We start from the raw sequence: 144,179 nt of genomic DNA, 5'->3' as shown, positions 1-144,179 counted from the left end.
AGACAGGCTCATGATCCTCTGGTTTCATCTTCCTGAAGTCTATCATCGGTACCTCGGTCCTGCTGATATTGAGTGAGAGGTTCAATCTCCCTGACTCATCACCACCTTTGATTCAGCCTACGACAGCGCTGTCATCAGCAAACTTGAATATGACATTGGAGGTGTGCTTAGCCATACAGTTATAAGTGTAAAGTGAGTAGAGCGGGGAGCTGAGCACACAACCTTGTGGTGCACCTGTGCTGACGGAGATTGTGGAGGAGATGTTGTTGACAATCTGAACTGGCTGAGGTCTGCAGGTGAGGAAATAGAGGATCCAATTGCACTAGGAGGTATTGAAGCCAAGGTCTAGGATATTATTGATTAGTTTTGAGGGGATGATGGTACTGAATGCTGAGCTGTAGTTGATGAAGAGAATCGTAATCTATTCATCGTTGCTGTCCAGATATTTCAGGGTTGAGAGAAGAGCCAATGAAATGGCATCTGCTGTGAACCTATTGCTCCTGTAGGCAAACTGGAGAGGATACTCCAGTTTCATAAGGCCAGTGATGTTGTGGGGATGGAACTGGACTCTCTGACGGTGGTGTCTGAAAAGAGGATGCTGTCCAAGTTGCATGCCATCTTGGTCAATGTCTCCCATCCACTATATAATGTACTGGGTGGGCACAGGAGTACATTCAGCCAGAGACTCATTCCACCGAGATGCAACACAGAGCGTCATAGGAAGTCATTCCTGCCTGTGGCCATCAAACTTTACAACTCCTCCCTTGGAGGGTCAGTCACCCTGAGCCAATAGACTGGTCCTGGACTTATTTCCTGGCATAATTTACATATGACTATTTAATTATTTATGGTGCAACTGTAGTGAAAACCAACTTCCCCCAGGATCTATAAAGTATGACTATGACTATGACTACAAGTCACTTCTCAGACACAAGTTAATATGTTTCATCACCAACCTCTCAAAACACTTCATCTCTGTGGATGTAAGTGCTACTGGACGACAGGCATTGAGGCAGTTCACCACACTCTTCTTGGGCTCCGGTATAATTGAAACCTGCTTGAAGTAGTTGGGTACCATACACTGCCAAAGCAAAAGAGTAAGGATCTCAGTGAACACACCAGTCAGCACAGGTCTTTAGTACGTGGTCAGGTACTTTGACTGGGACAGACCTTTTCATAGATTCTCCCGCCTGAAGGAAGTTCACACATCAGCTTCAGAGACTGAAATCATTGGATCATCAGGGGATGTGGAAGTTCATGATGGTTCCTCCATATTTTAATGGTCAAAGCAAACATGGGAGCCATTGAGCTCATCTGGATTCTACCCAAACTGCTTTAACTGAAGGCTTCCACCCAACCAGGAGCATTGTCAATATTTAAAAAATATCCACCTTGTTGTTGCATGAATTAAGTCACCATAGAGTACTACTGGTAGATATGAAACAGGAATCATATTGAGAACCTTCAGTGGAAAGGTCTGCTAACCCAACGCTACCCGACATTTTATGTGCTAAACATCAAAGGACAATTCCATGTTTACAATGCTCCCACATTTCTTTCTTTGAAACTACACACAAACTTCACACCTCCCAATTCACACCCACACCACAGACATCTAAACGAATTATAATCAGCGTTGTCTGGTATGTGACTCAAGGCTTTTAGGAATGGATTGTTCAGAGCTGCATTTTAAATTAAATCCACAATCCATATTCAGATTTGAAGATTGGTGGTTGGAGTTATTTGCTATATGTGTAAAACCCAAAAATCACTCTAACTCACTGACTTCAGATTCCCATGTAAGTGTGGGATATGACTAAACCTTTCCTTTCACCTTTCTCTTTCCCACAATGCAGGGAACCAAACAGTCTTGCACATGCATGTCTTCCATGCTGGTGTACTGCATTCCATGTTCACAATGTGAACACAGGCTGGGTGATTGCTCTGAGAAAGACTTGTCGGCCAGAAGAAACTATAGTCTAATCAAGGACAGGGGAAGCATCCCAGACAAGCCAGTTGTCTTTGTTTCCCACTTTTTATGGACTCTAAACTGATTCTTGCTCTTGGATAATCTAATCAGCAACTGAAAGTGGACACAGGAAGCTTCAGGTAATGATCTGCTAAACCTGAGACCACTCTCAAACAAGTAGCCATTTGTTATGTAAAGGGCGTGGACTCTGAACTGATTCTTGACTCTGGGACAATCTAATCAGAGCAATACTCAGAGAACGTTCTCAGACGAGTAGCTACTTGTTATGTAAAATGCCAGACCTACCAAAGAAACTATCTGAAATCTCCTTAGACTCTGTCTGGGTTGCCTCATTCAATTGGTTTGGACCAGTCAGAGTGTAAAGACACAAATACACAAGGCTGGGGTAAACAGAACCATGAAACAATGTAGCCCTGTACAATGACTGGTAAGAAGGTAACCCAGGTAGGTAGGTCAGGTGACCTTGAGTCAATGGGATGGAGATCCAATGGTTCAATTGATGAAGAACAGGTATAGGACTCAGGAGCTCCAAATACGCAGGGGCGATAACTCTCCAGCAGCCAGAGACCAACCACCGCGGATAAGAAGGATCCCACGGACAGGTGGAAATCGGGACCATGAGCAACCCCTGGCCAGTGTAGACTCCTTTGCTGGGTAATACCCTTTCTCTTCAGTGACTGTTCATGGAGTCTCAGGGATTCTAGTAGGGAGCACACAGGTAGATAAGAGTGTGAACCCACACGCTCTTTAGTTGAAACAATAAAAGTTACTAGTCGGTAAATACAGATTCTCTGTGCCTTACTGATCATTATTACAAGGGGTGATTCTTGTAACCGACTTGTGTTTAGTTCACTACCAGATTAATCCCCTCTCCCACTCCTAATCTCACCACCCTGCTGGTGATCTCTTGCACTGTTATAATGAGGCCCAAGGCAAGTCTGATGAATATAGAACATAGAATAGCAGAACAGAAACAGGCCCTTTGGGCTGTCTGTGCTGAACGTGTTGGCAAATTAAACTAATCCTTACTGTCTGCACACAATCCATTTCCTGGGTATTCAGATGCCTTTCTGAAAGACTCTTGAACATCGCTATTAAATCTGCATCCTAGGCAGCACCTTCCAGGCGTCAACAACTCTAAGTATGACAAATTTGCCCCACAAATCCCCCTAAACATTTCGAGCAACACACACAAAATGCTGCCTGGCCTGCTGAGGTTCCTTCAGCATTTTGTGTGTGTTGTTCAGATTTCCAGCATCTGCAGATTTTCCCTTGTTTGCCCCTTAAACATTTCCCCTCTTGCCTTAAAGCTATGGTCTCAGGTATTCAAGATTTTTTTTACCCTGTGGAGAAAGCTCCAGACTGCCTATCCTATCTATGCCCCTCATAATTTAACAAACTTCTATCAGTTCTCCCCTCAGCCTCTGCCAGATAAGAGACAACAAACCAAGTTTGTCCTTACAGTACGTGCCCTCTAATCCAGAAAAAATCCCCGTAGACCTCTTCTCTATCTCCTCCAAAGCCTCATCGTTCTTTCTTTAATGGGGAGGAGAAAACTGCACACTATTCTCCAAGTGCTGCCTAATCAAAGCTTTATGCAATTGCATCATAACTCTTGACTCTCAAACTTGATGTCCCTAGTCATGAAGGCAAGTGTGCAATATGTTTTCTTCACCACTCCACCACTCATGTTGTCACTTTCAGGGAGGTAAGGCATTGGCTCTCAGGCGGCCATCAGGGTCTGCACGAAGTCCAGCTTCTTCAGCAACTCACTGATGGGGTGGACCTGCAGTACTTTAAGCTCTTAATGTCCAACAGGGTCTTGCAATCACAATGAATATATTTTTTAAAAAGACAATAGCACCTTTGGTTGAACCTGTAGAAGCCGCTGCATCTGAGCAGGCCAGGAGTGACATTTTTGTGTCATCTGTAAACATAATAATCAATCTATTTACATTTTCATTCAAGTAGTTTACGTAATGATAAACAATATGTCTCCCAGCATTGAACCCTGTAGAAAACAACTGGTCATAGACCTCCAGCCAGAATCACACCCTTCTATCACTGCCCTTTGCCTTCTATGGGAGATCCAATTCTGAATTCAAATGATCAAGTCAGATGGATCTCATGCACCTTAATCTTCCTGATCAACTAATCATGTTAAATGCATTACTCAAGTCCAACACCAAATGAACAACACCTAATCCTCCAAAGGGCACACATTGCACTCAACGTTGAATTCTCCAGCTTTAGTCATCTTTCTTTTTCTTCCAGTCTGTAGCAGACCTGCCCATTTGTATTTGTCGTTCATCTGAGATCTTGCTTCAGTTTTTCTGAGAAACTGCTAACACTTTGATAGAGTCATAGAGCAATCCAGTATGGAAACAGGCCCCTTCACTGAACTCATCTATGCTGAATAAAACACCTCGTCCCACGATTAACCATTCCCCTCTAAACTTTTCCTAACCATGTACCTGTCCAAGACTTCTTTCGTCCAGACCTGATGAAGAGTCACAGCCCGAAAAGTCAACTGTTTATTCCCCTGTCTAACCTGCTGCGTTCCTCCAACATTTTGTGTGTGTTGCTCTGAATCTCCAGCAAATGCAGAAGTTTCTTTTCAACCTGGCTGTTTTTCCAGCACTGTTTAGAAGGGCTGAAAATTAGCTATATTAGTGTGAGACGAGAGTCGCCTAAGGCTGGCCTAAGTAAATATGGGAAATTTAGTCTCTTATTCCGTTTCTGACACATGCATCATCCCACCCAGTGAAACAAGCAAAGCACATCATGACTGAGCAAAGTGAAACAAGCAAATCATATCATGCAAATCCTCAACTTCCCTTATCCAAGTACAGGCCTTCAAATTTGTCACAAGCTGTTCTGAGGTTTAGTTCAATGCCTCCAGTGCTCTCCAGAGACACATTTTCCAGATCCACACAAATGTGAGCAGTACTAGAGCTCAGATCCAGGGACACTGCTGCTTTGTGAAGATCGTCTCACTTTCTACGGGCTGGGAGGGAACTTGCAGTTTCCATTGCCTGCCTGATTCAGCAAACAAGCATCTAAGTAACAAGAACAGGCCTATTCCCACAGAAACTGCTCTGCTTCCTCTTAGAAAAGTAAATAAACCCATAAAAACCATCAATTACTTATGCACATTAAATAATATAAACTGTTAAGCATTCACAAATAAAACTAGCTATAATATCAATTAGTAATAAATTGTGTATTAAACTTTTAAAATATCCTTAATTTTAAAGCAACACACGCACACAAAATGTTGGGGGAACTCAGCAGGTCAGGTAGAGATAGTTGACATTTTGGGCCGACACCCTTCTTCAGGACTGAAAAGGAAGGAGAAGGTGCCAGATTTTATTTTAAATATGCATTGACATATCCAATCCAGCCGCCCTCAATTTTCAGATTCCATTTTTTTTCAGATTCCATTTTTTTTTCAGATTCATTTTATTCACATGAGGTACATTGAAACATACAGTGAAAGGTGTTGTTTGTGTTAATAACCAACACAGCCTAAGGATGTGCTGTGGGCAGCCTGCAAAATTTCACCACACATTCCAGCACCAACTTGCCCACAATGCTGAGCACAGCAACACAGAATATAACAAAACAGCGAACCAAGCACTGCTTCACACACACACACACACACACACACACACACACACACACACACACACACACACACACACACACACACACACACACACACACACACACACACACAAAATCATCCCAGGATCCAGGACAGGTCATCCCTGGACTTCAGCCCCCAGTGGACTCGTGGATTTGCAGCCTTTGGGTTTGGACGTCCACAGCAGACATGCAAACTCAGCGATCAGGTCAGGTCATGAGGCCTCGACTTCTGGACTTCCCAACAACCTTCAGGCTGCAATCTTCAGTATCGTCTATGAAGCACCTTCAGTAACTCCAAAAGACTGAAGTTGGGAAAAATACTGAAAGGCTTTTATTCGTTGTACAATACGACCTCCATGCTGAGTGTCTGCACCTGGACTGAGGGGGAGGGGCAAGGTGAAACACCTTTATTCAGGGATCTGTGGGAGGAGCCACAGGGGCAGTCAGCAGAGGGGTGTGTCCAGTTAACCCAGTTACAACATATATATGGTTTACCACAGTCTAATAGATAATTATCCATTATCCATTCCTCTTTAGCCATGTTCTGCTCAATGAAGGCAGTTTCATTTTAAAAAATGCTGTAACTGTAATTTATGCTGGTTCTTTACCTCACAACCCAATCAGTATCGCCTGCACCTTTCAACAGGCATCTTCTTAGGTATCAGACACATTTAGTAATTGATTCATATGAACCCACTGACTTGTTTAGCATGCGGTGCCAGGCTCCCAGTACTTTTATAATCTCTCGTGGCAACCATCCATGACCTCGTGGCCGCAGCATTCTCACAGCATCTCCTAAGCGTGTGCCTTGTGCAATCACTTCTGGCTCTGGCTGTCCTACCATCAGGTTCAATGAGCTCAGTCATGTCCATAGCCATGCATCCATCTGTTCGCAACCATTTTGAAGTTGCAATGTTATAAATAGCATAATTATGCATTAACTGAAAAGAGAACCGGTCTTCAGAAAGTAAAACCTGTACATAATTTATCTTCCAACTACAGTCCAGTCTTGATAAAGGTCTCGGCCCAAAACATTGACTATTTTTTTCTTTTCCATAGATGCTGCCTGATCCGCTGAGTTCCTCCAGCATTGTGTGTGTGTTGCTACTTCAGATGAAACCAATACAAGCCGAAGACTCATTGAATGTAAGGACCTTCTGTCCTGAATCTGTAGCTTCAATTTTTCCTTCACTGTGCAACCTGACTCCAGAACTTCTCCGATACTCTCTGTGAAGCTGCATGGCTCATTCAACAACGACCCAGCAGAGGTTCGTAGTCGGAAAGAGTAACTACTCCGCTACCAACTGAAAATCAACAGTGTGCTTTTTCTGTTTTCTCTACATTAGATCACTGTCCTGCTACTCACTCAAGCAGAAACAGGTTACGCTTATTGCCTGTGCAGTGTCTATCAGCTCTTTAGCATTGTTGCTGGCAGACAAAAATAAACAGGAGTAGATTTATCAACTGTATGTCCTTTACTGAAGGCAGTAACCCTCAGCTAAAATAACAATGTCTGATATATTGGTTCAAGGTTATACCACTTGATAAATTTTGTTTTCTAAAAGTAACCTTTCACTTATAAACACAGCACAGAACAAGCCAGTGATGTCTTGAAATGTGGTCTCTGAGCATACGCATATGCAAGCATCACCCATATACTTGATGTCCGTAACTGAGGCTGATTTGGCCTTGTTTCTGGCATGGGGGGGCCATCAGGGGTTGAACTCTTTCCCTCATTCCATGTAGGTCAATGTTGGAAGTGAGGTGAGATTTGCACAAGTAAGATTGAGTAGATTGGTGAGCTGATGCCACTGATTTCCTTGGGCCCGGTGGGCATGAAATGAGTCTGTGGTGCACCCGACATGAAGATCATGGCTTCCATATGATCGAGGAATGGACAACTGTTGGTGACAAGTTTAAGAGGACAGTTAATTAACAGAAGAATCGTCTATGTTCTCCCCAGTTGGTGGAACTTTAGAAAGCCCATATACAATGTTTGATGGTGTCCAATATTTTTCTTGAATCTTCTTGAATTTCTCAAGCAAACTTGATGGGCCAAATGGCCTAATTCTACTCCTATGTCTTTTGGTTTGTCACATGGTGAAGGCCATGTATTTCTTGATCAAAGGAGCAATAGGGATTTTATTTTCCCCTTTGTCCAGGGACTAGGACTTGGTGTGACCCAGTAGACTAGACGTTGGCACAATAACTTTCCAGAGCCAGCGATCACCAGTCTGGACTCAAACCCCTTCACTACCCTTTCGGAGTTTGTACGTTTCCCCCATAACCAATCACAAAGAAGAGAAAATCTGCAGGTGCTGGAAATCCGAGCAACACACACAAAGTGCTGGCAGAGCTCAGCAGGCCAGGCAGCATCTAGGGAAAAGAGTGCGCAATCGACATTTCAGGCTGAAACCGTTCGGCAGGACACCTCGCCCTGTGACCACATGGGTTTCATCCAATGCCCCAGCTTCCTCCCACGTTCCAAAGAAGTGCAGGTTAGAAAGCTGTGGGCAAACTATGTCGGCACCAGAAGTGTGATGATGCTTGCGGGCCTCCTAGCACAGTCCTCACTGATTTGATGCAAACGGAGCATTTCACTGCATGTTTTGATGTTTTAATGTACATGTGACAAATAAAGCCAATCTTTACCTTGTTGGATTTTATCTTGTACTCAGTACCCATACTCTGCAGATAACACTGTCCTGCACTTAGCAATCACTCATTTGCAAAGTTTTACCCAGCTCGCCAGCATCTAAAGTACAAATATATATATATTCAGCAAAATTGCCAACAAGTTAGTACAAACAAGAGCAAATCTGCACGTACTGGAGGAACTTACCAGGCCAGGCAGCATCTATGGAAATAAGTAAAGTCAATGTTTCGGGCCAAAACCATTCGGCAGGGCCGGAGAAAAAAAACCTGAGGAGTAGGCTTAAAAAGTGGGGGGAGGGGAGAGAGAACCACAAGGTGACAGGTGAAACCCAGTTGGCATAAAATAAACGGTGCTTCAGTAGTCTTGTGTACTGACCTCTACTTTGCTGAGGCCCAGCGTCAACTCTCAGATACCTCCTCTTACTTACCCCTCTAACAGAACCCCACTAAGGAGCACCAGGCTATTGTCCCCCACACCATTTTATTGAGTCTGGGGCTCTCCCATCCACCACTGCCATCCTCATAGTTCCCGCACCCCTCATCTCCCGCCTATCCAAGGTCCACAAATCCAATTGTCCAGGTAGACCCATTGTTTCAGCTTGTTCCTGCCCCACTGAACTCATATCGGCTTACCCTGACTCTGTTTTATCCTCCCCTAGTTCAGTCCCTTCCTACCTACATCCATGACACCTCACATGCTCATGATCTTTTCAAGGATTTCAAGTTCCCTGGCCCCCCTCATCTCATTTTTACTATGGACATCCATATACCTCCATCCCCCACCAGGAAGGCCTCAAAGCTCTCAACCACATCTCTTCCATTTCACACATGTCTGCTCTTACCCCATCCTCCTGCCACCCTACCAGGGATAGGGTTCCTCTTGTCCTCACCTATCACCCCACCAGCCTCTGCGTCCAGCACACAATTCCCCACAACTTCCACAATCTCCAATAGGATCCCACCACCAAGCATACCTTTCCCTCTTCCCCTTCCCCCCACAACTTTCTGCTTTCTGCAGTAGTCACTCCTACACAACTCCCTTGTCCATTCGTCCTTCCCCACAGATTTCCCTCCTGGTACTTACCCTTGCAAGCAGAACAAAAGCTACACCAGCCCCTCCACCTCCTCTCTCAGTACCATCCAGGGCCCTAAACAGTCCTTCCAGGTGAGGCAACACTTCACCTGTGAGTCTATTGGGGTCACATACTCTGTTGGGTGCTCCCAGTGTGGCCTCCGGTACATCGGTAAAACCCAATGTAGATTGGAAGACCGCTTTACTGAGCATCTACGCTCCATCCGCCAGAACAAACAGGATCTCCCAGTGGCCACCCATTTAATTCCACTTCCCATTCTCATTCCGATATGTCCAAATTCACTGTCGTGATGAGGCCGCACTTAGGTTGGAGGAACAATACCTTACATTCTGTTTGGGTAGCCTCTAACCTGATGGCATGAACATTGATTTCTCAAACTTCCAATAATGCTCCCCAGCAGCCCCCACCCCTTCTCCATTACTCATCCTCTTTTACCTCTCTCACCTCATCTCACCAATCAACTTCCCAGCTCTTTATTTCATCCCCCCACCCCCAGGTTTCACCTATCACCTCTCTCTCACATCCCCCCACCTTTTAAATCTACTCCTCAGCTTTTTTCTCTCCAGTCCTGCGGAAGGGTTTTGGCCAGAAGCATCAACTGTACTTTTTTCCATAGATGCTGCCTAGCCTGCTGAGTTCCTCCAGCATTTTGCGTGTGTTTAACAATGTCTCATGGGATGTCTCATCAATCTTTTTGGAGTGTAATAAAATCAGAAAATTCTAGTGACACTCAGCAAACCAGGCAGCAACAGAGAGACAAAAACAGATTTAATGTTTCAGGTCAGTCATCGTCCATGGGAAAATAATTAACCTGAAATATTAATTATTTTTCTGCAATCTTTTTGCTTTAGTATCCCTCACGAGCATTCAGCTCCTCACTTTCTCCTGTATCACTAGCACCTCATATTTCCTGAAACCTTCCGCTGTCATTTATGTAATACTAATAACTTACTTATAGAACACTTTTAAAAGCAGACAATGTAGTTCAATCCTTTACAATGGGATAAAATGCAAACATGAAATAAAATAAACAATAAAAATAAACATGAAAATAGAAGGCAAAAAGATATCTGTTAAAAGCAAGGTTAAATAGTTTTTGAAGTGGGACAACTGCGTCTGCGTTCCTTATAGTTTTAGGTATTGAATTTCACAGTTTAGGAGCATAGTTTAAAAAAAGCTGACCTGCCTAACATCAACTGTTTATTCCTTTCCATAGATGTTGCCGCACCTGCTGAGGTCCTCCAGCATTTTGCGTATTGGCACCAAATTTGGGGATCATGTTGTTGACCGTTTGTCAACAGAACTAGGTTAGGAAATCCACTACGCGACTCATAATTGATTATTTTCTTTGCACGTACTACAACATAATCCTGTTGAACCCGGGCCAACAAATTAGAACATGAACTCTACCGTTCCCTCTGTACCCATGCTCACTCAGACAACTTGCCCAACTTATATATTGGAATAGGTGATCTCTGCTGGCTAGATGAACAACCCTTTCTTCACCCAGCCCCTGGCATGGGGGTTCTTCCTTGCGATGGTGGGTCTCCTGAGAGAGCTATCACTGATATCGTGCTCAAAGTGTCCACTTTTATACTCGTTCCTTACCAATTTAAATATTGCATTCCAGTGTCATTGGCTATAGCTCATCTGATCAGTGTTTAACACCTTTTTATTGGCTCTGTTCCAGGCCAGCATCCACTTATTGCCCTCTTCCCAGCAAGTGACAATTAGTAATTTATGGCTGTTTGTTCTCTTCAGTAACCAGCTTGCATTACTCCTGGCAGGCACCAACCCCAACACTCACAAAACTGCATGTTATATTATATCAAAGAACACCCCACAAATAACTTCTCTGGAAATTATCCTGTAGTTCAGCAGATTACCTGAAGCCTCATTGTGTCTACTTTAAAATACAGAAAGCAAAGCAACTTCATCTCACAAAATGGGGGACATAAAACAGTTCCACAAAATGGCAGCCTCCATCCCCAAGCACATGGCAGGAGCAAAGACAATTGATCTGTCAGCTTCCACTGTATTGACCCTTCTGAGTTTGACATTTTCTTTCATGTTTTAAATCCACCATGGCCAACACTGTTGATCTTTGAGCTATTGATTACACAAATCTAAATTGTTTCAAGCCATATAAATACAGACATCCCACCCTGCAAAAACTCATTTCAGGGAGGTAGCATCCCCGCCCCCCACAACCCCATATTCCTCCCCCCCGTCGACCTCCAAGGGCGCATGTATACTGGACATTTGATTATGAAAGAACACAACAGTTTATTTGACACATATTGAAACTATTTACACACACACACACACACACACACACACATATATATATATATATATATATATATATTCCTTGTTGAGTATTTTGTTGGCAATCTCAATGCTAATGCAAATAGCTTTTCTATTTCTTTTGCAAACTTTCTTTGTACTGTGATGTGGCTCTGCTGAAAAGAACTGTGAAATACTTGAGCAGCCTTCCCTGTGATTAGCCTCCCTAATATGTTGTGGTCCCTAAAAGAAATAAAAGCATAAGGTGTATCCTTATTATACTGTCTTATGCAATACTTTGTTTAGTGATTTTGTCTAATCTGTAAACCAATCTGTAATCTGTCAACTGGGTATATGCAGAAAATGTGACATTAAAATACAGTATGCACTTATATATTATCATGGAGTCGTTTTTTAATTCTATTACAACTTTAAGCACGTCTACAGGGAGTTTGGCCTCATCACGTAGGACATCAATAGAGCTTAGCAGCTAGCCAGCTAGTTTAAATAACGTTAGCTATGCTAATGAATGAATGACACCTGTTAAACTCACCTCAACATGTCTTTTACAGTCCTAACTCGTCATGGGCAATAGAAAAGTCACTGTTGCAAACAGTGCAGCGAGCAACACTGTCATTATTTTTGACCCCTATTAGGCAGGGGTACACTTTAGTGTAGTTTGAGGTGAAGTGCATTTTATATTTTCTTTTCTTGAAATACTTTGCCATGGCAGTGCAGGACACGAAACTGAACTGATGGAGAGACAGAGGTCGACTGTAAAGCCCGCCCACAGAGAAAACTGATAGGTCTGCTTAGCACAAAGAGACCAATCAGGATGCTCGCTCTTGCTCCTGCTCTCGATCTCGCTCCCGCTCCCGCTCTCCCTCTCCCTCTCATTTCCAGGATATTGCATATAATTTGCGGGCATCAGGGAGCTGCTATTAATATGCAGGAGACTCCTGGAACTTCCGGGAGAGGTGGGATGTCTGTAATTAATCAGAATCTGAACCAGCGTTCTAAGTCGGAGACTGGTAAGAGCTGGAAAGGAGAACAGCCAATTATTGATCTCTATGTCTGAATTCAGTTGCAGGTAGTGAGTAATTGACTATTAGATCTCACAGGGAATGAATTACTAACTAGCAGAGGAGAAGCAAATGTCCAACAGGGAATAAAGATCTGACTAGCAACCACGGTGGCTGATCAGTAGATAACATTTAGCTGGCCAGAAAAGACTAGCTGACCATAGTCATAGAGTAACAGGCCCTTTGAACCAAGTTGTCTATCCACACTAGCCCCATTCACCCATGTTTGGCTTATCCTCCTCTTAATCTTTACCTGTCCAAGCAATTTTTAAGTAGGAAATTAGTAATGAACAAGTGGCAAATAAATAACTGACCATGAGAGGCTGCAGCTGACCAGTGACGATTGAATAACAGACCAACAAAGGCTGTAATTGGCCACCAGGAATTGCATAACTGACCAATAGGATTGGGTAAATGACAGGTCATGAGTGAGTAATGAGTCAACAGTGTATATAATTGACTAGCCGGGAGTTGTGGATTGTCCAACAAACACTGTAACTGATGACCAGAGAGTGAATATCTGCCTTGGTGAATGGCATGTGACCAGTGCAGATTGAATCCACGTTGAGCACAGACTGAAGTCCTCAATCCCTGAGTACCTTAGTCATGTTCCTGAACAGACCAGTCCCTGACCCAGAACAGACCTGCTGGGATTGATGACCAAGAAGGAGATTAAACAGGGGGCCTCTTTAACTATAAACAGAGGTGTTACCTTCCCCCAGTGGAAACATGAGGTCAGGAGTTCAATAAAAGACTGTACAGACGCCACCGAATTTGCCATCCCACTGTGCAGGACTCATTGGGGGTTCCACTAATGGTGTTCAGGAATGGCTTTGAACCACAGGCAGATCTTGAGATGGCAACTTTCCCAGAATTCAGCAGCTGACCAGATCTGTGCCAAAAGGGATCATCTGGCTGCAGGATATCAGCATGAGTTACTTACTGAGTCACAACCATGGTGCTGCAGGCTCTCTGTGAACACAAAAACCGAGGCCTGCCAGGGGAGTATTCCAACAGAGGAGCTTTCCAGATGAAACGTTAAACCAAGGTTTACCAGCTTCCTTTTCACTGAACACACAGGCTTTTCTGGCAGCTTGCAAGACACCGGGGGGGTTCAGTCAGCATGGCGAAGTCTCACGTACAGCTGTATTGCAGCGTAGGAAATAGGACACAGAAGAGTTCAGTGCAGGAAGATACCCTTTAGCACATGATGTGTTGAATTAATTAAACTAATTACAGCAATCCCATCTGCCTGCACATAGTCCATATACCTCCATTCTCCCTTTAAAGAGCCTCTTTAACCCCTCCATCATCTATTACATTTGCTCCTCCACCACCTCTGACAGCACATCCCAAGCACTCACCAGTCTGTGTAAAAAACTTGTCCCACACATCTCCTTTGAATATTCCCCATCTCACCTAAACTGCATTCCCTCTAGTACTGGACATTTTGATGCTGAGAAAATGATTCTGGCTATCCACTATGACCCATATCTTATAAATATCCAGTTCTCCTGTCAGCCTCCACCTCTCCAGAGAAAACAATCCTAGTTTGTCCAACCTCTCCTCAGAGCACATAGAGCCATAGTTATAGAACACTACAGCACAGAAACAGGCCCTTCATCCCATCCAGTCTGTGGCAAACCATTGATCTGCCTAGTCCCATTGATCTGCACCTGGACCATACCTCTCCCATCCACGTACCTATCCTATCTTCCCTTAAATGTTGAAGTCGAACTCATATCAACCACTTGTGTTGGCAGCTCATTCCACACTCTCACCACTCTCTGAGTAAAGAAGTTTCCCCTCATGTTCCCCTTAAACATTTCATCTTTCTCACTTAACCCATGTCCTCTAGTTCTAGTCTCACCCAACCTCAGTGGAAAAAGCCTGCCTGCATTTATCCATCTATACCCCACATAATTTTGTATATCGCTATCAAATCTCCCCTTGGTCTTTTACATTCTAGGAAATAAAGTACTAACGTGTACAAACTTACCTTCTAACTCAGGTCCTCAAGTCCCAGCAACATCCTTGTAAATTTTCTCTGCAATGTTTCAGAGGTGACCAAAACAGCACACGATACTCCAAATTAAGCCTCACTAGCATCTTATACAATTGCAACATAACATCCCAACTCCTGTACTCAAAATCTTATCAGGCCCTGGGGATTTATGCACCATAATTTGCCTCAAAACAGCAAACACATTTTCCTCTGTAATCGGTATATGGTCCCTGACTTCTCTGCTGCTTTGTCTCACTTCAGTGGACTGTGTGGCCATCTCCCCAGTAAATACAGTTGCAAAAAAAGTCATTTAAGATCTCTCTCATCCCTTTCGGCTCCACGCATAGATTATCAGTCTGATCTTCCAGAGGACTAATTTTGTCCCTTGCTATCCTTTTGCTCCTAATATATCTGTAGAAGCCCTTAGGATTCTCCTTCAGTGTGTCTGCTAGAGAAATCTCATGTCTCCTTTTACCCCTCGTGATGGGATTATGATCACTAGATGCAAAGTGTTCCCCTACTCAAACTTCTGTCACCTGCCCTGTTTCATTCCATAATAAGAGACCTAGTATTGCACTATCTCTAGCTGGGATATTCCTGAACAAATTTGACAAACTCTCTCCCATCCAACCCTTTTACACATTTAAGTCTCCAAAAGAACAAACCAGAATGACCTCTGATACATAAAGATAAAAGTTTTAGTGTTATTATCATTTGGGAAATATTAAGCATATTGAACTCATTAGATAGCAACTTGGAATTCTTAAAGAATACAAACAAATGTAAAAGTAGTTAACCTTGAAACCCATACTGAAATCAAACAGTTAGGACACTGGGATTTAACAAGAACATTTTCAAATAAGGATAAACTTTACAGGCAATTAGGGATAAGCACAGATTGCATGTAATAACTTTTTGAGGTGGAACAAATTCCCTTGTTATCTCTTCCAACTGGGAAATAATCAAATTCTGTAATGCACATTGATAATACTACCAAATAGTGATTATCTTTTAAGTTCCAATAAATGTCAACTCATCCCTGCTCTGCAGTACTGCCATAAATCCCACTTCTGATCACTTTTGAAAGAGATTAAAGACTAGCTTTATGTGTCACATGTAAATCAAAACATGCACTGAAGTGCATCATTTACATCAACGCAGTCTGAGAAAGTGCTGGAGGCAGTCCGCAAGTGTTGCTATGCTTCCAGCATTAACTTAGCGTGTCCTCAACTTACTAAAACTAACTCGTGTGTCATTGGGATGTAGGAGGAAACCAAAGCACCCGGCAAGAGCGTACCTGCTCACTGACAGAACATGCAGACCCCTTCCAGACGATGACAGGAACTGGACCCTGATGGCAAGAGCTGCAAATTGCTGCACTAACCACTGCACTACTGCACTGCCCGTGAACTGAAGTCTTCAGTTCATCTTGTACAATGCACCCAGCCTTGATGGATGACAAGTTCTGTAACTCACCGAGCTTCCGGCCTATCACTCGGTAACTAGTTGCAGAGTCAGAGCAAGTTGTGCCTGAGAAACGGATTTTCAAACAATTATCAACATCTTTGAAGGAAGAGCTTGAACCCTTTGTGTCGCCTCCTTCAGCGGCTTCAGGAAGCAGCAGCAACTGACAGTGTGGTGAGATGCTAGTCCAGACTTGAACCCATCTAACCGCAGAAGGTGATCAACACTCTAATGAATTGAGATATGGCATTCTTCAGTCATTTTCCATTTAATATTCAAATTCTTAATTTTTACATGTGCCCCGTGGTGCATCGGGTGATATTTTTTGTCATTTCCTCAGCACTTGTCTGTTATTTTTACAAGGACAAGTTGCTAGCTCTATGCTCAATCGAGCACGGATGGAAAGCATACAAGGTGCAGATGCCACGACATCACTGTTTATTTTTTAATTTTAGATTTCTAGCACCTGCAGAAACTTTTTTGGGATTTTCATTTACCTAATAACTGTGGGTTCTCACTGTGAACAACTTGGTTGCAGTAATTTTGGAAGGAACACAAGATTTATTGTCCATATCTAATTGTCCTGATGGTATTACGTATGAGGCTGCAGGGTGGTTTTATTGATGTTGCAGGAGATCTGATCAAAAAGAGGATGCAAGCTTCACTCGGAATAATAAACAAGCATCTTCTTGGTGCTCCAGTTTCCTCCCACCTTCTAAAGGGTTAATAGGTTAATTGGTTATGGGGGTATAATTAGGCAGTGTGGACTCTTTGGTCCGGAAAAGCCTGTTACCGCCTTGTATCGTGAAATAAATAAATGCATTCAGTAGTTACAACAATCAAATATGTTTCCAGAGCATTTTATGCTTAGTTTAGAAACTAACAACATTATAAAATTCACCTTTACAAGTTGCTGCATTCAGTTTAAAACCAGCTCCAATGAGCCACTAGGACAGCAGATCAATTCCTAGAGCACACCAGGAGATTCAAACAGTTACTTCCCTTCAACCATTCAGTTCTTGAAGTAACCCTAATCACCACTACAATCTAGCAACACTCTGACCATTATGGTTGCTTTGTTACTAAAAGGGACTTTCTTGTGTTGTAGTTATGTTATTTTTCTTGTAAAAATTGTATATAATTTATTTTAATTGGTGTTTTTCTTGTGAATGCTGCTTATATGACGTTATGTGCGTGGATGCTGTTGCCAGTACATTTTTCAACATACGCGTACTTCTCTGAATGACAATAAACTTGACTTTGGTTTTGAGACTGCTGGAGCTGAAATCTGGAAGAACTCAGCAAGTTTGTTGTTTTGTACGGCAGGTATTTTTCTCTTCAAACTTCTGTTTTTTTTGTCAAGTTACTCCTCCAGTTCGTGGCTGCATCGATGGACCGTGGTAAATTGAAAAGTTGGCTTGATTCCAGATTTGGGAACAGCTGCTCCAGATTTGGGAACAGCTTCTTTCCAACTGTGATAAGACTGCTGAACGGATCCTGACCCGGATCTGGGTCATACCCGCCAAATATCTGGACCTGCCTCTCGGTTTTTTTGCACTACCTTACTTTCCATTTTTATATTTTCTATTTATGATTTATAATTTAAATTTTTAATACTTACCATCGATTTGTAATCCAGGGAGCGGGAAGCGCAGAATCAAATACCGCTCTGATGATTGTATGTTCTAGTATCAAATGTTTGGCGGCAATAAAGTATAAAATATAAAGTAAAGTATGATTCATGATGAAGTGTGGCCTGGTCAGGGCAGACGCGAGTCTGCTCGTTTTGGGAGCCGGGTTGGATCAATATTCATCTGGCATCTCATCCATCGCCGTTCCAAATGGGTGACCCTGAGCTGGCGTCGCCTGATGGAGTCCTTGAAGCACACAAGCCTCAACTCAGCTTCTGTGGATGGTCAAAACCCTGCACCAGGACATATTTGCAAGTATCACACTACTTGCTAGAGGAATGACTTATTTCATAATTCCAGCATCTGCAGTTCCTTTGTTTGTTTTTCAATATTTGGGAAGGCCTTGTTCCATGAAAATTGGCTTCTATGCTACCCTTGTGACAAGAAAAAAACAGAACTTCAGAAGAACTATAAATTATCTGTGATGTCCTGTGGTTATAAAAGGAATGTCAATGCAAATCTTTCTTAATGATTCTACTTCCATGGAGTTCATGTTAACTGCTTGCTGTCCTGGGAATTCTGGATTCTGCCCAGTACATCATGGGTTAGGTCCTCCTGACCAGTGAGCACATCTATATGAAACACTGTCATAGGAAAGCATCATCCATCATCAAAGATTCTCACCACCCAGGCCATGCTCTTCTCTCGGGTTGAAGGTACAAGAGCCTCACTCACACCACCAGGTTCAAGAAGAGTTACTACCCCTCAACCATCAGGCTCTTGAACAAAAGAGGACAACTACACACATCTATTGAGATGTTCTCACAACAAATGATCTCACTTGAAGGACTCTTTATCTTGTTATTTTAGACTCTCGTTATTCATTGCTATTTACTTATAATTGCATTTCAACAGTTTGTTGCCTTCTATGCTTTTGCTGTTTCATTGATCCTATTTAGTTACTGTTCTATAGATCTGCTGAGTATGCCCACAGGAAAAAGAATCTCAGGCTTTTATGTGGTGACATGTATGGACTCTGATAATAAATTTTACTTTGAACTTGGAATATTTGGGAGTGTCTTGTTGCATGAAAATTAGTTTCTATGCTTCCCCTATGATAATAAAAACAGAACTTCAAAAAAAACTATTAAGTATCTGTGAAATCCTTTGGCTATAAAAGGAATTATATCAATGCAAATCTTTATTAATGATTCTATTTTCATGGAATTTACGTTCACAGATTGCTGTCCTGGGAATTCTTAGAAACAAATCACCTTCAGCAAGGGGAACTGAAATTATACACCAGGTAAGTAAATCGTTGAACTCCTGCCTGGCTTAGGCAGCTATGCATTTCATTGCAACTCTGACAACAGAGTAAGATCTGTCTCATGTTTCAACTGTACAGTTCTGCTCCTTTGGTACGCGACTGTTTGTTAAAATCCAGACACTAAATAACAAAGCTAAATAAGGAAGTAAGATTCCAAAGCTAAGATCGGTGACATGGTGCTGAGTTAGAATGTTGTATTTATACCTTAAGCAACTTGGTTAGATAGGACACCAACTGATCCCCAGAAGGATTATTGGGTGCCGTTCCATGCACTGGGTACAAAAAGAGCATTAATGTCCATGTGTGTTTATGTTGCCTCTAACTCTGTAACTCAATGAAACCCTTTCCGAACTGTTCCCCACCCCCATCCATAGGATCTCTGCACACAGCCAATTCTGGTTCCATGCCCAGTCAATTTTAATCACTTCTACATTGGCAGCCTTTCCTTCAGCTGTCAAGGACTTAAGGACTTAAGCTGTGGAATTCTTCTCGCTCTCTCTCTCTCTCTCTCTCTCTCTCACACCAGCTCTCACTCTCGCTGTCTCTCCCCCTCACTCCCTCCCTCTCTCTCGCCCTCCCTTCCTCTCTCCCTCTCTCTCTCTTCCTCCCTCTGCTCTCTCTCTCACACACCCCTTCTTCCCTCCCTCTCTCCCATTCTCTCTCTAACTTTCTTTCTCACTCTCTCTGTCTTCCTCCCTCTGTCTCCCTCTATCTCTACTCCCTCCCTCTCACTCTCTCTCTCACTCTCTCACTCTCACTCTTGCTCTCTATCTTCCCCTTCTTCACTCCCCGCTCTCTCTCCCTCTCTCCCTCCCACTCTCTTCCTCCCTCTCTCCCATTTTCTCTCTAATTTTCTTTTCATCTCTCTCATCCTCTTTCTGTTTCACTCTCTCCCTCTCACCCCTCCTTCCTTCCCTCTCTCCCTCTCTTTCTCTCCCCTTCCCTCCCTCTCACACTCCCTCTCTCACCCTCTCTCTCCCATTTTCTCTCTAACTTTATTTTCCTCTCTCTTTCTTCCTCCCTCTGTCTCTCTCTCCCTTCCTCCCTCTCCCATTTTCTCTCTAACTTTATTTTATTCTCTCTTTCTTCCTCCCTCTGTCTCTGTCTCTCTTTCTCTCTCTCTCCCCTTCCCTCCCTCTCTGTCCCTTCCTCTCTCCCCCTCTCTCTCTTTCTCCCTCCACTCTCTCTCTCTGTTCCTCCCTCTCTCTCTTTCTCACACCCTCTCTCTCTCTTCCTCCCTCAGTTTGTCTCTCTCTTTCTCTCTTCCCCTTCCCTCCCTCCCTCTCTCCCTCTTTCTTCCTCCCTCTCTCTCCTATTTTCTCTCTAACTTTCCCCCTCTATCATTCCCTGTCTTCCTTTCTCCCTCTCTCTTCCTCCCCCCCCTCTCTCTCTCTCTCTCTCTCTCTCACACACACATTCACTCTCTCTCTTCCTCTCACATACTCACTGGCTCTCACTCTCGCTCTCTCTTGCTCACCTTCTCATTTTCTCTCACATTCCTTCTCATTCTCTCCCTCACATTTTCTCTCTCACACACTTCCTTTGTCACTCTCTCCCTCACTCACTCTTATTTTCACTTTCCCTGGCTCCCCTTTTCACCAATTAAGCTGAACTTCAAACCCTAAAGTCTTCAACTTTACATCTTTTCACCTAACTCAGCGTGAAATATTGTCACATCATAATTCTACAGTATGTTTTGTGATGTCTTATAATGTTAGAGTGCATTCCCAGTAATATAATTAGATTAATATTTCATCAAACCAAGTCAGGAAATTTGACATAAAACAGAAGAGTCATACTATTCACCACCTCATCACACACAGTGAATCCCATCCAGCTCCTTCTCTCTCATATGCACAGTGCCCATTTACCTTCCCACCCTCTCACCCAGTCTGTACCCTTTCTCTCACACACTCTGCACTCCATCTATTTCCTCACTTTCTCTCACGCACACAGTGTACATATCCATCTCTCCACTATATTCATCTACCCACCACCCCGGACACACCTCACCCATCCATCCTCCACCCTCTCTCTCACACACACAGTACTCAGTTCATCTCTCCACCCTCTTTCATTACCAGAGAACACTTGCACCGAGAGAGGAACCAGATTCTTAAAGTGACTGACAGACTAGATGCAAGAATGATCTTACATCCTGTTTAAGGAGCCTCCTGTCACTCCTATTTCTTACCTTCTGCATTCTATCCATCTCCCCTCCCATCACACACACTATGCCCCATCCACACCACCACATTTTCCACCACACACACTATAGATTTACACCCTCCTTTCACCCATCTATGCCCGTCAAACTTCCCCTACTTTCTTCCACACACAGGTATACTACACCCTATCCATCTTTCCTACCTTTCATACCCAAACTGTGCCTCACCAACTCTCATACGTAAGGAATGCACTTTCTCCCATTTGTTTCTCATAGGTATTTCCAATGACTAGCTTAGATGCCTAAGGATTGGATCAAGCGCAGCTTACTATATGCAACACACATAAAAAATGCTGGTGAACGAAGCAGGCCAGGCAGCATCTATAGGAAGAGGTAATGTTGACTGTACCTTTTCCTATAGATGCTGCCTGGCCTGCTGCGTTCACCAGCATTTTTTATGTGTGTTGCTTGAATTTCCAGCATCTGCAGATTTCCTCGTGTTTGCAGCTTACTATATATTGGTTTCTTGCTCCCACGTAGAATTACATAACATTTACAATGCAGTGACAGCCCATTCAGTGAAACAGACTGAGCCAGACGTTTCTACTGGATCTGGGCATTCTCCCACCCCAAGCTTACTGCATCCTTCAAATACATTCTCATACCAGCTTCCCCTTAAATGCATCTGCACCCATCTCTTCAACTGCCCTGTACAGTCCCAGGTTCCATTCTTGGTTGGAGTGAATCCATTTGCATACTTTAAACACCCCTTATCTTTTACAGTAGTATATGAGTTGTGTATGAAAGAATGGAGAGATGGATGGGGTAAATTTCTGCCTGTAGAAATTGCGTGGTTCATTTGCTCTCAGCATTTCCAAACTCCCACTAAATGTGCTGGTTTTAATTATGGGCAATGAAAAATTTTGATTTTACATCTCATATTCCAGTGAATTTCTGAATTCTAGCATCATTAGACTTTTGATGTACTCACGGGAAATCGAATTCTGAGTAAGATAGAGTTTGTCTATCTTAAGAAGGCTTGCCATTAAATTAGTCAGTTAGTAACATGATTTATTATTGTCACATGTCCCAAGGTAGAGTGCATGTCATCAATGCAGATCGTTTCATCACATCAGTACATTGAGATAGTACAAAGGAAAAGCAATAACAGTGCAGTATAGAGTTTCACAGTTACAAAGAAAGAGCAATTTAGCGAGATATTATAATTAATGACATTGTAATTGTTAGTGTTTAAATCTTAATCTATAGACAGACAAAGAAAGCAAAGAAAATCTTACATATTTTCAAAACAGATTAAAGCACATTCTAAAATTTAGTTCTGTTAAATGAAGGAAGCATGGCAATTTACTTTTCAACAGTAAACTCTTACAAACAACAATAATATAATGACTCGATCATGGCCTTATTAGTGAGGTTGATTGAGGGATAAATACAAAGTAGAATACTCTGCCATGTTCCTAAGGATTATCATGGGAATTTTTAAATTGCACCAGAGAGGACAAACTCTGTTTACAGTAACATCTCATCTGAAAGACAACATCTCTGATCAGGTTATACTAAAGTGTCGACCTGGATTTTATACTGAAACCTCTAGAGTGAGGTTCCCACAATGTGTTGGCTCGGAATCATAAAATTAGGGAATGGAATGAAGATATTCAGCCCATCAAGTCTGTGATTGCTCTCAGCTAAGTAAATCCGACCTTCCACCTTCTCCTTGTAGCCCTACAAATTCTTCCCCTAGAAGCCTATGCCTTATACATACGTTCACTACTATTCCTGACATTGATTTCTAAACCCTCATTGCTTAAAAAAGATTTTTTCGCAGGTCACTTCTGGTTCTTGTGCCAATCACTTTCGTTTTATTGTATCCCCACTTCTTGATCCCTCTGACAATGGAAACAGTTCCTGTCTGTTTCCTCCCTTTGCATGCATCATGATTTAAATAAAACTCCATCATACCCCTTCTCTCTTGGGGAGAATGACCACACCTTCTGCAGCCTATTCAGGGAATTGATCCCTGGGATAATTTTAATGGATTTCTTAGGCCATGGCATTATTCCTAAACTGTGGAGCCCACAACCAGAAGTAATACTGCAGTTTGGTTAGATAATTCTTTCATAATGACTCACCATTACTTCATTCTGTCTAATTACAATACTGAGCAACATGTATGGTTTTGCAATCGGTTGCTCAACCTGCCATTCTACCTTCAACAAACTATGAAGGTAGATGCGTGTATATAACTGTGACAAGAGTCCTACGCGAGGATGGTTTGGACCCAAATATAAATGAATCCGAAGCAGGAACTGAGTCAGGGTATTGAAACAAACGCTAGATGATATCACTAGCAGGGTTTACAATTGAGCACTGAGGCTCTGGTCAGGTGCTCCTTAAATACTGAACTCTTGGTGCCCAAAACACATTTGCCAATGAACAGGACAGTCCTGATTCTTTAAAGGGGCTGAGCCAGCTATCCATACTCCGGAGAGTTAGAGCCTAAACTCAGGAAGCTGGCATGATTGTTTGCGTGCCGTAACAATAACAACATTGAAAATTAAACATTCTCTCCTGAAGAAGGGTCTCAACCTGAAACATCAGCTGTTTCTTCATTTCCATAGATGCTGCTTGACCTGCTGAGTTGCTTCAAGCATTTTGTGTGTGTGTTGCTCTGAGTTTTCAGGATTTTAAGAATCTCTTGTGTTTAACATTTGGCTTGTTAGGCCAGATGGCCCAAGTAATCCCACTGGTCCCATTCCCCCTCTTTTTATTTCCCTGTGTCCCTGCCATTTCACCCATGCCAATCAACCCTCTTTTGCCATTCACCTATAAGAAGAGGTCATTTTCGGTCGTCATCGGGTGCCCCACTACACCTTTGGGATGTGGTGAGAAAGCAGAGCACCTGGAAGAAACCCAAGCCGTCATGGAGAGAATGCGTCAATTCTACACAGACAGCACCTGAGGTCAGGATCCAATTCAGTGAGGTAGCAGCACTAACTGCTGCACCATTGTGTGTTTCCGTGGCCTTTAATAACGTTGGCCCATAGTTTATATTAATCTTCTCATTTTTTCCAACTAAAATCTAACACTTCACACTTATCATCATTAAATTTCATTTACCACTTGTCTGCCCATCCCACCTGCCTGTCGCTCCTCCTCATAGTCCACTACATTTCCAAGCTCTGCAGCAGAAGCAACAGAACTAACCACAGATGACATTTCAATTTGAGGGCAGCTATTTACATCAATTACCTCAGCCTTCTTTACAAGTCACTGGTCACAGTTCACCACATCCACTGCCTCGTCAATGACTCCAGAGATTTTCTGTGTTTAAGTCTTCAAACACCATGACCTGACGTTGGCGAAAAATCCTGAAGGTAAAGATTACTTTCATTTGTCACTTCGAAACATACGGTGGAATGCGTCACTTGAGTCGAATCAAATCAGTGAGGATCGAGCTGGGCAGCCCGCAAGTGACACCAGATTTCCAGTGCCAACATAGCATGCCCACAACTCACTAACCAACCAACACACAAAATGCTGGAGAAGCTCAGCAGGCCAGGTGGCATCTATGGAAAAGATTGTAATCCACGTCTCGGTCCAAGACCCTTCATCAGGAGAGATGTCCAGAAGTCCAGATGAAGGGTCTCAGCCTGAAACATTGACTATACTCTTTCCCATAGATGCTGCCTGGCTTGTTGAATTCCTCCAGCATTTTGTGTATGTTGCTTGGATTTCCAGTGTCTGCAGATCCTCTCTGCAAAGTTTTAAAGTTTCAAAGGTGCATTTAATTTCAGAGAAATATACATCCTGAAATTCTTTTTCTTCACAAGCATCCAGAAAAACAGAGGAGCGCCCCAAAGAATGAATGGCAGTTAAATGTTAGCACCCCAAAGCTCCCCCTCCAGCTCCCCCCTCCCACGCATAAGCAGCAGCAAAGCAACGATCTCCCCTCCCCCACCAGCAAAGAAAGCATCGGCACCCTCCACCGAGCACTCAATCGTGCAGCAAAGCATCAATAAAAACACAACTTGCAGTACCCCAAAGATTACTCATTCACCCAGTAATTCAACATACCACAGGTTCTCTCTTTCTCCCAAATAAGGGGAAAAGAGGTGTCCCCGCTTTACAGCAAGATGGGAGACATAACAAACAACTCGCTGATTTACAATGTTTATAGTCTGTTGCGTCGCTTTTTCTGTGCTCTGTGCCCAAAGAGCTCGGGTTTCTGGGTACACAGCCAGCAGCCAGCTCGCTAGTTTCGATCTTCCGTGTACTCCCATGACACACCAGGTTCCTGTGGAGGCATCGACCTTGAGTCCGGATGCCTCCAGAGTCAAGAAATCTCGCAACCCCAAAGGCGCACTTGTCTTCTAGGCTGCGTCCTTGGTATGTCGAATAGCGGCCAGTTGTGAAACCTCAAGAGCGGGTCCCATTCCCACAAAGAACCGAAGTCAGTATGTAACTCCAGGTCAGGGTCTTCAAAAGAATCCTGAAAAGGCAAAAAAAGAGATATCAAAGATAGAAATAGAGCTGTTTTCGAAGAGGAAAGCAAAGGAGTCGCTGTTAGGCGCCATTGTCTCCTAAGCTCCACCCCTTGTTTGTGATTGGACCACAACTCACTGACCCTAACCGTACATCTCTGGACTGTGGGAGGAAACCAGAGCATCCGGAGGAAATCCACGCAGTCACGGAGGGTATGTACACACTCCTTACAGGCAGCGGTTGAAATTGAACCCTGATTAATGATGGCTGGTTCTGTAACGCGCTGCCTGAACTGCTACACTACCGTGGAGTCCTGTGCCCAAACTGGAGGCAAGCATATCACCATAGCATAGCAAGCAACTGCAGGAAACATAAAGTTGTGGTGGTAGGGGATTTTAATTTTCCATATATTGATTGGGACTCCGATACTGTTAGGGGTCTAGATGGTTTAGAGTTTGTAAAATGTGTTCAGGAAAGTTTTCTAAATCAATATATAGAGGGACCAACTAGAGGGGATGCAATATTGGATCTCCTGTTAGGAAGCGAGTTAGGACAAGTGACGGAAGTCTGTGTAGGGGAGCACTTTGGTTCCAGTGATCATAACAACATTAGTTTCAACTTGATCATGGACAAGGATAGATCTGGTCCTAGGGTTGAGATTCTTAACTGGAAGAAGGCCAAATTTGAAGAAATGAGAAAGGATCTAAAAAGCATGGATTGGGACAGGTTGTTCTCCGGCAAGGATGTGATCGGTAGGTGGGAAGCCTTCAAAGGAGAAATTTTGAGAGTGCAGAATTTGCATGTTCCTGTCAGGATTAAAGGCAAGGTGAATAGGAATAAGGAACCTTGGTTCTCAAGGGATATTGCAACTCTGATAAAGAAGAAGAGGGAGTTGTATGACATTTATAGGAAGCAGGGAGTAAATAAGGTGCTTGAGGAGTATAAGAAGTGCAAGAAAATACTTAAGAAAGAAATCAGGAGTGCTAAAAGAAGACATGAGGTTGCCTTGGCAGTCAAAGAGAAGGATAATCCAAAGAACTTTTACAGGTATATTAACAGCAAAAGGATTGTAAGGAATAAAATTGATCCTCTTGAAGATCAGAGTGGTCGCCTATGTGCGGAACCAAAGGAAATGGGGGAGATCTTAAATAGGTTTTTGACGTCTGTATTTACTAAGGAAGCTGGCATGAAGTCTATGGAATTAGGGGAAACAAGTAGTGAGATCATGGAAACTGTACAGATCAAAAAGGAGGAAGTCCTTGCTGTCCTGAGGAAAATTAAAGTGGATAAATCCCCAGGACCTGACAGGGTGTTCCCTCGGACCTTGAAGGAGACTAGTGTTGAAATTGCAGGGGCCCTGGCAGAAATATTTAAAATGTCGCTGTCTACAGGTGAGGTGCCGGAGGATTGGAGAGTGGCTCATGTTGTTCCGTTGTTTAAAAAAGGATCGAAAAGTAATCCAGGAAATTATAGGATGGTAAGTTTAACGTCGGTAGTAGGTAAGTTATTGGAGGGAGTACTAAGAGACAGAACCTACAAGCATTTGGATAGACAGGGACTTATTAGGGAGAGTCAACATGGCTTTGTGCGTGGTAGGTCATGTTTGACCAATCTATTGGAGTTTTTCGAGGAGGTTACCAGGAAAGTGGATGAAGGGAAGGCAGTGGATATTGTCTACATGGACTTCAGTAAGGCCTTTGATAAGGTCCCACATGGGAGGTTAGTTAGGAAAATTCAGTCGCTAGGTATACATGGAGAGGTGGTAAATTGGATCAGACATTGGCTCGATGGAAGAAGTCAAAGAGTGGTAGTAGGGAATTGCTATTCCAAGTGGAGGCCTGTGACTAGTGGTGTGCCACAGGGATCAGTGCTGGGTCCATTGTTATTTGTCATCTATATCAATGATCTGGATGATAATGTGGTAAATTAGATCAGAAAATTTGCTGATGATACAAAGATTGGAGGTGTAGTATGACAGCGAGGAAGGTTTTCAGAGCCTGCAGAGGGGCTTGGACCAGCTGGAAAAATGGGCTGAAAAATGGCAGATGGAGTTTAATGCAGACGTGTGAGGTATTGCACGTTGGAAGGACAAGCCAAGGTAGAACATACAGGGTAAATGGGAAGGCACTGAGGAGTGCAGTGGAACAGAGGAATCTGGGAATACAGATACAAAATTCCCTAAAAGTGGTGTCACAGGTATATAGGGTCATAAAGAGAGCTTTTGGTACATTGGCCTTTATTAATCGAAGTACTGAGTATAGGAGCTGGAATGTTATGACGAGGTTGTATAAGGCATTGGTGAGGCCAGATCTGTAGTATTGTGTTCAGTTTTGATCACCAGATTACAGGAAGGATATAAATAAGGTTGAAAGGGTACAGAGAAGGTTTACTAGTTTGTTGCCAGGACTTGAGAAACTCAGTTACAGAGAAAGGTTGAATAGGTTAGGACTTTATTCCCTGCAGCGTAGAAGAATGAGGGGAGATTTGATAGAGGTTTATAAAATTATGATGGGTATAGATAGAGTGAATGCAAGCAGGCTTTTTCCACTGAGGCAAGGGGAGAAAAAAACCAGAGGACATGGGTTAAGGGTGAGGGGGGAAAAGTTTAAAGGGAACATTAGTGGGGGCTTCTTCACATGGAGAGTGGTGGGAGTATGGAATGAGCTGCCAGATGAGGTGGTAAATGCGGGTTCTTTTTTAACATTTAAGAATAAATTGGACAGATACACGGATGGGAGGTGTATGGAGGGATATGGTCCATGTGCAGGTCAGTGGGATTAGGCAGGAAATGGTTTGGCACAGCCAAGAAGGGCCAAAAGGCCTGTTTCTGTGCTGTAGTTTCTATGGTTTCTATGGTTTCTATCAACAAGATGAGAATGCAAGCTGAGAACTCCGCTGGTCTTAAGTCATTGTATGAAATGAGAAAGCTGATCCTAGGGAACTTGGTGCTGGGTGGACATGTTGCAATGGGACCAGAGGCAAACCTTGCCACTGAGTTGCGATATTTTTATGGATCCACCACAGGACAGCCTTTCACTGGAGGTTTATCCAGCTGTCTTCCTTTAGTGACCCCTTGCCAAGGCTCCCACTGCCTGTTGCAAACAGATTCTTTTTTGAAACATACTAGGGTTATGACTTTGTAAGTGCCGGCATGATACTTCCTTTGGTTACAGCATCTAGAACCAGGATTATTCTCCTAGAAGTAAGTATCAGCCATTTGTGACACAGATGAGAAGAGATATCTTGACCAGAGTGCAGTGAGTCTCTACCCAATTGACACTGTTGAAGTCTCTACCCAAGAAGGGTGGGGTTATTCAACATTAATCAAAGGATATGCAGAGAAGTGCCACTGAAGTTAAAGGTTAGCCATGATTTTATAGAGCAGGCACAACAGTCCCTTCACCTTGATGTCATTTTTCATTCCTTTCTCGTTTCGTTAGAGGGAACAGCACTCTCATAATTATGATGCTGGACTGGGTTAGAGCAACTCTGCAAATCTAGCATCGCTGTGCAGCCAACTGAGAATGTGAACTCAGTTAAAAATAAAAAGTTGATCTCATCAAAAGTGAAATGTTGAATTGCACTAAGCACTTAAGCACACACACTGGTGCATATATTTCCCTGTAAGTATTGCAATGCACAAACCAGGTATTTTCATCTAACCCAAAATCTAAAGGAAAGTTCAAAATCCCTCTCCAAAGCCATTGAAGCAGAGGAAACAAAATCATAAGCAGGAAAATAAAGGCCGGTTTTATGTGCTGCAGCTGGATTGAGATTCAATTTCGAAATGAAGCCCTTCCACCCTCTTGTCTTCCACGTCATTGCTTGATGCTGTGCCAATTGTTTATCATCAACGTTCACAACAGAGATAAGAAGAACCTTGTGTAAAAAGCACAATCTCTATCACATAAGTACTTTACATTTACTGCTCTTTAATTGGAAATTGCAGTCAATCCTATCCTACATCATACCTACTATGTACATTAACCATTTATATGAACTGCCAATAATTCTGGCATCATTATGAGAGCTTTGCTTTGTTTAAGAACACCAAATCATCCCTCATCCTGACCCCTACTCCCTGCTTGCCTTTGTATTTGTCACCCCTGGGATAAATTTGGATGCCAGAGATGGTCGATGGAAGTTGATTGATTCTTAGAAATGGACAGCAGAGGTTGACGGAGAAGGGAAAAAAATGAAGAAGCTCATGTTAGATGTTGACAACAGTATTCCCAACCCAGCAGGTGCCTGCACACTTCCAGAGTAGTGGAGCCATGGACTTTCATAAACGTAATAAGCCCACTAAATTCTTGGTGGAATACAAAACATGCAAATTGTATTAAATATAATGCCCATTTGGTGCATGTGAATGGGAATAGGTTTGAATGGGGACAGACTTGAGGTATTGTGTGCAGTTCTGGTTGCCCAGCTGTAGGGGGGAGATAATTAAGCTAGAAAAGATGAAGAAAATATTCATAAGCATGTTACCAGAACTGTATCAAGAGAGGCAGAACAGGGTTGGACTTTCTTTCCCTGGAACATGAGAGGGGACCTTGCAGTGGTACATAAAGTCACAAGGGGCATAGATAAGGTGGGTGGTCCCAGCCTTGGGAGGTCCTAAGGGGTCTGGGAGCCTAAAACAAGAGGGCAAGGAATTAAGATGAGAAGGAAAGATTTAAAGTGGACTCAAAAGTGGGATAGAAGCTGTGGATGTAGATAGAACAAGCTGCCAGAGGAAGTTGTAGAGCTGGGTATGATTACAGTTTAGAAGGCATTTGGACACATGAATAGAAAACATTCAGAGGGGTATGGGCCAAAAGCAAGCAAATGGGACTAGTCTGGATAGACATCTTGATCACATGGACTGCTTCGTTGCTGTGTGACAATGCTGATAAATGTACAGTATTTCAGTGATAATAAACCTGATTCTGATTCTAATTCTGCTTCTACAATAAGGAGCCTTCTTTTTTATTGGACAGTCTTCTGATACCCATACTTAGAGACGTACACAATAGAATATTTTTCAACTTGATGTTGAGGTCTTATAGTTGATCAGAAGTCAAAGATTGAAAATCTTCTTGGACCTGTCTTTATTTCAGTCCAATATGACCTATCCCTTGTATTGAAATTGTGACACTCTCCCACCCAAGTTCTAAACTTCCTAATAGAGTAAAATCCAAGCCATCCAAGAATGAAATCAATCAAATCACTTCTGGAGAATTGAGGCTCTTCCCACCATCCAGTTTTTGTTTCTCTTTCAACTAATGTTGTTCTGTATATTCTGTCAAATACCAGGGGTGATTGGTAAGTTCGTGGCCTAAGGTAGAAGGAGATGAGTTATACAGTCCTCGTTACACGCACATGCAGTTCAACGTTTTGAGTGATTATGCATAAAGTTTTAATAACTTTCAGCATAATCACTCAAGTTAATAACTCATCTCCTTTTACCTCAGGCCACAAACCTATCAATCACCCCTGATGAGTTATTAACTTCAAACTTTCTGCATAATCACTTAGAGGTGAACTGCATGTGCGTGTAACGAGAGCTGTATAACTCATCTCCTTCTACCTTAGGCCATGAACTTATCAATCACCGCTGCCGTGAACTCTTTCTGGAGGTTCAAGATCCGTATGCTCCACGACCGCTGGACTAAGTGTGTAAATGTAGGAGGGGACTATGTCAAAAAATAAATGTGCTAGGTTTTCTAAAATTGACTCCTTCTACCTTAGGCCATGAACTTATCAATCACCCCTCGTAAGGCATGTTAACTTATGTTTGTTAAATTTATAATGTACTATCCTGCTGCTTGAATAAGCTAATGTTCATGACACTTTTACCCAGGGTATGTAAACTGGAACTTGAATTTGAATCTGGCTGGTTAAACAAAATTGGAGTGTATGGTATTGGATAATGATAGATAGAAACTAGGAAGTAGAAATAAAATAACAATACACAAAATGCTGGAGGAACTCAACAGTATCTATGGAAAGGTCTAAGACCCTTCTTCACATCCAGCATTCTGTGTGTTTTAGCTTTGGGTTTCCAGCATTTGCTGCTTTTCCTGAGTAGAAGTAAATAGACTGGAGGCTTCAGACAGTAGCATATCACAGGATTTGGTGCTGGGTCCCCATTCTTTCTCAATCTGTATCATTGATATGGAAGAGGCTTAGCAAAGATACTGTATTGAAGTTTGCGTATGTTACAAAGTTAAGTGGCAGTTTGGGCTGTGAAGTTGCATAAAGCCTTTAAATGGAATATGCTGTGGAAAAGTGGGATGTCTTCACCTTTGGCAGAAAAATATAGAAATGCAGAGTAGTTTTTAAATGGCGAGTGTCATAGGGTCGTAGAGCTCTACAGCACAGAAACATCTGTAGCGCTTGTCTTGCCTGTGCCAAACTGTTATTTTGCCTAGTCTCATCGTCCTGCACCTGGACCATAACTCACCCTATCTCTCCCATCTGTGTACTTATCCAAACTTCACTTAAGTATTGCAATCGAATCCTCATCCACCACTTCTGCTGGCAGCTCAGTCCACACTCAGACCATATCTGAAGGAGGAAGTTCCCCTGAAGCATTTCACCTTTCACCCTTGACCTATGACCTCTCACTCTAATTTCACCCAACCTCAGTGGAAAAAGCCTGCTTGCACTTACTCAATCTATATCCCTCATAATTTTGCATACCTTTATCAAATCTCCTCTCCTCCTCCTATACTTCTATGAGAGATTGAATCGTGTTAATGTACAGAGGGATCTGATATCTTTGAACATCTAATAATATGTTGGTGTTTACTATGAGGAACTGAGCTCATGACTAGAGGCATCTTGCTCCATTTATTCATGAAATTGCAATCATGAATATTGTGTACAGATGTGTTCTCCCTATTTATGAAAGGGTATACTCACAATGGACAGAGTGTAGTGAGTATTGACCAGTTGGTTTTACACGAGGTTTGCCATATGAAGAGAAATTCAGCAGATGGAATGGTAATTTCTTGAGTTTAGAACAATGAGAGGGGACTTGTCTGAAATTTTGTGGGGATTGGCAGGGTAGATATAGTGTTGATGCTTCCCTGGTTGAATCCCACAGATATCACTCTCCCTGAGTTACTGCTTGCATAAGCTCACACTCTGATGGTTCTAAGAACAACCAACTAACATCCATTCAGCGGCTCAATCAGAAGTTCGACACCCTCTTGAAGACAAATTAATCTGAGGGATAAAACTGAGGAATGAACCAGTGAATGTGTGATATCAGGAATTTCAGTAGGTTGGCTGAAAGGATTAGGTATTAAGGCAGCATCCTGTCCACCTCACTCCACCACCTTTTCAAGGTACAGTGGTATTCTGCTTCAAAGGTCAGACTATAGGTCAAGATGCAATTATCCTGTGCTTCATGCACCCCTCTCCTGAGCCCAATCTCAGGGCTTTTGAGAGGCGATAATAGACGTAGAGACCACTGACTGCTTATAATAATATTAACTCTTCTACTAACTGATGGACAGTGTAACTTTGCGGTGGATGAAACTTTTTACTTTTTCATCTTTTTCTCAACTTGATTCAAGGGAACATTCTAACTTGGGAGTTGTCTGAGTACATCATTTAAGTATCTCAAGGGTCACAGGTAATGATTGTTGCGGGAATTGGAGGAATTACGGAGGTGGGTGTGCGTGGGACTTGATTCACCTCGGTAATTACAATAAACCCGGATCAGATTTTCTTCCCTTTCTCTGTCCAGCAGCGCCCTCAGCTGGTGGCTCAGTAAATATTCCCTAATCAAACTCAACAGGGCTGAGACCCAGGGGTCTTGAGTAAAAAGTACAACACACAAAGTAAATCTTATTATCAAAGTACATATATGTAACTATATACAACCCTGAGATTCATTTTCCTGCAGGCATACTCAGCAAATCTATAGAATAGTAACTATAACGGGATCAATGAAATATCAAGAAGGGTGCAGAAGACAACATATTGTGCAAACGCAAATATAAATAAATAGCAATAAATAACCAGAGCATGAGATAACAAGATAAAGACTCCCTAAAGTGAGTTCATTGGCTGTGGGAACATCTCAATGGATGGGCAAATGAGTGCAAGTGAGGCTCAATAGACTGGGACTGTTTTCCCTAGGGTGGAGGGGATTTAGAGTTGAAACTTTAGAAGTATATAAAATCACGAGGGGAGTAACTAAGCTGAATGGTCACAGTCTTTTTTTCTCCCAAGGGTAGTGGAGTCTAAAACTAGAGGGCACCGATTTAAGGTGAGGGGGAAACATTTGTAAGTGATCTGAGGGACAATCTTTCGCACAAAGGGTGGTAGTAATGTGGAGCAAGCTGGAAGGGTGGCTTCTAGATGTGGGTTTAATTGCATAGTTTAAAAGACATTTGGACAGTCACATAGATAAGTAAAGCCTAGAGAGATATAGGCCAAATGCAGGCAAATCGGAATCAGGTTTAATATCATATGTTCTGAAATTTATTGTTATGCAGCAGCAGTACATTGCAATACATAATAATAAAAATTGTAAATTATGGTTAATAAATACATATATAAAGTTAAATTAAAGAAGTAGTGCAAAAAGAGAAAAGAAAGTAGTGAGGTGGTGTTCATGGGTTCAATGTCCATTCAGAAATCGGATGGCAGAGGGGAAGAAGCTGTTCCTGAATCATTGAGTGTGTGCCTTCAGGCTCCTGTACCTCCTCCCTGATGGGTAGCAATGAGTCGTGGGTGATGGAGGTCCTTAATGACGGATGCCACCTTTTTGAGGTATCACTACTTGAAGATGTGCTGGGTGACAGGAAGGCTAGTGCTCATGGTGGAGCTGACAGAGTTTACAACTTTCGATCCCATACTGTGACCCCCCACCCCCACCATGGGACACAATAGTCCCTCAAATGGGACTAACTCAGGTAGACGACTTGAACAATATGGATGAATTGGGCCAAGGCCTGTTTCTGTATTGTATTACTCTATGAAGATATGATAGGAGCAGAAATTGTACAAATGCAACCCTCTCCCACCTCTTTCTGTGTAATTCTCATACTTCCTGCAGTTTATCAAAGGCAACTAAGGATTTGGAGGTAAGACAGATACTTAATAGCTTAATTTCTGAGGTGGAAGAGTTGAAGTTAATTTACTGAAACAAAGAGGCAGTCACAGTCCCTTGGTTGGTAACAGGTGTTTACTCTGTCCCACACTTGCCACGGATCTCTGTGGGAAGTGCTTATTTGTGGGGCAGTCCAACATCAAGACTCAATGCAGGGTTTTGACCCGAAATGTTTGCAATTCCTTTCCTTGCACAGCTGCTGCTCAACACACATATTTCCTCCACAATTTGTACGTGTGCTGCTCTGAGTATTGGTCATATTTTCATTCTTGAGTCCTTGCTGTAGACTAAACCAGGAATCAATTTCCCTGCATGAAGCAATACACTTCCTCAGTGAACATTCTTGACTGTAAAGTACTTCTGGAGATCTTGTGATTGGGAAAAATATGGAAGCATCTTTCATCTTTGATTTTGGGCCACTTCAAGGTTACTGGTTGCAACTGGAGCAACACACACACAATGCTGGAGGAACACAGCTGGTCAGGCAGCAGCCATGGAAATGAACTAACAGTCAACGTTTCAGGGATGAGACCCTTCTTCAGAACTGGAAAGGAATGGGGAAGATGCCAGACCTTCCTCGCCACCCCTTTACTTTTCCCACTCACCTGGCTTCACCTATGACCTAGCTAGCCTTCTTCCCCTCCCGTCACCTTTTTATTCTGGCATCTTCCCCCTTCCTTTCCAGTCCTGTAGAAGGATCTCAGCCTGAAACATCAACTGTTTGTTCATTTCCAGGGATGCTGCCAGACCTGCTGAGTTCCTCCAACATTTTGTGTGTGTTGCTTCACATTTCCAGCATCTGCAGAATTTCAGGTGTTTTTGATCGTGACTGATGCAGCCACCACTAAGGGGCGCTATAGTATTAGAAAGACAATGACTCAAACCACGAGGTGGAAATTTGTGGCACGTGTTTGACAAATGACACAGTAAGGGAATTGAAACTCAAGACTGGAGTTCAAAATGCAGATGCTACACCTTTAACTCATATAACAGTTAGCATTCTATCCTGTGCAAACACATACAAAATTGGGACGTCTTGGCCCGAAACGTCAGCTGCTTATTTCCCTCCACAAGTGCAGCCTGAATTGCTGAATTCCTCCAGTATTATATGTGTGTTGCTCAAGACTTTCAGCATATGCAGAATCTTTTGTGTCTAGGACTTCTTTCTACCCATGTTGGTTATTAGGCCTATGACAGGCTGTCACTTTATCGAGAATATGTTTCCTCATATCAAAATCTAGTTTGTTTACTAATCAACAGGCCAATTAAATGATTGTTTTTATTTTAACTTTTCAGTGATTTTAAATCAATTTATAATTTCATTCTGAGGAGTGAACACAATTATTCAAAGTACTTACTGCTGATTTTCAGCAATAAACAGAAGCACACAAAGGAATTTAATTCTATCATTTTTTGGGAAGTACATTTAATGCACAGACATAGTCACACATGTAATCTTAAAGTGCTTCATGACTATTTAGGCACAAGCCTTCCTCAGCTCCTACTCTTAATTATTTTAATAATACTTTTTCAGGTTGCCTTACCAAAATACATCCAATTTCAAATAGCAAAAATAATTTCATTGCATTTTACAACACAATTGATAGTTCTTATCAAACTGGAAAGTCTTCACACTTGAGTACCAGGCCAAGCAAGCAATAGAGAAGTCAAACGCTTTGCTTTCACGAGCTCCTTCAGGTAGACACCAACCAAGCACCAGCAGCCATCACCCACGTTGAATCAATAGATCGCTTTGCGAACAGAACAAAGTCAATAATGATGTAGCAGATGCTCAATCATAGGAAAAGAGCTCAGACTGAATGTTTGATTATAATGGATTTTTTTAGAATGCTTTTTAGAAATAGGAAAGTTCAGGTCAAGTTGAGCCCCAAAGGATAAGCAACTTTAGAAAAGAAAGAATTTGCAATCATACAACATTGTTCACAGGAACAGACATGAACATAAAGTAGGGGCAGGAGAAGGCCAGCTGACCCCTCAGCCCTGCCCTGTCACTAACTATGAACATGGTTCATCTGCCTGCAAACCGCAACTTCTCTCTGTGCCAGTTTCCCATTGTCCTCAAGTCCTCCATCTTTCATTCATCTATCTATCCCAACTTTAAGTGGATCTAATCATTTGGCATCCACAATCCTCTGGAGTAGAGAATTCCAGCAAGTCACCGCCCCCTGCGACATGAAATTTCCACGCATCTGTTTTAAATGTCCAGCTCTTTATCCTGCATTTTTCTTTCACAGATTAACTTTCCTAAGGAGCATTTCTCCAGTCAAATAAGTTTTTGGTGGTGTATGCCAATTTGCACAGGGGAGGATCTCACAACTGCCGTTGTGATAATGGTCAGGTAATCTAGTGATTGTTGGTTAGATGGTCACGGCACCAGGTAGAACTGTGCCTTATTCTTGAAGTGATTGCTCAGTTGTAGCAACTTAGGAGAGCATTGCTTAACGCCTTGGGTAAAATACATCACCTCTGGCTGCACAACACCATTCCAGTACTGTTGGGTTAACTAGGACAGTGTCTTTGAGTTTCAGAAGTGGGGGTATGAACCTAAAACACAGCTGAGAGTCAAATTCATGCAGCTGATTAACTTCCAAGTCAGTAAATCAGGACAATTCCACAATTTTAAATAAATACAAGATACAATAATGTTGTGTGGAACACACACAAAATGGTGTTGGAACGCAGCAGGCCAGGCAGCATCTATAGGAAGAGGTACAGTCAACGTTTCGGGCCGAGACCCTTCGTCAGGATTAACTGAAAGAAAAGATAATAAGAGATTTGTAAGTGGGAGGGGGAGGGGGAGATCCGAAATGATAAGAGAAGACAGGAGGGGGAGGGATGGAGCTAAGAGCTGGAAAGTTGATTGGCAAAAGGGATACAAGGCTGGAGAAGGAAGAGGATCATGGGACGGGAGGCCTAGGGAGAATGTAAGGGGGGAGGGGAGCATCAGAGGAAGATATAGTGAGAGGGACAGAGGGAGAAAAAAAGAGAGAGAAAGAAAGGGGAAAAATAATAATAAACAAACAAACAAATAAATAAATAAGGGGTGGGGTAAGAAGGGGAGGAGCGGCATTAACGGAAGTTAGAGAAGTCAATGATCATGCCATCAGGTTGGAGGCTACCCAGACAGAATATAAGTTGTTGTTCCTCCAACCTGAGTGTGGTTTCATCTTGACAGTAGAGGAGGCCATGGATGGACATATCAGAATGGGAATGGGACGTGGAATTAAAATGTGTGGCCACTGGGAGATCCTACTTTCTCTGGCCGACATAATATTGTGTGCCTTTATTTTGGTTAACTCCCCTAGTATGTGCAGAATGGAGTTACCACCTCCTATTCTACAATAAAACGTCCCACCTGATTTATTGCAGATGTTCCTCAGGAGTTAATTGACTATAACTTCACCCTGTTGAGTCTCTCCTTTGCTGGTTACAACTTCACCTTCTGCTCTCCAGCTTGTTAACTGACAGGAATCATTTTTCAAAAAATCAATCAGGAAATAAGTGTGGAGGTAAAGAAATCAGTCATGTTTTAGTCAGCTTAAAATGATTCAATTAAGTATGACTTTTATCAAAAGTGTGCTGACTGCATTAATTTTTGGGATGGAATCCGAATGATTGGCTGACACTGACCCATGAGGGAATGTTAGCCCAATGTTAGCAACACACACAAAATACTGGAGGAACTCAGCAGGTCAGGCAGCATCTATGGAGGGAAATAAACATTTCGGGCCAAGACCTTTCATCAGGACTGGCATGAATGGTTTCAGTCCAAAACATCAACTGTTTTCAGTCCAAAACATCTCCTCCACAGATGTTATCTGACCCAATGAGTTCCTCCAGCATTTTGTGTATTTCTCGAGATTTCCAGCAACTGTGGAATCTTGTGTCTCCAATGTTGGCAAATGTGGCATTCCATTATGTTTTATTATGCAATACAACATTGTAGATACGGGCAGGTGAGGTTCATAAAGTGACATAAGTGAAGATAGGTTTATACTGATAGAACCGTTAAGATGGAATTGAAGGTCATAATTTTCTACTGGTGAGAGTACAGATGTACAAAGGAAAGCACTTGTTGTATTGTGGCCCAGTGTGGAAACTCCAAAGCACGCAAAGACAAGAGGCTACACAGAGCGGTGGATTCAGCCGATTCCTTCACAGGTACATCTCTCCCCACCATTGAGAACATCTACAAGAGACAGCGTCTCGGGAGGGTGACATCCATCATAAGACCATAAGACATAGGGGCAGAATTAGGCCATTTGGCCCATCAAGTCCGCTCCGCCATTCCATCATGGCTGATCCATTTTTCCTCTCTGCCCCAATCTCCTGCCTCACCTACACCTCCCCCCCCTACATTCATGCCCTAACCGATCAGGAATCTGGGTATCACCATCATCCAAACCATGCCCTCTTCTTGATTGTGGAAGGAGGCAGGAGGTACAAGAGTCTATAGACCCACACCTCAAGTTTCAACAACTGCTTCTTCCCCACTACCATGAGGTTCTTGAAACGACATGAAAAATCTTAACAATAGCTTGGAGTATTTTTCTCTCCCATCTTTCACTAATGTCCTCATGTTTATTTTTCTCAGGAAAGTTATGCATAAATACTTGTAATTTAAGACAATATTATTTTGTATTTGTCATGTTTGTGTCATACTTTTGTGTTGCTGCTGTAACAGGCTGACCTTCATGGCATTTATACCCTGGGTATAAGAAAACCATGGTCAAACTCACAAAATGTATCACACAACAACAGCGTCAGGAGGATCTTCAAGACAACTCTGAAGATGCTTCACTCGGTATGGTTGATTCTGGCCAGCAGGGGATCCCCGACCGTCATCAAGCTACTGGTCATAAAATTCAGGTAACACGAAAGAAAATTATTGCCACTTGGAATGTAAGAACCCTATATCAAGCAGGAAGATTGGACAATGTGATAAATGAAATGGAAAGACTGAAGATTAACATCATGGGAATTAGCGAAGTTCGTTAAATAGGTGCTGGATCATGTCAGATTAGAAATAAAACACTAGTTTATTCTTGTGGAACATCCCATACTAATGGAGTAGGAATTCCAATGGATGAAAACATGGCAAAAAGTGTGTTAGGACATTGGGCAATATCAGAAAGAGTGCTCCTTGTTAGATTCAGAGGACAACCATTTGATTTAGCAATTATACAGGTATGTGCACCAACAATAGATGGAACAAATGAAGATATAGATAAATTCTATGAACAGCTTGAACAAGCAAAGAATGGATGCAAATCTCAAGATATTGTTCTTGTTATGGGAGATCTAAATGCTAAAGTAGGACAAGGTGCTGACGGAAATACCATAGGAAATTTTGGACTAAGGGAAAGAAATGAAAGAGGTGAGAAGTGGGTAGAATGGTGCAAGATGAATAATCAGGTCACTATGAATACCTACTTTAGAAACCACCCAATACGCTTGTGGACCTGGAAAAGTCCAGGTGATAACACTAGAAAACAAATTGACTTTATTACTATAAACCAAAGATTTAGAAACTCAGTGACTCAATGCAAAACATATCCAGGTACAGACTGTAATAGTGACCATAACCCAGTAGTATGTCATGTAAAAGTAAAACTTAAAAAACTAAAGAAGCAAAAACTTGAACAATCCCTTGACTACTTACAATTAATTAAAGAAGAAAACTTAAGACAAACATTTACAATTAAGTAAGGAATAGATATCAAAGTCTAGAAATAGAATCTGTTGAAGATGATAGCAAACATGTAGAAATGAAAGTTAACTCTCTAAAGGATGCCTTGGTAGAATCAGCAAAGTCAATGATTCCTAAAAAAGAAAAAAGCACAAAGAATAAATGGATGACAGATGAAATTAAAAATCTAATGGAAGAAAGGAGACTGAAGAAAGCAAATCCTATAGAATATAAACCCTTAGATAAAGAAGTTAAAAGCTTATGTCAAAAAGCCAAAGAAGAATGGTTAAACCAGGAATATGAGCAAATAGAAAGAATCCCTATTACTGATCCAAAAAGGTTACATCAAAAAATCAAGTATATCACTGGTAAAAAGCTCCTCTGTTCTTCAGGTGGATGTTTGAAAACAAAGGACGGTACCATTATCATGGAAAAAGATGAGATTATGAATAGATGGACTGAGTATATTCAGGAATTGTTTGAAAACGATCGAGGTGAAAAACCAGAAATTAAGAAAAACATTGAAGGTCCAAGTATTTTAAAATCTGAAGTTCGTAATGCAATAAATAAGATGAAGAAAGGAAAGACAGCAGGTCCTGATGAATTAGTAATAGAACAAATTATCGCCCTTGAAGGTTATGGAATTGGAAAAACTTACTGATTTAATCAATGAACTTTATGAGACTGGAATAATACCAGAAGAGATGAAAAAATCAGTATTCATCACTCCTCCTGAGAAAGCTGGAGCAATAGAATGTGAATTACATAGGACCATAAGTTTAATGAGTCATATCACCAAGATACTTCTAAGAATTTTGATGACAAGAGCTAAAAGTAAGATACAAGCTGAAATAGGCAAAGAACAATGTGGTTTTGTGAAAGACAAAGGTACAAGAAATGCAATATTAGTGTTAAGGATACTATCAGAACGAGCTATTCAAGTGCAAAAAGATTTATTTGTTTGTTTTATCGACTACACAAAAAAGCATTTGATAAAGTGAAGTACAATAAGTTATTTGAAATATTACAGGAAACTCTAGATCTAGATTCGAAAGACCTCGGCCTAATCAGAAATCTGTACTGGGAACAAACTGCCGCTGTAAGAATAGATGGAGAAGTGAGTCAGTTTACGAAAATCAAGAGAGGCGTTAGACAAGGGTGTGTTTTCTCCTCTGATTTATTTAATGTGTACAGTGAAACAATATTACAAAAAATAAGAGACATCTTGGGAATCAAAGTTGGCGGTGAAAACATCAATAATTTCAGACATGTAGATGACACTGTTAATTGCAAGTACGGAGGAAGAACTACAAAACTTAATTGATACAATTGTTGAAGAAAGCGCAAAAAATGGCTCAATCTATCAATTGTAAAAAGACAGGATGTATGGTGATATCCAAAAAGACAGAGAATCCTATCTGCGGGCTGGGAATAAACGGGGAAGACATAAAACAAGTACAGAACTTTTGCTACTTTGGAAGCTGGGTGACATCAGATGGCAGGTGCGACATGTACATTAAAAGAACAATAGGGATGGCAAAAGACACCTTTACGAGAATGAAGGATATACTGACCAATACTAAACTAGGCATGACAACTGGCCTCAGAGTACTGAAACGTTATGTTTATCCAGTTATGTTGGACAATATCTAGTAACATGAAGAAACGAATTGTAGCAGCAGAGATGTGGTTTTTGAGGAGGATGCAAAGAATATCATAGATGAAACGAATATCTGACAAGGATGTCATGAACAGAGCAAACACAAAAAGAGAAATAATGTATGAGATCATGAAAAGGCAACGCAACTTCATTGGACATGTGGTTAGGAAAGAGGAGTTAGAATGCACGGTAATTATGGGAAAGATTGAAGGAAAGAAAGCAAGAGGAAGACAAAGACAAATGATGATGGAGACAGCAGCCAGAGAACTGGAAATGAGTACCAATGAATTGATCCACTTGACCCAAACCAGGAGTGTGTGGGCAATGGCAGTCAAAGCTCAAACTGGGCACGGCACCTGATGATGACGATGATGATATATGCTTATGTCAATAAACTTAAACATGAACTTGAAGCTTCAACTATTTAGTCATATGCTCCTATTGATAAAAGTCTTTAAGGTCGTTCATTAGATCATATATAGAGAATAAAACTATTTAAAGCAAGATGCACTGTAAATTCATACTAGTGAGACATTGGTTAGATCTTAACCTTCATGGAGGTGAGATTCTTTAAAGTTGCATTCAAAATTCATAATGTGTTGGATTGTAAGTTTATACATGTAAGATTCTTTGAAGTGGGATACTACCTCATAAGTTCATGCTGGTGTAACTGTGCACTGCTCAAAGAGATTTTAAAGAAATGTTTGTCAACTTGCAGAGAAGTAGCAATGCAGTTCATAGTTACTGAGAGAGCTGACTTCTGCTGGCTTTAAATGTTTCTATTTCATCCAGCAGAGCAGGCTGATGAATGAGCTACGGTTACAAGGAGACAAGCCTTGGCCGAGTAACCAACCTAGCCTCACTTTGGCAAAGATTAACAGGAATGGAATAGGAATAGATTAATTAATAATAAGCCCTTTAAATTGCTTTGCAAGATTTTTAGGACAAGCAATCAACCATTGGACCACGGCCATCCATGTGTTAATATTTATTCCTAACAATACCTCACTGTTTTTGTCAACTTTGCCTACCCACCTTCAGAATCAGACTTATTATCGTTGACATATGTCATGAAGGTTTTTTTGTTTCTCTGGCAGCAGTACAGTGCAATACGTAAAATATACTATAAATTGCAATAAGAATATATAAACAAAATTGTGCAGAAAGGGAGCAAAATAGTGAGGTAGTATTCATGGGATTATCAACTCCAATGGAATCAGATAGTGGAGGAGAAGCTGTTCCTGAAACATTGAGTGTGTGTCTTCAGGCTCCAGCACTTCCTCCCTGATGGTAGCAATGAGAAGTGGGTATGTCCTGGGTGCTGAAGGTTCTTCATGATAGCTGCTGCCTTCTTGAGTCATCGCCTTTTGAAGATACCTGAGATGCTGGGGAGGCCAGTGCCCATGATAGAGCTGGCTGAGTTTACAGCTCTCCACAGCTTTTTCCGATCCTGTGCATTGGAGCCTCCATACCAGACAGTGATGCAGCCAGTCAAAATGGTCTCCGCAGTACATCTGTAGAAATTTTGTTAGAGTCTTCGGTGACATACCAAATCGCCTCACACTCCAAATGAAATTTAATCGCATACCTTCTTCACGATTGCATCAACGTGATAGATCTTCAAAGATGTTGGTACTTGAAGCTGCTCACCCTTTCGACTGCTGACCCTTTCGACTGCTGACCCTTGAGAACTGTCCTGTTTTCTCCTGAATTCCCCTTCCCAACGTGCACTATCAATTTCTTGGCCTTACAGACACTGAGTCCAAAGCTGTGGTAGCGACCACTTATGCAGGCAATCTATGTCACTCCCGTATGACTCTGAGATTCTGCCAACAATGGCATTTGGGTTGTGCCTAGCAACACAGTCATAAGAGTAAAGAGTGTACAGCAGGGAGGTTGAACACCCACCCTAGAGGTGTGCCTGTGATGATTGTAAGCAAAGAGGAGATGTCTGATCTACACTGACTGTGGTCTCCCAATGGGGAAATCAAAAATCCAGTTGCGGGGGAAGTATAGAGCCCCAGATTTTGATGCTTGCTGATTAGTAGTGAGGGGATGATGGTGTTGAACACTGAGCCGTAATCGATAAACAGCAGACTGATGCAGTTATTGCTGTTGTCCAGGCGATTCAAGGCTGAGCAGAGAGACACTGAGAATGCATCTGTTGTAGGCCTGTTGTGGCAGTAGGGAAACTGCAGTGGTCCAGACCCTTGCTCAGGAAGGAGTTAATTCTAGCGAAGTCCAACCTCCCAAAAACCACTTCATCACAGTAAATGTAATACTCACTGAGACAGTTCACCCTGTTTTTCTTGGACACCGGTATAATCGATAACCAATTTCAGCAGTATGTGATAGACACTCCAGCCAGTTGGTTGGTAGAGGTTTTGAATGCCCTACTAGATACACCTGAGGGGCCTAATGTGAAGGCTCACCTCATGAAAGATGTTCTGACATCAGTCACTGAGACGGATATCACAGGGTAGCCTGATGGTGGAGGGATTCGGATAGATGCATAGAAAGCATTCAGCTTATCGGGAGAGAAGCATCACAAACACTTCTGATGTTAGGTTTCTCTTCGAGGAAATAATGGCCTGCAAACAGGAATTGGCTGACATTCATCCAGTTCCATCTCCAACTTCACTCAGAATTGCTTTTTTGTTCTTGATAGAACTTTCTACAGGTCATACCTTGGACATCTTGTAAGGTTCTGGATCTTGAACACCACCGATCTAGCCCTCAGCAAACTGCGAGGGCTTTTACCCAACAGCTCAACTTCACCAGCCCCATTATTCCCTCTCTCCGTTAACTCCATTACCATATTTCCATATTTCCTTCCAAAATAGAAAGAGGCAATTCTGCTTATTGAGTCCACGCCAGTTCACAGAGCCATTGCCCTTTTAGTTGACAGAGATGTACACGATGAAAAGAGGCACACATCAAACGAGCAGTCAGAGACCTTTTCTTAGGGCAGAAATGGCTAATGTGAGGGGCCATAATTTTAAGGTTATTGGAGGAATGTAAGGGGCGATGTCAGAGGTAATTTTTTAGCACAGTGAGTGGTGGGTGCGTGGATTGCGCTGTTGGTGCTGGTGGCTGAGGCAGATCCATTAGGGACATTTAAGAGGCACTTTGATAGGAATGTGGATGATAGAAAACTGGAGGGCTGTTTGGGAGGGAAGGGTTAGATTGATCTTGGAGTAGGTTAAATGTGGGCCGGAGGGCCTGTGCTGTGCTGTCACATTCTACATTCTATGTTCTGATATGTGCTACACAGTCACATCCCACTTACACCAGGGGCAATTTACTGTAGTCAAATAGCCTACCAACCTGCAGATCTTTGGCATGTGGGATGAAGCCAAGGCACCCAAGAAACCTACATGATCACATGATGATTGTGCCATCTCCACACAAACAGCACCAGAGGTCAGATTCAAACCCAGGTAGCTGGAGTTGGGAGGCTGCCACTCCACTACGTGTACCACTGCACAGTCCAGCTGTGCCATTTTAAATATCTTCTCTTTATATCTCTGAGTCACACCTTTTCACCTTTGCGCCTTATCCCTCAAACTTATTCCAGCTCGACCCCAGAACTTCAACTACACACTTTCTCATCATGTGCGAGAGCTCTGGTAATGTGGCTTGGTCTCCTCATGTAGCTAGTTAGAACCAGAAAGAAACCATCTGTTACTCTAATCACGGCTTCTCTGCCCTAATTCTCACACTCTTTGTTGGACCCTGAGCATTAAACAGGGATTTTACTCGAGATGAACTGACAGGTTCCATTAGTCATCTGAGGGGTGAGATTTACACAAATAATCTGCGGTGTCAATGGTCAGCTCTTCAAAGGAATGTTGGCAGCACATCATCTTACATGTTAAGTAAAAATTTTAACCCTTTATTTGAATTAAGGATCAATGCAAACCTAAGAAAGTAACATAAAATACTTTGTCATTCCCATTTACAACGAACAAATAAAAACGAATAAGTAACTTTTGTTTATATACTTCAGTGGTTCTCCACGTATTCAAGCATAACTGGTGAAATTCAAAGTTGGAGGACCAATGTCGCCAACTCTGAGAGTCTAAGGGCAGGGAGTGGAGGCCTGGGGGCAGAGGCAGACCTGCTCTGGGATTGGAAACCCATCTGTGTGTGTGTTGTTAATGCAAACAACATATTTCACTGTATGTTTTGATGTATGTGGGATAAATAATTCTGAAATCTGAGTGAGTGGATGGATGGGAGGGATGGGAAAGGGGATTGTTTTCATGGTGTGGAACTGAGGGATGGGGAAGAGGACCGCTTTGATGTTGTGGAAGGGAGGGATGGGAAAGAAGACTGCTTTGATGTTGTGGGTGGGAGGGATGGAAAGGGGCATTACTTTGTTGTTATTGTCTGATTTTGTTGTTGTTATTGTTGCTTGTGTTGTTCTGCTGAATATTGTTGGCATACTATGTTGCCGCAGGAATGTGTTACGACGCTTGCAGTCAGCCACCAGCAAATCCTTGGGTGTCCTGGTTGTTAATGTAATGAAGGCATTTCCCTGAATGCTTCAATGTACACTACATATCATAAATACACCTGAATCTTAATCTGAATCTGCCACTGCGCACGCGAGAAAGAAAGTAATGGAGAACCATAGAAAGTAATACTGGCTTTGGTGTTTTAAGAGTTTATCTTTGCTCATTACTCTGAACTATGTTTTATAAACTAAGTTTATAAAAAATTGTAAATAGAATTTTTCTCTTATTAGTCTAACCCTTCCTGAAAAGGTCACTACTATAAAGGAGAGAAGACATGGCAGTCCATACACTAAGATTTCTGATCCCTACCATCAGGCAGGAGGTACAGAAGACTGAAGAGCCACATCACCAGGTTCAAGATCAGCTACTTCCCTTAAACCATTCGGTTCTTGAACTAACCTGCACACCCCTATTCACCACCTCAGTATGGCAACATTTTGTCCACTTTGCACTGCAATGGATTTCTTTTTTTTTGATCTAATATTATTCCTCTTTTAAAAATTGTGTATAATTTAATTTAATAATAATAGATTAACACTACCTAGGACAGAAGGAGGAAGAGGAATAACAGACATAAAAAATTTACACAACAGTCAGATTAAACTTCTAAGGATATACTTTCACCAAAGAAAACAGGATTCAACCCTTCATGTTGAGTATATGCAATTCTGATAAGAAATACCATCACTAAACCTAAATGAAAGCATAACCCAGAAAAATGAAGAAATTATCACTATTGAAGGAAAAGTTAACCAGTGGAAGAGCATGATCCTCCGTGGATGACAGCATCATGATTTGAGCATTCTAGATGCTGACAAGGAAGCGTCAAACACTTGGCTCAGAGCTGGAAACCTCTTTGCAGATACAAAGGGGTTTCTTGTGGCAATACAGGAGAGATGGTTAACACAAAAAAAAAGATCAAAGACACATAACTAAAGGCCAACAAATTCAAGACAATAAATGCAGAAAATGCCAAGAGAAACAAGAATCAGTCTAGCACATTGCACAATCCTGCAGCAGTTTAACTCAATCCAATCAACCAAAACCTTGCTTTAAAATACAAACTCATAAAAGACACCATACCTTACTATAAATAAAAGCCTGATCCAGTTTTAGAGTTGGAGCACCACAAGCTATTTTACGCCTGAGTCATTAATACAGATAAGACAATCTATGATTACCATCTAAATATAATATTACAGGATGAACAAACAGGAAAAACTTATTTAATAGATATAGCCATTTCAAATGCATAAAACATACAGAAATCAATGTGAAAAACACCAGAAATATGCTGAATTAAAAGAGGAAATTGAAAGACTTTGTAACATGAACAGTGGCTGCCTGAGCTTCAGCCTCCCCACGTTAAACAAAGTCACGCACAGGCCTTCTCCGTTAGGATCCCAGCAACATGGATTCCCAGATCAGCCTCTACAGCTACCTGAAGACCCACCAATAGCCAACCACTTAAGAGACCATCATACTTGACGTGACTGATGGCACTGCTACTATTGTGGCCCAAGTCATCATTAGAGTTGGGCCACTGCTTGGGATCATAGATGGAATATTGCTTGCTTTAGGAACAGGGATACAGCCTGCCATTCAAGGCAGCACATTGCCGACAATAAGAGGTGAGGCACTGTTTGACTTTAGAGATGGGACAAGCTTCATTGAATTTAATTTAATTTGTAATTCATCACACTAGTTTTTTTTATAACAGCTGAGATACTGTTCACCAATAGGAATGGGACATACTCACTAATAGAGCTAGTATCGTGTAGATGGCATGGCCAATAAAGCACACCAAAGCCTTTACTTCAGAAGACTAAGGAGATACAACATGACCCCAATTACTCTTACCAATTGTTACTGGTGAACCATAGAATGCATTCTATCTGGATGCATCACAACTTAGCATGAATTGCCCCACTGAAGACTCTCTCTTCTCCCTCCCCCCCAGCGCCCCACTGGGAAGAAGATACAAAAACTTGATAACCTGTACCGCCAGACTCAAGGATAACTTCTAACCCTACTGTTATCAGACTCTTGAACTGACCTCTCATACATATAAAAATGAACCCTTGATCTCCTGATCTCTGAATTTACCTCAACATGGCCCTATACGTGTCTACCTGCACTGCACTTTGTAATTTCATTCTGCACATTTTTCTTTTTTTTCACCTAGATGTGTCAATGTATGGAATGACCTGTCTGGATGACATGCAAACAAAAGATTTTCAGTGTACCTCGATACATATGACAATCATAAACAAATCTGCCAATCTATTGCTCAACTTTCAATTAAAGACAGTCATCACTAAGGCTGAGGTTGTTTCAACATTCTGTTAATTGTCCTGGCATCCTGGCCAATGTATGTTCACTGAACCAACATTACTAAATCATCACCCAACCAATAACTTAATTCTTGTTGGCCTTGTTTTGTACAAATTGGATTCTCTTTTCACCTGCATTGCAATCGTGATTACATGTCAGAAGTTCATTAAAAGGTGTGATGTGACTTCAGAGCTCCTGGGGCTCTGAAGACATGCAAATACAAATTATCCCTCTCTGATCTTTGTGCTTCTTTTAAGAAAAGGATATTAAGCAACACAGACTTCCAAAGTTTTGACAGAAGGAGATTGAGCTTAATCCTAAAGTTTTTCTTCAAAAATCAAAAGCCTGGAATTATAGAGTTGGTTGTAATTAGTGTTTTAAATTTGCCCAATTAATCTTGGAGATATATGATTAAGCATAGTTAATACAATATCAATATGATGTCTTTTATGACCTTAGGACATCCCAAAATGAATTTCAACCAACCACTTTAGCATTTCAACACTGTTATTAAGTGGGAATTCTTGATATCGATGTGTGCAGCAAAACTTCCAAAACAGCGATGTGACAAGACCAGAGAATATTTCCATGATGACACAAGAGACTGTAGATGCTGGAATCTGGAGAACAAACAAAAAGCAAACAGCTGGAGGATCTCGGAGGATGAGGTAGTTTCTGACGAATGGGCTCAAAGCAAACATTGACTATTTCCCTCCTCAAATGCTTGGCAGGTTGTTCCTTCTGATATTTTACTTATACTGTTGGAGGATTTAATGTTGGAGGAATTAAGGAGTCAAATATTACTCACATCCCCATCTACATCAACGGAGCTGTAGTGGAGCGTGTATCAAGCTTCAAAGTCCTTGGTGTCCACATTTCCAAGGATCTCACCTGGTCCCCGAACTCCTCCATCCTGGTCAAAAAGGTGCAACAGCACCTTTATTTCCTGCAGAGCATCAAGAAAATCCCAGGATACGGATGGACTTTTACCGCTGTACCATTGAGAGCATACTCACCAACTGCATCTCAGTGTGGTATGGCAATTGTCCCGTATCGGACCGCAAAGCACTCCAGTGTCTGGTGAAAACTGTCCAGCGGATTATCAGACCCAATTGCCCACCATTGAGAACATCTGCCATAAACGCTGCCTGGGCAGGGCGAAAAGCATTATCAAGGACGCATCTCACCCTAACCACGGACTTCTTACTCTCCTCCCATCCGATAGGCGCTACAGAAGCCTCCACTCCCGCACCAGCAGGCACAGGAAGAGCTTCTACCCTGAGGATGTGACACTGCTGAACTTCACATCACAGCGCTAAGCAGTATTGCACCCATATTGTACTGTCTCAATACTTTTATATTTGTGTGCTGCAGCACTTACTTTTTATTCGCAGTTATTTTGTAAATAACACTATTCTTTGCATTTCTGGTCAGATGCTAAATGCATTTCATTGGCTTTGTGTCTGTACTCGGCACAATGCCAATAAAGTTGAATCTGATGTAATCTAATAACGAACAATTTCCAGCTCTTCTCTAGATGGTACTGTACATATCATGAACCCCCCCTATCAATAGACAATAGACAATAGACAATAGGTGCAGGAGTAGGCCCTTCGGCCCTTCAAGCCAGCACTGCCATTCACTGTGATCATGGCTGATCATCCACAATCAGTATCCAACTCCTGCCTTATCCCCATAACCTTTGATTCTGCTATCTTTAAGAGCTCTTTCCATCTCTTTCTTGAAAGCATCCAGCGACTTGGCCTCCACTGCCTTCTGGGGCAGAGCATTCCACACATCCACCACTCTCTGGGTGAAAATCCCTGTGTGTATTGGACAATTATCAGCGTACTAGAGTTTTGGTACAGGGGCATATGTGAGACAAATGCAGCCTGACAGTGGTTCATTCTGGGATGAAAAGTTTGACCAATGAGGAAATGTTCAGTATGTGAGTTCAATATTGCTCAGAAGAAAGAAGGGGTCCACAATGAATTGATGCATGGGATTGATAGAACAGATGCAGAGAGACTGTTTCCCATTGTCATGGACCTAGAATAAAGGGGCAAAGGTTTGCAATATGGGGTTATCCACATATGATGGAAGTCTGGAAGAATGTTTCCCTCACAGGATTGTGGACATTCGGAATTCTTTACCCCACATAGTAGTGGAGGCAGAGTCAATGAAATTATTCAAAATACTCAGGGATACCCACATCTGATTATACGGCACTTTGACCACTTTGCACTACAATTGACTTGATATTTTATTTGTTTCAATTATATTCTTTCTTGTAGAAAACTGTATAATATATTATATATAATTTACATTTTATTTGTGAATGTTGCATATCTGATGTTATGTGCCTGTGATGCTCCTGCATAAGGTCTTTTCCTTTCTCCTGCCCATATGACAATAGTTTGACTTGCAACTTTCAACTTTCAAGGGTTATGTGAAGCACACAGGCAGGTGGGGCTGGAGTCAATGCAGATCACCTATGATCTTGCTGAATGACAAAGCTGCCTCAAGGGGTGAAAAGACTTAGTCCTGTTTCTATTTCATAGATACAGCACGACATAAATGTGACACTTTGCCAAGCAATGACACCTCTAACGTGGAAGAGTATAACCACTGTGGTTGACATGTGGTTATCGTAAGTGTTAATTCTAACCACACAAAAAAAAGGATGTTTCCAATGAGCAAAGCAATAGACCCACATAATAAACTATACTGTAATTATATTTTATCCCTCCTTTCATTAAGAATGTTACATTTCTCGTAGGTAATTTTGTCATTTTTACAAACTTAATTTTAAATCACCCTTTAAGACTATACCCATAATTTTTATTTATTGCAAATTATATCATGCAAAAAATAGCCTTTCAGTTGTTCTAATGAGTTCATCGATCTGAGTCTTGTTGATTTTACTTCCAATGCCAACTGTCCTCTCTGAGGTATAAAACTGCTTTCCTCAAACAATATTGTCCATTAGCTTGGCCACCAGCACCATGATTAGTAATATGTAATAACCACCATGCTTGGGCAGGTGAACGTGATAATTACAGTGGTGGACAACGTACCCTCTAATTTTTTTTCACAGTTGTGCAGACGAACCACTGCTCTGAGCAGGAAATTTTTATACAAAATAGCTGCTCAAACCTTAATTTTTTTGATATATGCATACCATGAAAATTGAAAAATTACATACCTTTGAATTTATTTATTAATTGAAAGATATAATGAAATAGAGTTCAAGAAAGAAAATCTTTCATGTTTCGTAAGCTTTTAATCTTCTACGGTGTCAGAGTTCATCAGGCCAGAGGTTTACTAACAATGAGCTAGCATTAAAAGTTGCGGGGAGAAGGCCGGGGAGTGGGTCTGAGGAGGAGAAAGAAAGATCAGCCGAGATTGAATGGTGGAACAGCCTTGATGGGCCAAATGGCCTATTTCTGCTTAAATGTCTTATGGTCTTACAGACTTCTTTCTGTTTTTATCATTACAATTTGTAACAGTGTTGTAACTTGAAACACTGACAATGTAAGTACAGTACACTTAGGTTCTAAAATGTTTCAAAACAAAGGCTGCGGTACATCTATTATTTAGAAATATAGGGATTATATTCATAGCACATAATTAATTACAGGGTATTTCACAATTATGTTAACATAGATTTCAAAATTATATTTGCATAATTTCAAAATTATGCGTGTTGGCATGTGGCTAAGTGGTTAAGGCGTCGGTCTAGTGATCTGAAGGTCGCTAGTTCGAGCCCTGGCTGAGGCAGCGTGTTGTGTCCTTGAGCAAGGCACTTAACCACACATTGCTCTGCGACAACACCGGTGCCAGGCTGTATTGGCCCTAGTGCCCTTCCCTTGGACAACATCTGTGGCATGGAGAGGGGAGACTTGTAGCATGGGCAACTGCTGGTCTTCCATACAACTTTGTCCAGGCCTGCACCCTGGAAACCTTCCAAGGCGCAAATCCATCGTCTCATGAGACTAACGGACGCCTAAAGAAGATATTAATATTGTATGAAAGAAAATTTCAGTTGCGCTTGGGAACATTTCAGTTACTGTGTGGCTATGCACTTGCACAGCTTAGAGGGAACAATGGTGGTGACCATATAAACTGTAAACTTCCATGCATTTGTTAAGAAAATAGTAATGCAGAAGGTTACATATGTATGTTTCTTTCATTATTGGAATTACAGTCATAGTTATTTTTCTATTTACAGAATTTTGCATCTGTTTTTAATATTCTAACAAATGCCTAAATGAGGCCAAAATTATGACTGCCTTTCTTTTTCAAATCCACTCCTTCCTATATTTTTATATCTCTTAATTCCCTTAGCATGCAAAACTTAATTAATCACAACTTTTAATTCTGTTCAGTGACTCAACATTCACTACACCAGGACGGAGAACACCAAAGATACAAAATACATTGAGTGAAGAAATTTCTCCTTATCTCAATCCAAAATTGATATCCTTATTTCTGGACTACCTGACCAGGTGAAACATAATTTAACTTAATGAACTACCGTAGGAATTATTGATTTTGAGCAATTATCAGAACTGTGTAGGGAATATAGTCCTAATCTTTTCACTTTCTCATCAGAGGATAACCTTTTCATCCCAAGAATCATCCTGGTAAACCTTCATTACACCTCTTCAAGGCATATGGTTAGGGATAACAAAAATGTGTTAAGCTCTTCAGATGTAATCTCACCAAAGGACAATACAATTGGTCTATAAAATTGCAGCCATATTCCATCCTTATATCTGAAATGCCTTGTAATGAAACTACTTCAAATGTAATCTGTTTGAATGAATGATCTTAAATCTCAAATATTAACTTCATTTCTCTTTTCGTAAGACATGTTGAGTGTTTCTAATTTTTTTTTGTTTTTATTCCAATATGCTCCCAAAGTTACACATGGTAGTTTTGTTTTATATATGCAAAAGAGAGACAGGCAGTTAGGACTGAAATTAAGAGAAATGTCTTTGCCCAAATGTTGTTGAACTTTTGGAATTCTCTACCCTGGAAGGTCTGTGGAAACTTGGTTGATAATGCCAGTAAAATTTGGGTCAGTAGATCTTTGGATGATCAAGAGATGTTGCGGTAAGGTGGTAAGATGATGTTTAAAACAGAAGATCATCTATGATTTTGTGGTGAACCGCATGTAGATGTAGCAAATGATTAAGAGGTCATATGGTATATTAGGTTGTATTACCACAAGGTTTAATAAAGGAAGTCCTATTTTAATGATATAAGGCCTGAGTGAGATCATATCCAGAATATTGTGTACAGCTTTGGTTCTTGTTACCTAAGAAAATAAGTTGATGCCATTGAGAAAGTGCAGCGTTTATTCTCCAGACAGGTTCCATGGATGATAGAGTGCCTAGGAGGAAATACTGATCAATTATGGACTGCTTTCTTTAGTTTAGTAGAATGAGATCTTCTTCAAACTTAAAGACCTTGCAGATTGGATGCTGGGAAAATGTTTCCTTTGGCCAGGGAATGTAGGATCTGTGGTTGCGGGGGAGGGGGGATACCATTTAAGATGGGATATTTAAGACAGGCATGAGGAGAAATGTTTTGATTCAGAAGGTAGGGAATGCTTGGAATTCTTTTTGCCATAATGCTGTGGAATCTGTCATTGTGTTCATTCAAAACAGGGTCATCAGCATTCTGATGTAGAGAAGTCAAAATGTTCACTATCCACAAAAGAGCTCAGAATAAACTATCTGTTTCAGGAGTTTGGTGTCAAACAACTTGGCCTGCCTAAAGTAATTGACTGAGAGTAACTGGGGCCTCAGTGATGTGGTTGTCAGCTTGATAGAGGGCACTGGCACTGGCTCACTTACACTGCTAGTCAAGTGGGCAAATTTTCTGCAGATAATGCTGGTACAGTAATGTTTTTTTTTCAGTGGTTTGGGATGCTTTGATACATCGTCCAGGTCTCAAAAGCATGCAGTGGGCAGGACACAGTAGGTCGTGATTTTGCTGACAAGTCCGGGGTCTCGATTTTCAAGTACTGTTTTCTTCAAACAATCAAACACTGTGTTGACATATTAAAGACAATGATGAATTCCATCATTGATGTCTACACTTTACGGTAGCTCCCAAGGTATGAGAGATGGTCCACATTTTTTAGGGTCATGCTGTCACGGAGGCCAAGAGGACCAGGCTGGTGGAAGGCGTTAATCTGCAGATGCTGAGTGTGAGACCTTCATATATTCTTCAGTGAACAAATTGACAATTCCTTGGAGCTTGGCCACCAAGTGTGTACAAATGAAAGTATTGTCCGCATCCTGTTTAACTACTGTGTAATCGACATAGATTGGCTCATGTGTTGTAAAGACTAGATCCATTCCCACAGGAAGTATGATGGAAGTGAGATGGAACATTTTGGTATGGAAGATTGAGGAAAGTGTTGGGGCAATTTGACCTTTACTGAGGTTGGTCTTGCTCACCAGGTGACAAGAGAAAAGCTGGGAACAGCACTAACCATGATACTCAATCTCATCAATGCTTTTGACTCCATCAGTTGTGAAAGACTGTAGAACATCATTCTTACATTTAGTTGTATATGGAAACACGTCTCCATGTTGTTGCTCTTTAGCATATAAACTTGTGGAAAAGATAGAAGATTGACAAAGGAAGTGAGTTTGGAAATATTGAGATAATATACTTTTTTGAGGCACTTTACCAGCTCATTGCGTGGCATGATGTGTCTGGTTGGCACACAAACCAAAATCTTTTCACTGTATTGTTACATGTGACAATAATCTGTTTATAAAGGGATTTTAATTACAATTTTTTAAATCAAACATCTTTACTCGGGGTAAGTGGGAAATAAATCATTTGCAGCCAATCTCCAGTGTTGTGGATAAGTCACAGTCAGGGGTGTGTGCTTAGCCCACTGCTCTACTTTCTCTATACCCATGACTGTGTGGCTAGATTTAGCTCAAATGCCATCTATAAATTTGCTGATGATACAACCACTGTTGGCAGAATCTCAGATGGTAATGAGAGGGTGTAGAGAAGTGAGATATACCAGCAAGTGGAGTGGTGTCACAGCAAAAACCTTGCATTCAACGTCAGTAGAACCAAATTGCTGATTGTGGACTTCAGGAAGTGAGGACGAGGGAACATGAACCAACCCTAATAGAGGGATCAGAAGTGAAGAGAGTGAGCAATTTCAAATTCCTGGGTGTCAAGATCGCTGATGATTTAACCTGGTCCCAACATATCGATGCAGCTATAAAGAAGGCAAGACAGTGGCTGTATTTCATTAGGAGTTTGAGAAGATTCGGTTTGTCACCGACAACACTTCTATTGATGCACTGTGGAGAGTATTCCTACAGGCTGTATCACTATTTGTTATGGGGGAGGGGTGGCAACGGCACAGGATCGAAAGAAGCTACGGAAAGTTGTAAAATTAGTCAGCCCCATCTTTGGTACTAGTCTCCATAGTATCCAAGACATCTTCATGGAGCGGTGCCTCAGTAAGGTGGCATCCATTATTAAGGACCCCCATCACCCAGGACAAGCCTTCTTCCCATTGTTACCGGCAGGGAGGTTGGACAAAAGCCTGAAGGCAACACTCAGCAATTCAGGAACATCTTCTTCCACTCTGTCATTAGAACCCTAAATGGACATTGAACCCATAAACAACACCTCACTTTTTAATATATTATTTCTGTTTTTGCAACTTTTTAAAAATTAACTTTTTAATTATACATATATATACTTACTGTAATTGGCTTATTTAGTTATTTTCTCTATATTATCAAGCGGCTTGTATTGTACTGCTGACGCTAAATTAACAACATTCCACGACATACGCTGATGATAGTAAATCTGATTCTGATATGAAAGCACGTCCTTCACCTTTAAGAGAATGTGGCCCATATGTGATTGACATAATCATTCACCAATCGCAAATGTCAGGGACGGGGTATTAAGTGGAAAGTTCGCCGCACAGTCTGGAGGTAGCATTTGATTGACGTTGACAGAGACCAGTAATAATCCAGGATGCTTCCTGGGACTGTCGAATGGCGGCGGGCTGAAGGCGGGGCCGCTGTTGGAAGTGGGAGGGGGTCAGATCAGTGGCGGGTGCTGAGAATGGGAGCTTTGTGTTGGTGGGGAATCGTGTGGTTGCGAGTGTCCCAGCTTCGCTGATCGAGACCCGAGGGCGCCGAGTGGCAGAGCCGCTTGTCAGCGTAACGCTGCGTCCCGGCAGCCTCCATCTTCTGTTTGTTATATTGTGTGGGGTTGAGGGGGAAGGGGTGGGGGGAATTGTTTTGTTGCCTTCGACCATGGGATTTAAGATGGCGCCTGGGCCTTGGGCTGGCCTCCGGATCGCCTTACGGCTGTTCTGCGCCTCTCTGCTCCTGGCGCGGACTTCAGCGTGCCCCCTGCAATGCTCTTGCGCCGATGGCCTGGTGGACTGCAGCAGGCGCCGGGCGACTGAGATTCCTCAGCACCTTCCAGCGTGGGTCACGCAACTGTGAGTACGGGCATGGGTGTGAGAGCTTGTTTGTTTTCTCGGGGTATTAGGGGAAATGTGATATTAATTGGCGTCCGTTTTGTCTTTGCTCAAAGAAGTAAAGTAGTGTGACAGGAAGGGCTCTGTATATCCAGCATTTTGTATTACAGCAAAAAACAAACCCACGCACTAGGAATCTAGTGAGACCTGAGATTATATTTGTATTTTGCAAGCTCTTCAAAACAAGTGGCATCCCAAAATGATTGTACGTGTACACTTCGAATAGTTCGTTCCATTTACTTGACACAATCTACTTGGCAAACCACTTTTTCAGTAGTTTGCGGATAAACACCAAGTAATGGGACTCGCAAAGTTATTAAACACTGAAGCCTTAAATCCTGTAAGAAGAGAGTGCATTCTTACGAAATCTGTCTAAACTGCTGCTGTTGGCACAAATGTCTGAAAATTCATTCTTTATTGTCTAGCTGCAGATTCTACGATAAATAATTTATTCTGAAAATCAAGGAGGAAAAGCAGATGTTGGGAATGTAAAACAGAAAATACTCAGCAGCATCAACGAGAGAGAAATTAGTTAACATTTCAGACGCTTCTGTTTCTCTTCCCAGCAGTAGCCTGGCCTACTGAGTATTTCCAGCATTTTCTGTTTTTATATTACATTATTCACCCAGCTGGCAACGGTTACACTGCATTTCAGTACTTCGAGTTTTCGATCAACCCATCAGTACTGGGTCTCTGAACAGATGATATTTTTACTGTTAAAGTCTTAGACTAATACACCATGGAAACAAGCCCTTCAGCCCAAATTGTAAGTCCTCCCTGCAGTCCCAGTTGTCAGCAGTCAGCCCATAACCTTTTGAACCCGTGCCTTCCATGCATCTATTCAATTTAATACCTCTTAAAAGTTGCAATTGTACCTATCTCATCCAATCTCTCTGGCAGCTTATTTCAGGTACTCGCTATGCAAGGAAGTTATCTCTCAGGTGATTCTTGAATATATTTCCCTCTTATCCTGTATTTGCGCCCTCTAGTTTTGGATCACTCCCCCAAACCCAAGGGAAAAGGCTTATCCATACCATCTCATGATTTTACATGCTTCTGAGGTCACCCCTCATTCTCTGCGTTCCAAGGAATAAAGATCCAGTGTTGCAAACATCTCCCCCTAACGCAGACCCTCAAGTCCAGGTAGCATCCTTGGAAATCTCTTCTACCCGCTCCCCATCTTGACGATGCCTTTCCTGTGCATAAGATAATGATAAATTGGTTCTGATTGTGAAGATTTGAAACATTGATAATAATCAAAGCAGTCTCAGTGGTAACTTTCAGTAAGCAAGAGGTGTCTTGACAAAAATGAAAGCTGTAGAACTATGGAGTAAAATCAAGAAAGGGAATCCTTGTTTAAGCAATGCCAAAGGTGGGCTGAATGGCCGTCCTTTCTGTCATGTATGATGAACAGATTTGTTCTTTTTGATCTGTAAGTTTTAGCAGTAGGTACCAAGTTGCCTTTCTGTACCTGGAAGTTGTGTGAAAATGGCTGACTTGATTGTTTCTGGATACTTTCTTTCATATCTAACAGCAGAGTTTTCTAGTTGAAGTGGTTTAAAATTTCATTTTCTGTATTTACCTCTCATTCTGTATGAAATCATTTTGTTCTTGTATAGTGAGTCATATCATATGAAGTATTTCATATTGTATGTATTATTAAAGTTCAAAGATCATGTGTAAACAATTGTTGCAACCAATTTGCATATTAAGGGAAGAAGATGAAAGGCTATATTGTCCTGGAATTATCAATAGCTTGTGTATGATTCCATTGTGTAGCAGTTGTAGAACAAAAGCTGGCTGCTCAGTGCAAACAGGATATACAAACAGTTTATCTGTAACCCACTTGTTCCTTTCTATGCTATATACTCATCTAGTCTCCCCTTAAACAACTTAACGACTCCTGTTGGTAGCAAGTTGCACATTTCACTTTCCTTTGGATAAAATTCAGAATTCTCTGTTGGTTTCATGGTGACTGTCTTGTGTTGATGGCCTTCTGGTTTCAATGTGTTATTATTTCCAGCAACAAGTTAAGCAGGGGGGTAATTTCTGATGGAGAAATTCAAAGTATAGGCACTGAGCATAAACTGAAGGAAAACTGTACAGTAGAATATTGACTAGTTCAATGTACTCATTCTGTTTATTAACCCCTTTATTGCTGATGCTGCTGAGTCATAATACCCTGAGTTTCTTGGTTCAGATTTCTCATGAGTTAGCTGAAGCATAGCAGTTAGTTTTGGTATTTCTGGTTACGTGGAAGTGGGTGTGAATACAATTAGTTTCTTGATGGTGCTAATCGTATCGAATGATGCTTGCTGATACTCTGAAGGATGTTCAGCAGGCAGAGGTACATGCAGGCTGACCAGTTTTATTCAATTAAATCTGTGGAAGAAATTTATATTTCTGGAGGAGAATGTTAAATGTCTTGTGTGTTGAGTATTTGTCTTGATAAAAGGATTTTTTTTAATTGGAGGTGAAGCTGATACATTTGTGGATGTGTATTTTTTTTAGAAACCTCTTTTTCACTAACCAGAAATTGCCAAGGCCATTTGTAAAACCTCTGGTTTATGATTGGTTAACTTAATGTGGTGTAAAGATGGGACAACTTTGATCTATATGCCACAGATTGCCATCGGAGTTACTCAGGCTTTTTAAAAAAAATGCTTTCAATCAATTGTTTCACAGTCTTGGAATCTTCTAAGGTCCTTTGCAACCGATGAAATACTTTTGAAGGTATAGTCCCTGTTGTAAGGTGGTAAATCACATCGGGCCATATATGCACCACAATCTATCATATTACCATCGCATCAGCAGGCAATCCCATGGGATTGAGAATGGGGTGGAATGAGACTGCTGACAGATGGGCAGGAGGTACTGCTGCAACAGAAAGATGAATAGTTTGAGAGGTGATTCTCCTCTGCCATTTATGTAGAGCTTTTGTGTTCCTAACAAATAACCTTGTTTCTCAGTACTATCCCAAATACTACTTCACTTTCAGTCAGGGACCTTGGGTACCTAGGAGTTGATGGAGATGTTGCAGTATTTGAAGGAAGTTTAGAGCAAATCCCTGAATCTTTTTCTCAGAACACCTGGCAATTTCCATTATATATGAACCTAAATTAGTGTCTGTTTAAGCAGGGGTCCCCAACCTTTTTTGCACTGCGGACCGGTTTCATATTGACAATATTCTTGAATATTCTTGCGGACCGGCCGACCGGCGGCGGGGGGGGGGGGGGGGTCGCGCGGGGAGGTAGGGTTGCCAACGGACAAGAGTAGAGATAAATACGTTGTTTACACAGAGAGACTACAATGACCATGAGGCCTTGCGCGGTAACCAGTGCATATGCGTGCCTTGCGCATGCGTGTACGTGCCGATTTTTTTCTATAAATCGTTTTTGGTGATTCTGTTGGGGGATGGGGGTTGAGGGGTGGTAATCACGACTGGAATATAGGTGATAAGTGGCTAATACACTCATACATTTGGTTTCTAAAAAGGTTTATCTAAAGAATTTAATATTAAATACACAGCATGTATTTTCCTCGCATGAATATAGCGATAAGTCAATTATCAGGGAAGGACAGGGGAGCTTGAAGTAAGTGTTGAACGAACATCCAGTAGAAGTGGTAGAGGCAGGTTACTTAAAGAGAAATTGGATCGGTGTATGGACAGGAAAGGAATGCAGGGTTATGGGCTGAGTGCAGGTCGGTGGGACTAGGTGAGAGTAGCGTTCGGCACGGACTAGAAGGACAGAGATGGCCTGTTTCCGTGCTGTAATTGTTATATGGTTATATAAGTAAGTCAATAGCATCATAACATTTAAGTAACGTTTGGATATTAAACACACAGCACATATTTTCCCCGTATGAACATATAAAACCATTGCAACACACCAATATCACTGAATCAGTGGGCGCCCTGGGCTGAATGCTTGTTTCCCTGCAACAAGATGGTCCCATCGAGGGGTGATGGGAGACAGTGATACACGAAGGGGGTTCCTTATGTCCAGTCTATTACGCAATTTGGCTTTCGTTGCATTCATTGCAGAGATATCTTGGAAATGGAAGCAACGTTTTCACTGCTTTCGTGGCTATCTCAGGATATTTAGCCTTGATTTTGAGATCCAGAATGCCGGCAGAGATGTTATGTCAAACATACTTTTCAGCCCGTCGTCATTTGCAAGCTCGAGGAGTTGATCATCTTCCCGTGCTGACGTGGATGATGCGGGAGTAATGACCTCGCATGCGTAATGGCTCAACAGTGGGCATGACAAGGAATGAGGAAAGGTGCAGCTGACTCCTATCACCAAATCATATCGTTTCCTCGCGGCCCGGTAGCGCATGCTTTGCGGCCCGGTACCGGTCCGCGGCCTGGTGGTTGGGGACCGCTGTGTTTAAGGGTGTTTGAGGTTGGCATGTGAGTGATGTGACCTAGTCGATGGATCATTAATAGTATTGAGCTAACGGTCTTTAATAGAATTGAGCTTTAGGCAGAAACATTGAAGTTTATTGTGGTACTTCTGGGGCCTAAATTGTTAAGACCATCACAGAAAACAACAATGGAATATTGTTTTCAAGCAGCTAAATTTAATTGCATTCAATTTAAGGAAATAATTCTGGAAGAGGTAACTGTACAAGAGGGAGATGCTTGTGCTGATGCTGCAGATGCCTCTGACAATAAGGAAGATCTTTAACTCTCCTTAGGAAAATTCAGGAAGTATAACATGTTCCTGATTTCTAATGGCAGGATGGTTTAAGCAAGTCTTGCGTGTGGCTAGATCTTGCAACACAAAATCAGGTGGGAGAAAATATCAACTACAAATGGTTTTAAAATGCACATCTAAAAATCTGGTGAAAAATTGATATTTGTATAAGGTTGATTTTGTTTTGTATCTAAAATTGTTTGATTTTTGATTGTCACAAAAGTGCCCCAAAACTTAATTTTTCATGTACAATCTGAATTTTGTTTGTAAGTAAAGAGTTAAGAATTTCTTTGGTGTATAGATATCTTGTATTGCATTTATAAAGTAATTATCTCATTTTTACTGGGGGATAGTAAGGAATGTGGTGCCACCTCTATTGAATTTCTTTTTGAAGTCATAACAAACTTAAGTAATGTCAGGCAACATGTGTTTGTGCTAAGTAATGTCGTATTTCATTGATATTCTTAAGATTAGAAGACAATTGCTGAAAATGATGATCATATGCCACACTTAGATTAAGGAACAACACCTTGTATTCCATTTGGGTAGCCTCCAACTTGATGGCATGATCATTGATTTCGCAAACTTACAGTAATGCTCCCTCCTTCACTTATTTCCCATCCCCTTGTCCCTCTCTTGTGTTATCTCCTTGCCTGCCCATTGCCTCCCTCTGGTGCTCCTTCTCCCCCCCCCTTTTTTTTCTTTCTTCCATGGCCTTCTGTCTCTTCCTAGCTCTTCTTCGTCCCTCCCCCTCCAAGTTTCACATACCGCCTGGCGCACCCCCACCCCTCCCCCACTTTTCAAGTCTACTCCTCAGCTTTTTTTCTCCAGTCCTGCCAAAGGGTTTTGTCCCAAAACGTTGACTGTACTTTTTTCCATAGATGCTGCCTGGCCTGCTGAGTTCCTCCAGCATTTTGGTTGTGCTGACTGTATGCATGGTGTAGCTTTCTCACATCCTCTTTTTGTAACATCCTGATGTTTTCAAACCATATCTTGGTTAAACTTTTTCACTAATTTTCACCTCCATCATTCCAAAAATGTCTTAATATTCACATTTTGCCTTCCTGTCTCTTTCAGGGTCACACATTGCACTCCCACTAACTGCATTATATTGACCAATTTGTAATGTAGTAATTATCTGGAGCATCATGAGGGAAAAAGAACTGAACATTTCTAAAACTTCATAAACTTTTCATATTTGGTCCCTTTTGAATCATTTCCAGGTTTATTTTGACTTTATGGGGGCTATGGCCAAGGGTTGCAGAGAAAGTAAATAAGCTAGAGGGTCAGCCCTGATGTAATCTTGAGCGGGGTCCAACAGACATTAAGCCAACATGATTTATTTCAAAGACTTTAATATGATGCAATGTTCTGGGCTTGTCATTTTATACTGTTTAAATAGAATTTAAAACAGAAACATTACTTAGCCCAGTAGTGTTGTGCTCTTCATTAGTGCTTCCACAGCCTGATTCAACGCACACCATCAAAATGTTCTTTTTGTATTCTTGTTTACATTTATATCTAGCTCTGGGATCCATGGACCCCCTCGGTTAACGGTAGGTGTCCATGGCTTAAAAAAGATTGGGAACCCCTGATCTAGCTTATTTAGTGCATCAGAGCATATTCAGCTGAATTACAAATTCCACTTTCTATACAAGTTATTATGTTGCTATCTTTAAAAACCGTAGTGTTGGCCACCCGCACAACTGTAGATATATTCCCTGTATTTACCTGTATTGTGACCCTTGGAAAAAGGAGTCCTCGACTGTTAATAGTTGTACTGCGCTAGTTAATAATATGACAAACAGACATATGCACAGCGACCTTAAGTGTAGTCTAACCACAGTGTTATAGAAGTTAGCATAATGCCCTATTATTTTAATTCTGTCCTTCTAAGTTTGAACTTGGTCATCCTGTTTAAGATGGCACTGGTTGCAGCAAAGTAAACAGCTGAGTACTTATCAATCACATTTTTTCTGGTAAACGATCACTGCAAACAATAGCTTGTAACTTCCCTGTCAGAGTTGAGATTTTGAACCACCTGTATAACCTGTCATTTTTGCAGCGTGAACTGGAGTCTCGAGAAGGTGCAGGACGGTTGGGGCGTGGTGTGGACAGGCTGAGTGGAGGCAGCGGGTCTGGGCTGGAACATGGGGAATGAGCCTATGTATGGCTATTGCTGGCAAGGCAGAGCCTGAATCCAAGAGTGAGCAAAGACCTAAGTTTTGATCGATTTGAATGTCGGGCTGAATTGGAACGGTAGAGTATGGGCCGAATCAACCCCAGAGCGTATCGAAGCAGCTGGGCCCGGTCAGAAGCAAGTAACGACCTTGCCCTTGGACGACTTAAGCGCTGGACCAGATTAAAAAGATCAGGGTCTTGGGATCCGAGAGGAGGTTCGGGCCAGTTCAGCTCGCTGTTCCACAAGGTTTACTCATCTCTGTGCTGAACTGAGGCTGTGACCTGCAATAAACAGGCTCCTGAATCTGCTACAGTGATGCCTGGCTTTGTATCTGTGACTCATTTTCTTGAGCTTCAGTTCTGAATGCTACTTGCTTGCTTTTATTGTTTGCACAATTTTGTTTTTTTTTGTCTCTGCACACTGGGTGTTGGGTCTTTTTTTAAAATGGATTCTATTGGGTTTCTTTGTATAAAGTATACATCTTTTGGTAATTAACTTTCTACTTTGATAATAATTAACTTTCAACTTTGACCTGATTTTAAAGTTGAAATACCCAAATCTGTCTGGCCTGACTTCCTATTCCTAATGCCAGTGGTCAGCTTATCACTAATACCTAAAAGTGACCCTTATTTCTTAGTCAAACTATTACTCTGACAGAACTGGAAGCATAATCTGACTGTAGCATTAAAGTCTTTGTTGCCTTAATTGTTCTAATGCAATTTATTTCACAGAAATGCTGCTTTTTCCTATCTGGTTTACCTGCTGTCATTGGTGATATTATCTTATACACTATAGATTACTTTGGTCTATTCAGTACAAATATCTAGAAGCAGCATTGCTTGTAAGTGGGAGCTACGTCCATCATGTTCATCAAACCTTTATAGTTGGCAAGACAGAGTTCTTTTTTAGTTCATAAAGCTAAAAGGGAGTTGTCAGCCTTGTGCACTATTTAGCCTCAGTTGATGGGAATTCAAAAATGGCATTCCTTTTTATAAAAGAATTATTAAGTAGCATTCGATGACATTTTTGGGCAGAATACTTTGATTCAGTAAAAATATGATTTGTTTAAAATAGATCTGGCTAATTCCAAGGGAAGAATAGTTAATTAGTTTGATATGCAGGTAACACTTGAGAATATGGTGTTTTTATTAATTCAGTAAAATCAGTGCAAGAAATTTGGTATCATTTTATATGCTGCTAGTGTTTGCAACAGTTGGAGTTTGTGTAGTGCTTTTATATAGCAGCAAGTCCCTTGAATCTCTGTAATTTTCCTTCTGTCAACTCAGTTTCAGCATGCAAGCAATGAACTTACTGATGAACGTTTGCAATTTATTTCTCATCAGCTGATCACTTGTTTTTTTTACGGCAAGGTGTTGTCCATGAAGTGTAGTGATAGTAAATATGTTAGGTACAAGTAAATATGTTAGGTACAGCTTTTATCAAGAAAGTGATAACCCCTCGGTGGCATCCTGTCATTGATGGTGCTCCATCTGTTGCACAAGCAAGAATATTGGTAGGTGGAACGCTCTTCTCTTTGGAAAAAATTGCTCAACAATCAGTTTGCAGTATATTATTTAATCAGAGCCAAAGCTTAGATGCGTATAGTGCCCATTCAAATGCACTGCTGTCCAGTACAGTGACACCTAAAGGCATAATGCAAATCCTCTAATTTGTACCAATCAACCATATTTTTGTTGGACTGTATTGCTACTTGAGTTTCCAAAGTAGCAGAATGAAAATTTTGATATTTTTAAATTCATCAGACTTGCCTGCCCTTCCTTAGAATGTGTTTTCACCATACAGCAAGTTAGAATATTGCATTCCTTTAGTTTCACTCATTCATGCATCTCCTACTTCCTGCACTTCATCACAAATGGCCATGTTTTCAAATGCCTATTCCCTTGTCTCTAGGATTCCACACATAAATATGTCATCTCCACCTTAAAGCATTTTAAGGCCAACCACACTAAGCAAACTCAGTGATTCCATAGAACCATAGAAACTACAGCACAGAAACAGGCCCTTTGGCCCTTCTTGGCTGTGCCGAACCATTTTCTGCCTAGTCCCACTGACCTGCATATGGACCATATCCCTCCATAGACCTCCCATCCATGTATCTGTCCAATTTATTCTTAAATGTTAAAAAAGAACCCGCATTTACCACCTCGTCTGGCAGCTCATTCCATACTCACACCACTCTGTGTGTGAAGAACCCCCCCCCCCAATGTTCCCTTTAAATTTTTCCCCCCTCACCCTTAACCCATGTCCTCTGTTTTTTTTCTCCCCTTGCCTCAGTGGAAAAAGCCTGCTTGCATTCACTCTATCTATACCCATCATAATTTTATATACCTCTATCAAATCTCCCCTCATTCTTCTACGCTCCAGGGAATAAAGTCCTAACCTATTCAACCTTTCTCTGTAACTGAGTTTCTCAAGTCCCGGCAACATCCTTGTAAACCTTCTCTGCACTCTTTCAACCTTATTTATATCCTTCCTGTAATTTGGTGACCAAAACTGAACACAATACTCCAGATTCGGCCTCACTAATGCCTTATACAACCTCATCATAACATTCCAGCTCTTATACTCAATACTTTGATTAATAAAGGCCAATGTACCAAAAGCTCTCTTTACGACCCTATCTACCTGTGATGCCACTTTTAGGGAATTTTGTATCTGTATTCCCAGATCCCTCTGTTCCACTGCACTCCTCAGTGCCTTACCATTAACCCTGTATGTTCTACGTTGGTTTGTCCTTCCAACGTGCAATACCTCACACTTGTCAGTATTAAACTCCATCTGCCATTTTTCAGCCCATTTTTCCAGCTGGTCCAAGTTCCTCTGCAGGCTCTGAAAACTTCCCTCACTGTCTGCTACACCTCCAATCTTTGTATCATCAGCAAACTTGCTGATCCAATTTACCACATTATCATCCAGATCATTGATATAGATGACAAATAACAATGGACCCAGCACTGATCCCTGTGGCACACCACTAGTCACAGGCCTCCACTCAGAGAAGCAATTCTCTACCACCACCCTCTGGCTTCTTCCATCGAGCCAATGTCTAATCCAATTTACCACCTCTCCATGTATACCTAGCGAAAGAATTTTCCTAACTAACCTCCCATGCGGGACCTTGTCAAAGGCCTTACTGAAGTCCATGTAGACAATATCCACTGCCTTCCCTTCATCCACTTTCCTGGTAACCTCCTCGAAAAACTCCAACAGATTGGTCAAACATGACCTACCACGCACAAAGCCATGTTGACTCTCCCTAATAAGCCCCTGTCTATCCAAATGCTTGTAGATTCTGTCTCTTAGTACTCCCTCCAATAACTTACCTACTACTGACGTTAAACTCACCGGCCTATAATTTCCCGGATTACTTTTCGATCCTTTTTTAAACAACGGAACAACATGAGCCACTCTCCAATCCTCCAGCACTTCACCCGTAGACAGCAACATTTTAAATATTTCTACCAGGGCCCCCGCAATTTCAACACTAGTCTCCTTCAAGGTCCGAGGGAACACTCTGTCAGGTCCCGGGGATTTATCCACTTTGATTTTCCTCAAGACAGCAAGCACCTCCTCCTTTTCAATCTGTACAGTTTCCATGGTCTCACTACTTGATTCCCTCAATTCCATAGATTTCATGCCAGCTTCCTTAGTAAATACAGACGCAAAAAACCTATTTAAGATCTCCCCCATTTCCTTTGGTTCCGCACAAAGCCGACCACTCTGATCTTCAAGAGGACCAATTTTATCCCTTACAATCCTTTTGCTCTTAATATACTTGTAAAAGCTCTTTGGATTATCCTTCTCTTTGACTGCCAAGGCAACCTCATGTCTTCTTTTTGCCCTCCTGATTTCTTTCTTAAGTATTTTCTTGCACTTCTTATACTCCTCAAGCACCTGATTTACCCCCTGTTTCCTATACATTTCATACAACTCCCTCTTCTTCTTTATCAGAGTTGCAATATCCCTTGAGAACCAAGGTTCCTTTTTCCTATTCAATTTGCCTTTAATCCTGACAGGAACATACAAACTCTGCACTCTCAAAATTTCCCCTTTGAAGGCTTCCCACCTACCAATCACATCTTTGTCAGAGAACAACCTGTCCCAATCCATGCTTTTTAGATCCTTTCTCATTTCTTCAAATTTGGCCTTCTTCCAGTTCAGAACCTCAACCCTAAGACCAGATCTATCCTTGTCCATGATCAAATTGAAACTAATGGTGTTATGATCACTGGAACCAAAGTGCTCCCCTACACAGATTTCTGTCACTTGCCCTAATTCGTTTCCTAACAGGAGATCCAATACTGCATCCCCTCTAGTTGATCCCTCTATATACTGATTTAGAAAACTTTTCCTGAACACATTTTACAAACTCTAAACCATCTAGACCCCTAACAGTATGGGAGTCCCAATCAATGTATGGAAAATTAAAATCCCTACCATCACAACTTTGTTTCCTGCAGTTGCCTGATATCTCTCTGCAGATTTGCTCTTCCAAGTCTCGTTGACTATTGGGTGGTCTGTAATACAATCCCACTAATGTGGCCATACCTTTCCTGTTTCTCAACTCCACCCATAAGGACTCAGTAGACAAGCCCTCTAATCTGCCCTGCCTGAGCACTGCTGTAATATTTTCCCTAACAAGCAATGCTACTCCTCCACCTTTCATTCCTCTGCCTCGATCACATCTGAAACATCGGAACCCTGGAATATTAAGCTGCCAGTCCTGCCCCTCCTGTAGCCAAGTTTCACTAATTGCTACAACATCATAATTCCACGTGTCAATCCACGCCCTCAACTCATCCGCCTTCCCCGCAATACTCCTTGCATTGAAATATATACACCTCAGAAGATTTTTACCACCACTCACAACCTTTCTATCAACGGATTTGCTTAAACTTTCAATATCATTTATTTTCACCCCAGCCACACTGTCAGCTCTGGCACTCTGGTTCCCATCCCCCTGCAAATCTAGTTTAAAGCCTTTAATCTTATTTGACTATCAAAATTTTCTAGTCACGATTCTGTGAAGTGTCAGTTTTTAAACAATAAAAGGCATTGTGCAAGTACAGAATGTTTCATTTAGCACTATTCTTCTCAGAAAAGTTACATTATCATTCATCTTTGTATATAAAATGCCTATATTATAAATAACCAGCTTTGCTAGTTTTCCTTATTCAGCAATTCAATACCATTTTTCTTCAGAATCAGTTTGGTTTCAGCTGACCATTGGGAAGCACACGGTTCTCAAGAATTAACAAGCATAGTGTTGTTTGCTTTTTCCCAAGCTTAATTTAATCCACACAAGCTTAATTTTTATGGGAAAAGGTTGCATAAACTAATATTGTGTTAACTGGAATTTGGTCAGTTAAATGATGATCTTAGTCAAAGTGTTAAATGGAACTGAAATTATACCGTGCTAACAATTCGGTTATTTGTAATTCCTGGAGAAGTGTTAGGAAGTATTTCTACATTTGAAAAGTGAAATGGAAGTGTGGAGCTCTCTTGTGCAAATATAAAGTGATATTTGGTTGCAGGGAAATCAGTGGGGAAATGCAGTTGCTCAGAGACCCAGCATCGACTTGGGGAAAAAATAGCCACCTTTTATTTTGTAAGGAAATATGGATTTATATATTCATTTGTTGGGGTCATGTTTATGATCAGCAGAAGTGCCAAGAATGACTGAAATTGGGTTTTTTTAATGAATCATATCTAACTTTTCGTGGAAAACGCTCAAAAGAGCAAAATAGTCAAACTTAATAACGTAGGGTATTGTGCACAAGGTTTAGTATAACCAAAGATCACCTAAATACGTAATTAGTTACATTACTAAATGCTGGGTCCCAGTTCTGGTAACAGAGTAATATTGGTTTACACCAAAACTGAGCGAGAATTTGAAATTAGTTTTTAAAATGTAGAGTTATAACCACAAGTGTCAGATTTTCCTCTTTAGAGTAGGAAGTCACATTAACGTGCTCTGATAAGTTCCACACTAACTTTGTCAGATCTTTACTACTTACTCTAATGGCCTAGCAAACGCCCTATTGGGAATCTTTTGCAGCAATCTGTGAGTGATAAACATAAGGCTTGTGACTGAATTTTACTTGCATTTATCCATTTCAAAACAATCACAAAGAATTGCAACTTCCATATCTATTTAGATACAGCATGGTAACAGGCCCTTCCTGCCTAACAAGCCTGTGTCATTCATGTGACCAGTTAACCTACCAACCTATACGTCTTTGGAATGTGAGAAGAAACTGCAATACCCAGAGGAAAGGCACGTAGTCATAGGGAGAACATGTGGAGGAAAATTAACCCGGTCGCTGGCGCTGTAAAGCAATATGCTAATGTTCCTGACATAAATTTATTGGGGGTGATTGAACAGATTCTGAGAGGACTTTGTTTTACTGTTTAAATGCAAAAGGTAAAGAGGTCACTTCATACTGAACTACTCGATGTGGATTGACGTGCTTTATAATAGGTATGGTCCTAAGATCCCTTTGGACACTACTTGTCTAATAACTGAAAGACAGTGTCTAAAACTAAAGCAGGCAGTGTCATTCGTTAAGTGAGTAGTTTACCAAACATGAAGTTTCTGAAAGAAAAGATGAATTTATAATACCATAAACTCTTTGAGGGTTCCAGAACTGTCTGAGCAATGTTTAGTATTAACAAACTGTATCATGATGTGTAATGTAAATGTTGATACTTTGCATCTGATAATCTGCATTTGATGCAAATGTTTCTTGGACCACATAGTAGTTTGAACTCCCTGAAATTATGACAGCTATCTGATGTATCAACAAAAGCTGACTGCATTGTTTTCTTTATATATAAAAATCTGCAAATTAGCTTGTGGTCCAGTAGTTGTAAATTTCCTTTATGTATACTGCTTTTTAGAATGCATTTTAAAAATAGAAGTTTAATATTGTATGGAGTCCAAAGCATTTTTTTGTTGGGGGGTAAATCAGCAAAGAAGTAGTTCAGTGTAGCATTTCTGTTCAACAAAGTTGGTAATGTATGGGAATAATTGATCCCTGATTGAAGTGAATTTTCTTTCCTTTTGAGGAAAGGGGCAGCTACTTTATAGCATTGGCTTTCCAATTATGGTGGCAGCAGCAAGTTCTGCTTCACTGCCACCTCTGACCTCGCCATGTTCCCTTCAGTTGGCAAACTGCTGAAAATGCCAATGTTTTGTTACCTTTATTTCAAGGCATCTTTAGTTAACCTTTCTGTTCTAGCTTTGTAAATTTGAGGATGTCAAATTCTCTGCCCATGTACTACTTGGAAACCAATTTTACTATCATTTCTATGCTTTCTGACCTACATTGACTCATGATTAAGGCATATTCTGATTTGAAGGTTCTTGTCCTTGCTAAGTTCCTTGGTGGTTTAGATCAGTGTTCCCTAAGGTAGGCAAGATCACCCACCCCACCCCTGGGGGGCAGTGGAGTGGGGGTGATAAAGATGGCAGTGGTCGATGTTTGGTAGCAAGGGGGCTGATGAAAGATTGCTGGCTTGATTTAAGAAATTAATTACTTATAAGCATGTTTGAGGCACTGAGGATCAAATGATCAGGTAATCACCTCATCACTTGCTAACTCACTGTTCTCTTAGACTTTGTTCAAAGCACATTATAGTTGAAAAGCAATTGGACACTTCTGTATTTGGCGTATCATAAGAAATCTGGGTGAAGAGATCACCCAGCCCACACATTATTGCAGTTCACTACTGTAGTACAGTGTTAGCTAATATAATTCCCATACTCTTAATTATGCAGTGGCGCTATTCCTATTATTAAGGTTATGGTGTTCAGTGGAGTAAAATTCAGATTCTGCGCTTTTGGATGATGTTGACCACACTTGAAGGCTTCTTGAATATTTGAAGGTAATGCACTCTGATGGAGCAAACAAGAACGTCACTTATTTTCAGTCAATTTGTGAAAACTTTCAGAAATGGAATACTTCAAAACATGTTTCCCAACACTTCACATCAAAGCAGCAATGGTTTCTGTGCTTCATTAAATATTTTATTGTTGTATCTGGAAAGCCCCATACAATTGGAGAACTGGTTCTGTCAGCAGTAATGGAGATTCTGAGTACAGTTTTGCACAAGTCACCAGACCAAATAATTAAAGCGATTCCATTCAGTGTCATGTTTGTTCAAAGACGAATAGATGTAATGTCTGAAACATGGAAGACACGATGTGCAACATTCTTTGAACAACAGAAATTTGCTCTACAATTGGATGAATGAACTTTGTCAGGCAACAAGTCTTTGCTTGGTCATGTTTGCTTCATAAAAGATGAAAGCATAGTTCAATAGCTGTTATTTGCAAGGGGGCTGGAAACATGTGAAAGGGGAGTCAATATCTCAGGTTGTTGAACAATTTTTCAAAAAGAAGAGCATTCCACTCACCAATATTCTTGTGCAACAGATGGAGCACCATCAATGACGGGATGCCACTAAGGGGTTATCATTTTCTTGATAAAAGCTGTACCTAACATACTTACCATCACTGTACTTCACAGACAACATCTTGTCGTAAGAAAACAAAAGTGATCTGCTGCACAAATCATTAAATACTGTTAACCTCAGCAGTAAATAAAATCAAGTCCCATGCTCTGAATTCTGGACTGTTTCGAGAGTTTTGTATTGAGAATGATGAACAATTCACTTGCTGTGTACACAGAAGATAGGTGGCTCTTAAAGGAAACTTCCTGAGATGCTTTATGTGATTTTTGAAACTCTAATAAAATTCTTTGAAAATTCAAATTCTTCCTTCAGTTATCAACTCAAGGATATTAGGCAAGACATTCTTATTTGTCAGAATTATTCACAAAGTTTAATGAAATCAATCCAATTACAAAGAAGTTATGTGACTCAATCAAAATCAAATCAGTCATCTCCATTTTTCTGTCCAAATTAAGCCTAATTAAGTGCAGTCAAGACCTTTTCTAATTTCCTAGCCCCTCTGAGTGGAAGACAATGAAAGAATGCCATATGGTGATTTTCAAATATACTGTGCCCACCTGGATGAGTTGCATAAGACAAGTTAGAGAGATTCCAGAATCTTCTCTGGATCCAAATTCCAGATTGGGTAATAAATTCATTCCTGAATGCTTGTCATGAGGAACTAAAAGGAAGAGTGGAGGAATAACTGATCTCACTACAAAATGAGTTTGAGCTGAAGCTGAGGGTTTTAAAAAAATCATATGGTTGCAGAAAGAGATCTCTGAATGCTATCTTGCACTGTTTAAAAAAAAATCAAGATATTCTTTATTGCCTTCCCAACATCATATTTTGTGGAGCACAGTTTCAGTGCAGTTGCCCAACTTCTTTTAAAGTAATAAAACTCTGAAAATTCTGAGACTCCTGAGTGACGTTTATCTGATCACTGCACAAAGCACACCTATCCCACTGAAAGGTGAAAAAGCAATGAAGTAGTGAATAGTTGAACTAATGTATACCCTAAAATTGTTGATGAAAATTGTTTTTGCTGGAATAAAGGAATTTTATTTGTAGTTTTAAATAGATTTGAATAATTTTAACAATGATTTGTCACTGCTTTGAATTTGCATTTTCTGTTTTCTTTCACTGTGCATTGCAAATCAAAATTTTTAATGGCTGGAAAGAGGGGGGTGGTGTGCTGGGTATGTGGTCTAGGAGTCAAGGAGGTGGTGACTCAAAATGTTTGGGAACCACTGGTTTAGATCATCCCTATTTCTTTAATTTCCTGTAGGCCTAATTTATTAAAATTATTTGCTATTCTCTATTTCTGTCCTTTTAGCCATCATAAATGTAATCATTTTACCCCTTTGTCAAGGCCCTAGATTTCACAGTTCCATCCTAAAATTTCTCTACAGCTCTTTCCTTTCCAAAATTCTGCTTGAATTGTCTTTGATCAAGCTTTTGTTTTCTTTAGTATCTCCATATGTGGATATGATCTAGCATAACACCTTATGATTTTATTGTGAAATTTCATGTGTTGTTTTTTAAAAATACTAATGGAATTTTTAAGGTTATGAGGTGATTTTGAAGTTTTCAAGATATGGGAAACAATAGAGGGGATATAAATAATTTCTGCTGGTTAGTTAGAAACTCCTTGATTAGAGAGAGTGATCTTAAAAACTATTAGGACTAAAATGTTAAGGAATGAAGCCACCAGAAACAATACAGTGAATAACTGGATCCCTCTTTTCTGCAGCTAGCAATTATTGCTAAGTTAAATCTTAAGAATTTTGGTTTTTGTTAAATGATGCTGCAGCATATAGTATGAGGCAAAAGTATACATGATTCAGTCACAATCAACCAAGACCTTGTGTAATAGCAGATTGAGAATTTAAAACAAAATAGACTGCCACTTGGATTCCAGTGTTTCTGAATTAATCACATAATCACTCTTCCTGTGAAGTTCTGCTTGTTGACTGGTCTTGAATATATTGCATAACAATATTGTTGTATCAACATCAATGTTTCACGGAAACACTATTTACTGTAAGTAGTTTCTTATAAGTTGCAATCTTCTGAGTCTGCTTTCTGATTACCAGAATTACTTTTTAATTTTTAACTGTTTCATATTCCAATGGTTTTATTCCTAGCAGTAGATTATCTTAAACGTGAGATTCTGCAGATGCCAGGAAGCTAGAGTAACACACAATGCTGGAGGAACTCAGCAGTCAGGCAGCATCTATGGAAAGGAATAGAGTTGATATTTTAGCCCAAGACTCTTGATTAGGACTAGAAAGGAAGGGGGAAGAAGCCAGAATAGGAAAATAGGGGAGGGGAAGGAGTACAAGCTTGAAGGTGAGGAGGTGAGTAGTGGATGGTGGGGGGGTGGGGGGAATGAAGTGAGAAGCTGAGAGGTGATGGGTGGAAAAGGTAAAAAGCTGAAGAAGGAGGAATCTGATTGGAGAAGAGAATTGATTAAGGGAAGGGGCACCTGCGAGAGCTGATAGGCAGGTGAGAATAGAAAGGGTATTAGGGGAGCCAGAAAGGAGAATGGAAAAGAACAGAAGGTAGAGTTGGAGAAATAGATGTTCATGCTGTTACGTCAGAGGCTATCCAATCATAACATGATGTGTTGCTTCTCCAAACGATGAGTGGCCTCATCGTGCCATTAGAGGAGGCCACGGAATGACATGTTGAAATGGGGATGGGGATTGGAATTGAAATGCTTTGCCAGTGGGGCATCCTGCTTGTTGCAGACGGAGCAAAGTTGCTTGACAAGGTGATCCCACAATCTATGACAAATTTACTAATGTAGAGGAGGCTGTACTGGGAGCATCTGATACAGTAGATGACCCTGACAGACTTCTGATGATGACCCTCAATACTGCACTCTGCCATCATTGCAGTGAGTTAAATTTAACCATGGTATCAACCAACAAACGAACATTATTTTACACTACTTGAAGAAAAACCCATTTTCTATCTAGTAAGGCGCCGTAGGTAGAAAGAAAACAAAGTTGCTGTTTCAAGTCAACGACCTTCAGAAAAACTTAAGGTCACAAGTATAAGGTCAAAGGGGAGAAATTTAAAGGAAATCTGAGGATAAGTTTATCACAGTGGTAAATATTTGAAATGAATGCCAAATTTCAGGCAGGTAATGTTACATTTGGCTAGGAAAGGAGTAGAGGGAGGTATATGGGGCCTTGGACAAATGGTTCTGTACTGATAGGCATCACCGTGGGCAGTGAAGTAGGATGTAAGAGCCCTTTTCTAGTCTGTATATTTCTATGATTTTAAAACTGATAGTGCAATTGTGATGTGATACAATGCAAAAAGTTGATGAAAACAGACAAAGGAAGCATTTTCTCTCCTCTCTGTGCTTGTTCACTTAACATCCAATGATATTGTTTTGAACATATGGGGAGTGAATTGTTTGTTCCCTTCCAACTTTTGTGATGTCTTGCATATATTGTAGGTGTGAACTATGAGACATTGATCCGTTGCTGTGATCTACAGCAAAAGCAGTAACTAGTATTCCTTGAAGAAAAAAACTTTTTTTCTAGAATTATTGTGGCCCGTAAATTGAAGAAAATATACTTGCATTTCGTGAACCACCCCTCCATAACCCCCACCACCACTATTGTCTAACGTCCTGTCAATCACCTGTGTACAGACATACCTATTCCTAGTGTCACTTTATGGACATACAATCAATCTATCTATATAAGCTATCATATGTATTTATTGTGTTTTTAATTTTTATCTTTTGTACTGCATCAGATCTGGAGTAACAAATTTAACTACTTTACTCTCGTGCACTGGAAATGACTAAATAATCTCGAATCTTGAAACTTGCTGTCTTTTATGTCGTGGGTGTTTAGAGCAGCAATGAAGGTCCTCTATCTCTGGCAGTGCTCAGGGTTTCCTACTTCTTGGTTTTCACTACTGTCAATCATGAAGTCCCGGGTGGATACTTAGGAATATCATCGCACTCAGATGTAGAAGGATTCTTCATTGCTGTTTCCGTAACAATTTTATTTTACCAGTCAGTGTTGTTAGCCCTGAGCTGAACCTTCAAATCTGGAGGACTGGTGGACCATGCTGTCCTTTACTGTGACCAATTTGGCATTGGTGACTCTACCAAGAGCAAAGCATAAAACTCTGGCTCCAGCTGTCATTCAGGCATGCAAGCCTCCAAACCACGACATGGTCGTGGTATGCTTGGAGGTAGATCTTGGATAATGCAGATGAATGTAAATACTTTTTGACAATGAATTCTTTTATCATTCCGTTGCTGTTTGCAAGCTACAAAATGGATTGCATGCATATGTTTAGAAGTAAAGCTGGAGGATCTGTAATTTTGTTTGGGTCACTTAGATTATTTTGTTCATCACAAAGCCATCCATCTGCTTAATTCTTATGCATTTTGTGCCATTCAGATACCAAGATATCACAACTTGTTTTACAACAAGTTAATAAATACCTTGGAATTGTGATCCATGTCATTATGTAGGAAATGGAGGCAGCCGATGTCTTGATAGCAACGTTCCAGAAACTGAGTGAGACAAATGACCTGTTTAAGTGACTGAGTATAAACTTGACTGGCTATTCTCCACAGCCTGGCTTTAGAAATCTTCACATCCATGTAAGAGGATAGCCAGAATGGTTAAACTGCCATTATTGGCCAAGTGTTAATACTCAAATTGGTTGTTAACTGTCTGGTTCTACCCAGTTAGTGTAGGGCTGGAGTTCAGTCTTTTGTTTGATTAGTGGACTAGATCCTATTCATTCTGTCATAAAAGGTGATTGCAGAGTACTATTTTTGGGTGTCATATACTCTGGTAAGAGGTACTGTGGCATCTCTGTTCAGGTGGAATATTGTTTCACTAATCATTTTACTTTTCACTGTGCTAGTTTAAGTGTTGGATTTAATGGTAGATGTTTAGTGAGATCTCTTTAGTAAATACCTTTGAATAATATTTGGATGACAGTAAAGATAAGGCCCTGATTTACTTTGGAAAGCGTCTTAAATTCTTAGCAAGTTAACACATTGGTTATAGTTTTTATCCACAAGAAAGTGTGACTCTTTCAAAGCTAAGTATACAGTGATTACAGTGCCGTTGCACTCTGCCTATTGGATTGAAGTTATTCTATTTGCAGCAGTTTTCTGGTGACTCAAGACCCAGTCAAAATGCCTCTCATCACAATTTGAGCCTCATCATGGTTGTAATGGTACATCCTCCTATCTTACGTCTAACCCTCAACTGTGATGTAGCAGTCTCCAAAACACCATCATAACTAGCTAATTTCAAGTGACTTAACTGTCACATAGGTAAATAGCTTGATGTGCAGAAGAATTAGAAAATGATTTCTGCTTTAGTGATAAAACTGAAGAGTACGAGCTCTTGCCATCTTGTATTCCTTCCCCTCTTCCCCCCCCCTTACTCTGACCTTTACCCCCCTTCCTTTTCAGTCCAGATTAAAGTTCTTGACCACAAACACCCACTGTTTATAATCCTCCATAGAAGCTGCCTGACTTGCCATTTTGTGTTTCAGCATCTGCAGAGCCTCTTGTGTTTATATTAAATTAAACTTGTTATGACATTGATTATATGCACTTAAGTTTTCAATGGTGGGGAAAATGGAGTATAAAGGATTTTGCTGTACTATGAATGTTAAACCACAGAAATACAAATCTTTATTTCATAACAGCTATTACACCTTAATATATCAAAGCTCAAAGTACATTTATTATCAAAGTATGTATATTTTGTGCAACCTTGTGATTCATCTCCTTGCATGCAGCCACAAAACAAAGAAACCCAACAGAACCTTTTTTTTTAAAAAAAAGACCATCAAATATCCAATGTGCAGAGAGAGGAAAAAAATCATGCAGACAATAAAAGTAAGCAAATAGCACTCAGGACTGCAGTTTACTAAAGGGAATCTGTCTACAGACGTAAACCTGGGCATAAATCTATTGCTGATTCAAGAGCATGCCACAGCCTCAGTTCAGTGCAGAGCCAAGTTTAAGCATCGCGGAGCAGTGAGTTGAACAGGCCCATCCCCTGACTCCGTGACCTTCTCAATCTGGCCTGGCACTTAATCATCCAAACATCAGGTCGATCCTCACTCTCACACTTGGGTCCCGCCGCTCTGATGTGCTCTTGGGCTTGGTCCCCGCCATCTTGATTGGGGCCCCTACTCAACATTTCCAATTCTTAAATCGATTAAGCCTCAGATTTTTCCTCACTCTCAGGTCTGGGCCAGGCTCTGCCTCTCCTTGCTTTAGTTTTCCTGTATCAAATTGCCTCCAAGTCCACTTCAGCAATGGCCGTGCATTGGTCATTCCCCATTCTCTGGCCCAGAATCTATTTTGGGCCACTATGCCACAACTGTATTGAGCCTTTGAGACTTCAGTTCACACTGCAAAAGTGCCAGGTCGTATAGGTGTTTCAAAAGCTCAACACTGAAAGGGAAGTTAGAATCAGAATCAGGTTTATTAGCACTGGCATGTATTGTGAATTTTATTAACTTAGCAGCAGCAGTACAGTGCAATACATAATATAGAAAGAGAAAAAATGTAAAGCAATTACAGTGAGATGTATGTTAAACGGTTAGATTTAAACATAGTGCAAAACAGAAGTAATTTTTTTTTTGAAAAGTGAGGTAGTGTTTAAGGATTGAATGCCTATTTAGAAATCGGATGGCAGAGGGGAAGAAGCTGTTCCTGAATCGCTGAGTGTGTCTTCAGGTTTCTCTACTGCCTTCTAGATGGCTATAATGAGAAGAGAGTATGGCCTGGGTGATGGGGGGTCTTTAATGAACGCCACCTTTCTGAGGCACTGCTCCTTGAAGGCGTCTTGGATACGATGGAGGCTAGTACCCAAGATGGAGCTGACTAATTTTAAAACATTCTGTAGCTTTCGGTCCTGTGCAGTAGACCCCTCCCTCCCCCCGCCCCCCCCATACCAGAAGTGATGCAGCCAGTCAAATACTCTCCACAGTACATCTGTAGAAGTTTTTGAGTTTTTTGGGTGACAAACTAAATCTCCTCCAACTCCTGATGAAATATAGTCGCTGTCTTGCTGCCTTTATAACTGCATCAGCGGAACAATACATCCGTAACTTTATGTTGGAATGCTGGAAAAATTAAGGCCTCTTTAAGTCTTGAAATCTGTAGGCTTGCATTTCCTAGACATGTTATAAGCTTTTCCCACTATGTGAATAATTCAGTGATAGCACTCAAAGGCTATATTTTCAGCACCTGTTCCCTGCATAATGTCTGTGGTGTGAATAATTTATCTTCCTCTGCTGTTATATGCACTGAACTATTGATTCTGTCGTCATTTATTGATTCAGAATTCAAGCCAAATAAAAAAATCATTGTGGGACAAACATGACAACTTTTAAGCTGTTTTGTTTAAACCATTGTTATTGAAATATGCTTCCAGCTTGTATTTCCTCTTGAAATAAACAAGTTAACCTAAGCAGACTACATTAAACAGATTTTTGTTATATTGTTATATTCCCCAGGTGTGTGCTTCATGGATAATGCAGAATACAAGGGGAAAAGATGAGGTAAAAGCAAAAACAGTATTGGATTGTTAAAACTACTCTGCAGCACACTGTTGCTAAGTCATTGGCTTTGCCTGATGCAGAACAACTAGAATCATGTTGAATGACACGGTGGACTTGATGGATAAAGTGGCATATTCCTGCTCCCATTTTCTTCTTGTTTTCCCACTTACTTGGGTCCAAAGCTGGTGATGTCATGGTTGCACATCTTGTACCACAAGGATGACTATTTCTCAGCCCAACCAGATGTCCTGTCTGAATGCAGATGTGCCCTCCCTACAAAAAGCCCGGGGTGTTGCCTTTAAGTTTGGAGACAGAACAGCTGTCAGGGCAGCAAGGAAAAATCCTGGGCATCAAGAGGGCAAAGACAGCCTATGCATCAAAAATTCAGAACACCTGTCCAATAACGATCCTCAGTATAAGAGGCTGGGTTTCAAGGACATTACTGACTACGCAAGGAAAAACAGCATCAATTGTACCAGTGACACCTCCCTCCCAGACTCTCTAAACAGACTTCCTTTATGCTCAATTTGAGGCATATAGCACAACACCAACCCTGAAAGCTAACCCCCCCCTCCCCAGGTGAGCAGCCACTGCCTGTAACAACAGCAGAGGTGAGAAGGACTCAACAAAGAGCCACCCCCCCCCCCCCATCCCCCATAAGGCGGCTAGGCAAGACAACATCCCAGGCCAAGTACACTGATATCTTCACGGACATCTTCAACACTTCACAAATCCAGACTGCTATCCCCACATGCTTTAAGTCAACCACCATTGAAAGAACTCTACATTTTCAGAACTAAACGACTACAGCCTAATGGCAGTGATGACAATAAACATGAAGTGCTTTGAACGGCATGCATTAAAATCTCCATTCCTGATACACTGGATACTCACCAATATGACAGATGCCATATTGCATATGCCATGCATCTAGCCCTAATGCACTTAGACAGCAAGGACACTTGTGTCAGAATGCTTTTTCTGAATTTCATTTTGGCATTTAGCACTATTGTCCCACAGACTCTTGAGCAAAATCCTACTCCTTGGTAAGAGTAGGAGTTGGACTTCCTAACCAACATACCTTAGATAGTCAGGATGCACAACCACTCCTCCCTCCCCATCATCCTCAACATGGATGCCCCTCCATGTTGCTGTGTGCTGAGCCCATTGCCGTACATTCTGCTCACACATGACTGCATGGCTAAACACCAGAGTAATCGTTGTCAAGTTCACCAATGAGACGACGGTGGTGGGGCTCATCACCGACTATGATGAGTTGGCCTATAGAGAGGAGGTGGAAGAGCTTGAGCCCTGGTGCCTCTTAATGTCAACAAGGCAAAGGACATGGTTATAGACTTCAGCAGTCACATCTCTGACACTCTTTACTTCGACAGCACGGCAGTGGAAACTGAGCAGTTTCAAACTCCTGGGAGTACATATCTCGCACAACCTTTCTAGGTTCCAGAACACATTCTACACAATCAATGAAGCTCACCAATACCTCTAATTTCTGACCAAACTGAATTGAACTGGACTATGTGCATTTATGCTCGTATCTGACGGAAGTGTAGTAAAGAGCATCCCAACATGCTGCATCACTGCATCATATGGAAGACAATTGACCTACTACCTAAAACATCTTTGCACTATGGGAGGAAACCCACGCAGTCACGGGGAGAACATACAAACTCCTTACAGACAGTGACGGGAATATTTTTGAAATGTTACAATCTTATAAATTTGCAAAACTTGTGAAATTATAGCAGGAATTTTTTTGATTTTGTTGTTCTTTTTTGTTAAACTAATACTACTTGTGCCTCCACTCCAGTAATTTCTCAGAATTATTTCTTGGGTCTCCTAACTTCTCATGCCAGATCTCATCACACCCTACTTTTAACTTCATCCTTCAGTACATTCAGAGTGGGGAGTTTATTGCCAAGCATGGTATGAAAATATTACCAATACCAGTGTTAAGCAGATCTTTTGCTTTGTAGAACACTAGCCCCCTTCTAATAGTCGTATGATGACCATCATCATGAAATTTAAAATCAAAAAGACAAATCTGTCACGTGTATCAGTAGAAGCTCCTATTAATTCGTGGGTGTGGATAATAGATTTCACAGGCAAGATGAATTTGTGAAAGTCGTGGTGTGCTGCCATCTTGAGCCAATTCAGTCCTTGCTGAAGCTGTACCACTGTGTAGTTCAAATGAGAATTCCGGGACTAGGCCCCTGTGACGTATGGTGGTATTTTTCCCAAGTCAGAATATTGTGTTAACCTAATACTACTTGTGCCTCCACTCCAGTAATTTCTCAGAATTATTTCTTGGCTCAGAAGGAGAATCTGCAGACAGTGCTTAGATCTGTTTCCTCGTTTTCAGTGGTAGAGTAGATTTTTGGTTTGTAAACAACTTCCAAATACGTTTTGGTGAGCATTTATAGTGCTTGTTATATAAACGATTTGTACATGAAGGTCCACAGTGCTGCTGCTTTGTGTTGGATGTTTTAGCAAATGGATGTGGAAGTTTAGCTATGTGCTTTCTCCAAGTTGGTATTGAATTGTTTGGGTGTTTGTGGACTCATTCGTCTGGTTGAGTGGGTAGAACTTCATGTCATTCCTGATGTGTCTTTGAAGTAGTGGGAATGTTTTGTGGACTCGGAAATGTGTAGCTTTGGACCTGATCTTGTAAACCTGGTATTTCTTGGTTGTATAACTTTTTTCATTGTAGTGACATCCTGGAATGTGAGGGTGGAAATCTCTGCATTGCCATTTTATGAAGCTTTGCAGTCTTTACTAATTACCTCAGTTTGTGAATGAAGATTGTTGAAGCAGCTGAAAGTAGTTTGACTGAGGCCAGTATTCTGTAGCACTCCTGTACTGTCGGTTGCAGTACTGGCTGCAGTTCTTCGGTTATCAATCAGGAGTTAAAACTAGGGCCGGCTGGTGGCGCAATGACATCCATGCTGAGTGGAGTGTCGAGATCGCAATTCGACCTCATAAAATAAAGGGAAAATACTGCGAAAATGTCTGTGTGAGGAGTAGTGTGCCACACAGTCTCTCTCTCTCTCTCTCTCTCTCTCTCGCTCCATGCCTTGTAAAAAAAAAGCCATGAAAAAGACATATCACGGATGCACGCACAGACGCGCACGCACACAGGCACACGCCAAAAAAAGAGTTATATTTAATCAGAAATGTCTTTAGCTGAAATTTGATACAGGATTACTCCTGCAGGCTGCTTTGTGCAGTAGTAATTTTATTCACCCTCCCCAGCTTTCAGTTTGGGTAACAAACTTGCATTTGTGTAATTCATAGTCACTATCCAACACTTGGTGATACTGAATAAATTTTGCTCTTAACAGGGCTTGTTGGGGAAGGGTGAGGGAGAGAATACTAAATGCAAAAGAAATTTTGTGAGTTTTTATTTACTCAAAGTGGGGAAGTAAGATTTGGGAATGATGTCACTACATCATTTGGGTTGGCAGTCACAGCCAAGTTTCCTTTTGTGCTCTTTCCAGTTGGAGGACAACTGAACAAATGTCTCAGCGCACAGCTCTGCCATGATGTTCTTTTGCAAGGTATTTTCATAGATGCTTCATAGGGAGCTACATTAGTCATGGCATGCCCTTGCACATGTCCCTTAAATTGATCTCTCGGGCTTAACTTGTGCTTGATCTAGTCATCATGCTTTAACCCGTTACCCCCAGAATTACTACACTACCTTTTCCCCATCAACACCAATCCTCTAATCTCATTTTTTTTTTACCCTGATATCCTCACTTCCTAAACCCTTTCCTAATCAGTGAGCCTTGTCCATTTCCTGAGCCTAATGTTTGTCTCGGGTGCGTTATGTAATGTCATTGGGTCATTTTTTTCATCACTGATAAAATGGCTTAATATGAGAGAAAACACCACATAGGAACATACCTCCAGTTTTAACATGAGATTCACTGGGGAAAGGAGGTGGGTGGGGTTGATATTTTGGGAAATTGTAAAATGCAACCCCTCTGTGATGCAATGGTCTTTGATTTTTTTTGCATTAGGTGCATTTCCGCCTGTGCATGGATATTGTAAGAGATCCTTCATTTCTAATGCACTCATCTTGTTCTTACCCATTCATAGAGTATTTTTTTTTACCAGTTTTCTATACCTATTGAGAGTGCAAATTTATTTTGAATCTAGTGAGAATATAAAAACTGTATTTAAGGACAACTGCTCAAAAAGAAATTTAATCTTTTTCAGGAATATGGTAATTAGAAAATATTTTTCTCCCAATAGAATTATTTTTGGATTAAAGCATTCCGGAAGGTTTGATAATCTTAAACTGAAGTGAATTACTAAATATAAATGTCTGCACGTTTTAATGCTTGAAATAACATTAGGAGTTTTCAAGTTTAATGATGTGCAATCAGGTTGGAAACTAATCAACTGGAGAGCATAGCTCCATCAACATTTTCGGTTATGACTTGCTTTTAAGGACAGCAGTTAGAATCCATGCACAGTAATTGCAATTTTAATTGATGTAATTTTTACAAACACTGCATTTCATAGCAGATGAAGCTGCAATTTGGTGTATTTTGTTGATTGGCAGTATGCTGTAGTGACCAGATCTGCAATTATTTCAGCCCATTGTACAAATGTTACAAACTTATCAAGAGTTGTTCTACCTCTGTTGAAATAAAGTTCTAAGGGCTCATTAGGGAGCCACAGTAACATAGCGGTTAGTGCAATGCTATTGGGTCTCGGGGCATTGGAGTTTGGAGTTCGTTCCCAGCATTTCTGTAAGAAGTCTGTACATCCTCCCCGTGGAATGCATGGGGTTTCTCTGTGTACTCCAGTTTCCTCCCACAGTTCAAAGACTTGCCGGTTGTTAACTTTGTCATTGTAAATTTTCTCATGATTAGGCTAGGGTTGAATTGGAGGTTGCTGGGACAGTGCAGCTAGAAGAGCTGAAGGGGCGTATTCTGTGCAGTATCTCTAAATAAATAGTTTTATTTATCTTCGAATGAGAACAAAAATGTTTCATCTACCTGAAGTGGGTATTACCCTTTATTTAAACAGTGACACCTTGTTCTAGATTCTCCCAAAAGAATACTCTCTGTCAGAACTCCTTGGGTCTTATCCAGACAATACCATGTTGATCAGTGGCTTACAGGATATTTGGGGCAAGTCCAGACAGCTTATTACAGGTTTTATTGATGCACTAGAACCTAAATGGGAAGATTAAATTAATATTTATCCCCTTCACAGTTGGTAAGGTTGCACAAGAATACTGTTCAATATAAACTCACTCTGAATTTGCTGAAGATTCTTTTCTTCAGAAACGTCTTTAGTGATTTTGGGCCACTTGTTGGCTGTTCATATAGAAATTACATTGATAACCCCAAAGTGGCTGATTCATTGCACTTTTGGTCCTGGACTCTAAACAGCTGCTTGTGCTATTTGCTGCTGCCCTCACCTGGAGCTCCAGTACCAATGGAACAGTAATTTCATCACGGCAGTCTTCACTGTCTAGGTAATATAGAAACATTGAAGACCTACAATACAGGCCCTTCGGCCCACAAAGCTGTGCCGAACGTGTCCTTACCTGAGAAATTACCTAGGGTTACCCATAGCCCTCAATTTTTCTAAGCTCATGTACCTGTCCGGGAGTCTCTTAAAAGACCCTATCATATCCACCTCCACCACCATTGCCGGCAGCCCATTCCACGCATTCACCACTCTCTGCATCATTTTAAAAAAAAACTTGCCCCTGATACCTCCTCTGTACCTACTTCTAAGCACCTTAAAACTGTGCTCTTTCATGCTAGCCATTTCAGCCCAGAAAAACCCTTTGACTATCCACACGATCAATGCCTTTCATCATCTTGTACACCTCTATCAAGTCACCTCTCATCCTTCGTTGCTCCAAGAAAAAAAGGCCGAGTTCACTCAACCTATTCTCATAAGGCATGCTCCCCAACCCAGACGACGTCCTTTTAAATACCCTCTGCAGCCTTTCTATGATTTTCACATCCTTCCTATGGTGAGGCAACCAGAACTGAGCACAGAACTCCAAGTGGGGTCTGCCCAGGATCCTGTATAGCTGCAACATTACCTCTCAGCTCCTAAACTCAATCCCATGATTGATGAAGGCCAATACATCATATGCTTTCTTAACCACAGAGTCAACCTGCACAGCAGCTTTGGGTGTCCTGTGGACTCGGACCCCAAGATCCCTCTGATCGTCCACACTGCCAAGAGTCTTACCATTAATACTATATTCTGTTATCATATTTGACCTACCAAAATGAGCCTCCTTACACTTATCTGGGTTGAACTCCATCTGCCACTTCTCAGCCCATTTTTGCATCCTATTAATGTCCTGCTGTCACTTTCCACAACACCTCCAACCTTTGTGTCACCAGCAAATTTACTAACCCATCCCTCCACTTCTTCATCCAGGTCATTTATAAAAATCGCGAAGAGTAGGGGTCCCAGAACAGATCCCTGAGGCACACCACTGGTGATTGACCTCCATGCAGAATATGACCCATCTACAACCACTCTTTGACTTCTGTGGACAAGCCACTTCTGGATCCACAAAGCAATTTCCCCTTGGATCCCATGCCTCCTTACTTTCTCAATAAGCCTGACATGGGGTACCTTGTTAAATGCCTTGCTGAAATCCATGTACACTACATCTACTGCTCTACCATCATCAATGTGTTTAGACACACACTTTAAAAAAAAATCAATCAGGCTCTTAAGGCATGACCTGCCTATGCTGATTATTCCTAATCATATTATGCCTCTCTAAACGTTCATAAATCCTGCCTCTCGGGATCTTCTCCATCAACTTACCAACTGCTGAAGTAAGACTCAGTGTTCTGTAATTTCCTGGGCTATCTCTACTTCCCTTCTTGAATAATGGAACAACATCCACAACCTTCCAATCCTCCGGAAGTCCTCCCATCCCCATTGATGATGCAAAGATCATTGGCAGAGGCTCAGCAATCTTCTCCCTCGCCTCCTACAGTAGCCGGGTTACACCTCGTCTGGTTCCAGTGACTTATCCAACTTGATGCTTTCCAGAAGCTCCTGCACATCCTCTTTCTTAATATCTACATGCTCTAGTATCTTAATATCTACTTAATGTGTTATGGTTTTCCTATAAAAACTGGGATTGGCTGGGTTGGGGCAGGCAGTGTGATCAGAACTGGTCATTGCATCTTGGCTGGTATGGTGTGCATGTGCCATTACTGCAGTGGTTGCTCCATGTAGACACAAGTTACTGCAGATGCTGGAAATCTGGAGCAACACAGATGCAGACACAGTGCTGGAGGAACTCAGCAGATCAGGCAGCATCTATGTAGGGGAATAAGGAGTCACTGTTTCAGACTGAGACTCTTCATTCTTGACTATTCATTTCCCTCCAGAGATGCTACCTCACCTGCCAAGTTCCTCCGTGAATGGCTGCTCCATGTATTGACAAACTATGCATATCCTGCGATTTCTTTCATTGCCTTCTGTTAGATGAGATGGAAGCTGTTGTCTTCCATGCTGTTTGCTTTGGCACAGCTCTCCTCAATTAGGAGATTTGTAACAATGTGTATGAGACAATTGCCATGCTGGTCAGGACACATTCTTGAGCCCTGCATCTCGGTGCAGAGTGGCTGCACCCGACGGGTTTATTTCTGTGGCTCACTGAACACCTGAGTCACATGCTAATGAGATCACTTTAATTCATTTGTGCAAGTCTGCTAGTGGAGAACCATGATCTCTGTTCCCAGTGCAGTATTGTTCTCAGTTCTCCATCTTTCTTTAACCCTATAAAGAACCCTCAGTACTAATTCCACTAGTGCTCTTGTCCCTGAGAATGTATTTTAAATGGCAAATGAGGTACAAATGTGCAAAAGTAATTGATCATTTAATATGATCCAAAAGAAAACTGATTGTTGCAATAATAAAAACACAATACTAAAAGTTCAGGCAGAATATGTGGAAACAGAGACAGCTAATATTACAGATCCGTAAGTTTTCATCAGTTTCTTAAAAAGATTGTTCTTCAGATTCTGCAGTTTTTACAGTGGTGACTCGGTGTGCTACTTTCACTAAAATAGCTTAAGTAGTTTCTTTTCCACTAAGTAAGTGTCTGATGCCATCTGTGGAATTGATTAATTTTCTGTTTACCATTATTTGTCAAGGGCTGTTGTGACTAGTTGGAGATCTTGCACCTAGGCATGCAGTGCAAACAAATTGGATGTTTTTTTAAAGCTTGAATCATACTATAAACTTAAACTTTGCAGTCATGTTAAAAATACATGTGTAAGTAACAAGTTTTGATTGTAGTGAATAACACTGTCAACACTCATTGGCAATTTTTAAAACTTAATTTGTTCCTTTTGGTATCTTGAATACTGAAAATGGATGCGAGTCTACTACCTATACAGCTTTAGATTTAGATGATGAAGAAACAGAGCACTTCCAGCTGGAGACTGGAACAAATATCCAGTATAATCTGTAGGTTTTGTTAACCAGAGAGTAATCAGTATTTGACTTTAAAGGTTCAGGCTTCAAGATTCATTTTAGAGCCACAAGCATATTTTTTTAATAAAAGTAATAACTGCTAACCATCCGAGAGACAGAGCTGCTAATAATGTTAATTTTCTATTCATAGGAGTTGATTACTAAATTGTTAATCTTTTTAAAAAATTTGATTAAAATTAGCCCTGAGATTATTGCACATGAAGGGAAATCCAGTAAGAACCTTAGTTATTTCTTGTATGGAGTAATAATTGTGAGTGTACTGGGCGGGGGGGGGAGTATATATTCTGATATCAGCCGAAAGGTACTCCTAATGATGCACTGAACATCCGTCTAGTTTTTGCGCAATAAGGCTATGTCTCAGACAAATGATCTTTCTGGCCAATGTCTCTCAGAATATAGACAAACTTTTATCATTTTCTCAGCAAAATCTGTTCCTTTCTGCGTAAAAGCTCGAGAAACTGATAGAAAATCAGATAAATTACACAAAACATCATAAAGAAGTCATGCATGGAGGGAGGGAAGGAAGGACAGCATGAAGTGGGCCTTCAGCCTAGTGAGTCCATATTGATCGCCAGCCACCCATTTTCAGTAATCCTACATTAATCCCATGTATTTTCAAGGCAGGCTCTTATTTCATACAGCAATGCATGCATCAGTAATAACAAATATATCTAGAATTAATGGCCTGTATATTCATTACAACATTGCTATCACATAATAGTTTACAGATGACATTTCTCAAGCAAAATGTGAACAGAAACTGTGGATAAATTCCAGAATGCACATTAATAGAGACATTGTTCACACACGTTCAGTCTGTCAGCAGGTATGTGCAGATTGTGACTGAGCAGCAGACTGTGATTAAACTTGTACCAAAGTGGCTCAGTTATCTTTCTTGTTGTGCAAGATTATGGTAGAGTTGAAGTCAGATATCCACGTTTGGGCTGTCAGCACCAGGAGACGGCTGTCCTCTCTCCAGGCAAAAGAATGCATGCTTATGGAGCTTCTAAAACATTCAACTTTTCACTGAGTAGAGCATTTAGCAGTTGTTGATGGATCACTCATTTTAACAACTTAACAAGGGGTTCTTTGCTCCGTACAGAATGTGAAGCTGAAGATGTGTAACTTAATATATTGACCCTACAGAGCAAATGCATCTGTACATTGTATTATGCAAGCTAATAATAACTTGGGCTGAAAAAGAAGGGAACTGTGATGTTGTCTGTTAAATTTAGTTTGTGATGTTTTTTTAAATCTGAAGTTGCAGTGCATACTACAAACGCACTTATTGCACATCTCCAAAAAGCAAAAATGGTCATGGTAAACACTAATGCTATAATTAGTTTCCCTTGTAGTCAAGGGGAGCTTGATCTGGAGCCCATTTTCTTTTGTTTCATGGAACTCACAAGCAACAAATGTATATCCAACCACTTTCCCCATCCAGCAACAACTTGCTTTTCTACGTCCTTATAACATATAAGGACACAGATTTCAGACAAAAGCATGGTAGCATTATGGTTGGCACAATGCTTTACAGTACCTGTGACTCGAGTTCAATTCCCGCCACTGTCCATAAGGAGTTTGTATGTTCTCCCTGTGACAGAATGCGTTTCCTCCCACAGTACAACTGTGTGCTGGTTGGTAGGTTAATTGGTCATTGTAAATTGTCCCACGATTAGGCTAGGGTTAAATCGGGAGTTGCTGGGTGGCGCGGCTCATAGGGCTGGAAGAGCAACTTTTCCACGCTCTATCTCAATAAATAACTTTTTTAAAAGATAGTTAAAGGAGATTAGGAAAACTGTGAAAATGTTTCAAAATGATGATGAATGTAAATCTGAAAGAATAGTCTTTATAGGTCAGCAAGGACTGGGTGATTGGATGAGGGGGGATTTTGCGTGGCTAGCATATGAACTGCTGAGTATATGACTGCATTATGACCATCTTCATATGAGAAAAATTATATTGGAGGATGAATTGATTTTTGATTTGTTCCATTGCAGAGATCTGAGTCATAACAGATTAGCTTCCATTAATGATGCTGCATTTGATGGTCTTTATGGACTACTGGAAGTGTGAGTATTCTGCCAAAATTCAAATTTGTTGAGTACTTCAAATAATTAATTAACAAATATCAGAATTTTTGCTAATTGATCTTTCTTTCTCAAGGAAAATCAACTATAATCTACTCACTTCAATCCCATCATTAGGAGTTGTAACAGCTAACATTACCACCTTGTCTCTGTAAGTACAATATTATCTGTAACCTGAATGTACATTGTTTATTGTACTTTAAATTCTTGTACATTTTCTCCTAAGGAAGAGCAGGACACTTTCCAATCACTCACTTTGCAAAAATACCTGCTCACTAAATTATTATTTTTTAGTCCCCAACGCCACTATCCATTTACTTTATTGTGTAATGTTCTTGAAAAATGAACAGTCTTTCTATTTTTATGCTTAGCTCTGATGTTGTGCAATTAAATTAGAGTTAATTCTGTGCTGGTCCAAAACTGTACTCCTGCAGCTGCTGGGTCCATGGTTTCTTATCTTCAGTCTTTCCCTTCCTTGTCAATCATTCTGTGATACATTCAACCAAAGGAAAGCTAAGCTAGGGATGAATTCACATTCACATTCACTATAAACCAAGTTGTCTATCTCCCAGTTGGCCTCCAGCTTGGTATTAAAGTGAGCTGTGCAAGTGATGGATTATTTAAAACATCCTGAAGTACACCATTCCTTTTTACTTCTGTGTTTTATGTTGTGTGTTTTAACACTGCTTGTTTTAAGAATATCCAGTCTTTGCATATGTGGCATCGCTACTGCTGAGGTGAGAGGAAGCAGTGATTTGAGAGAACAGTTGAGTTTTTAAATCTACTGAATCTTTTAACCATTTCTATTCAAATTAATAACTGATCAGGGCTACAAGTCCAAGTCAATTATGAGTATGGTTTGTCTAGGACTAACCAGTGTCAACTTCCTGCCCAGCATAGTTTTGTTCTGTTGATATACTGCAGTAAAGGTTAATATGGATTTTCCCAATAAATAAAGCTTTAGTATATTTTAATTTTGTCCCATTCCCTTCTCACTCACCCTCTGCTTTTCTCCCTCTCCATCCATATACCCTTCTTAAAGCTTTTTTGAGAACGTTTTTAGAAAACATTCTCATACCATCTTTTTCGATGAATGTCCATTCTTTTTTTCATTTCTGCAGTACCATATATTTTCATTGGTACAAGCTGATTCACTCACGTAATGCCAGTTCTTTAACTCCCACAGAAAGGAGTAAGCTATTTTGTGATTTTTTTAAGAAAAGCAAATATAAATTATTAGTATATGTTAAGCTAATTAACATGCAGTTTTTAAAACAAATGGATTTTTTGCCTTAATGTAAAGGAAACAATTTTTTTCCCTCAAACTTGTTTCTGTACTTTCCCTGTTTTTTTTTCTGGAGCTGGGTGTTTATGGCAATTGAAAACAATCTAATTACAGAATTGCATAGCTGCCCTTCCATCCCAGTTCCTTAAACATCTTTCAGTACTGGTTCTTACTTTCAGGTGTTTTTAAGCAAAGAATTTCAAGTTCCACTTGAATATTTTAATACATTTTGTGGAAGACTGCAGAATCACTGTGCTACACGAGAATATTCATTGAGAAAGCTTAACTGCAACATTGTTTACTGCTTTTTTTTTCAGAACGCATAATCGGATTGCGAAGATAATTGCATTGGACCTTCAGCCGTACACCTCCTTGGACACTTTAGATCTGAGTTCAAATATGATTTCAGAAATCAAAACTACTTCATTTCCAACAATGCAGCTGAAAAATTTGTGCGTAATGAAATTCTTAAATTATCTTTTATTGTTTAACAGTATAGGTGTATTAAGTGATGGACTTGAACGATGTTGTTTGGTACTATGTGGAAGTAGAAAATAGAACCATGAAATTGTAAACTGATGGACCAAGCAAATACTAATTTGTTGTATTGTGAAATCTATGTGGGATCACCTTGCTATCTGTGGTAAAGACATGTTACTTCTTGTGCACATAGAGGTAGGATCCCTATGACTTTTGCGCAGTACTGTAATACAGTACTGTTGCTGCAAAAAAAAATGACGTGAATGATAAACCTGATTCTGATAAGGGTCTTTATTGTGGTCTGAGAGTGGGAAGGGAGCAGGGAGAGAGTAACTATGGTTTGGAAAGGGGGAAGGGAGAGGGGAGGGAGCAGGAAGCACCAAAGAGACATTCTGTAATGATCAATTAACCAATTGTTTGGAATCAATTGACCTTGCCTGGTGTCTCAGGGCTGGGTTTGTCTGCACCTACACTATCCCTGACCCTGGTTCTCCTTTGGTACTACTCCCACACACCTTCTGCAGCACTCCACCTTCATCCTTTCCACATCCGTCGCTCCCACCAGATTTATAAACTCGCTGTCTGCTCCACATTGACTAATACAGTACTGTGCAAAAGTCTTAGGCATCCTAGCTATGTATATGTCCCTAAGACATCTGCACAGTACTGTATACAAGAATATCATTCTTATGATCTGCACCTTTATCTTAATTTAGCATGTTTTAATTTTCTTTCTATTACTTAAAAGAATAGGCATTTTTAATGTGCCTTTTGTAAGCATGAGTTATTATTTAATTATGTAGTGTGGTATAGTATTAGATATATTACATATGATATAGTGTGGTTAGATAATTTGATGCCTGAATACCATGCAGGAGGCACTAGATAGCATCACGTTTTGAAGAGAAGATCTGCCATCAAGATCTTAATAATTTTCATCTGGATAAGAATGGGCTTCTTTGTTTCATTCCTCCTAGCCAGTTGATTTTTATATACTTTCTTTCCACCTGTCTTGGAGTAGTTCCAGACATGCCAATAATCTTGTTAGATGTTGACAAGTTGAACTTTACTGTTATAGTGAAGTTTAAAATGGAATTTAAAGGACTAATCTATTTAATTTGACTGCTCTGCCAGTGCTTAGGTTGTGCACAAGTCCACTGAGTTGAATTAAAAACAACTATTTGGAATATGATTAAATATTGGCTGATTGGTAGGAGGTAGAGAGAGGGAATAAAGGGGACCTGTTTTGGTTGGCTGCTGATGTCCATTGGTATTCCACAGGGGTTGGTGCTGGTCTTTTCACGATATATCTTAATGATTTGGATGACAGTTGCTGGCTTTGTAGCCAAGTTTGCAGACGATACAGAGATTGGTGAGGGGCATGTTAGCTTTGAGGAAGCAAGGTATCTGCATAAGGACTTGGACAGATTGGGAGAATAGGCAAAGAAGTGTCAGATGGAATATAGGGTCGGGAAGTGTATGGTCATGCACTTTGATATAAAGAATACAGAAGTAGACTGTTTTCTAAATGGGGAGAAAATTCAAAAATCAGAGGTGCAAGGGGATTTGGGAGTCCTTGTGCAGGATATTCTGAAGGTTAACTTGCAGGTTGAGTCAGTGGTAAGGAAGACAAATGTAATGCTAACATTCATTTCAAGATGACTAGAATATAAGAGCAAGGGTGTGGTGTTGCAGCTTTATAAGGCATCAGTCAGACTGCAAATAAAGTATCATGAGCAGTTTTGGGCCTCAATCTAAGAAAACGATATGCTGGTATTGGAGAGGGTCCAGAGGAGGTTTAAAAGAATGATTCCAGGAATGAAATGGTTAATGTATGAGGAGCTTTTAATGGCTCTGGGCCTGTACTCTCTGTAGTTTATAAAAATGAGGGGCGATCTCATTGAAACCTATCAAATGTTGAAAAGCCTGGATAGAGTGGGTGTGGAGAGGATGTTTCCTATATGGGGGAGCCTAGTACCAGATGGCACAACCTCAGAATAGAAGGACACCCTTCTAATAGAGATGAGGAATTTATTTAACCAGAGAGTGCTTTATCTGTGGAATTCATTGCCACATATGCTTGTAGAGGCGAAGGTATTAGATATATTTAAAGTGAGGTTGATTGGTTCTTGAATAGTAAGGGTGTCAAATGTTTTGGGGAGAAGGGAGGAGAATGGGAAAGAGGAATAATCAATCAGCCATGATGGAATGGTGGAGCAGACTGGATGGGCCGAGTAGCCTCCTTCAGCTCCTATGTGTTATGGTCCTATAATAGTGATATCAGGCATCTTGCCCTGCCTTTCCACTTCTTACTATACTATTTTGATCATTGCTTACCACATTGTAGTTATTTAACCTGAATATGTTACAAAATTAACTATTTAAGTTGTCTTCAGCATGTTCAGTACTGTGATTATTTATTAAAATGACTAACTGCCATATTTAACATTATGAAAGGATCTTGAGTCCATCTCAATTTGCTTAGGTGGACTCTTCTTGTTTTCATTCTTTTAGGGGAGCTGAGGTCCTGATTCAGAACAGTAGATTAATTGTTGAACTCCATGCAAGTGCTTCAGTTTCTAATTAAAAGGCACAAAACTCTTTGATCTGTGTCCTATGGATTTCCATATGGTTCTAGCCCATTGTGATGGGCTCCATGGAGTCTGCTACAGTATTGTTTTTCCAGTCACTGGGCACCAATTGCCTCAAGAGTTCCTGAGGGATACAGGACTGTTTTGGGCTGAAATATTTCTTATCCAGTGTTACTTTCAGATGTTTAGGGTGGCTTAAATGTTTGATATAACCTCTGCTCTACAAAGTTTCTGGTGGTTTGTGGATGGGCATGTTCACAAATATTTTACCATATTACACAATATTCATTCAGCTCTACTCATTTCCAGAAAACATTTTTTTTTATTTATTCATTTTCAGCATCTGGGTAGTGTTGGCAAGCCAGCATTGATTGTCCCTGCCTAATTACCCTTGAACTGAATGAGTTGCAATTCCATTTTATGGTCAACCACATTTGGCAGGTCGAGAGTTTCACAGAGGCCAGGCCATATAAGAGTGACAGATTTTCTCCTGTGGATAACACCAGTGAACTAGCTTGACTTTTACAACAATCTGGTAGTTTTGAGGTTATCATTCCTAATGACTGTTTAACCTTTCAAATTATTAACTCAATTTAAATCCTATAAGTGCTGTGGTGGGATTTAAACTAGGATCTGGTTGTTACTCCAGCTCTCTAGATTTGATAACCTGTTCATAGTGAGGTGTAACCCTTTCCATTTTAAAATTCTAGGACAAAATTGTACACATTATTCCAAGTGCAGCCTCACAAAGTAATTGGTGAGGCCGTGCCTGAAGTACTGAGCAAGGTTTTTGTTGCCCTATTATTGGAGAGATCTGGTTAAACTGGAAAGAGTGCAGAGGAGATAACAGGATGTTGCCAGGACTAAAGCCTGAGTTATGGGTAGAGGTTGGCCTGGATAGGACTTTTGACCCTTAGAATGTAGGAGAATGAGAGGCAACCTTATAGAAACATTTGAAGTTCTGAGAGTTATAAATCAGGTGGATGGCAAGTCTTTTCACCCCAAGGTAGTAGAGTCTATACTATGAGGAATACGGTGCCTATAAAAAGGATTCAACCCCTTAGATGTTTTCATGTTTTATTGTTTTACAGTATTGAATCACAGTGGATTTAATTTGGCTGTTTTGACACTGATCAATAGAGACTGTTTCATGTCAAAGTGAAAACAGTGATCTAAATTATTTCAAATATAAAACACAAAATAATTAATTGAAAAATATTCACCCGCTTCAAGTCAATATTTAGCAGATGCACCCTTGGCAGCAATTACAGCCTTGAGTCTGTGTGGATAGGTCTCAGTCAGCTTTGCACATTTGAACACTCCAATTTTTTTTCCCCATTCTTCTTTACAAAACTGCTCAAGCTCTGTCAGATTGCATGGGGATTGTGAGTGAACAGCCCTTTTCAAGTCCAGCCACAAATTCTCAATTGGATTGAGGTTTGGACTCTGACTTGGCCACTCTAGGTCATTAACTTTGTTTTTAAGCCATTCCTGTGTAGCTTTGGCTTTTGTGCTTGGAGATCATTGTCTTACTGGAAAATAAATCTTCTCCCAAGTCACAGTTCTCTTGCAGACTGCATCAGGTTTTCCTCCACGATTTCCCTGTAATTTGCTGCATTAATTTTACCCTCTGCCTTAATAAGCCTTCCAAGGCCTGCTACAATGAAGCATTTCCACAGCATGATGCAGCTACCACCATGCTTCAGGATAGGGATGGTGCATTTGTGATAAAGTGCAGTGTTTTGCTTATGCCAAAAAGCTCGATTTTGATTTCATCAGACCATTGAACCACCTTCCAGCTGACTTCAGAGTCTCCCACATGCCCTCTGGCAAACTCTAGCCGAAATTTCATTTGCGTTTTATTTTTCAACAGTGGCTTTCCCTTTGCCACTCTCCCATAAAGCTGCAACTGGTGAAGCACCCAGGCAACAGTTGTATGTGCAGTCTCTCCCATCTCAGCCACTGAAGCTTGTACCTCCAGAGTTGTCACAGGTCTCTTGGTGTCCTCCCTCACTCGTCCCCTTGTACGGTCACTCAGTTTTTTAAGGATGGTCTGCTCTCGGCAGATTTACAGCTGTGCCATACTCATTCCATTTCTTGATGATTGACTTCACTGTACTCCAAGGGATATTCATTGACTTGAAAATATTCTTGTATCCATCTCCTGAACTGTGTTTTTCAAGAAACTTTTTGCGGAGTTGCTTGGAGTGTGTTTTTTTTTTTTTTTTTTTTTTTTTGTCTTCATGATGTAGTTTTTGCCAGAATACTAACTCCTCAGCAGTTGGACCTTCCAGATACAGGTGTAGGTGTATTTACTACTATCAGTTGAAATACCTTAACTGCACACGGTGATCTCAATTTAACTAATTAGGTGACTTCTAAAACCAATTTGCTGCACCAGTGAGGATTTGTTGTCTTATATTAAAGAGGGTGAATAATAATGCAATCAGTTAATTTGTGTTTTATATTTGTAATTAATTTAGATCACTTTGTAAATATGTTTTCACTTTGACATGAAAGTGTCTTTCTGTTGATCAGTGTAAAAAAAACACTTTAAATCCACTGAGATTCAATCTTGTAAAACAATAAAACATGAAAATCTCGGGGGGTGGGTGGTGAATACCTTTTATAGGCACTGTAGGTTTAGGGTGAGATGGGGAAGATTTAAAAAGCACATGAGGGGCAACTTTTAAAAGCAGAATGTGGTGGGTATATTGAATGAGCTACCAGACAAAGTTGCATCAGGTACAATAGTGTCATTTAAGCAGCACTTGTTCAAGTATAAAGACCTGGGTCAAGTATATGAAATTTGGACCAGCCCGGTGGACACAGTGATCAGCATGGGCTGGTTGAGCTGAAGGGCTTGTATCTATATGTGGTTAATTGAGCATCCGATGAAAAGTCTTGGTCTGAAACTGGCACTTTATACTTCTCCATAGATGCTGCCTGAGCTGTTGAATTACTCTAGCATTTTGTCTGTTACTCGAATTCCAGTATTAAGGGCCTCTTTTTTTAAAAAAAAAGATAGTTTGTGCAAAATTTATTTGTTTTGTAACATAAAATCTGTTTAATTTTCAGACATTTGAACAACAACCGAATAATGATCCTTGAGCCGGGTTGTTTTGATAACCTTTCCAGCACATTGCTTGTCCTCAAACTGAACAGAAATAAAATTTCTGTCATTCAACCAAAGAGCTTCCGGATGCCTCATCTTCAGTATCTGTGAGTGATTTTGTTCATTTTGCTTTTCAGAGTACAGAAATGTACTTTCTCAAAAAAAGGTAGAAGTGCTCCTTCAGCTTTCATAGATGAGATTATTACTGACTTAGTTGAATGCAAATTGATTAGGTCAGTAGAACCAAGCCGATTTGTTAAAGATGGGATGTTCTAGAACCACTGATTATCCAATCTCTGTGTAGAGAGAGAGACCTAGATAATGTTTTGCATTGATGACTTCAGTAATTCAATGTAATTTATGATAACTCTTTCTCTATAGATGCTGATATTTTAGCGATCTTTATTTCTGATGTATCTCCAGCTACAGACTTTTGCTTTTATCAGAACAAAGTGCTACAACCTTGAGATACCCTAGCTTCTAGGTCTCATACTTGCTTTTGGGAGCATGACTGTCTTTTTGAGCTGTTGCATCAGCATGCATTCCTGGGGCACAGTGGGCAAGTTTACTGTGGAATGTCAGTTTAAGTTCAGTGAAATGTGCAGGAGTCAACTGAGATTTCGTTGCAGAATGCTGTCTTGTACAGCAACAAGTGTAAAATTTACACTAAGGATTCTCCAATATTTCTTGGGTCTGAATACTGAATGAGCTGTCTACTTGATGTAGAAAGTAGTCAGACTATCAAGAAGTTTCAAGATGTGTAATAGCTACAACGTGTACAATACTCTGCTAAATTACTGAGAGAGTTTCGTGTTTACTTGAAAAGCTTTATTGTTTAGACTATAACAACCCCTAGTGGGGAAATCTAGAACTGGGAACTTAATTTCTACATAAAGAGTTGCCTGTTTAAAATGGAGGTGGGGCAATCTCTTCTCGGTCATTAATCTTTTGGAATTTGCCACCCAAGATACCAGTGGAGGTTGAATTCTTGAATACATTCAAAGCCAAGCTAGATTTTTTTTTTGTCTACAGGGAAGATATTAAGGAAATGGGCTTAGAACCCCTTGGCCTGCTCCTGAGGTTAATATTGTAAATAGGTCATGCCCACAAGAGTACTGACTTAAACCTTGGCACAAATGACAATTTTGCTGTTGGCCTCTCATGTTAAGACCTTGCTAGTAAACCATAAAACAGCTGAATCTACTGAATAAGATTGTCAATGGCCAACCTAAGGAAAATAGCCATATTTGTGGCAATTATTTGTTAAACTACTGAATCTAAAATAGATATGTACAAGCATCCTTTGCCAACTCGTAATGTTTAGAAATTTATTGTAAAAGTTGTCATTGTAGTGCACATTCAACCACCTGGAAGGTTTTTCAAAATCCTTGTCACTTGTTTAAGGAGGGAAAATGTACCTTATCCACCGGACAAGTTAAATTTGTGTTTTGATGTTTGAACAGGGAACTAAAGCGCAATAGAATCCGGATTATTGAAAGTCTTGCATTTCATGGCCTTGACTCATTGAAATCATTGAAGCTACAGCGTAATGGAATAAGTGAACTTAAGGATGGAGCTTTCTGGGGGCTCAATGAAATTGAGCAGTTGTAAGTCCTGTCATTTAATATGTATTCTGGATCTTGTCAAACCACTTAAGAAAATACTGGAGTTTTGAAGGGTTTAATGTAAGTAAATCAAAGTAATGTGAATATAATTGTTGAAGTAATTGTGGATTAACTTGTCTTTCTTGGATAAGTCAACAGTTTTCTTTTTATATCTGTTATGTAGTCCAAGGCAATTTAATGTCTCCCCTTCTGAACCTTGCAGTCTTTATTGATATAGTTTACTTTGCTAGAATTATCCTAGTTTTTGATTGTAAGTTGTACATGCAGGGACCTGCCTGGCTAAGGAGTGGAACTTTAATGCTGCATATTACTTGATGTTGCATGCATATCTAATCATTAGTAAGCAAAAGTTTGGATGCTTTAGGAATATTTTGAAGAACTTTTGTTTTGGGGGAAAAAATAGAAATTGATTTGGCATTAGAACTGATTTTTTTGACTCTGGGAAATCTGGTCGCTTTTTAATTTGGCTTAATTATTATGTGACTACTGTTAAGAAATAAGATAACTTCAGGTTAGGGAAAAAATAGATGATTATTTTTCTGTTTTAGGGACTTGGAACACAATAACTTGACTGAAGTTACCAAGGGTTGGCTATATGGCCTTAAACTTCTGCAGCGGCTACACCTGAACCAGAATGCCATTGCCAGGATAAGTGCTGATGCTTGGGAGTTCTGCCAGAAACTGACAGAGCTGTGAGTTTGTTTAATTCTTTCCTTCAGTCTTCTATTACTGGCTTGAAGTAAATCATGATTTTAATCACTGTGGGGCACAGTTTCATCCATCGCTTTAAGAATATATTAAAACGTAGCCTTTTGACAATGTATTTGGTCACCTATCCTAATGTGTTGTGAAGTTTTTAAAGTTGGTGCAAGGGGCCTTGTGCTGGTACAAGCATGCCTTCAAATTGTTAATATGAAAGCAAAATTGTGCGTATACTCCGGATGAGGAAAGGGTATTCATTTTTGAAAAAGGATTTGGTTGCTTTAAGGTGTTGACAATGCACTCTTTCCCCACTGGTACATTTTTTTTTTAGTAGTTTCCTTAATACACAAAATAATGTGTATAAAGATAAAACAGTAGCTTTAATGTGGTTTTCGTGATATAAGACTGAGCTGTCTATGCATCTTGTTTTTTTAACTAGAATTGTGTTCCTTTTTTAAAACTTATGGACTCACTGGTTTCAGTGGTGTTTCTAGTATTCTTATGACAAAAAAAATGTAAAATATAGGACTACACAGGAACAGGCCTTTTGGCCCACAATGTCTCTGCTGAGCATGAAGTCAATATAAATTATCTGCTTGCATATGATCCATATCCAGACATCCTACCTCTCCCAGAAGTCCAGGGAGTCTCCCACATATTGATAGCACCTCCCTGACGCCCGGAAATTATATACAATATCCCGGAAATTTTTTTTTTTTGAGAAAGAGAGGGAGAGCGAGCATCCTGATTGGTCTCTCTTCGTGCTAAGAGTGGTTCCCAACCACCGGGCCGCGAGGAAACAATATGATTTGGCAATATGAAGGATATCAGTCAGCTGCACTTTTCCTCACCCTGTCACGCACTGTTGCACGCGAGGTCATTACACATGTGTCATCCATGTCAGCGCGGGAAGATCAACTCCTCGAGCTTGCAAATGACGGCGGGCTGAAAAGTATGTTTGACATAACATCTTTGCTGGCATTCTGGATCAAAGTCAAGGCTAAATATCCTGAGATAGCCATGAAAGCACTGAAAACGTTGCTTCCATTTCCAACATATCTCTGCGAAGCAGGGTTTTCTGCAATGAATGCAACGAAAACAAAATTGCGGAATAGACTGGACATAAGGAACCCCCTTCGAGTTTTGCAGTCTCCTATCACCCCTCGATGGCACCGTCTTCTTGCAGGAAAACAAGCCCAGGGTTCCCACTGATTCAGCAATATTGGTGTGTTGCAATGATTTTATATGTTCATATGAGGAGAATATGCACTGTGTGTTTAATATCCAAACGTTACTTAAAATGTTATGATGCTATGGACTTATAATTGACTTATCACTATATTCATGTGAAGAAAATATGCACTGTGTTTAATATTAAATTTGTTAGATAAACCCTTTTAGAAACGAAATTGAGTGTATTAGCCACTTCTTATAAGTGACTTATAGTTGACTTATCACCTATATTCTGGTCGTGATTACCCCCCACCCCTCCGGTCGGCTGGTCCGCAAGAATATTGTCAATATTAAATTGGTCCGAGGTGCAAAAAAGGTTGGGGACCCCTGCTAAGTAGACCTATCAGTTTTCTCTGTGGGTGGGCTTTACAGTCGACCTCAAAAATAATGACAATGTTGCTCGCTGCACTGTTTGCAACAGTGACTTTTCTATTGCCCATGGTGGGTTAAAATGTAAAAGACATGTTGAGGTGAGCTTAACAGGTGTCATTCATTCATTAGCATAGCTGACATTATCTAAACGGGCTGGTTGCTAAGGAGCTACGCTATTGATGTCCTACGTGATGAGGCCAAACTCCCTGTAGACAGCTTAAAGTTGTAATAGAATAAACATGATAATATAATATAAGTACATATTTTAATGTCACATTTTCTGCATATACCCAACTTGGTTTACAGATTAGACAAAATCACTAAACAAAGCATTACATACACCCTTGGAGGTCGACCGGGGGTGGGGGGGATATGGGGTTGCGGGGGGCGGGGATGCTACCTCCCTGAAATGAGTTTTTTGCAGGGTGGGATGTCTGCATATCCCTAATTTCGCGCTCTGTTCATGTCTGTCTAAATGCCTCTTAAATGGCTCTCTTGTATCTGGTTGCATCATCTCCCCTGGAAGCGTATTCCGGACTTCGTATACTGCTTTGTATAAAAAGAAACATGCCACATAAATCTTAAGCACTCCCCTCTACCTTGAAACTATATTTTCTAGTATTTGACATATTTAAATGGTAAAAGATTGCAGCGTGCTGCTGTGCAGAAGGACATAGAAACATAGAAAATAGGTGCCGGAGTAGGCCATTCGGCCCTTCGAGCCTGCACTACCATTTATTATGATCATGGCTGATCATCCAACTCAGAACCCTGCACCAGCCTTCCCTCCATACCCTCTGATCCCCCTAGCCACAAGGGCCATATCTAACTCCCTCTTAAATATAGCCAATGAACTGGCCTCAACTGTTTCCTGTGGCAGAGAATTCCACAGATTCACCACTCTCTGTGTGAAGAAGTTTTTCCTAATCTCAGTCCTAAAAGGCTTCCCCCTTATCCTCAAACTGTGACCCCTCGCTCTGGACTTCCCCAACATTGGGAACAATCTTCCTGCATCTAGCCTATCCAATCCCTTTAGGATTTTATATGTTTCAATCAGATCCCCCCTCAATCTTCTAAATTCCAACGAGTACAAGCCTAGTTCATCCAGTCTTTCCTCATATGAAAGTCCTGCCATCCCAGGAATCAATCTGGTGAACCTTCTTTGTACTCCCTCTATGGCAAGGATGTCTTTCCTCAGATTAGGGGACCAAAACTGCACACAATACTCCAGGTGTGGTCTCACCAAGGCCTTGTACAACTGCAGTAGTACCTCCCTGCTCCTGTACTCGAATCCTCTCGCTCTAAATGCCAGCATACCATTCGCCTTTTTCACCGCCTGTTGTACCTGCATGCCCATTTTCAATGACTGGTGTATAATGACACTCAGGTCTTGTTGCACCTCCCCTTTTCCTAATCGGCCACCATTCAGATAATAATCTGTTTTCCTATTTTTGCCACCAAAGTGGATAACTCCACATTTATCCACATTAAATTGCATCTGCCATGAATTTGCCCACTCACCCAACCTATCCAAGTCACCCTGCATCCTCTTAGCATCCTCCTCACAGCTAACACTGCCGCCCAGCTTCGTGTCATCCGCAAACTTGGAGATGCTGCATTTAATTCCCTCATCCAAGTCATTAATATATATTGTAAACAACTGGGGTTCCAGCACTGAGCCTTGCGGTACCCCACTAGTCACTGCCTGCCATTCTGAAAAGGTCCCGTTTAATCCCACTCTTTGCTTCCTGTCTGCTAACCAATTCTCTATCCACATCAATACCTTACCCCCAATACCGTGTGCTTTAAGTTTGCACACTAATCTCCTGTGTGGGACCTTGTCAAAAGCCTTTTGAAAATCCAAAGATACCACATCCACTGGTTCTCCCCTATCCACTCTACTAGTTACATCCTCAAAAAATTCTATGAGATTCGTCAGACATGATTCTCCTTTCACAAATCCATGCTGACTTTGTCCGATGATTTCACCGCTTTCCAAATGTTGGGAGTGCTTGTGCATCGATCACAAAAGGTTGCTTTGCAGGTGCAGCAGGCTATCAAGGCAAATGGAATGTTGGCCTTCATTGCTAGAGGAATTAAATTTAAGAGCAGGGAGGTTATGCTGCAACTGTATAAGGGTACTGGTGAGGCCGCATCTGGAGTATTGCGTGCAGTTCTGGTCTCCTTGAGGAAGGATAAGCTGGCTTTGGAGGCAGTGCAGAGGAGGTTCACCAGATTAATTCCAGAAATGAGGGGGTTAGACAATGAGGAGAGATTGAGTTGCCTGGGACTGTACTTGCTGGAATTCAGAAGGATGAGAAGAGATCTTATTGAAATGTATAAAATTATGAAAGGGATAGATAAGATAGAGGCAGGGAAGTTGTTTCTACTGGTAGGTGAGACTAGAACTAGGGGACATAGCCTCAAGACTCGTTGGGGTAAATTTATGATGGAGATGAAGAGGAACTGCTTTTCCCAACGAGCGGTGAATCTGAAATTCTCTGCCCAATGAAGCAATGGAGTCTACCTCAGTAAGTGGATGTAAGGCAAGGTTGGATAGATTTTTGCATAGTAGGGAAATTGAGGGTTATGGGGAAATGTAGGTAGACAGAGATAGTCCGTGGTCAGATCAGCCAAGATCTTATTGAATGGCAGAGCAGGTTCAACGGGCTAAATGGCCTATTGCTGCTCCTATTTCTTATGTTCTTATGTAAATTCATGTATTATAAAACAAATTATATTACTGTATAACTTAGAAATCTGCAGCACATTACAAGCCCTTTGGCCCACAATGTTGTGCCAACCATGTAACCTCTATAGAAGCTGCTAGATTTACCCCACCACATAGCCCTCTATTTTTCTAAGCTCCATGTACCTATCTGAGTCTTTTTTTATTTTAAAAAAACCCTATTGTATCCGCCTCCCACCATCGTCGCTGGCAGTGCATTCCACGTACCCACTACTCTGTGTGGAAATTCATACCACTAGTGTCCCCTCTGCCTGCTTCCAAGCACCTTAAAACTATGCCCCTTTGGGTTAGCCGTTTCAGCCCTGGGAAAAAGCCTCTGGCTATCCACAGGATCAATGCCTGTCATCATCTTGTACACCTCTATCAGGTCACTTCACCGCTGCCGCTCTGAGAAGAAAAGGCCAAGTTCACGCAACATATCCTCATAAGGCACGCTCTCCAATCCAGGCAACGTCCTTGTAAATCATGCACGAATGTATACCTTGTGATACTCCGCATTGTTGTTGTATTGGATTATGAATGATCATTATTGTATATGGGGTGGGCAGGTTATATTAATGCAATTACATAATTTATTTCATACCTCTGAAATGACTTTGTTCCTTTTACTTTAGGGACATGACCTACAATCAGCTGACTCGTTTAGATGAGTCTACATTTACGGGTTTGAAATTGCTTGAGAATTTGTACATGGGAGACAACAGAGTGAGTTACATCGCTGATGGAGTTTTTAGTGGCCTGTCTAACCTGCTCACACTGTAAGTATGTTGAATAAATGAGGTTGTTCGGTAAAGTAACAAAAGCAGATTAAAGGAACAAAAATGTGTAATTTACTCCACATCCCTTATACTACTAATTGAAACTCATCTGTAAGTCTTGTCGGTGAGCATGATGCAGATCTAAGCCTGCAGCAGACATGGAATGAGTCACGTCTTCTATCTCAAAGTCATTATCCATGACTACAATGGACTGTACAGGTGTGCTTACTGGAGATTTTGTTACACATGTAAGCCATTGATGAAGATTTCTGTAAACTTGTTTTTTAAGTATTCCATTGTACTGAAGTGCAAAGGTTTCACGTTTTGTATCCAGTGTGCATTATCTTTTTACTTGTATTATTGGTGAAAACTACAGAAGATGGCAAGTCCTTATAAATTTGACTGTCAATATCCATTTAGCTGAGATTTGCAAGTAGTTCTTTGAATACTTATGGAAAAGAAATTGTTTCTAAGTTGTATTAAGAATGAAATTGACTAACGTCAGTTTAAAAGTCAAGCCAGAGTTTACTGTGGAATGTCTATCATTATATTCCAAATTAATCCCTCTCCCGTTCCCATTCTGCACCTAAGGAGGTTGTGACAACCTGAATTACTGCAATGAACTAAATGAAATTGCAAAGGAGTTCCAAATTAAATGGAATGGGTTTACGTGATGTGGATTTTTTGGCCCTTGGTTTAACCTTTAGTAGATAAGGGATTGCAGTTCATCTAGATTGGTTCAAAGTAGCATAAAGCAGAAAGGATCCACATTAAATTGTTGTTTGTCCCCTGGGGGAGGGATGAAAAAGGAAATGGCTGGTTTCTTCAGTTTGGGGTCGGCAGCCATATTCACATTCCAAGGCATTACTGATTAACAAGGCTCCAGCTTTTGATGCCTGAGTGGAGCTGTGTGGAGAAAACTTAATTGATCAGGGCAAAGGCAAAAGGGTGGAAACATCTTCTGTCAAAATGAAGTTGGGAGTAATGCTTAGTGGAATTGTTTATTATTTAAGCTTCTGAATGAATTTTGCAGTTTGCCTCTAATTAGTTTCCTCAGAATTTAGAAACTTGTTTCAAATGTTCTCCTTAAAGACACAATCTTTGTCACTAGCTAGCAAGGTAAAGTGGTGGAGTATATCAGTACTTTGGCCTCTGAACATTGTGGTTCTATTCTTGTATTCTTGAGCTGTGTGGGCTAGTGGAAATTAGCATTCACACCAGAATGCTGTTGCAAACTGCCATTAACAAACGTTGAAGACCACATTACACATTTGCTAACTGAATAATGCATAATGTTTACAGAATTTGAACAGATTTAAAGCTGAAGGGGAAACATTCAATGTTTCCATCTGGAAGTCATCACCTTCTATAAATTCAGACTATAAGAATATCTAGTGAAAAAATAGCAAGTATCTACCCAACTGTGAGTTTTACAAAAAGTCTTCAGGTTCTTGGATTTTTGTTAATTACATCCATCAAGAAGGTCATCTTACTTCAAAGTTTTCTTTCATACCTTGAAGTCAATATTGAGCGCAGTAAAAACTGAGCAAAAGTACTGCTGGTGCACATGGGGAAAATAGTCAGCACTCTTCTGTTGAAAGTTTGCGACCTAAAATGTTAAGCTTTTATTTTGCCCAATCTCCATTGTGGTGCTTCCTCCTTTGTTACAGGTGGTCAACTAAAATATGGTGTGCTCTATTCAGATCACTATCTGATACACATTGTACCTTTTGTATGGGCTGTAATGCTGCTTTAAGGTCTCAAAGCAGTGTTCTTGTATGGGTGGTAAACTGAAATTGCTTTTTCCTTATACTGTTTGTAAAATTCATTAACAGCAGGTTTCTTTCTGTAGTGATCTAAGGAATAACGAAATCTCATGGGCAATTGAGGATTCAAATGGTGCTTTCAGTGGATTAGAGAAGCTGCAAAAATTGTATGTATATTGTGACTCAAGTTTGTGTATTGCTTTTCCATTGAGCATTTTTGTGCCTGCCCTTTTCACTTTCTCCCTTGCCAACATGAATTCAGCCACAAACCTAAGATTGCAGTGATTTTTAAAGTTGATCCATGTTTTAACTACTTTTCTTCCAACACCCTTACCTGCTGCAAATTATTCATGATATTGCTCATATTAAATGGGCTAATTTGCTATTTAACATTTTACTGAACTGTTTAGTCTGATTTTAAGAGGTGCAGTATATAATTTCTAGTCTAGGTTATAAGTATCTAATTTGGCTAGTTTCTCCAGGCTAAAAGTCCTTGTCAATAGACATACCTGAGGTTTAACAATGGCTTCAGTGCTATGCTAAGAAGATAAATTGAAGATATTTTCTACTACAGTTTAAGACCCAAAGTTATGATCTAATCCCTTGTGTAGCGGATATTTTGTTGTGAATTAAAGTGCCCTTCAGAAGTTTTGAGGCTGCTTATGCTTAGTTTGTACACGTGCACATTACAGCAACATTCATTTGTTTGAGATCGTCATCAGATTCTCAAGCACAAATCAGTTATGACAACCAACCTTGATGCTCTGACTAGGGCATAGATTTTGGCAAGTAACAAATAGTCTGTTCATTGTTGATATCTTTCTGTCTATTAGATTAGGAAATAGATAGCTTTCTCCAATCTCACTATCCTGCTTTTGTTAGAACCTATTATGGAGCTTTTTATAACGGATGCAGACAATGTGTAGATGGCTTTTGTGGTGCACACTGTTGACTGTCACATGTCTCTTTGCTTCTTTATAGGATTCTGCAGGGAAGCAAAATAACTTCCATCACAAATAGAGCATTTTCTGGACTAGTAGCCCTTGAATACCTGTAAGTATAAATATAACCATATAACAATTACAGCACGGAAACAGGCCATCTCGGCCCTTCTAGTCCGTGCCAAACTCTTACTCTCACCTAGTCCCACCGACCCGCACTCAGCCCATAACCCTCCATTCCTTTCCTGTCCATATATCTATCCAATTTAACTTTAAACGACATTGTCGAACCTGCCTCAGCCACTTCTGCTGGAAGCTTGTTCCACACAGCTACCACTCTCTGAGTGAAGAAGTTCCCCCTCATGTTACCCCTAAACTTTTGCCCTTTAACTCTCAACTCATGTCCTCTTGTTTGAATCTCCCCCATTCTCAATGGAAAAAGCCTATCCACGTCAACTCTATCAATCTCCCTCATAATTTTAAACACCTCTATCAAGTCCCCCCCAACCTTCTACGCTCCAAAGAATAAAGACCTAACTTATTCAACCTTTCTCTGTAACTTAGGAAATGAAACCCAGGCAACATTTTAGTAAACCTCCTCTGTACTCTCTCAGTTTTATTGACATCTTTCCTATAATTCGGTGACCAGAACTGAACACAATACTCCAAATTTGGCCTTACCAATGCCTTATACAATTTCAACATTACATCTCAACTCTTATACTCAATGCTCTGATTAATAAAGGCCAGCATACCAAAAGCTTTCTTCACCACCCTATCCACATGAGTTTCCATCTTCAGGGAACTATGCACCATTATTCCTAGATCCCTCTGTTCTACAGCATTCTTCAATGCCCTACCATTTACCATGTATGTCCTATTTTGATTAGTCCTACCAAAATGTAGATCCTCACATTTTTTCAGCATTAAACTCCATCTGCCATCTTTCAGCCCACTCTTCTAACTGGCCTAAATCTCTCTGCAAGCTTTGAAAGCCTACTACATTATCCACAACGCCACCTATCTTAGTATCATCTGCATACTTACTAATCCAATTTACCACCCCATCATCCAGATCATTAATATATATGACAAACAACATTGGGCCCAGTACAGACCCCTGAGGCACACCACTACACACCCTCCTCCAATCTGACACACAGTTATCCACCACTACTCTCTGGCGTCTCCCATCTAGCCACTGCTGAATCCATTTTACTACTTCGATATTAATGCCTAACGATTGAACCTTCCTAAGTAATCTTCTGTGAGGAACCTTGTCAAAGGCCTTACTGAAGTCCATATAGACAACATCCACCGCTTTACCCTCGTCAACTTTCTTCGCAACCTCATCAAAAAATTCAGTAAGATTGGTCAAACATGACCTTCCACGCACAAATCCATGTTGATTGTTCCTAATCAGACCCTGTCTATCCAGATAATTATATATACCATCTCTAAGAATACTTTCCATCAATTTACCCACCACTGACATCAAACTCACAGGCTGATAATTGCTAGGTTTACTCTTAGAACCCTTTTTAAACAATGGAACCGCATGAGCAATACACCAATCCTCTGGCACCATCCCCATTTCTAGTGTCCCTGCTATTTCCACACTAACTTCCCCCAAGGTCCTAGGGAATATCTTGTCCGGACCCAGAGGCTTATCCACTTTTATATTCCTTAAAAGCACCAGTACTTCCTCTTCTTTAATCGTCATACTTTCCATAACTACCCTTCTTGTTTCCTTTACCTTACACAATTCAATATCCTTCAATATCTAAATACACTTCAATTCCTTGAATGATCTCAAATTGCCGCACAAATTAGAATGAGATTATAAATATGTGTTGTATTTAGCATATTTTATTTCCATTTACCAAATATTCTACAAGTCAGGATTGTATGTTGGTGTTAGTTTCCTCTTTATTGCAGTCTGCACTCTATGATATAGGGCCCTGAAATAAGTGTTGGTTGGAAATAACAACAGTGCATACATGGGGAGAGACTTGGTCACAGGAAGCTTCCCTATTTCAACTGTATATAGTGTATGTATGGTTTTAAACACCAGAGATTAGACAAGGGTTGCACAGTGAGCAGAGCTGTTCGCTCAACTCCAGTGACAAAGGTTTAGTCCTGATCTCTTGAGAAAGTGTCTTTTCTGTGAAAGTCTGCATATTCTTGACATTGCATGGCTTTCCACTGGATGTTCCGGCTTCCTTCCACGTAGCAAAATGTGCTAGTTAGTAGCTCATAGAACCATAGAACATTACAGCACAGAAACAGGCCTTTTGGCCCTTCTTGGCTGTGCCAAACCATTTTTCTGCCTAGTCCCACTGACCTGCACCTGGGCCACATCCCTCCATACACCCCTCATCCATGTACCTGTCCAAGTTTTTAAATGTTGAAAGTGAGCCCACATTTATCACTTCATCTGGCAGCTCATTCCACACTCCCACCACTCTCTGTGTGAAGAAGCCTCCCCCCCAATGTTCCCTTTAAACTTTTCCTTTTCACCTTTAACCCATGTCCTCTTTTTTTTCTCTCCTCTAGCCAAAGTGGGAAAAGCCTGCTTGCATTCACTCTATCTATACACATAATTTTATATACCTCTTATCAACGCTCCAGGGAATAAAGTCCTAACCTATTCAACCTTCCTCTGTAACTCCTTTTCTCAAGTCTCGGCAACATCCTTGTAAGTCTTTTCTGCACTCTTTCAACCTTATTAATATCCTTCCTGTAATTTGGTGACCAAAACTGTACATAATACTCCAAATTCGGCCTCACCAATGCCTTATGCAACCTCACCATAACTTTCCAACTCTTCTACTCAATACTTTGATTTATAAAGGCCAATGTACCAAAAACTCTGTTTATGACACTATCTACCTGTGACGCCACTTTTAGGGAATTTTGTATCTGTATTCCCAGATCCCTCTGTTCTACTGCACTCCTCAGTGCCCTACCATTTACCTTGTATATTCTACTTTGGTTTGTCCTTCCAAAGTGCAATACCTCTCACACTTGTCTGAACTAAACTCCATCTGCCATTTTTCATTTGGCCACTATGAGTTGTACCTAATGTGTGGGTGGGTTTATGAGAATATGCATAGAGAATCAAATGGAATTAGTGTGATTGGGTGCAGGATATTCAGGAAAACTTGGTGGGTAAAAAGCCTTGTTTCCATGCTGTATAATTCATTGACTGTATTTTGTCAAAATCTCTACTTTATAAACTATTCTTTGGTCATTTGGGTAAAATTCAGAAACAAAGGTTCTGAACTTAAAGAGGGGTAACTTTGAAGGTATGAGACGTGAATTAGCTAAGATAGACTGGCAAATGACACTTAAAGGATTGACGGTGGATATGCAATGGCAAGCATTTAAAGGTTGCATGGATGAACTACAACAATTGTTAATCCCAGTTTGGCAAAAGAATAAATCAAGGAAGGTAGTGCACCCGTGGCTGACAAGAGAAATTAGGGATAGTATCAATTCCAAAGAAGAAGCATACAAATTAGCCAGAGAAAGTGGCTCACCTGAGGACTGGGAGAAATTCAGAGTTCAGCAGAGGAGGACAAAGGGCTTAATTAGGAAGGGGAAAAAAGATTATGAGAGAAAATTGGCAAGGAACATAAAAACGGACTGTAAAAGCTTTTATAGATATGTAAAAAGGAAAAGACTGGTAAAGACAAATGTAGGTCCCCTACAGACAGAAACAGGTGAATTGATTCTGGGGAGCAAGGACATGGCAGACCAGTTGAGTAATTACTTTGGTTCTGTCTTCACTAAGGAGGACATAAATAATCTTCCAGAAATAGTAGGGGACAGAGGGTCCAGTGAGATGGAGGAACTGAGCGAAATACATGTTAGTAGGGAAGTGGTGTTAGGTAAATTGAAGGGATTGAAGGCAGATAAATCCCCAGGGCCAGATGGTCTGCATCCTAGAGTGCCTAAGGAAGTAGCCCAAGAAATAGTGGATGCATTAGTGATAATTTTTCAAAACTCGTTAGATTCTGGACTAGTTCCTGAGGATTGGAGGGTGGCTAATGTACCCCACTTTTTAAAAAAGGAGAGAGAGAGAAACCAGGGAATTATAGACTGGTTAGCCTAACGTCAGTGGTGGGGAAACTGCTGGAGTCAATTATCAAAGATGTGATAACAGCACATTTGGAAAGCGGTGAAATCATCGGACAAAGTCAGCATGGATTTGTGAAAGGAAAATCATGTCTGACGAATCTCACAGAATTTTTTGAGGATGTAACTAGTAGAGTGGATAGGGGAGAACCAGTGGATGTGGTATATTTGGATTTTCAAAAGGCTTTTGACAAGGTCCCACACAGGAGATTAGTGTGCAAACTTCAAAGCACACGGTATTGGGGGTAAGGTATTGATGTGGATGGAGAATTGGTTAGCAGACAGGAAGCAAAGAGTGGGAATAAACGGGACCTTTTCAGAATGGCAGGCGGTGACTAGTAGGGTACCGCAAGGCTCAGTGCTGGGACCCCAGTTGTTTACAATATATATTAATGACTTGGATGAGGAAATTAAATGCAGCATCTCCAAGTTTGCGGATGACACGAGGCTGGGCGGCATTGTTAGCTGTGAGGAGGATGCTAAGAGGATGCAGAGTGACTTGGATAGGTTGGGTGAGTGGGCAAATTCATGGCAGATGCAATTTAATGTGGATAAGTGTGAAGTTATCCACTTTGGTGGCAAAAATAGGAAAACAGATTATTATCTGAATGGTGGCCGATTAGGAAAAGGGGAGGTGCAACGAGACCTGGGTGTCATTATACACCAGTCATTGAAAGTGGGCATGCAGGTACAGCAGGCGGTGAAAAAGGCGAATGGTATGCTGGCATTTATAGCGAGAGGATTGGAATACAGGAGCAGGGAGGTACTACTGCAGTTGTACAAGGCCTTGGTGAGACCACACCTGGAGTATTGTGTGCAGTTTTGGTCCCCTAATCTGAGGAAAGACATCTTTGCCATAGAGGGAGTACAAAGGAGGTTCACCAGATTGATTCCTGGGATGGCAGGACTTTCGTATGAAGAAAGACTGGATGAACTGGGCTTGTACTCGTTGGAATTTAGAAGATTGAGGGGGGATCTGATTGAAACGTATAAAATCCTAAAGGGATTGGACAGGCTAGATGCAGGAAGATTGTTCCCGATGTTGGGGAAGTCCAGAACGAGGGGTCACAGTTTGAGGATAAAGGGGAAGCCTTTTAGGACCGAGATTAGGAAAAACTTCTTCACACAGAGAGTGGTGAATCTGTGGAATTCTCTGCCACAGGAAACAGTTGAGGCCAGTTCATTGGCTATATTTAAGAGGGAGTTAGATATGGCCCTTGTGGCTAAAGGAATCAGGGGGTATGGAGAGAAGGCTGGTGCAGGGTTCTGAGTTGGATGAGCAGCCATGATCATAATAAATGGCGGTGCAGGCTCGAAGGGCCGAATGGCCTACTCCTGCACCTATTTTCTATGTTTCATATGGACAGGTACAAACTATTTCAAAAAGATGTGTTCACTGTCCTAGCTAAACTACTTACCCTCATTCTTTTTTGTTTTTGGAATCTGAAATGTCATTGAATTTACTCTCATTAGTGTGAGAGATACTTTGATATGTTAATATGCTGTGCAATTGTTTCCATTCCTTTTACTTTCTACTTACACAAATTTTATTATCTTCCTTTCAGAGATCTGAGCAATAATGCCATTATGTCAATTCAAGGAAATGCTTTTTCCCAAATGAAACTTAAAGAGCTGTGAGTATTTAAAAATATTCCAGCCAGTTAATACTGTTCATTTAATTAAAAAGCCTCTTTCTGATTAAACTTTGTCTCAGTCATGTGCAAAGCCTTCACATAGACCTCTGTTTGATAGTTGCCAATGAATACAGGATGGTGGCAATGGGTTGGAGGTGGGTTGTGTTAGGGAAAGGATGATGGGCATTCTCTATCCATATTAAAAATTGGTGGTCATTTTGGTAACCCAGGATACTTTGAAAGAGTGCATGAGTGATGTAATGTGAAGTGATATTCAGGTAAGCAAAAGAAAATCTACCTTTTGTATATCGTAGCAGGGTTTTTTTTTGTTCCGCTCTGTGCCTTGAAGCGTATCAGGCCGCAATCTTGCCGTTTCATTAGCATTTGTTTTTTGCAAGGCCAAGTTGCTAGCTTGACGCTCAACCCAGTGTGAATGGAAAGCGTACAAGAAGCCGGCCAGGCTCAAGCACAGGACCATTTGCCTTAAAGTCCAATGCAAATGCCACTATGCCACTTGCCAGCTAATCATAGCAGCTACTGTGACGCTATTACTGTTTAGCGCATCGGAGTTTGGAGTTCAATTCCGATGCTGTTTATAAGAAGTTTGTACATCTTTCCCATGAGTGCGTGAGTTTCCTCCCACATTTCAAAGTCGTACCAATTAGCAAATCAATTGGTCATTCTAAATTTACATATGATTGGGCCAGGATTAAATGGGTGGGTTGCTGGGCGGTGTGGCTTGTTTGCTGGGAGGCCCTGTTCCATGCTGTATCTCAAAAAGTAATTTCTTTTAAAATCCTGGGATTTAGGTAACATAATTGAATTGCTAATGTTTAATAATAAAGGTGCCTTTGAGATTGGAGACAGATGATGTTTCTGAGGTGGTATTTTATAAAAAATAAATTGTACAATTAGCAAATCTGAGATAAAGTGACAGCTGTGCAAATGCACTATTTCAAGGCATTGGTTACTTTGTCAACAGGATTTGTTGGTTAAACATAACTGTATAACTATTTTGAGTTTTAATCAGTTCCATACACAGAATTCAGCTCCCTAAGCCTATAATGCTGTCTTTTAAGACATGGCTGATCTATATCTTATCTTTGTTTACCTGCCTTGCTGCTACATCCCTTAATGTTCTTGCCCAATAAAAATACAAATCATTAGTTCCAATCTTTTGAAATGGATGGGATATGGGCCCCATCTTGTCTTGAAGGATTTCTGTCGGTTAAAAGGCTTAAGTCACAACCTTTTGAAAAGGATGACCTAGAACCTATCTTGTTATTTATGCTACGTGTTTGGGAAATGATTGGTTTGTATGTAGGTGATACATGGTTCACATGCACAGTGTTACTGCAACTAAATTGATACATAAATGCTAACTTGGTTGCTGTTAGCCCACCTCCCCTCTGAATGGGGTATTAACTTAAAGTGATCATGTACTTCCATTGACCTTTCTGGGTGAATGTTTTTACTTTTAATAGTGGGTGTTCTATATATTCACTGCTGATAACTGATTTTCTATGTTTATATGCTGCCATTTAGCCTTTTGTATAACATTTGTTTTGAGTTTGTCTGAGCTTTGGAATGCCACTTGTATAGCATTCAATGTTTCCCTTGTACAACAGCCCCCAGCTAAGATGAATGGGATACAATTCCTGGAAAAAAAAACTGTGGTTTTGGCTGTCATAGCATTGTCTGTACTTGATTCCTTGGAGCTCCTTACCAAGAGATGCTTGCTGCAATTCACTGAAAGTAATAATTTAAAGTTATGCTTTTCAAAGATATTAAAAAGGATGGTTTTAATTTATTCTCCACAGAGTTCTAAACACATCCAGTCTTTTGTGCGATTGCCAGTTGAAGTGGTTGCCTCAGTTTCTAATGGAAAAACAGTTTCAGCACATGGTTACTGCCAAGTGTGCTCATCCTGTGTGGCTGGCAGGAAAAAGCATCTTTAGTGTTGATGCAGAGGACTACATATGTGGTTTGTATAATTTGTTTATTCTGGCTTAATTTGTGGGAATTAGGCTTGTTAGATACTTAAGTAACTTGTCTCATTTTATGGTAAATTGTGTTTTTTTTCTTGCCAGTGATTCAGTGTAAAATACAGCTTAAATGAATACTAGTAATTGTGAACATTAAGTTTCTTTATGTATACCTTGAAACAAGCATTGTAATTCTGGAGTAAGAGAAATAGAAATCAAATGGAGGACTTGTTAAATCTTTCTGGGTGGTTGGATCTTCGTTTAATTTCTGATCCTTGGGGTTCTTCTGGAAGTTAGGAATGATGAGCAGTCTTAATTCCAGGATTTCAGTTTATTTTAAAGTACGTACAAACATACAAATAATAAGCAAATTAAATAAAGGGCTGAGAAACAATGCTAAGAGGTAGAATGGATGGTAAGACAGAAGAACTAAAGAGACCAAGATGGTGCCTCTGAAAAACCTATTACTTTTATAAGAAAATGAAAATTCCTTAGTTAGGAATGAATTAGTTAATGGACTACATAATTAAACAATTACATCATATGGGTAATGTGCTTTTACTTAGCCAATGCGAAAGGTGATTAACTGTTAGTTTAGCTTCTATGCCGCTTTCTGCCAGTGAGTGTGGAAAAACGCATTACTTTGTTTTTTTTTAAAAAGTGCAAATCTTTTTAAAAGAACAGTGGTTTTCAACAGGCATATGCCAAAATTTTGTGTTTCACTATCTGTTAAAAAATAGAATCAAATTACAGATATAAATTTTGGGGGGATTTTCAGCAATTTTCATCTACCCTTATATTGAAATGCTTTTTTTTAAATAATTATTAAGGAAAGGTGTGATAGAGTTGTGCACTAAATTAAAACTGGAGCCATCGCTGGCCTTAGATTTCCATTTAGAAATTGAAGTTGCTATGCAATTCCTACCATTAGTTAAGGATCCCTGTTGCCTCCAAGTACTAAACACGCAAGGGTCCAATTACAGAGTAGCGTAGTTAGTGCGACACTTACTACTCAGGTTGCTGCGGAATTCAGAGCTCAATTCCAGTGCCATCTGTGAGGAGTTTGTACGTTCTCATAGTGAACCACATGGGTTTCCTACCTGTGCTTCAATTTCCTTCTACAGTCCAAAGGTGTACCAGTTAGAGGGTTAGTTAGTCATTATAAATTGTCCTTTGATGAGGCTAGTGTTTAATAGGTGGATTGCTGGACTAGGCAGTGCAGCTTGGGCCAGAAGGGCCTGTTCCACACTGTATCTCTAAATTTAAAAAATGTAACTTCCATGGAGCAAGCAAGTGGTATTGATGGAATCGTGTCTGGTAAATTTGACCAGTATTCCAGTATTTTTTGTATCAAAAAGACCTGATGCTTTTCATTTGGAGCTGGTCGAGTTCGGGATCCCATTAGTAAGCCAAGTAGTGTTTCAAACGTGTCCTGACTCTGGTTCTTAAAGTTTCAACCCTTCAGCAGTTTACGTGCATCGTCCTAATGCAGGATTTGCATTGGCTATGTTATTCATTGTACACTCTCAGATTTGTTAGAATGGATTTTGGATGCCTGTATACAGAGAAAACAAAGGGAAAAAATGAGAGTAAAGGAACATTTTGTGAGCTAACATCTGCTGTTAATTAATAATTCAGTGGATGTTTAACTAAATTATATCTTGCATGACCTCATGCATTCTGTCAGCTTATTGTCTCCATATGCTTGCTCATATGGAAGTTGCTTTTGTAAACTTGTATCTTGACTTGAAGAAACAACCACAGAATGCTCATTATTTCCAGCATCTGTGGAATCTCTTGTGCTGAAGAAACATCCATTAGAATTCATAGCATTTTAGGCTAGTAGCAAACTTAGACTGTAATGATGCAACATATCCAAGATTATTAAGATAAGAAACAATGAACGGATCAGGAAATAAAGAATTTGTATAACAAATGGGGATAAAGGATTGATTTTTGGGGTGAATTACTTGGCAGCTATTTATTTGCTATTATTTAATTAAGATAATCCAAATATGACTTTTAGCAATAAATTCTTAAGCTATTTTCAGGAGCCGAGAGTAAAGCAGGGGATAATAGAATTCTGAGTACAACTGTTCAGTTTCATCAAACAAAACTCTTGGTATAGTTTTTGTATCATGGCTTATACCGTGATATTTTTCATTCCATAGATGATTTTCCAAAGCCTGTGATCACCACTCATCCTGAAACAACTGTGGCACTAAGGGGGATGAATGTCAGCTTCACCTGCACAGCTGGTAGCAGCAGTGACTCTCCCATGGCTGCTGCATGGAGAAAGGACAGCGAGTTGCTGTATGACGCAGAGATCCAGAACTTCTCCAGCTTGCGGGAGAAGGAAGGCGAGTTTATTGAATACACCACTGTACTGCAGCTGCGGAACATCAATTTTACAGATGAAGGGCGGTACCAGTGTGTTGTCACAAATTACTTTGGCTCAAACTATTCCAACAAGGCAAAACTTACAGTGAATGGTATGTGAATTTTCTTGCAATGGAGGGGTGTGTGGTTATAACAACTGGAAAATTGGAGCATAATGTAATTGCTTCTTGACTGCTTCTCTGGTGCAATGGAAGTTGAACATAAGTTGTGCTAAAATCACAGTAGTTATTGAGTCACGTACAATTAATTCCTGGGCAGCTTTTCCATTATTAATTAATTTTTTTCATTACCAGTTTCTATACCACATTGTAACAGTACTTGTCCGTACAATTCAGCATTAGTAATTGCATTTCTTACTCCCTTGCTGCTTGGTGACGACATTGTACCACAATCACTGACTAGAGGATACATTTGTAATTTGACAAATTTACTTGAGAAACTGTTAGTAAGTAAAATGATGGAATAATTTTTAATGGAAATATAAAACTGAAAGCAGAATACAACTTTTAAAGCAGAGGGTTAAAACTCTCACTCGGCATTTGCTGTCTGACACACAAAGACCAAAGATTTGTGCTGAAATTCAATATTCTGCTTCAGTATAAAGCTTTTGAATGATTTTAGTTTAGACCTACCCTCTGTTTACTTAGAATTCAAGTGAAATAGGTATAATGAAGTGGAGTGCTCCATCTCAAAACCCCAGTTCTATTTGAAAACCTATAGAGAACAAATTTGTATCCCTAGATTTCAATTATTGCCTTTCATTTTAGGTTACTTGTTCCCAGTGTATTGCAACCAAAGATCCAACATGTGAAACGTTCAGTTCGTTTTCAGTTTGAATGTCTGTTAAAAATGCAGTGTGAGCAAATGACGTGGGCAGGAGAAACATATGCCTGGCTGACAACAATTTGACTACACAGCAAACAAGTTTTTAAATTGTTCCTTTTAACTGGGAGGAAGGAGCAAACTATATAGTAGGAATCACATGAAATTTTTCCAATACATGTGGCATTTTTACAGAGATACAGTAGTGAACAAACTAAATTTATTGTCTCTGTATGACATCTTCACAATTTTGCATTCGTTGTGTTGTATCCTGTGCACATACACTGGGCTTTGGCTGCTTGGGGGCCTAAACTGGAGAAATCCCCCTGAGTTCTTATCTTTATAGTAAAACTTCACTTTAAATCTGCCCATGTAACCGTGATTCTAGCCTTGTATCAATGTTTCCTTAGCTCATCAATTGGGGAATTTTGTTTCATTAAACTCCTGGAAAGTGTTCTTGGTTATTTATTATTTGAAAGATTTCTAAAAATGCAAATTAGGATGAATTGTTTTGCTTCCAATAGAACTTCCCTCATTTATGAAAACTCCCATGGATTTAACAATTCGAACCGGTGCAATGGCTCGGCTGGAGTGTGCCGCAGGGGGTCACCCGATACCTCAAATTGCTTGGCAGAAAGATGGTGGCACAGACTTCCCTGCAGCAAGGGAAAGGCGTATGCATGTCATGCCAGAGGATGATGTATTCTTCATTGCAAATGTGAAAGTTGAAGATATGGGCATGTACAGCTGTATGGCACAAAATGCAGCAGGAGGCATATCAGCAAATGCCACCCTCACTGTCCTGGGTAAGAAGTTGGCTTTTGTGAAAACTGTTACTGGTATTTTGTCAACTGAATGAGAGGAGGATAATGATCCTAAGATAAATAACTTTGGATCAAGAATATGACATGTGTTCCATTGGACCATCTTATAGATTGGAGTAGATTCAGTCTTGGTGGACATGGGTGACTATTGAGTGAAGACATTTTTTTATTCCCCTCTTTGAATGTTGGGTTTATTATAACTGGACAAGTAAAAGATTGAGTTTTGCTGATTAATCCAACTAAGTTCCCATGACTATTATTTTTTATTTCAAAACAGTATAAAGTCTTTCCACCTTAACATATGATACTTCATATTGCAGTACAAGCCATCTCCGGGTCGCAAACTGGCTCCATCTATCTGTCAGAAAATACACAAAGTTACTTGGTACAATAACCATACCCCCATAGTATTATATTGACTGCTGATGTAGCTCATCATCATAGCTTGTCACACCAGATGTAGCTGTAAATAAGCTACTGGAGATTGAAGCTGTTAAATGTAAAAGGTCATTATTCAGCACATGCATGTATTCTAGAGAATCTATTTTTCCTGTTCTCCTATGTGTTTTCCCTTCCCTGACAATCTGCAATATGATGAGATTTATACAGTACTGTGCTTAAGTCTGAGGCACCCTAGATTTTTAATATAAATTGTTTTAGATGTTTTGTCTTCTGCAGAAGACAAATTAGTGTGTCTGCAGAAAAGAGAAAATTTTAGATTTTCATTCATTTTCCAAAAAATTAAATGTCATGGAGAAGTTGTGTTTTGTTTTTTTAAAAAGAAAGTAACATATCAAGTAATAGACCACTTTTCAAATAAAAGCTTGATTACTTCGTTGGTATATAGCCCAGTGCATAATTAAATAAAAATAACAAACAGGTGCTAATGATCAATGACATAATGAGTTGAATAAAACAACTGAAACTGAAAAGGGAATAGAATGAATCAAACTGGATGAAGGACAACCAGACTAAAAGGTGAGGGTGTAGCAAATGTGACAGTTTAACCTCCAAATCATCAATTCTTACACCATTACAAGAGTGAGCACAGCAACAAGACACCTGCATCAACAAGGTCTTTCCCAAACAGAAATTTCACAGCAGATAGGAGTTTCAGGTTGTTCTGTCTAAGCTCTTCTGAAGAATAAGAAAGAAATTGGCAAGGTTGAGGACCAGAAATGCTGTGCTTGGCCACAGAAACTGAGTGCAGCAGATGAGAGATGCATTAAACTGGCGTCCCTTCTAAATCGGAGTAAGTCCAGCACTGCTATTAGTTCTGAACACACAGAAACCACTGGAACCCAAGTACACCCCTCTAGTCTGGAGAAATTTTGTCAGAAGTGGTCTTCACGGATGAGTTGCTGCCAAAAAGCCATTCCTCCAGTGTGGAAGCAAAACCGGTGGTCTCGCTTAACACACAAAAACACAAGGACCAGGGTGCTGAACAATGGCAGCAAGTGCTGTGGATTGACAAACCAAAATTTGAAGATTTTGGCTCAAGCAGAAGGCATTTTGTCTGTAGAATAGCTTGAGAGCACTACATGGACGCATGTCTACAGCCAACAGCAAAGCACAGCGAAGGTTCCCTGCAGGTTTATGGCTGTGTTTCTGCAAATAGAGTTGGTGATCTGGTCAGAATTAATGAAATCATTGCTGAGAAGTACAAGCAGATTCTCATCCATCAACATACAAAATGCTGGAGGAACTTGGCAAGTCAGGCAGCATCTATGGAAATGAATAAACAGTCAATGTTTCAGGCTGAGACCCTTCTTCCGGACTCGTGCATCACACGGTACTTTTAGGAAGGTGTCTGAAAGGTCCCAACTTCATTCTGCAGCAGAACAATGATCCAAACACACAGCCAAAGTCATAAAGATCTATCTTTAGAAAGAAAAACGAGTTCTGCAACGGATGGTATAGCCTCCACAAAATCTTAATCTCAACATCATCAAGGCAAAGGCTGGTCACACCAAGTATTGATTTAATTTAGGGTTTATACCATTTACTGTCCTTTTGGTAACTTTTTTGATATTTAGAAACTTCATTTCATTATTTTGAAAGCATCTTCACTTTACAGGTTTTTTTACGTGTGCCTGAGACTTTTCCACAGTACTATACTTTTCAAGTTATCAGATACACTTTCAATTGTTTAAACTACCTACTTTAACACTTTGAGTGTAAACAATTAACTTTGCAGAATTACAAGTTTACATATTTTTTCAATTGGAACACATCCCAAATGACAGAATCTCTTTGAACATTAAAATACTGCTGGGTGCTCTGAGGAGATTCTAAGCAAGAGTATTAATTGTCAAAATGGACATGTCCTGACTTGTGTTTTGAATGGCAGAGCAACACACAAAATGCTAGAGGAACTCAAGGTCAGGCGGTATCTATGGAGGGTAATAAGCAGTCAACCTTTTGAACTGACACCCTTCATCAGGACAGGAAGGACAAAGAAGCCAGTGGCAAATATATGTCCTTAATGATATGTTAATAAGAGTTGCTTTAATGCCTTCCCTGATCTTAACATGGGGGGGGAGGGGGGTCATTGAGGGCCAATTAATGTGAACATATATTTATTGTCTTTTCCCATCCCGTTACAGTGGTACAGAATCAGGATAACCCACGCTGATTCGCTTGTTTCCATGGCTGTCAAGTATCAGTCAATGTTGCCTTGTTTTATAGAATATTGTTGCAAAAGTATCAAGTATCGATTGCCTGGTCAGTTTCCAAAGCAAATAGGCAGCCCATGTTTCTTGGAGATGGTGCCTGATTATTGCAGGGATGTTACGTGTAAGAGGGTTCATTTTGGGACTGCTTCTCATTTGAGTTAACTAATATTTGTGAGAGTTCAATCATAGGTATTCATGTATATAAGTTGGATGTTTGTAGCCTTGGGAGGGCCTGTACAATTTTTTGGCACTGGTTTGCAGTGTATAATTTGTCAACCACATTGCCAATCTAACTTCTGAACAGAACTACAGTTGCAAGAAGTTGTTTGTGAACCCTTTGCAATTACCTGGTTTTCTGTGTTAACTACTCAAAACATGGTCTGATCTTCATCTAAGTTACAATAATAGACCAACACAATCTGCCCAACTTAATAAAACAAACAATTGTACTTCTCGTCAATACCCAGTACACCATTTAAATAATCACAGTCTAGGCTGGGAAATGAATGTGAACCTCTGGGATAATAATGCCTTCTAGAAAAGCTAATTGGAATCAGGTGTTCCAATCAATGAGATAAGATTGGAGGTGTGGGTTGTAGAAGTGCTATATATATATATATATATATATATATATATATATATATGTGTGTGTGTGTGTGTGCCTGCTCTTCTCAAGAAAAGTCTGTTTATGTGCACCATGCCTCAATTTTAAGAAAAACTTTCTGAGGACTTAAAGGAACTGTAGGGATGCCTGAAGTTGAAAAAGGGTACAAAAGCATTTCTGAAGGCCTGGGTGTTCCTCCGTTCACAGTAAGAGAAATTGTCTCCAATGGAGGAAATTCAGTATGTTTGCTACTCTCCTTCGGAGTGAGTGTTCTGCAAAAACGTGCAATGCTGAAGGAGGTGATAAAGAGCCCAAGGGTACCAGCAAAAGACCTGCAGAAATCTCTAAACTTGCTAAAGTCTCTGTTCCTGTGGCCATTAGAAGGAAAACACTGAGCAAGAATGTGTTCATAGAAGGACACCATAGAGGAAACTACTGTTCTCCAAAAAAAATATAGCTGCACATTTTACACGTGTAATAACCCAGTTTTTACTAGCTTAACATAAAGGAACCCTAAAGAGGCAGTAATATGATTGAATTTGTACTGCAATTTGGGAGAGGGAAGCACAAGTCACATGTCTCAGTATGGAATAAAGGGAATTGAAGAGGCATGAGAGGGGAGCTTGCACAGGTGGATTGGAGGGGGATACTAGCGGGGAAGATGGCAGAACAGAGGTGGCTGAAGTTTCTATAAATAGTTCACAAGGTGCAGGATGGATATGTCCCACAGAAGTAGTTCTCAAATGGCAGGACTAGGCAACAGCGGCTGACAAGGGAAGTTGAGGACTGCATAAAAGCCAAGGAAAGGGCATATAAGGTAGCAAAAGTGAGTGGGAAATTGGATGATTAGGAAGCTTCTAAAATCCAACAAAAGGCAACAAAAAGGGGAAAAGATGAAATATGAGGGTAAATTTGCCGATAATATAAAGCAGGATACTCAAACGATGTATTATCATTGGAGAGGGTCCAGAGGAGGTTCACAAGGATGATTCTGTGAAGGAAGGGGTTAACATATGAGGAGAGTTTGGCAGCTTTGGCCTGTACTCACTGGAATTTAGAAGAATGCAGGGGGATCTCAGTGAAACCTACTGTATGTTGAAAGGACTAAATAAGGTGGATGTGGAGAGGATGTTTCCTCTGGTGGGGGTATCCAGAACTAGAGAGCACAGCCGCAAAACTGGGAGGGGGGGGGATCTTTTAGAACAAGTAAGGAGGATTTGTTTTCTTTTTTAGCCAAAGAGTGGGAAATCTGTGAAATGTTTGGCCACAGACTGCAGTGAAGGCCAAATCCATGGGTATATTCAAAGCGGAAGTTGATAGATTCCTGATTGGTCAGGGCATCAAGTGATATGGTGAGAGGGCCGGTGTATGGGATTGAGTGGAATCCGGTACTGGCCACAATGAAATGGCGGAGCTGACTAAATGAGCTGAATGGTCTAAACCTGCTGCTATGTCTTATGGTCTCACGTTTGCAAAAGACCTCCTGGATGTCTGTGTCACTTCTGGGACAATGTTATGTTGACAGTTGAGACAAAAGTTGAACACTTTGGCAGAAATGCACCCTGCATTACGGAGGGCGGTGGTTAGATATGATGATGCTAAACGGTGACTCCTTTGCCTGCATCTTCGGAAACAGCTCTATTTCTATCTTTGATATCTTTTATTCCCTTTCAAGGTTCTTTTGAAGACCCTGACCTGGAGTTGCGCTCTAACTTCAGTTCTTTACAGGAATGGGACCCACTCTCAGGGCCTCACGGCCAGCCACTTTTCTCCTCATATCCCAAGAGCATGGCCTGTAAGACGAGTGCGACTTCAGGGTTCTGGATTTTCGTGGCTCTGGAGACAGGCTGATTCAAGGCTGGTGCCACCACCTGATGCATCGCGGGAGAACACGGAAGATCAGAAGCAGTGGGCTTGCTGCTGGCTGTGTGCCCAGAGACCTGAGTTCTTTGGGCACAGGGCTCGGAAGAAGCAACACATCAGACTTTTAACTCTGTAAATCAGTGAGTTGTTCTGTTATGTCTCCCCTCTCGTCGTGAAATGAGAACACCTCTTTTCCCCCCCCATTAGGGAAAAAGAGAGCCTGTGGTATGTGGAATAACAGTCTTTGGGGTACTGCAATTCTGTGGCTTTATTGATGCTTTGCTGCACGTTTGAGTGCTTGGTGGGGGACGCCGATGCTTTTTTGCTGGTGGGGGGGGGTCGTTGTTACTGCTTGTGCATGGGGGGGCTGTGGGTGCTTTGGGGTTCTAACATTTAACTCATTCATTCTTTGGGGCACTCTGTTTTCATGGATCTTTATGAAGAAAAAGAATTTCAGGATGTATATTGTATACATTTCTCTGACATTATATGTACCTATTGAACCTATATTCAGAGGAAGAGGGCACTGCATACCAACACTAAACGCTGGTCCCAACTGTGAAGGAGCATCATGGTTTGGGGCTGCTATGCTGCCTCAGGGCCTGTGCAGCTTGCAATAGTTGAGGCAACAATGAATTCAAAACTTCATCAAGACATTTTAGAGAAGAATGTCAGGTAGCAGTCCTTCTGTAGCGTAATAGAAGTTGGATGATGATGCAACAAGACTGTGATCCAAAACACAGGAGTAAATCAGCAACAGAATGGTTTAAAAAGAAGAAAATCCGTCTTTTGGAATGAACATGTCAGAGTCCATACCTTAACCCATTTGTGATGCTGTGGCATGACCTGAAGAGGGCTGTTCATGCAAGGTTTCCAAAATATTGATGAGCTGAAACAGTTTTGTATGGAGGAATGGTCTAATGTTCCTCCTCGCCATTGTGCAAATCTGATCAGCAGCAAAAGGAAATGTTTGGTCGAGGTTATTGTTGCTAAAGGTTGTTCTACCAGTTATTAAATAGACGGGTTCACATACTTTCTCCAGCCTGGACTGTGAATGATTGAGCAATGTATTCAATAAAGACATGGAAAGTACAATTATTTGTGTGTCATTCGTTTGTGCAGATTCTATTTATCTATTATTGTGACCTAGATGAAGATCAGACCACAGTATATGAGTAAATAATTCAAAAAAAAACAGGTAATTGCAAAGGAGTCACAAACCTTTTTTTGCAAATATGCATACAAAATGCTGGAGGAACTCAGTAGATTAGGCAGCATTTATGGAGGGGAATAAACGGCAGATGTTTTGGTCCTGAGTTCCTCCAGAATTTTGTGCATGTTACTGTGGGTTTTCAGCATCTGCAGAATCTCTTGTGTTACTGAAAAGAACAGCATCTTTGTGACAATAGTATTATGGCTGCCAGGTGCTCTCCCAGAATTTTAAAGCTGTAGTATTTCTTTCATTGATGTTTGAAATTTTTAGGCACTTGTCTGGTCCAAGTTTCTAAACTAATTTTCCTACCTTCCTTTCCACCGCCATTCCTTTCTCAACCCTGCCTGCACCCCACCACCTTTCACAGAAACCCCTTCATTTATGCGACCTCTGGAAGATCGAACTGTTGCCAGAGGAGAAACAGCTGTTCTGCAATGTATAGCTGGAGGCAGCCCCACACCACGCCTGAACTGGACAAAAGATGATGGCCCTTTGGTTGTAACAGAGAGACATTTCTTTGCTGCTGCCAACCAGCTTCTGATCATTGTGGATGCTGGACCAGAGGATATTGGGAAGTACACGTGTGTCATGTCTAACACGCTTGGGACAGAGCGTGGTCACATTTACTTAAACGTGATTCCAACTTCGAACTGTGACTCCATGCAGAAAAGCTCAGTCTTTGAGGAGGATGGCTGGACAACAATTGGAATTGTTATTATTGTTGTAGTGGTTTGTGTGGTTGGCACTTCACTGGTGTGGGTAATTGTTATATACCACATGAGACGGAAGAGTGAGGATTACAGTATTACACACACAGGTAGGACAGACTTCAAATTGTGTGTTTATTAAGCTATACACTTTATGAAATTTGTACTTCCAACATAAGATTGTTGTCCAGAATAACTGGGTAGATTGTCCCAGTGTATGATACTTTCCTGTAACGGTTGCATCATCACATCACTTCCATAGAAAAAAAATCATGTAATTACTAGTGTGCATATTATTACAAATGTAAACTTTCAAAGTTATAAGATAGTAGAGAGTGTGTGCAGGCTTTTTTTCAGGTAAGGACTTTAAAACCTTAAGTCATTAATACAGATTGTTCAAACTTCAGACGGAATAGCTTGTCAAGAAAAAGGCCCTGTATAGTTGCCCTTTGTCCCTTCAGTTGCTGAAGACTGCACCATATCTTCTGCATTTGCTTTCAAACCCTGGTCTAATTATCTTTGCCTAACTCTGATTAAGATGAAGTCCAGAATTGGGCTTTAATTCTCCATATGCAATGAAGTGAGTGTGTCATACAAAGTAGTTGTATGCTTGACCCTAATACTTTAATCAAGTGCTATTGTTCTTTTGAAAGGATATTCAACTTTTTATTTAGATGTCTCCGTCGGACTTAGTCTGCCCGCCGAGCCTTTGTGCATCGAGATAATTACTGTTTAAAATAAAAAGGTGGTTTGCATTTAATAAGGCGTTAAGTAGATCCACATGTAATTGTTTCTAGAACCGTCCTTTGTTTAATTTCCCTGGTGACAGAATTAAAGTGCTAATTAAAATGCACGGTGCTCATATTTGCAGATGTGCAAATTATATTATACGTCTATACCAGCCTGTATAGGATGATTCAATATAATGGACTTAAAAGGGATTTATTTGGGGGTGAGTGGTAGAACCCTTGTAGGTTGTAAAGTAATAAATTCAGAGGATGATTTAAGGGCATTATATGTAATTGGATTGATATCTGTTGCTTTAAGATGTAACAAGATATATAGTTTTTGTACCCCTGTCTGGTTCCTCCAGTGACTCCACTTTCTCTTTCCCCAGATGAGATGAATTTGCCTGCTGATATTCCAAGTTATCTGTCTTCCCAAGGAACACTGTCGGAGCCTCAGGAAGGCTATAGCAACTCTGAGGCTGGAAGTCACCAGCAGCTCATGGCATCTACTGCCCATGGCTATATACACAAAGGAACAGATGGTCAGCAAAGATGTTCCTTCTTTTCTGTTGTATTTTGTTTTATGGTACTGTGTTTAGCTTGAGGTGAAGCAGAATTTTGGTGGGAAAGTGGTGGGGGAAGAGGAGAGAGGAATGGAAAGGGGTTAATGGTTGCAAATATGAGGTAAAGCAGGGGAATAATGTAACTTTAATATACAAAGTATAAGTGGTTCAGATAATCGAAAGGAACAATAAAACTGGAACATATAATGGATTAGGATTCCATAAGACGGAGGAGTAGAAGTAGACCATTCGATCGTTCAAGTCTGTTCTGCCATTCAATCATAGCTGATTTAATTTCCTTTACAACCCTCCTCTTCTGCCTTCTCATAACCTTTAAAGCCCTGACTAATTAAGAAACTATCAGCCTCCTTTTTAAAGTTTGAATACTGGAATTGGGATTTTATGTTGAAGTTGTTATAAGACATAGGTGAGGCCTAATTTGGAGTATTGTGTGTAGTTTTGGCACCTACTTACAGTAAAAATGTCAATAAGTGTGTTGAGAAAATTTGAGGATGTTGTTAGGACTGGAGGACCTGAGTTATAGGGAAAGGTAGAATAGACGAGGTCATTATTCACAAGGATATTGAAGAATCAGGGAATATTTGACAGGTATACGAAATTGAGGTGCAAAGATAGGGTAAGTGCAAGCAGGCTTTCTTCACTGAGGTTTGGTGAGACTATGAGTAGAGATCGTTGGTTAAGGGTAAAAGATGAAATGTTTAAGGGAAATAAGAGGAGGAACTTCACTCAGGGTTGTGATAATGTGGAGCGGAAGTGGTGTTTGCAGGTTCAATTCCAACATTTAAAGGAAACTTGGGTAGGTATATGGATGGTAGGGGTATGGAGAGCTACAGTCCAGGCGTAGGTTGATGAGACGAGGCAGATTAATGGTTCAGCATAGACTCGATGGGCCAAAGGATCTGTTCCTTGCTGTAGTGTTCTATGACTCGAAGTATACCCAATGACTGGGCCTCTCCAGCCAACTGTGGCAATAAATTCCACAGACTCGCCTCCCTCTGGACAAATGAATTACTCTTCATCTCTGGTCCTACACTCCCCCACTATAGAGCTTTGATTAGCGGCCGATCCAGACTTCGGAAGTTTTGGGAGGAAGGAATTTCAACCAGGTCCACTGCCCAAGGATAAAAGGCAGCAGTGGGAGGGTACAGAGAAAAAGGGCTTTGATTAGCAACCTATCAGCTTTTGGGATTGATTAGCAAGAACAAATTAAAGGAAGGCAGGGGCAAGTGCAATGGTCATTTTGAGTGGACATAGTCTGAGTGGTGATCTTGAGGCTTTAGCTCTTTGAAGCTTCAATGAAGAGAGGCTCCACTCAGAGAAAGCAAAGGAAAGAAAAGCAAATTTTTTTTTGTTCTCTTTATATCTGCTCAGCTAGGACTGCAGAGATGCTAGACAGGATGATTGGAGGTCTCCCTGCCTTCTCACATCCAGCTGCAGCTTCTAACAAACCATGTTAACAAGTTGGAGCCGGAACTGAATGAACTCCAGTTCTTTCGGGTGGCTGAGGGGGGTGATAGATACGACATATAGAGAGGTTGTTACACTCAAGGTGCAAGACACAAGAAACTGGGTAACTGTCAGGAAGGAGAAAGGAGTTAAGGAGCCAGTGCAGAGTACCCCCATGGCCTTCTCCCTCAGCAGCAGATATATCACTTTGGATGCTGTTGGTGGGGGGGCGGGATAGCCTAACAGAGGAAAGTCGCAGTGGGAGAGTGTCTTGCACTGAGTCTGTCTCTGACTCAGAAGGGGTGGGGGGTGGGAAGAAGAGGCTCTCTATGATGAGAGGGGATTCGTTAAGGGAGCAGACAGGAAGTTCTGTGGGCAGGAATGAGATTCCTGGATGATATGTTGCCTCCTTGGTGCCAGGGTCTGGGATATCTTGGTTTGACTCCTCAGCATTCTTAAATGGGAGGACGAACAGCCAGGAGTCATCCATGGAGGTACCAATGACATGGGTAGGATGAGTTACGAGGTTCTGCATAGGGAGTTGGGTGCTAAGTTAAAGGGCAGAACCTCTAAGGTTGTGATCTCAGGATTGCTACCCATGCCATGTGCTAGAGGCCAGAACTAGGAAGATTATACAGTTTAATATGTGGTTAAGGAGTTGGTGTAGAGGGAGGACGTAAGATTTTTAGATCATTGGGCTCTCTTCCAGGGAAGGTGGAACCTGTACAGGAGGGACAGCTTGCACCTGAACTGGAGACGGACTAATATCCTAGCAGCAAGGTTTGTTAATGCTGCATGGTGGGGTTTAAACTAGAGTTGCAGGGGGGTGGGATCTGGAGTGCCAGAACAGTTAGTGGAGAGGTTGTGGAGGCAGATGTTGGCAAGACCTCAGACAAAGTTTGTTATCAAGAGGTTGAACATGTGTGACCAGTGTTCTGAGCTGCATATATTTCAATGCAAGAAACAATATAGGAAAGGCGGATGATAGTGCTGAAGATGAGGTAGTTGGTTTACAAATAGACAATGTGTAATGAGGAAAGGCTGTTGATAGGGCAAAATTGCAGTCAACGGGCTGAGTTGCAATGTAAAATGTGAACAGAATCAAAGTGTGAATACAGGACTGAGTGTGTTTGCGCACGGTTACGGAATAATGATGATGTAGGCATCACTGAATCATGGCTGAAAGAAGATTATAGCTGGAAGCTTAATGTCCAAGGATACATATTGTATCGAAGGGACGGGCAGAAAGGACAGCATTGCTCTGTTGGTTTAAAAAGAAATGAAATCAAATCATTAGAAAGAGGTGACATAATGTTGGAAGGTGTTGCATCATTGTGGATAGAGCTAAGGAACTGCATGAGTAAAAAGACTCTGGGAGTGTATACAGACCCCCAAACAGTAGTAAGAATACGGCCTACAAATTACAACAGGAGATAGAAAATGCATGCCAAATGGGCAATGTTACAGTTGTCATGGGGGGCTTCAATATGCATGTAAATTGGGAATATTGGGTTGTGCTGGATTACAGAGGGGAAATTTCTAGAGTGCCTCTACGATGACTTTTTAGAGCAGTTCGTGCTTGAACCCACTAAAGGATCATCTATTCTGGATTGGGTGTTGTGCGATAAACCAGAATTAATTGGAGAGTTTAAGGGGAAAAAACTTGAGGGGCAAGTGATCATAATATGATCTAATTCACCCTGAAATTTGAGAAGGGGAAGCTAAAGTCAAATGTATCAGTATTACATTGGAGTAAAGGAAATTAGAGGCGTAAGAGAGGAGTTGGCTAGAACTGATTGGAGAAGAACACTGGCAGGGATGACAGCACAGCAGCAATGGCTGGAATTTCTGGAAGCAGTTCAGAAGGCACAGGATATATACATCACAAAGAGGCAGAAGTATTCTAAAGGAAAGATGACACAACTGTGGCTAACAAAAGAAGTCAAAGCTAACATAAAAGCCAAAAAGAAGGCATATAATAGAGCAAAAATTAGTGGGAAGTTAGAGGATTGGGAAGCTTTTATTAAGCAACACAAGGCAACTAAAAAAAATTCATTAGGAAGGAAAAGATGGAATATGAAAATAAGCTAGCCAATAATATTTAGAGGATACCAAAAGTTTCTTCAGATACATAGTATAAAGGAGAGGCAAGAGTGAATATCAGATAGCTGGAAAACAATGCTTGAGAGGTGGTAATGGAGGACAACAAAATGGCAGATGAACTAAGTATTTTGCATCAGTTTTCACGTAGAATATATTAGCAGCATGGTGGAAGTTCCAGGTGACAAGGGTCATGAAGTGTGTCGAGTTATTATAACTGGAGAGAAAGTTCTTGGGGAAACTGAAATGTCTGAAGGTAGATCAGTCACCTGGACCAGATGGTATACACGCCAGTGTTTTGAAAGAGGTGGCTGAAGAAATCATGGAGGCATTAGTAATGATCTTTCAAGAATCACTAGATTTTAGAATGGTTCCAGAAGAATGGAAAACTCCAAATGTCACTCACTCCACCCTTCAAGAAGGGAGAGAGGCAGAAGAAAGGAAACTATAGGCTAGTTAATATGTGTAAAGACTAGTCAGACTTGTCTCGTATTGTTTTCTGGGTCACCTTGGTTTCCTGGAGTTTTGCTTGATTGTCGTTAGGCTAACTTTCTCTGTAAGTGGGCACTTCATTTTAACCTTGTTTGTTGTCATGTGAAAGTAGAAGTCCATCTCCTATTTATGTGTTTTCTATGACATGTTTTAATTCTGAATTAATCAGATTTTTTTTTCCAATAGGTATTTGCTATGTAGATAATGGGAGTGAAACTGATGCAGACATTCTGACCACACCGCTTGCAACCAGTCTTCATGGGAGAATGGGTTCCTTGTATGCAGGAAGAAGCAGTTTCCATCCAAGTGAGCCTCATGAAAGCCTTGCACAGCAGCCCAATGCAGGTATGTAGCAGTCATTAGAATGAATGCTAATCAGCTTGTGTACAGACTTCAATATACAATGTAGTACAGGAAAACACCACTGGGCCCAGAGAATGCAACCATTTCAGGTCTGCACAAGATTATTCTCGTTCCTCTCTTTTTGCTTCCTCTATGTCAGCTAGATTCTTTTGCCAGCAGTCTCGCTCTTTTTGGCGATCAGTAGGTTCAGACTTGCTCAAGGATAAGTGTATAATTTATGCTGTCTCTGAAGCCAGCACTGGAGAAGAGCTGCAATTGGAAGCAGTCTTTATTGGATGAACTATGAAATCAAGCTTTGAAGGATGTATAAAATATCTGTGGTACAGTTGAAACTTCAGGAAGTTCACCAGCCGCCTTAAACAGCTATGCCAAAGCAGAATATTATTTTTTATTTTATTTAGAGATACAGCGCGAAACAGGCAGTTCTGGCCATTTGAGGCGCGCTGCCCAGCAACCCACTGATTTAACCCCATCTTAAACACAGGACAATTGACAGTGATATGTTAACCAGTACATCACTGGACTGTGGGAGGAACAGATAGCATCAGAACTGAACTCTGAACTGTGCTCTAAACTGTAAAAGCATCATGGTAACCACTACTCTACTGTGGTGCCCAATGATTCATAATTGAAAGAAATTTGCTTTTGAATATTAAGATTTGTATGCCAAGAACATATTTTGTACTTTTTGTATAACCAAGAATGCTTTACGACCAACAGTGTACTTTTTTAGGGGGGAAATGTCATTGCTGTTGTAGAAAAATGGCAGCAAATATACAAACTAACCTCCATAAATGGTGCACCATGGTCAGTCATGCAGCTTTTTATTTTTGTTGTAATATTGCAGCGAGAGAGAGAGAACAATGCACATACGTAGACAACAGATCAATACATTGTTCTTAGGGGTGTGGGGGGGTCCATCCCTCTAAAAGAAAGAGATCCATACATTACACACAAAATCTAGCCTGACACCAGTGAAGCTTTCTGACTTGAATGTCAGAAACTTTATACAGACAGCTGCTGCAGTGATTAGTGTGGAGGTTTTAAATATGCTTAAAAATAATTTGTTTTGTATCAATTGCCTCTCAAAATTGTAAGCTTATGGGATAAATATAGATCTTTCTAGTCCATAAATAATAAAGCAAAAAAAAAATCTGAAATATTGCTCAGTTTTTAAAAACTGCAAAATATGATTTCAGGTGGTGCTTCGGGATCACTGGTGATTTGCTCAGATTGTTTTGACAGCACCAACATGTATGCAAAGAACAGAGAGTACTGTCCCTATACATTCCTTGGAGAGGAAGATTCTCTTGATCATACTCTGGCCAACTTTAAGGGGCAATTTCCAAAGGACAGCTTTACAGTACACAATCAGCATGAAGGCACGGCCATAGACGGTCTGACTACAGAAGCTGACATGTCTGTTTACTTAACAAACCATGATAGGATATGCAATCCAACTATGACTCAACTACATCGCATGGGTAAGAACTTTCTTTGCATGTACGTTCTACATAAATGCACGCGTATACTAGAACATAAAGAGGTTAAAGCTATAGCCATTTGATTTTTAGAGCCCTCGTCTTGCAGTAAACATAGTTGAGTGAAAGCTGCAACCTTAAAAGGTTTCAAAGCAAAATTACTAAAAATAAAAGCTCAAGAATGTTGGAAACTTCCAGTAAATCTGTCATCATCTGATAAAGAAGAGCTGGATTAGCTTTCTTTGGCAAAAGCAATGAGAGTCCAATGTGGCCTCTACAACGGTGCTTCAGAGGTTCGTTCTGTGCAACACGTTTCTGATGGTTTAAGATCTGTATATCCCACTGTGTAAAAAGAGACAGATTTCTCAGCCCAGTTAAGTCTACCATTTTGTGATGCTACAATTTTGAAATATTGTTGATCCTGTACAGATATTTTAAGGCCAAGATCATTTGCAGCCAAGTTTAGATCAAAGTTATTTCTCACTGGAAAAATAAACTTCAGTTTTCATCAATCATTCAGATTCTTTTCAGTTTCTCTTGTATATACAATGGTATTTAATAGCATAAATGCCAACATTGATATCAGTTTGAAGATTTAGTGCCGTAAATCCTGACTGCTTTATTTTCTTTTGCTCAATTTCATTTCTGATGTTGCTTACACTGGCTCAGCTTATGATTGTTGTTGTTTAAGATTACAACAATTAGAAGGAAAGATAAATTATTTCATCAGGTGTTGAGTTTTTAGAATAGGAAATAGAACTGTAAAATTAGAGCTATATTTTTAAGGTTGATATCAACAAAGCATAGTGGTATCTAATGTTCAGTGTTCCCCAAAAGATTTCAGAGAATGAGGATAGACCTACAACTGCAAACTAGAATTGCTCCCCCCCCGTGATTGGATATAGAGGTTAGTAGGGTTACAAAGCCAAGATCTGATGAAATCCAGAGCAGCCGTTAACTGAAAAGCAGGGCAACTAACAGGGCTGATTGGCTTTCTGTTTGCTAAAAGTACTAAGGCTGATGCTGCTTGTTTTTAATTTCTTTACTGAGTTCTACTTTACCAATTTTTGTTTTTAATAGAATCGTGCCCACGGCTTTCACGGGGTTTGAATGCAGATTCCGGACTGCACACATATCCACATTATTTGCACCAACCTGTGAATGTTCATGAGAATCCACGGGCTCTCATGGAAGGCGAAGATGAAGCAGAGGATGGACCTGAACCCTGTACAGCTCATAGCAGACCAACCCAAAGAAGCTCTGAACAGAGCATTGACAGTGAAAGGACTCCAGCTGTTCAGGCTTATGGTGCCACTACGTAGGTCATTAACGCACCAAATGCAAACACATTATCAGTACTCTGAGCAACGCAACCTTCACCCACTACCTCAAAATGCTGACACTGAGGCCAAACACACCAGTTGTGTATGTCTTTGAGGCTCAACATATCTTCATTATTCTGCACTTTTCAGACAAGTTTTGTTAAGGAAGGCATCCTTGAAAGCTGTGGCAGAGGAATAAGTTTTTTTTCCCCAAGTGCATTTTTTTTGTCACTCCCAATTACAAATAGTAGTATGAAATTCTGTTCTAAAACTCTATCACCAATTTCTAGATGAAGAAAACAACTGGAAGTAAAGAATGATCCCTAAAATATTGCTAAACTCTCTTAAATTGTATAAGGATAATAGAATGTGGCTTGGAAAAAATATCAGCTGCAGGAAACTTGACCCCCGAGCCGTTTTTTTTTTTGTGTAGTAGTCTTTCTTGTGACATTTTAACTCATCTGTCAAATTTTTCACTGACGTTAATAGCCTGTATTTTCAAGATATTGATGCTGTTCAGCTTGGTGGTTTCCAAACAGGATCTGGTATTGTATAGATATTGCATGTTTTGCAGTTCATGTGAAGACTTTACACTACAGTGTTGTTAAAATCATTGCAATATGTAGAGGTTCTAACTGACAAGCGGAGCGAATGATATTTTACTATCTGAATTAAATTTGCAATAACAGTTGTTTGGGTTGTGGCTCTGTCAACTTTCAAATTGGATTTTTGAACATTTTTGCCCGTACAATAGCAATGTTAAAAAAGAAGCCAAAAGAACAGTTTCTTTTCGCTCTCGAGGTCTAGCCATTGCAACATCTGGACTGTGTTACTGGTGTAAAACATTATGCTTGAACTGTGCATTTTGCCTTGGTACTGTCAGATTAATGCTGTGGCAGACCTTAAAATAGCCATGCTCCTTTTGTAATGAACCGTCACATGGCATGTATTGGTGTGTTGCATCTTGCATGGAAGATGGGGCAAATTTTGGTTTGACTTTGAACAGCTGTGGAGCATAAAGTGATGCATTGTTGTGATTTTGAAAGTGCAAACACTGATCAGGCAGGTTTATGGGTTCAAGACCACGTTATTCAAGTTTGTTCAAGATCAGATTTGGAACAACAGCATTGACTTTTTGGAAGTGAGTGGCAAACATGGAATGTTTAAATGCTGCTACACCTGTTGTTGCAAAGTCATTGGTTCACACTTTATCTTGGTTTTCCCTTATTAAGTAGCCAGTGGGAGCAAACTTCCCAGGGAAGGGGAAGGATATACTGTACAGGTCTGAAACAGTCTTGAAACAGCACCCCCAGTCACAATTTTTATTTCTTACTTTGGGATCTTTGGTATAGATTGACTCTTGCATTTATAACATATAAATAATATACATTATATATTCAAGTAAACTTGAATATAAAGCCTTGTATACAGTTTATTTTTATTATGGGTTTGAGTGCTTTCTCTGAGAATTGATACAGGTGATGACCACATGGGCCAGCATCTTCAATTCCATCAATCTGCCATTTACATAATATTTCATGGTATTTGAAATCAAGTGAAATCCATGATCCTATGTGACCAGTTCATTATAGATCAATAGAATACTGTGTGATTAGGAAGCTGTTTCCTGGATTCAGCTGTCTCTGACCTCTAGATTTCATAATTTCCCCAGAATTTCAGAATCTCATGCTCAGTCACACATAAAAGTATTGGTGTGGTACATCACTCAGGGTAACCAAATACTGAATCTGATATCCTGATGGACAAATTTAGAACTTGTGAATTCTGCCTTCAGTTAAGTGCCTGTTCCTTAACTGTCCATACCTGTATTGGACTCGCTGTTGAAAACATTATCAAACTGCACTCATACAGTACAAGCTATTCCAACTATTCAAGTGGCATACAACTTTAAGTGCTGACATTTAATCTATATAATACAATGTTTAAGTGCATCTACTACATTTGTCAGTTTTGTCCATTTATGTTTCACATTTGATAAGTCTATTCATTCTATAAAGCTCTTTTTCAGTTGTAGATTGCTATGGAAAATCCCATCATTTTACTGTTAAAGTTAATTTACAACGTTTTAAATTTGGAAATCCCTCTGATCTTTTGGCTGGAGACATCACTTGAGTTAGATCGAAGTACTGGAGCCACTTATTATCGTTGGAGTCATCTCTAGTGTACTTCACTCTTTGTTATTATAAATACAGCTTTGTCGGTTGATCCTAGAGCATCAGTCAAACGATTGTGTATTTTAGCTGCAATTTAGCTTAAAAAATGTGTCCATGGGAACTTTTACTGATGTCAGGCTGAGACACTTCAATTTTGAATGATCATATTGGGATTTGTACTTGTTCTCTGGATTGCTAATTTGGGCTGTTAACACAAGTGTAGTGATTGAAGCTCTAGATTACTTGTGCCCCTATCCACCATTTGTGTTCAGTGTGTGTGTGTGTATGTGTAATCCAGTAGGCTTCCAGTCATCTGTCTAAATTAAATTGGCATCTAATATGCAGCCACATTTATTTCAGCATACCTAAACTGAGTTGTGACCGGCAATGAAATAAAGAATGGTACTTTGTTAATAACTGTTTACAATTCTGCACTGGTTTTTAACCAATAATTATTGGTAGAACACATTTATTTGTCCTTGTACTTTAAGCAATGACAATATATTCTGATTTGTAGCATTGGAGTGATTAATCATCTCCATACCCAATGATTGATTGGCTGTAATGAATTATTACTAAAACGTTCCATTCCAAAGCATGTTATGGCCAGTGAAGAACTGCTGTGGTGAATTGGAGTTGGTAACAGGGTTTCTGCTCCTTAGTATGTAAGAGAATTTTGTTACACATAAAGTAGGTCACTGAGCCACAACAGGTCTGTACAGTGTTTCTGACAAATCTCCTCCTGCCCAACTTCAGCTCACTTATCAGAATCAGAATCGGGTTACATAGTGCTGACATATGTCATGAAATTTGTTTTGTGGCAGCAGTATAGTGCAATGCATAATAATAAAGAAAACTATAAATTACAATAAGAAATATATAATTAAGTAGTGCAAAAAGGGGCAAAACTAATAGTGAAGAAGTGTTCATTGATTCATTCAATGTTCAGTGATCTGATGGTAGAGGGGAAGAAGCTGTTTCTGAAATGTTGAGTGTGTCTCTTCAGTTCTCCTGTACCTCCACCTTTCTGGTAGCAATGAGAAGATGGTATGTCCTATACCGCCTTTTGAAGTTGTCGTGGATGCTCAGGAGGCTAGTGCCCATATTGGAGCTGGCTTAGTGTACAACTATCTGCACCTTTTTGCAATCCTGTGCTGTGACCCCTCTATGCCAGACAGGGATGCAACCAGTCAGGATGCTCTACACAGTACATCTGTAAATATTTGCAAGTGTGTTGGTGACATAGCAATTCTCCTCAACAATTATCTTTAGCTGCTGTTATGCCTTCTATGTAATTGCATCAATATGTCAGGCTCAGGGTACATCCTCAGAGATGCTGACACCTAGGAACTTGAAACTGCTCACCCTCTCCATTTATGATACCTCAATGAGGAATGGTGTGTGTTCCCTCAATTTCCCCTTGCTGAAGTCCACAATCAGTTCCTTGTTCTTATTGACGTTGTGTGCAAGGTCGTTGCTGCGACAGCACTCAACCAGCTAATTCTGTCAACAATAGTTGTGTCATTGTCAAATTTGTAGATGGCATAGGAGCTGTGCCTAGTCACACAATTGTGGATGTAGAGAGGGTAGAGCATTGGGCTAAGCACACAACCTTGAGGTACGCCAGTGTTGATTGTCAGCAAGGAGCAGATATTATTTCCAACCCACACTGACTGTGGTCTCCCAGGGAGGTCTGGAGGCCCAGGTTTTGAAGCTTGTTAATTAGAACTGAGGGTATGATGGTATTGAATGCTGAGCTGTAGTCAATAAACAGCAGCTTGACATAGGTATTACTATTGTCCAGCTAACCTGAGTGGAGAGCCAATGTGTTAGTCCTGACGAAGGGTCTCGGCCTGAAACGTCGACTGCACCTCTTCCTACAGATGCTGCCTGGCCTGCTGCGTTCACCAGCAACTTTGGTGTGTGTTGCTTGAATTTCCAGCATCTGCAGAATTCCTGTTGTTTGGAGAGCCAATGAAGGTGCATTCACTGTGGACCTATTGCAGTGGCTCCATGTTCTTGTTTATGCAGGAGCTGTTTCTAGCTGTGACCAACCTTTCAAAGCACTTAATCGCAATAGATGTAAGTGCTACTGGACAATACCCATTGAGGCAGCTCACCATGTTCTTTTGCCCACTGGTATGATTATCACCCTTTTGAAGCAAGTGGGGACCTCTTACTGCAGCTGTGAGAGATTGAAGGTGTACTTGACCACTCCCACCAACTGGTTGGCAAATGTTTTCAGAGCCCTACCAGGTATACCATCAGGGCCTGACGCCTTGTGAGGGTTCACCCTCTTGGAAGATGTTCTACCTTTTGTATTTGACTCATCCAAGGCAAGTCATTGTATAATAATGTACATTCTTGAAGGTTGTAACTGAGATACTTCAGCTTTTCTTGAAGCAAGCATTGCAGGCTTTGAGCACCTTTCTAGCAACCTTGCAATGATACTTTCAGAGGTGAAGAGGTCATTGTAAGAAGATGGTTGTCATGCAATCTACCAGATTACATCTTGCCAATTGTCATGCTTTATCGATCCACCACTTGTAGTAAGTAACCAGTAAGAATAGACATAGCTTTGAAAACTACAATAATCCCATATTTTTGCAAATCTTTACCTTAGCCAGCATCTGTATCTTGGGTAATGAAAACAGGAAACATTGAAATTACTCAAGGTGGTTAGGCAGCATCTGACCTCAAACATTAACTTTTCTTGTCTCTGGCGATGCTACCTAACCTGATGAGTGTTTCCAGCATTTTTTTGTTTTTGTTGCTTCAAATTTCCAGAAACTACAGTTCTTCATTTTGTTTCTGAGACTTGCGTGTTCTTTCCGCCACAAGAATTCAGTAGATATTTGGGCAAAACTTCCATGAACCCACTTCAAATATTTGTATCACTCTGACCTTATTTGATGTCTCCAATTCCTAGATCTGTCGAGCTTTCAAATCATTTCAGACTACTTTTAATTTGGCATCCAGTGGATCTTGTCTGGTCTGTGGAGTTCTGGTCTAGACATAAGATGGTATAAATGTGAAGTTGTGGCTGTACAGTTGAGCCAGAATCAGGATGTACACAATAAATGTATGGTTCCCATTCCCAAAGAAATTCCTCTGTGAATATTCTTCATAACCACATTCTTCCCCATTGCAAAGAGGTATCCCTCCTGCTGGTAATGGTTGTTGGTTAGGTGATCAAATACTCTGGACAGCTTATTTAGTCCGGATATACAGTGACTCTTTCGTGATGGGCAATATATCCACCCTGGCCCCACTAAGCTAGTCAGATCAGGTTAATAGGATAGAGGTTTTTGAAGTGATTTCTTGTACTAAGATTATATCCAAAAAATCTACCAGATTATGATTCAGTCTTAGTAGGAATCTAAAACCACAATTGAATCACAGGCAATTACAACTCTATTACATCAGGAACCTCTGCTAGAGCCTTCTTGCAACAGTCACTATGCTCAGTAGAAGGCAATATTGCTCTGATTCCATGTGACCTAACACATCCATGCTGAACACAGTGCCCACTCAGTCAATTCCAATTTCCTTTGTTAGACCATGTTCTTCTAAACCTCTCCCCCTCCGTATAACTGTCAGCATGCTGCTTAAATGATATTATTGTACATGACTCAACCATTTTATCTGGCTGCCAGTTCCATATACTCACACCTTCTGAGTGGAAAAAGGTGTCCCTTAAATCCCTTTTTAAATCATCTCCTAAATCTATGTACCCTACTTTTGGACTCTTCTACCCTGGAAAAAAGACTGCAACTACCCACCTTGTGTTTCTCATAACTTAAAACCATTTCTATAAGATTGTTCCGCATTCTCCTAGGTTTAAAATTTCTTTGTAATAACTTTTGTGTTTTTCCCATGTGCATGCGGGTTTCCTCTGGGTGCTCTAGTTTCCTCCCACAGTCCAAAGACATTCTGGTTAATTGGACATTGTAAATTGTCCGGTGATTAGGCTAGGGCTAAATTGGGGGTTGCGGTGCAGCACGGCTTGGTGGGCTGGAAGGGTCTGTTCCATGCTGTATCTCTAAGTAAATAAATTCAAACAACCTATACTCTATCTAAGCACTTCATGAGTTTAGTCCAAAACGTTGACTCTTCCTTCCTCTTCGTAGATACTGCCTGACTTGCTGTGTTTCTCCAGCACCTTGATTTAGTTAATCTTTGTGCCTGCTGTATGGGGAATAGCCCAGTGGGGCATTGATCATCCATGAACAGATATATGGCTCTGATTCCATGGTTGTCATTCACTTGTTGCTGTTTTTCTTTGCTGTCCTCGCTGCCAAAAAATATGTTAAGCCAAACATTTGATGAATTGCTGGTTTGACCTGATTTTCAGTACCTTCTACACTGGGCTACATCACCTCTTAGGCATGGTGCTTGGAGGCAAGGATTCACAATTATGGTTATCTTCTCATTCTCATTGCCAAATTAAAGGAGCCATTGGTTGGGAGGTGGTGGTGGGAGGAGGAAGAGGCAGGTTGTGGAAAGATACAGAAGCATGCTGGAAATCAAAAGTAAGATAAATGGGATCTGTAGAAATGATGGTTTGTACTTTTGGAGCCAATACGGGATTTGAAATAAGCTTAGTGAAAGTGGTGTATTGGTTTTCTTGGAGCAGGTGGATGACGATGAATAAATGCGCATCAAAATTCTGCATGCAGAAATGAGGCCTTTCAGCCTGTCATCCCTCTGCCAGTTCTCTGGAGCTGAACAACCTTGGTTATTTTGTGATGCACTCAGTGCCTGATCTAAGCAACATTCAAAGATAACTGTTTCTTTTTGCTTTAATTTTATTTAAAATACTGTCTGCTGTGAGCCCTTGCAGATGCTATTCAATGAATCCTCTCAGTGTAGGTACTGTGCTATGACTCTAAATCGCTGCCCCAGTTACTCTGCTATGAATCCACTGTTCAGGTACTGTGCTGTGAGCCTTCTCTATGCAGGTACTATGCTTAAACCTGCAGTGTATAAATACTGTGCTGTGAATCTAATGCAGATGCTGTGTGCAGCTTGTGTTGACCGGAATCTATCCTTCTGTATATTTGATGCTTCACTTGTGTACATTCTGTAAAGCATGTGTACAATAAACCTGTTAATGTAAAATATTGTATTTCTGCACACAATAAAGTAGGAAAACATCTGTGCTTGGAGTATTTAATTGATCTTGTGTAGCAGATGGACAAGTAAAGTTTATGGAATAGTTGGGACATGAACCAATTAATACTCATTTATTTCCACATTATTTTCTTGTGTACCAAATGTTTTGTAGAAAGCACAAACCAAGTTTATATTTTGTTTGGCAATTCAGGGTAGTCTAGCCATTTTAAACAGTTCAACAAGGGATAAACGTTGGGAATAAGAGCATGAGTAAGCCATGTGGTTCCTCAAACTTGCTGTGATTTTGGCCTCCACTGCCAGTCTCAGTTCCTTTAGTCTCCTCCATATTCCAAAATGTAGGTTTCTCAACGACAAATGCTTTTGATGACATCTCACCGCTGCATCTGGTTTCACATATAGAACAGTACAGCGCAGGAACAGGGTCTTTCGTCCATTTTGTGCTGTACAAATTAAATCCCTAATTCAACTAATTCCTTCTGTCAATATCCCTTCATTCTCTGCACTTCCATGTCCCTCGGAGCCTTGTGAGCCTTTAGCTTATTTGCCTCCACTACCACCCCTGGCAGTTTATTCCAGGCACAT

The 144,179-nt window shown here is 40.6% G+C and overlaps 1 protein-coding gene across 2 annotated transcripts; it reads left to right on the top strand.

Annotated features, from left to right (window-relative positions):
* The first annotated feature begins 57,486 nt into the window (after positions 1-57,486).
* Positions 57,487-143,619, top strand: lrig2 (leucine-rich repeats and immunoglobulin-like domains 2). 2 transcript variants are annotated; one of them, XM_072278714.1, is made up of 20 exons: positions 57,670-57,697; positions 80,627-80,671; positions 91,198-91,269; positions 91,364-91,438; positions 92,890-93,024; positions 98,722-98,865; positions 100,222-100,365; positions 100,932-101,075; positions 106,054-106,197; positions 108,050-108,130; positions 108,945-109,016; positions 114,610-114,678; positions 116,499-116,662; positions 118,835-119,155; positions 120,410-120,691; positions 127,432-127,881; positions 128,889-129,041; positions 133,308-133,466; positions 134,684-134,968; positions 136,046-143,619. In XM_072278714.1, exons 2-20 carry the CDS (start codon positions 80,667-80,669, stop codon positions 136,285-136,287), a joined length of 3,141 nt encoding a protein of 1,046 aa, XP_072134815.1. In that variant the 5' UTR covers positions 57,670-57,697; positions 80,627-80,666; the 3' UTR covers positions 136,288-143,619. The 2 variants fall into 2 exon arrangements, with proteins under 2 accessions (XP_072134814.1, XP_072134815.1); XM_072278713.1 differs by lacking the exon at positions 80,627-80,671 and having other exon boundaries at positions 57,487-57,697.
* The last annotated feature ends 560 nt before the right edge of the window (positions 143,620-144,179 follow it).

This window comes from Mobula birostris, chromosome 14 (genome assembly GCF_030028105.1).
Source record: "Mobula birostris isolate sMobBir1 chromosome 14, sMobBir1.hap1, whole genome shotgun sequence".
Classification (NCBI taxonomy): Eukaryota; Metazoa; Chordata; class Chondrichthyes; order Myliobatiformes; family Myliobatidae; genus Mobula; species Mobula birostris.
This window is presented reverse-complemented; position numbering and strand designations above follow the sequence as displayed.

What these genes read in the sequence shown, in the direction of transcription:
- lrig2 (XM_072278713.1), top strand. Translation starts at nt 57,507, where the DNA reads ATGGGATTTAAGATGGCGCCTGGGCCTTGGGCTGGCCTCCGGATCGCC. An exon ending in AACATTACCACCTTGTCTCT is followed by an intron (nt 91,439 to 92,889) that starts GTAAGTACAATA and finishes TTTTTTTTTCAG; the next exon opens with AACGCATAATCGGATTGCGA. An exon ending in CTCAATGAAATTGAGCAGTT is followed by an intron (nt 100,366 to 100,931) that starts GTAAGTCCTGTC and finishes TTTCTGTTTTAG; the next exon opens with GGACTTGGAACACAATAACT.